This window comes from Lynx canadensis, chromosome A3, assembly GCF_007474595.2.
Source record: "Lynx canadensis isolate LIC74 chromosome A3, mLynCan4.pri.v2, whole genome shotgun sequence".
NCBI lineage: Eukaryota > Metazoa > Chordata > Mammalia > Carnivora > Felidae > Lynx > Lynx canadensis.
This window is the reverse complement of record NC_044305.1, coordinates 31,552,082-31,696,260: the sequence shown is the minus strand read 5'-3', so window position 1 is coordinate 31,696,260 and position 144,179 is coordinate 31,552,082. Positions and strand designations below refer to the sequence as shown.

Below are 144,179 nucleotides of genomic sequence, written 5' to 3'. Positions count from 1 at the left end.
CTCTTTTGGTCAATTGCCAATACTTGTTTTTACCATTTTATGTATGAGGGCTCGTGTGCAGCAATAGCAAGAGTATTCTCCTGCAACAAGAGATTTTGGAGGTGACAAGAAAAAAAAAATAGATCACCATTCCCAGCCTCACTAAAAATTGAAAAGCAGAGAAGGTGTTGAAGAGAACAGTGGTTTTTGGATTTGTTTGCATCAGTTTGACTTCATGTATAAAAGAAGCAGCATAAGGGCGCCTGGGTGGCTCAGTTGGTTAAGCATCCAACTTCAGCTCAGGTCATGATCTCTCAGTTCATGAGTTCAAGCTCCACATCAGATTCTGTGTTGAGAGCTCAGAGCCTGGAGTCTGCTTCAGATTCTGTGTCTCCCTCTCTCTCTCTCTGCCCTCCCTACTCATTCTCTCTCTCTCTCTCTCTCAAAAATAAATAAATGTTAAAAAAATTTTAAAAGAGACAGCATAGTTTTGAGAAATTGATCTTTTAATGTCAATGCCCAATGGATACTGCTTGCATTACTGTTCAGATTTTGTCTTCGACAGAAGTTGATTTGTATAGAGAATACATCCCACTCTAGATTCAGAAGGTCATTGCTCTGACTCACTGAATGCTCTGCTTTTACCCTCCCCTTTTCAGTTCTCAGGCCTAACCTCTACCATTTGGTAGTACCTCCCATTCTAATCAGCTGTAAATGAAAATGGCTTAAACAATCTGTCGTGTAAAGAGGGCAGAAGTTTCCAAGTCGCCCTTCAAGCTTGTAACTTCTCACTGTCAGAAGAGCAGAAGGCAGGGAGAAGAATAATTAAGATCTACTTCTATCTTTTTGTCTTCCAACACTCCCAGAACACTTAACCCCTACTACCTAATAACAAAAAAGCACTCCCCACACCTCCCTCCACCCAAGTAAAAGCCTGTTCTAAAAATCCAAACTCTGGAACCAAGGAATTTAAGAACTGATAGACATCTCAAAGACTATCATTGAGTTCAACTCCCTTATTTTACTTTGAGAAAATAAGCCCAGAAAGGCAAGAGGTCTTTCCCCATGGTCACACAGCTATTAAGTGGCAGATTGGGACTAGAAGCCATATCTTCTGTCTCCTCAGATACTAGTCTAGTCTGTACTCTTTCCATTGCATTACCCACTCCCCTGATTCTCCCCTCATTTGGAGGTAAAGTGGAAGCTGAAGTGGAGCAAGCAGGAGGAAGGATCACCTGAGGGACAAAGATCTCCTGCAGTGTAGGACACTTACTCTTTTTCAGGACTTGGCGACACTCAGGGGTGATGGGTGGAGCATTGGACTTTGACAGGGCATTTGAGAGGACCTCGATGATGCAGCGAGTCACCTGGGGGGAAACCAAAAGCAGGTTGGCAAAAGCTGGTGTCACTGGGATGATGGCCTAACCAAAACCAGAGCTGCTGTAGAGAGAGGGTCGGCTCTGTGGCCTATACTGGTGTGGGATCCTTGGGGCAGAAATGTAGATTTACAGGACCATCATGAAACATCCCAGGCTTTTCCACAGAACACTGCACAATGGCACTGGGTCAAGATTACACAAGAGAAGAGAACTACCTTACCCCCCCCCCCATTTCTTGCAGATCCAAAGGAAAATAGTGATGACAGCTATCCTCAGGAGCACTAAAGACACTGGGAAGGAAGTGAGATCCCAAGGCAGGAGGGACATCCTTTGCCCCCATTCCCCATGAAAACCTGGCTTTGTAACACTATTTTGTAGGTTTTTTTATTCTTGTTGTTTCTTTTGTTTGTTTGTTTGTTTGTTTGGTATGATAAGGAGTGGGAGAATCTAGAGTCTAGATGAAGGTATTCATTCTAGACTTCCATTTCAACTTACCATTTCTTCATTGTGGTTCCTGTTATCCACTGGCACAGAACTGACTGCTTTGAAGGAGAAAAAGAAAAGGGAAATGACTTGAGCTGATTTTTGGAAGCTGTGTGACCCCAAACTCACAAAATCACTCCCACTCCTTGCACATTACTTGGAAAGAGTGGCAGAGTCACAGCTGAGCAGAGTGGAGATAGCTGGGTAAGATTGGTCCAGGAGTCATAATTGCCCCAGTTGCTCATGTACACACACACACACACACACACACACACACCTGTTTTCCCTAGCAATGTCTTAAACATGATTTAGAAATGAATACTATCTTATATGCAGTATAAATCAAATCCAGACGACAGACAAAGAGAGCTTCTGAAATACTGGCAATGTTCTGTTTCTTGATTGCGGTACTGATTATGCAGATGTGCTCAATGAGAGAAAAATTCATTAATCCATATACTTATGATCTGTGCAGTTTTCTAATTGGACATTATACTTCAATAAAAGATTGAAAACCTACTTTAAATGAAACCAGGGTACCCTCCTCAACCCTTATGCCTACCCAAAATGGGTAAAGATTTGTGATTCCCTCTACCTATTGCTGTCCCCACCAAAATATCCTCCCCACAACTCATTTCATTTTTGAAGTCATGGTTGTGATTATTTTACATAACTAATTACCTTGTTTTTACCCCCAGTCCTTTTTCTGAACAAGCTTGCTTACGCATGTGTATCAGTGTTGTGTTTCCCTTTCCCCATGTTGGCTGTAAACAGCAGGGGAGGGATCTGATTCTAGTTAATAATATCATATATGAAATAGGTGTTTAACAACTGGATTATCAGAATATTTTTAAACAGTAAATCTTAATTTATTTAAATTAAATTTCATAAGATTTTGCTTGTTTTGAACCAGCGATTAAAGTGTCTTTGTCGGGGCGCCTGGGTGGCGCAGTCGGTTAAGCGTCCGACTTCAGCCAGGTCACGATCTCGCGGTCCGTGAGTTCGAGCCCCGCGTCAGGCTCTGGGCTGATGGCTCAGAGCCTGGAGCCTGTTTCCGATTCTGTGTCTCCCTCTCTCTCTGCCCCTCCCCCGTTCATGCTCTGTCTCTCTCTGTCCCAAAAATAAATAAACGTTGAAAAAAAAATTTAAAAAAATAAAGTGTCTTTGTCTTCTTAGGAAATGCTTCAAGTGCTTTTAATTTTCCAATGCCATTTTTTTTCTTTCAAAGCTTCTTTGATTCTTTTATCTTTCGCTTTGACTCTGTTCTGTCTAAGCCCTTTCCATTGGAGAAGCTCAAAGCATTTACGTGTAGGTCCATCTCCACAGTTCTCCTGACACTCCCTGGAGTGGACAGCTGCCATTATGGCTGAAGAAGCTCAGTGCACAAAATTCTTCTAGGTCCCTGAGACAAGAAAAGAGCTAGCTGAAGGAAGAGCAAAACTCAGACATCAGAGATGAAAGCTACTCAAATGCAATTTATTTTTAACCAGCAATCTGACCTCTCCTCCCCAAATGTTTACTCTCCAAGTCTCTTTAACTGCCTGTCTCTAATCAGTTACACATCATCCCAGGCTCAACCTAGGAATAAAACCTATTTCATGTACTTACCTAACTTAATTTTCCTTTTTTAAAGCATGACTTGGGATATACTTCAATTGTTTCAAGAAGTCCAAAGCTATCCAGCATATTAAAACCATTTGTAAAATGTTTGAGAAGTGCCTAACAAAGTAAAAAGACCCCACTATCTTTCTAAAACATAGTTCAGACAAGATCCAGATGTCCTACCTTTGGCACCCAGGGCCAAATATACTGGCTAGATCATTATTTTATCCCCCAAATGGTTGTTATTGGGAAACATTTTCACTTTGGCATTTATTCTTTGCACCCGAATCTGTAAAATTCTCTAGAAAGAAATGACTGAGAGAATTACTCCTCTAATAAACTAGAAGATGCCTCTTTAAACTTTAGCATTACTAAACCTTCTTTGGTAATGTAGTTTCTTGCTAATAACTTTTCTTTTTTTCTCCATATATGTAAAATAGGTGCTTTTATTAACTACTGGCATTGCCAAAGTATTAGCAGTTATCATATTTGGGAGGAGATAAATATTTTTCTTTTATCACTCTAAACAATTTTTGGTATATGTGCTGCTGAAGCGAGCACTCACTCTAAACAATTTATAGCTCATGTTTGTTATTGCAAACAGTCCTATTTCTCTGATTGAGGCTCTTCAGATTTATTTTTGATGGAAAGGAACTAAGGTCTCCTTATAAAAGTGCATTACGCACCTTGATGAGACACCTAAGTTCCACTGTATTTTTTCCAATGGAATCTGTAACAGCAAAGTGATAGTTAAAGACACATTGATTCCCCTAAAGCAGTTTAACTTATTTTTGTATAAAGATTCAAGAGGCACCAAAGAAAACCCAATAATTATGATAAAGGTGAAGTAATCAGATGATAGAAAATCTTCAAATAATATTGTATGATATACCCGAGAATAACTTGAAACGTATGATATTTCATAAGACTATCAAACTAAGGTTTGATTCCACAATAAAAATACAGCTAAAATTTTTAAAAGTTAAGCAACTTCATCTGAATGAAGAAACCATTTTACCCAGTATAATATAGATATCATGTAGTAACTTCACTTATATTAATTTTTAGAGTGCACATGTAGCTACTATGGAAAGGTATGGATCTCCCTTCAGAAGCTCTTAAGGGGAGGAAATGAACCAAATGGTTTCCTGAGGTTTTCTTCATCCCTGTGATTTTGCTAAATAACAAACTTTGCTTGAAAGCTACCATGTTTCATTTCCAGGCATTTGTGGATGGCAGGAATGGGCACAGGGGTTTCTTTCTAGGGTAATGAAAAACTTCTGACATTTGATAGTGATTACACAATGTCGGAATATACTCAATTCTGCCCTTTAAAAATATGGGTTTTATGGCATGTGAATTATAGCTCAATAATTTTTTTAAAGAATGTGATGTCTCCATTTTAGCTGATATTAAAATATGAACCCATCTTAAAATATTCTCTTGCATAGGAGAGCTCTAAGTGTTTTACCACTATAATAAAATAAATCTCTGTTTTGTTGTCTCTAGCACAATGTATATAGCATAGCAATAGCATTTTAAGCAATTTGTTTCTGAAAATATTTAAATTAAGAACATTTATAGGTAATGTATAAGAGTGACAAGAATGTTAGAAAATTTGAAATGCTTGTAGCTTGCAGTAAAATAAATTACCACTGGCTTTCATTTTATGTCTTTACATTTGGTATCCAACAATTGCTGTCAATGAAAGCTTTATATTCATAGATGGCAATACTTCAATTCCAGGTAGGAGTCTCAATCTCAGATAAAGAACAATATCCTATGGGGTCATTAAAATAGCCACAGAAAACCTCCAGTTTAATATGATGGTTCATATTTACCTCCCAATGGTCTCAATACTCATAGAAATTTTACTTCAATACACATGAACACACACACACACACACACACACACACACACCACACATTTTTTCCAATCTCCAGAGATCATTTCTTCAAGATTCAAAGTAGTTTGAAAGATTAATCCTGCAGTCTTCCACACATAAAGAGACACTGTCAGATATCTACTACTTTAAGTTTCATCCTCCCAAATTGACTAAAATGATTTTTTTAACTTCTCCAAGGATATTTTGTGGTTATTTTATACTTGTTATTTTCCTGCAGTACAAAAGACAAAATATCTACTGCACTTTCCATTCATAACTTAAAAATGGATTAATTTGGGTATGAAATTACCTCTTCCCAGAAATGGAACTATAAAATAAAAAAAAAATACATTAAGTTTGTACATGACATATACATGAACACACACATATAGATGAACATGTTAATTAAAAGATATAAGAATACATACAAGACTTACTTTCATCTCATCATGTTTAAATAATAATAATAAAGGAAATTACACAGGTGCCAACTAATAGATAATACATGGACTCCTGTGTCTCTGTAGTCCTCTGGCTTTAAAAAAACAAAGAAATACTCCATTCCAGTTACATATTAAGGCTTTAACAGCGTCTAGACAGGTAGAGAGAGAGTGACATTTTAGGAGGTAGCACAAAATTTGGGGTTTCCGCGGAGACACTGCACGTTTTCTTTCTATCTACAGGAAAACTCAGATATGAAAAGACTGAGACTCTTCTGGTTGGGCTAAGAAGACCTCTGGCTTTTTCCAAGTCAGGCGATGAAGCGGGGAGTTGAAGGAAAATACCCAGCCAAGAGAAGAAATTAAGAATGTCAACCAAGATGGAAAAACCTTCCACTCAACCAACCCTTCCTCTCCCCCAGTGTCTACAAGCCAAGACTCCCGGAGCGCCCTGGAGGACCAAGGCTAGCTCTGTCCGCGGTGCTGAACAGCCCGCCGAGCCCACTCACCGGCCACCACTGCCGCTGCCAGGAGGCCCAGCAACACGGCCGGCTGCATGGCCCCGCTCTCCCGAATCTGCGCGGAGAAGAGGATGGCGACTGGACCGGTGAGTGGGATGCAGGCGGAAGGCGAGATAAAGATGCTCCGGGAAAGCAGCTGTGCGTCCTGGTCCCCGCGGTGTGGCGCGGTTGGCGCAGGCCCCGCTCTTTTAATGGGCAAGCCAGGGCCGCAGGGCCGGGAGGGGCGGGAATTCAGGAGGCTGCGCCCCCTCCGCTCAGCGCTGACGTCAGGAGGCGGCCCCGGGGGCCCGCGGCGCAAGTGGGAGGAAATCTACGCCAGTCCAGTCTCCCGGGTGCTCGAGGTCTGGAGCGGGTGTGGGAGTGAGGCGGACGTCGGAATGAAAGTTTGAGGGGAGGCAGTGCAAATCTGACGCGAGGGGAGAGGCAGAGGTCCCGCATAGATTGCCCCAGCTTGTTCCTCATCTCGCTCCACGCCACCTTCAATGAGGCTGTGTATCGTGTGCAGTTTTGTTGAGAGTGTATCTAGGACTAAGTCTGGTTTGTGTCGCCACTACCCAGCGAAGTATCAATAAAACTCCTGCTAACTAGAGAGTACTAAACGGTGGGGGGGCATGGAAGGAGCAATGATGGCTTTAAAAATAAAAGGTGCAGAGGGAGAATATGGAACCTGCCGTTCTTTAAAAATTTTAGTCTTAAATCTATCTACCAATTTTTCTATCTATCCGTATCTATCTACCTTTCTGCCTACCTACCTATGTACTATTTGTGATTATCTCTCTCTCTGAACACATAACATACACACACAGTGAAAAAAATTTTAAGTCACATGGCACAAAAGAGTTTACTAGAAACATCTCCCTTCTACTTCTATTTCCCCACATTCCTAATTAACCCCCTGCAGAGTCTACTCTACCTAACCACTTTCTGTTGTTTAGGCTTAATTTATTTTGGAGCATATATAGCTACATCTTCTTTCAGATGGCGGCACTGTATTACATTGACTGTATTAACTGGAGTTTATTTAACCAGTTCCCTTTCTGATGGGCATTCATGTAGGTTATTACCCTTTGGCCTTTAATTACTTCTTTACAACAGAGCCCTAGTGTCAGGGGCAGGTCATGTAATAACCTGCTTGTAGAATCTAGTACATCTCATAAGCACTGTTCATCCTCTCTGGCTTTAAAATTTAAATAAGAAGGCATTCTGTTTTCTGTGAGAGGAAGGTGAAAACATCTTCCAGGATATTTTTAATGTGACTTCTCTCAATCTAATGAGGAATCAGGAAAAAGAAGCAGGCATATGGGCACCAAAGAGAAACAGCTCAGAATCTTCTCTGATAACACAGGCTTTGAGGAATAGAGTGAACCATCATGTGGAGTCTTTTTTAGAGAAGGCAGATGTCTGCATGTACAACTAAAAGGAAGTTTCAGTGTCTTTTTCCTGAAAATCAATGAGGCTCAAATTCTTTATGCATGCACTACATCTTCCTGAAAAGGCTGGGAATGATTTCCCCAGGACCATGGCTGCAGGATATTTAAGAGAATAGTCTTAAAAAGGATATTAGTGGAGCAGTTGGTAAAATTTGAATAAGATCTGTAGATTACATGATAAATATTGTATCATTACAATACAATACAGTGTTAATTTCCTGATCTTGAGAATTGTTCTTGTGATTATGTAAGAGAATGTCTTTGTTTTTAGGAAAGGCATGTTGAAGTAGCTAGAGATAAAAGGGTGTCATATATACAACTTACCCCCAAATGTTTTAGAAAAATATAGAGTTAGAGAAAGGAAAAGAAAGAAAGAATACTAAGGCAAGCAGGGCAACATTTGGGAAATTGGGGTGAAAGGTATATGGGAATTTTTAATACTATTTTTGCATTTTTCTGAAATCTGATATTATTTTCAAACAAACAGAAAAGAATATTCTTGGCACAAAAGAGTCTTATAAAACCTCTGTAAAGAAGTGGGTACAGAAAAAGAAGGTGTTGAGTAAAGGCCTTTCTTTGAGTGCTGATCTGGGGGAAATTCTTCTACTATTATTGAAATTATATAAGGGTTCCAACTGCTGTTTAAAATGCACTGATTGCCAATAGTACTTAAACATTGCCACCTTCCAGGAGCATCTACATTCCAGTATTTCATCAATTTCCCTTTTATCTTGCTTTCTCATAAAGTACAGGGTTAAAAATATTAATGTCATCTTGTGGCTTCTCAGACAGGGCTTGGGCTGAGCTTATTACTCATCAAGAAAAGTCTTTTCATTATTGTGAATTGGCCCACAGCCAGTTCCTATATTCAGACTTACCTTTCTTTGTTCTCATTATTTGACAAACTTTTTATTATTTTGCCTTTCACATTTAGATCTCGATGTACTAAGAAAAAAAAACCATTTGGCAGGAGCGTTTCTAAGGAATTCTTTCAAAGCAGGATGACAGAGGAAAAAATATTTTCCTTAGGAACCAGGGCTTACAATAAACATGGAATGAGATAGGGGTACAGTCACACTTTTTACCGCTTTGCCACTTAATTGTTCTGAGAATTTTTTTACTGACCATCCTTACCCACCTGCTGTTTAGTGTCACTGAACACACACACACACACACACACACACACACACACACACACAACAACAACAACCCTAGAGTTCATCATCTCATTGGTCTATTTGTTTATGCTTGGAGAAGTATCACACTTTCTCTATCACCACAGCTTTTTAAGAAGTCTTGATATCTGGTGGAAAAGGTCTTCCCACCCTGTTTTTCTTCAGGAGAGTATCTGTTATTCTTGGCCTTCTGCATTTTCATATAAATTTTAGAATCAGTTTTCTGTCAACTGCATGAGAAAAATCTGTTAGGATTTTGATAGGAATTGCATCAAATCTATGGATCAATTTGGGAGCAGCTGACATCTTTACCATATTGGGCAGACTTAGCTTTTTGATTACTGATAATGTTCTGGATATAATCTTATCTCAAGTAGTGTAAATACTATTACCACAGGAAAAGAAAAGAACCCATGGGGAAGAGCATTTCTCAGGAATGCTCTCGAAGAAAAATAAGGGGGAAATATATATCTTTTAGGAACCAGTGTCTAGAATAAACCATGGTTTTATACATGGCTTCTGAAATAGGTTATCCATCAGGGTCCAGCCAGTAAAAAGAAATGACTGGAAGGAATTTATTTTGTTTATTTTTTTAGAGAAAGAGAGAGAGAGAAAGAGAGAATATGTGCACAGGGTGGGCAGGGGAGGGAGGAAGAGAGAGAGAAAGAGAGAGTATCTTAAGCAGGCTCCATGCCCAATGTGGAACCCACGTGGGGCTCAATCTCACTACCCTGAGATTATGACCTAAGCGGAAATCAAGAGCCAGATACTTAACCAACTGAGCCACCCAGGTACCCCTAGAAGGAATTTAATAAAGGAAATAATACACAGGAATTAAAAAAGCTGAAATAGCAAATAGGGAAAGAAGAGGAAACCCAAAGATTGGTAAATACAGGCAGCTGCTACACCCCTCGGGAATGGAAGGATAAAAAAGAATGTGTCCACATTGGAGCCCAGAAACATGAATCACTTGGTAAGAATGGAAAGTTCTACAGGCTAGGAAGGCAGAATTTGAGCCATGGAGGAAGGGTTGTCTGGTAAGAACTAGACCCACGGAAGAGAAGCAGCCTCTGCTACCCATGCATCCCCCTCTTCCAGTGGAGAGAAAGGGGGAGAACTATTTTGGCTTCTCTTTTCTTTAAGTGTATATGCCTCTTAGTGGCTGAACATACCTGGGTATGACTGACAGGGAAGCCTGAGCAACATAATTTTCAAGGAACAGTCCCTCTAGTGATACAGAACAGAGCATGGAATCAGAAAGCAGACAGACAAATGAATGGCATATAGGTCAAAACCACCTAGCAGTACAGTCACTGAATTTATGTTTTCCCTCAAAACTCATCAATTAATTTCATTTGTGCATATATATATGCTTACTACATGTCAAGCCCTGTGGTACATGCATATTAGTTTGGCTATAACAAATTATGTGGTCAATCCCAACATTAATGGCAAAAGGAGATATATTCCATCCACTCTAGCAGAGTTCACCAGGCAGTCAGGGAGAAAAGGTGGGAGAGGTGTAGGGTAGACTCCAGGACTGCGGAGGAGGGTGAGAGAGCATGACATGCCAGGAAAATGGCACTACCATGGAGACTGCTACCTTGCAAATGTACATCTCTAGAATTCTGAGATTTCCCCCAGACTCCCAGATCCCTCTGAGGTATGTGTTCCACACAGGCTCTGAGAGTTTCCTGGTGGGACTCAGCTTTAGTTACCCACAGCGGAAACTTTCTTGATAGCAAGCTCTTTACAGCTCTCTTTCCTTCCCTGTTTTGCTTCTTGTCACTGTTTCCTGGAATTATCTCCAAAATAAATTATTTCCAGTCATATTTTTGTTTCAGGGTCAACTTTTGGAGGAAATTGAATGACGACCCATATATTCACAAACCCATTGCAGGCTGTTTAATAGAATTTTTCTTAGTATGTCCAACTTTTGGTTAAAGCCTCAGAGTGAGGGAACATGGATTTTAAGTGCTCCCATGATCCAAAGAGAAGAGTCAGGCACCTCACTATGAGATTCACTAACACAGGCACAGTGAAGTGGCACAGTGACTGTCACAACCTCTGTGTGAGGGAGAACTAGAAATGCAAGAGGGACTGGTTGGAGAAGGAATCTATTTGCAACGGAGCCTTGTACTGTGTTATGATGGTTCTTCCTACCTTAGCCAGGTGAAAGGCCCCTAGAGAATAGTTCACAAAAAATGGGGCTGTCTGAAGGAAGAGAGATGGCATCTCATTTCCTGGCTGGATGCTTACTGAGCTGCAGCTATAATGCTACTAGAGGAGAGTGGGAAGGGACCATAGGGCAATTTTAAATGAGAGTTCAAGAGTTAAGTGAAGATGGAGGCAGTGGGAGGTCAGCTGGAGCAGCTTGCCGTGGCAGGACGGGGAGGACAGTGGTTGGAGCATCTGCATATCTAGAGCTCTTCCCTGGCAAGTGGACTGCATGCACCCGAAAAGGCCCCTGCTTGCTGGAGCAAGGGAACTCCAGGGATGTACTGATTATGGTAGCTGAGAGGTGTTGTAAAAGGCCAGACAGGGAGCATCACCTCTGTCAGGAATTGGTGGAGTGAGGAGGTTGCCATGAGGACTCCAAAGAATTGATAAAGGTCTCTAATGAAAGGGCAAGGCAGCATCTGGACATCCTCTGGGGAACTACAGAGGACACTGGCAACCTCTGATCCCTTCTTGGACTTCTTTAATCTTCCACCCTGTTCCAAACCAGAAGGAGCTAGGTGGAGGGGGTGGAGGGTGGGGTGGTTATGATAGGAAAGAAAGAAACCAGGAGAACAAAAGAATGAGCCCATCCTTTCCTTCTTTTCCATGATTGGTTCTGAGTCAGGCAGCAGCTGGGCGCTGAAGGAGCTTTGAAGTGGGTGAAAAATAGAAGTCTGTACTGTTGTAATGGTCCAGAGTTAATGAAAAGCTGTCGTTCCTGCCTAAAATATTGTTCAAGGACCAGGAAAGGAGATTTGACAGAACATGCTTGAAGGCAGTTGTGAAAGAAGATTGAAGCTGTTTCCTGAGTGTACCTTCCAAGTTCAGCAAGTGCAATATAAGATTGAAAAATGCTTCCACATTGTTTACATATATGAGTGCTGCAGTATAAGAGGGAATGCTCCTGCTGGACCAGAAATCATGAGGAATCCCCAAAAGATGAAAGCAGATGGGTTCAGAGTGAAGGAGAAAATTCACATCCCCTAAAATAGAACTAATGCAAAAGATCAGAGTTGCTTTGAGGTTCCTCCAAGCCTAGAAGCAGGAGGGAATCTGTGAGTAACTGTTGAGGGGTATGAACGGAGTACCTGGTGGAAGCACATAGGTGGTGTGACCCTCCCGTCCTCCGGCACTTGTGCCAAGCAGTGGGTAGCAGAGATTTCAGGACCTGCCTCCTGTTCTGTTGGGTTCTTCCCACTCTTAGTAGCAACTTCTCTCCACCTTGATGCCTCGATGCCCACAGTCTCTTTGTCCTCTTCCCATCAGAAAGTCTTCTGTCTGTGGCACTCTTCATAGGCATTTTTGAAATTTGTTCTCAAAAATATGTATTTCGGTTTCTGGAATTTCCAGCACCAGGCCAGAAATGGTGGTCATAACCTTGAAGTCATACCACCCTCAGGCCAGCGTGGCTGTTACTGGACCAGTCCTTTGCAGGGTGTTTTAAGGTCTTACTCTTGTGCTGTCTGCTGCATTCCCCTGGCCCTTCTCTCTGCACTCATCCTCAGGAATCATGAAATGTAGGTTGGTTCTGCCTCTGTGATTCTGAAAAATCTGGCAGACTTAATAAGCCTTCTTTGCACTGGGAGGAGTCATTCTTCTGCTGATGCTGAATTTTTAATTATTTATGGTGAAATTAGAGCACATCAACTCCCAGGCAGGTCTCTTCTCTACAAAAATGTATTCTGTGGATGTAAACTCTGGGAAAACTCCATGTAGGCTAATTTCGGTTTAACACCTATGAATATTTTATTTCCCAATAATTCATAATGGTCCTCCAGGAGCCATTACTATTAAGTTCATATATATAGTCCCAAACCTCCCAAGATGTAATTGTCCATATTTTTGTTCTGGGTAACAAAGATATATGTGTGTGTGTGTATATATATATATATATATATATATATATATATATATATATATATATGGTGGGTCACTTCTCATAGGTTTTATTAAAGGATTGCTCTTCACCTCTTTTTCACTCTCCCCTAGCTGCCTTTTCTTTCTTTTGTACTCAGTCGTAAGGCAGAGAAAAGAGCACCAAATAGTGATGATGATGATGATGATGATGATGATAATAATAATACCATATAAACATGGTACTACCTGGAACTATAAATTACCAATGGATGAGCCACTCTCAACTCAAATCTTTTTGTTTTTCAGAAGGCATATTATCCTATCAGGTATGAAAATAAGCATTGGAACATTTACGGGATTTGGTCTTTTCCCCCTAGAAGTATAGTGAAGCAGACTTTATAGCTAATTTAGGAAAAGAGAAAGAACTTTTGCTGGAATATGACCTGAGGGACAGAGTAGTACCCTAAGTCCTGCACACTAAAGCAGAAGCCTCAGTTCATTGGACCTGCATCTCCTGGAACATGGGCCAGTTCTTGGCCTGGAGATGGAAGAGGAAGTAAAAGGGCATCCAAAAGACCTCACTGAATCTATAGCCTAAGAAAATGTTGGAGAAAGGTCAGAGCAGCACAGGAGTTGCCTCAGGGGAGATGGTTTAGTCACTGAAAAGTGAACCTGAATCCTTCAACTCATGAATTCACCCAAGGACTTCATGAAATGGATAGACAACGTACTTCAAAATCTAGAGCAATGGTTTGTTTGCATAATAATTCATTGTCTTATTATAATACTCTGGACACTGTTTTGACAGTGGGGATGTGGAGGGAGAAAAAACCCAGGAAGAATATATAAGAGGCAGAGTATCATATGCACAAGTTCCTACCTCTGCTCTAGGTAAACCCACATGGTGGCATTCTTGGATACTGCTACTTCCTCATTTGGGGGAAAAGGGCACATTGGAGGTAACTCAAGCCTCAGAGCAGGCATCAAAATGCCAAGTCAGTCAATGGCCCCCAGTCCTCTCCTTTCCATACCCCTTTTCCATTTCTCCTTGTCCCTCCAGATTAAAGAGAAAAAACAAAAGAACTTTGGGTGGCAAGGGGGAACTGATTCAGGCACCATGTTCTGTCTTCTTGTCATTCTGCTCTAGAGTAAGTAAGCATTCACATGGCTCAGCTTCCATCTTTTGTCTGTCTTTCCAGTACATGATTAACATCCCACCATACCAGATTTAAAATTGAAGAGGTAATTTGTACAAAATATTCTATTACAAAGTGCTAATGAATGCTGGGAGACTCCAAACCAGTATTACCCCTGGGGACATTTCAGAACAATTCGCCCTCGGGCGCCTGGGTGGCTCAGTTGGTTAAGCATCCAATCCTTGATCTTAGCTCAGGTCTTGATTTCAGGGTCATGAGTTCAGACCTTGTGTGGGGCTCTGTGCTGAGCATGAAGCCTACTTAAAAAAAGAAAGAAAAGAAAAGAAAAGAAAAGAAAAGAAAAGAAAAGAAAAGAAAAGAAAAGAAAAGAAAAGAACAACTCATCCCTGAAGACATCCAAGAGGAGGAAATCTGAGTGGAATTTCACCGCAGTGCAGAGGTTCCCCAGAAACCCACTTCAGTTAAGAACCTTCTTGGGATCCCTCAGCTCATACATTACCTGTGAATCAAGGCCCACTCAGTGGACCAACTCTGCTCTTACTGACCATAAAAAAAAATAGCTCCCATGATAACATTCTTGGGATCAGGGGCTGCTGCTGAAGTGAACATTTATGTGAACACTGGTGGTTTGGAAGACTTTCCAGAACTCCTGGAAGGAGGGTGCAAGTCTTTTTTTTTTTTTAATCTCAGACCTTGACAGCATCTGGCCCAACCTTAGTGGGGTAAGGAGGTGTTGATCTTGAAGTGTCTTTTGACTGCCTGTTGCTCTCAGTCTACAAGTAACACGCTTTACCCTGTGCTCAACCTTGAGCATAGCTAACACACTTTACCCTGTGCCTATGGGCTCAACGTTGCCTGAGTCTTTGGACCTCCCTTTGCCCCTATTAAGAGAGAAGCACAGAGTTCAGCATCAGGCCACATTTCTTGTTGGTCGAGCCCAATCTGGAGTCTGACTTCTTGTGACTGGTCTTGTTTCTGATTCATCTCTGACCTTACTGAGCCACCTCTACTATAACCCAAGATTATCTAATGTATAAGAGTTTGGGACCTCATCCCAGTAAAGGATGTCTCTATACTTGCAGGTACTCAGCCACAAGCCTGAACATTACCCTTAACTCCTCTTTTCTCTTACATCCAACAGCTGATCTTTTGGAAAATCCTGAAGACTCAGACTTTAAAATATGTCCAGAATCTAACTGCTGATTTCCAACTCTAACTCCTACCACCACTGCTGCAAATCACCATCTTCTCTCAGCTAGATAAATGAATGGTCTCCTCACTGGTCTCCCTGCTTCTCCCCTGTCTCAATAGTCCATTCTCCATACTGCAGCCAGACAGTGAGACTAAAATGTCTATTCAGGTCATGTCGTATCTCTGTTCAAAATGCCCCAAGGTCTCTCATCTCACGCACAAAGCCAGAATCTTACACTGGCCACCAGCCTTTTGTGATTTGGCTCCCTTTACGTCTCTCACTTCTCCTGCCATGCACCCCCATGCACTCTGCTCCAGCCATGCTAGTTTCTGTGCTGTTCTTAAAACATGCCAAGCATCCTTCTTCCTCAGGTCCTTTGCGTTTACTGTGTTCACATGGCAAGGGCTTGGCCTGTTTCCTTTTATACTCTATTCCTGGTACCCAGAATAATACCTGCATATAGTGGCTGTTCAGTGCATATTGTTGAATGAATGAATGAATGATGCATAACCAGATATGGAACCATTGCTAGGGAGGACATTCAACCAACAGGAGAGTAGGTGGTCTGCTTTGGGGGACACTAAAATGACATTGTTTAGTTCTGGGAAGGATACACTCAGTGCCTGCTGTGAGCATAGCACTGAGAAAGACGAAACAAGATAGGCCCTGACCCTTTCCCTCAATTTGACCATTGAGCAACTGCTGAGTCTAACATTGTGTGAGTTGCTGGGACTCACGGACAGTTAGGACAAACCATAACTTCCCCCAATGAGCCTATCAGGAGGTTTGTCCTAACTCAGGAGTTCAGAGGTGCAAATAAATAACTATAATACAGGGTTCTGAGTGCTTCCTTAGAGGAAATATAAAGTAGGGCCAATAAAGAATTCCAACAATTGGCAGGGGGGCCCCCAGGCTTCCACTGGAGCTGATTTTAAGCTGGCTTTTAAGTAAACATATGCCAGAGAAGCTTATTATTTCATAGGATGATGAATAACTTTAAAGACAAAACAGCAGTTACAAGGCACTGTGCCACTCATGCTGGAGCTAGCTTGTTCGGTTCATGAGAGGTGATTGTTAAATTTTCAGGAATTTCAAGAGAGTTGGCTGATATTACATTGGCAGCTTGAACTCAGCCATGGTGGGCATATTACAGCACAGAAACCATATGTATATATGATTTCTATATATATCTGGTCTCTCTCTCCCTCTATATATCAGATCTTCCCTTCCCCAAGAGAGGTGGTTGCTAAACACCCAGGAACATACCAGCAGGCACAGAGCAGACATGATCCTAGGTTTCATATGATGGGATGGCCATAGCAGCTGTCACAGTCAAGGACTGTGGTGATGGTAAATGAGCTAGGCCTTCACAGAGGATGAGATTTGGATGTGCCAAAGTGAATGTACTGGGTGAAATAATGTCCCCCCCCCATTCATTTCCACATGGAACCTCAGAATTTAACTTTATTTTGGAAATAGGGTGTTTGCAGATGTAGTTAGTTCAGTTACAGTGAGGTCATACTGAATTCAGGTGTGCCTGAAATCCAGTGACTGGTTTCTTTACAAGAGATAGGAGAGGGAGATTTGGGTATGGAGAGAAAAGACCTGGGAAGAAGGCATGTGAGGAGAGACACAGAAGTGGTGCAGATACAACTTAAGGAGTGCCAAAGATTGCTGTAAACCACTGGGAAGTAGGAAGAGGCAAGGAAAGAGTCTTCCCTACAGGATTCAGAGGGAGCATGGCCCTACTGACACCTTGATTTTGGACTCCTAGTTCCAGGACTGTGAGACAATAAATGCCTGTTGTCTTAAGCCACTAAGGTTATGGTAATCTGTTACCATATCAGGAACTAGGTTACCATATTGGGAAACTAATACAGAACTACATGAGCAAAGAGAATGAGGTGGGATGTGCACGAGATAGCTGAAGGAGAGGAAAAGTAAGAACTGTTGTCATTCATTTATTGAGGGCTTTATATGCTTCCTCCATTCCTACGGTCAGCATCATTTCTGTTAATCCTTAAAATAATCCTATGAGGTAGGGTTCATTATCCTCATTTTGAAGATAAGAACATCAAAATTCAGAGAAGTCAAGTTATTGCACAAGAGTACACAGCAATTAATAACAGAACTTAGACTTAAAAAGCAAGCTTGTCTGGGGCACCTGGGTGGTTCAGCCAGTTAAGCAACCAACTCTTGATTTCAGCTCAGGTCATGATCTCACAGTTGTGATATGGAGCCCCGTGTTGGGCTCTGTGTTCGGCATGGAGCCTGCTTAAGATTCTCTCTTTCTCCTTCTCTCTCTGCCCCTCTCACCCTCTCATGCTTGCTCTCTCTCTCAAAAACAAAACAAAACAAAACAAACCCCAAAAAACAAGCTTGTCGAGCTTTTAATGCTCACCTTCATGTTCTCTCCCAAGTGGGCAAGAACCATCTCAACAATCATAAATGATGGAGACAGGGATAAGATATTAAAATCCTCATTATCTACATCAAGGAAGCAGGGCAAGGAGATTTTAGGATCCAAGTAGAGTTCAACACCTTTTGCACTGCAAAAAGTATTGATCTGGTAGAAAGACCCAGATGTCATTTTTAAAATGGAATTTTAAATACAGACATGCTAAGAAAAATGCTATAAGAGAACTGAGACCCTTTATGTGGAAGGAAACCACCATCACAGTCAGAAGAGATCCAAGTAGCTGACATTTACATTGGTTAGAATCTTTTCTCCCCCCAAATCGTGCCTTTTATCTGGCATCATGGTTTGAACTTAAAGAAATAAAGATCTAGCTACTAGAAAAACAGTCAATAGTCACATAACATTCTACACATTTGTACACTTTAGACAAGCTTTGGTTTAAAAATAAAAATAAATCCAGGGGTACCTGGGTGGCTCAGTCAGTTAAGTGTCAGACTCTTGGTTTTGGCTCAGGTCATGATTTCACAGTTTGTGGGTTTGAGCCCTATGTCAGGCTCTGTGCTGACAGCACAGAGACTGCTTGGGATTCTCTCTCTCCCTCTCTTTCTGCCCTTCCCCCACTCTCTCTCTCTCTCTCAAAAATAAATAAATGAACTTAAAAAAAATAATTCCACCAGCGTTTTAAGGGAAGATCACATTGAATAATTGCAGTTATATTACCAATGAGTCCCCCTCCCCCCACCTCAAGTAGATTCATGTAAAAATGTTTCTAGGTTATATAATACTAGGATTGTGTTTGAACTTGTATATTGATAAAGATAGTCAACCAGTTATCTAATAAAAGGGAACTTACTAACATAAGTGCAATAGTTGAATGGTGGAGAATATAATGGGTTCTATACATTGCCTTGTTTACAAAAACACAGCCTTCATATGAGATATAATATTCTCATATGATTGTTCAATTTATTAAAAGTCTAAGATTAAAAATGTCATTTTGCCTACTTGGTTTTTGAAAATTATTATTGCTTCTAAATTGTGGTTGGTTAGGATCTTTTATTGATTTATATTTAATGTTTATTTATTTATTTTGAGAGAGAGAGAGAGAGTTTGCAAGTTGGGAGAGGGGCACCTGGGTGGCTGGGTTAAGCATAAGACTCTTGATTTCACCTCAGGTCATGATCTCACAGTTGTGAGATTGAGAACCACATCAGGCACTGTGCTGACAGCACAGAGCTTGCTTGATTAGGATCTTTTAATCTGTGACTTTAATTGTTGAGAGCTGAAGTCAGCCTAGCAACTGGAATTGATTTCCGTTAGGTCCGTACTTAGTAAAAGGCTATGCCTGTATTTCACTGACTCTGCATTCTAGCCTTTGGGAAAATACTGTCCTCAGTCTTTTGAGGTGTGACTGCGAATGCAGGGGGCACCTACCCCAGGAACACTAGGCCCCACTGAAGCATTCAGTGCAGAGATCCCAAACTGGCAGAGCCTGGGCCTCAGTGGATGGCTTGACTTATACCAGTTGGTTGTTTTAAATATTTGAATTTGAATACTTTTATTTTCATTATTTTTTTAATGTTTATTTATTTTTGAGAGGGAGAGAGACAGAATGAGAGTGGGGGGAAGGGCAGGAAGAAAGGGAGACAGAATCCAAAGCAGGCTCCAGGCTCTGAGCTGGCAGCACAGAGCCTGATGCGGGGCTCTAACTCGCAAACCGTGAGATCATGACCTGAGCCAAAGTCAGACGCTTAACCACTTACCTGACTGAGCCACCCAGGCTTCCCTGAATTCGAATACTTTTAATTGAGGCTTGCACTCTCCTGTTTGGCCACTCCCAGTCTCCACCACTTCTGGTTTAATTCTTAGCCCAGTTCCCACAGTTTGTCACCTTTGTGTCCCTTGGAAGCATTTGCTTCTGTGATCCTTGGAAAGAATGCCTTGTACTATTTGTCCCACACTTGCAGAAAGTTTTCCATTCTCTTGATTGCGCTTCTAACCCGCATGGGAGATATATTAGTTCTTCACATCCCAGGATGAAATCGTTCAATCAGATTGCTTCCCTCCCGAAGCCTAACACCAACCCAGAGAGAATTGAAGTTTTGCTGGTGGGGAGTGTGTATCTTTGAAGCTTAAATGATATAGGAGAAAGGGCAGGTTTAGTGGGATCGGGTAGAAAGGGGCTTTGGGCAGTCAGAGGGTACAAGAGGTAGTACCCACTGAGGAGCTGCTAAGTAATGTTTCCATGAGGGAATTCCTTCCCAGCGTTTCTTAGACAATTTATATACTTTCCAAATAGAAATTGGGAAAACAGGAGAAGGTATTACAATTCTCCTGTATGAATTAAAGCTTAACAATGAGCAGAGAGATATGACTGGTCTAAAGGGATCCACTGAAAGACCAGGAGCCACCAGAGCCCAGGAGTTGAAGGTTAATGTAAACATTTTTGGAGAATGTCACAGAGAAGTCACAGTTTGATGGGTCTGCCTGTGTGTAGCTGTTACTGTATTATAAGTGTGTGTTCCTGGTCCTATCTGCTAACTGAGAGACACTCTTGCAAACAAAATAAATATCAATACCTTATACTTATTATGGTATACTTTATGCAGATCCTAAGAAATAACAACTTTTGAAAGCAAAGTAAGCCCATAAATTAGTGATTTTGAATTGTGATTTTTGGGTGATGATGTCTATATTGCTGGATTACATTCAAATGTTAGATTATTTAAGAACTACTCAATTATGTTCACTGGCATTTTATAATGTTTGGATATTTGCTATGGGCTACAATTTTTTTTTACATATATAAGCTGTGTATTTCTCATTTATTAAAAATATTTTAATAAATAGGAGTACCTGGCTGGCTAAGTCAGTAGAGCATGTGACTCTTGACCGTGGGGTCATGAGATCAAACCCCACGTTGGGCATAGAGTTTACTTTAATATATATATATATATATATATATATATATATATATATACACATATATATATATGTATATATATATTTTTTTAATAAATCCATAATAATGAGTAAGGAATTTTGGATTTTTTACTTCCAAGTCCCCAAGATTCATGTGTTTTTGAGAATTTAGAAACACTACAATGTTGAGGATTTTAAACGGTGGAGAGAGTCTGTTTTGAAATTCTGCCCAGGGCCAATCTTACTCCCGGAGGAAACATAATGGTGTCCAAGAGGTAGAGGTTTGCAGGGAAGCAAAGTTATTTGGTAAATGTCACAGGCTACAGAAGCCACAGGGATTTGCTGTTGTTTGTCTTATCCCCCATGTTCTCAATTTCACCTAGAAACATCATTTCACTTTTGTCTTGGCTGACAAGTCCACTTATATGCCTAAGGAGGCTTAAATGAATGTGGCAACCTGAGGTGCAGTTTGGTAGTTTGGTCCAGAATCCGAGGTCTTTTAACTATTTAGCTGTAGGTAAAGCACTCAACCACATAGCATCAGCCGTTTCCCTTGTCCCAACTGCTTGTTTTCCGGCCAAGATCAGTTCAGGTTGAACCAGATGTGATCAAACCATGTCAAGTTATCAGCACTGATTGCTCTTTTGAGAAGAAGTTATTCTGTATCACCCTGTTATAGACAATGGTGTCTGTACCAGATGAACCTCTGATTCTGGAGACTGGCAAGCAAAGAGAGGGCATGGATGAAATTCATCAGGCACAAGCTTAACTTCTCATTTCAGTCCAACTCAAAATGGAAGCCTCTTTGACTTCTACTAGCAGAAATCAAAGTTGTCCTTTGAAGCCAGGACAAAGCCAGTAAAGAGCTCATGCCTCTTATACTTTAAGGAGTGTGATCAGTAATGGTCAACCTCTGTTCCACTCACATTTTTGTATGTGGCCAGAGGAGGGGAGAATTAAAATTCTCATTCTGATGTAACGAATAAGCTCTGAGCTGCTAGTTAGATATACAGGTAGGTGTAGAAGTAAAAGATGTACGTCACATAGATGTAGATGTTGTATATGTTCAAGTAGGTGATGTTGATGTAGATATTGCAGATGCTGTGATGTGATGTAGCTGTCAGTGACACAGATGTAAATGCAGATGTAACTGATGTCAATATAAATATAGATGTACATAGAGTAGATGTCAATATAGATGTAGATGTGATTGGCATAGCTGTAAACATGGATGTAGTTGATGTGGATAATGTGGATTAGGGTTTCTCAACCTCAGCACTATTGTCATTTGGGGCTGAATAATTCTTTATTTTCAGGGACTGTCTTGTGCCTCATAGGATGATTAGCAGCATCTCTGGCCTCTACTCACTAGATTCCAGGGGCACACCTTTCCCGCCCAGAGTTGTGACAATCAAAAATGTTTCTGGATGTTGCCAAATGTCCCCTGGGTACAAAGCGGCTCTGGTTGAGAACCACCAATTTAGACAACGTAGATGTAAATCGAGGTAGACATTGATGTGGATGTGAGCATAGATGTAGATGATGTAGACGATGAACAAGAAAGTGTAGCTGTAGGTAATATAGACACAAACATAGATGTTGGTAAAGAATATGTAAATACAGACAGAGGAGATGATGTAAGAGGAGATATAAGTGCTATTGGTCTAAACATAGGTGTGGATGACATATTTGATATAGCTAATGTTGATGGTCTAAATGTAAATTTTATGATCTGGGCAGAAAAATGCTGGTGTTGATGATGCAGATGACGTAGATTAGGTATAATGAAGAGTTTAGGTATATGAGATACATATCTAGATAGATCAATATAAAAAGAATGTTCCCAACATGAATTTAAAATTTTGAAGATGGAAACCAATTTGTCAATAAACTTCATATAAAAAAAAAAAAAAAAAAAAAAAAAAAAAAAAAAGAAAAAAAAAAAATAAATAAAATTTTGAAGATGGGAATCATATCTATATATTCATATCTCCCAGAGTAATTTGGAGGTACTCATTAACGATCTGTTGATTGTTTCATTAGTTCTAACCCTTAGGAGCCAATGAAGTTATCTCTTATATTCCAGTATATTTTCAATTGTGAAAACAGATTGTCTTCAGGAAAGTTTGTGGTTATTTAAATCTCCAAGTTATAAATAAAAGTACGTGGGTAGACACTTAAATACTCAAAACATATCCTGCATATATTTTCCTAACATTTTGTTTTGAAAAAAAAAGACTTGATAAAAATTTACAAATAAGACCTTTATACCCACTGCTTAGACTTTACCATTAACATTTACTATACCATTAACATTTACTTTACTATACATATAACATTTACCATACATTTGCTCTACTATGTCTTGTGTCTTGTGTCTGTCCATCTATCCATCCATCATTCCATCTTATTTGTTGATGCATTTCAAAGCAAATCCTACATGTTTTTCACTGATTCTCTAGAAGACTAAATTTCCCCCAAATACCACTTTTGACTTCCTATAATTATATAGTGTCATCTAGCCTAGGATGCTCATAGGTCACTGGGATGTTTTGCAGAATATCTCTTTGTAGGATTTAGGAGATCATCATGACATTTGTTAAAAACTTGAAGCAAAAGTTCAAACAAAGATAAGCCCAGAGTTTATTAAGGAGAGACATTGAGAACAGGCAGGCTGTGGCATTTCTCCCACTTTTCTTTCAAGAGAGTTTTCAGACCACACAGAAGCAGCATCCTGTCAGGAATGGTTTAAGTGTGATGTTGCCTGAAGGCAGAGAAACTGCCTCGTGATCTTTTAAGGTCCTTTCGATAGAGCCAGCTGATTCTGACATCTCTCATTCTCTACTAAAGACTGATACTCAGATTGAAAAAGGAAAAAAAATGATGAAAACCAGAAAGCCGTTACTTCAAGATATAGGTAGCTTCATTAGTACAAGATCACATGACAAGCCTCAGATGGTCTTACAACTCAACTCATTCAGTAAACCACAGTAGGATGTTCATACACCAGACAACAAGTGAGTAAATGTTTCTGCTTTCCTGATGTCTTTGCCTTTCTCACAGACATTTCCAAGTTGCCAGCTCACAGCTGGCTGAACCACAGTTGAAGCAAGTGCTATTCATAGTCCTGAGGAACCTGACCTCTTTCCCTAGAAACGAGCAACATATATTCTTTAGAATCACAGTTTTTTTTTTAATTTTTTAAAAAAATGTTTTTATTTATTTTTGAAGGAGAGAGAGACCGAGCGTGAGCAGGGAGAAGCAGAGAGAGAGGGAGACACAGAATTTGAAGCAGGCTCCAGGCTCTGAGCTGTCAGCACAGAGCCCGATGCGGGACTCAAACTCACAAACTGTGAGATCATGACCTGAGCCGAAGTCGGACGCTTAGCCGACTGAGCCACCCAGGCGCCCCTAGAATCACAGTTCTTTATACACCCCAAACTCATTATGTTTAGCAAATTGTAAATCTCTCCAAAACATCAAAGCTGACGAGAACCTACATAAAGTACATTGGCTGTGGACTGCCGTGATTCCAAGTATCCAAGAAGATGTTCACTGAATGGAAGGGTCAGTCTGTGAAGTTTGTTCAGTGGTTGCAGGACCATGGTCAGTGTGAGCTGCTAACATGTTACCAGGCAGGGTTAAAGAGGACTAGATGCAGAATGACCCTGTGACATGTGTGGAGAGCTACCAAATAGCAAATGGTGAAATAAGTAATCTGTACCAATTAGAAATTTGGTTTGGGGTGGCAGAGGAAGTGCATCCCCTGTTTGATTCTGGGGGAGTTTACTTTGGGCTTTGAATGGGTGGGGAACAGAAAGTTTGCCCACAAGTCTGGAGGATGAGAGAACACAGAGTAGCAGATGCTGTAGATGCCCTGGCCCTATCTCTTTGGGCTTTGACATTGCATGTATACCAGCCTGACTTCCAATGGCCAGCATCTGCCCTCTTTACCAGAGGGCTCTGTTAGGTGGCCAGGGTCTTCTCTGCCCATACACACAGCAGGCCAGACATGCTGGAGATTTAATGCCTTCCTGGTTGCTGCCTTTTACCAAAGACTGATGGGAACTGGTGCTTACAGACCCCCACACTCTCTCTCTCTTCTGGTGCAGGATAACTGAGGCTTGCATTCTGCCCTGGCCCCCTGAGTTCTGCGGTAGGATTGAGTTCCAGTTGTGCACAGTAGCAACTTGCTTGATAATGTACCACCTATTGGCTTGCTTTTCTCCCATCTCAGTTCCCCACTCCCCCACTCAAATAAACTACTTGCACTTGAATTTGTGCCCCAGAATCTGTTTCTGAGGGGATCTAAAACTAAGCCACATAGGCAGTGGACAAATGCTCTGAAGGTCCCTCTGGCTCATTATTTTCCATCTTGTAATCCGTCAAGGCAATCAGAAAGCAGAGAAGATAGGGCCTGCCAAACACTCTTACCTCAGCCCAGAAAACTCAAGGGCATCTTTTCCTAGTAACAAAGAAATCCTGTGCCTTTGGGAACAGCTGTCACAGTGTCAGCTCTGGCTTCATATTACTTAACCACACACCACTGCTTCCCATTATGGAATTTGAAAGCTGTTAGAAATACTGAGGGAACAGAGGCAGAATCCTGGCTGTTGCCTGAACAAATCTCCTATGTCCCAGTTCATCTTTGCCCCAGTCTGATACATAGCAGCATGGGATAATTTCAAGTGCAAGTCCAGTCACTAATGGAACTCGGAGAAGTTTTAATGCCCCTAGAAGCCACTGTGATTACATTGAGCATCTGAGTGAAAGTTGAGTGGACAGATTGGTCTTTGGCTTCCCCCCCACCCCCCGCCCCGGAGATTAGGCCAAGGGACAATCACTGAAACACCAAGGCACAGAAGAACTGTTAACCTACCTCTTCAGTGAGGCTAAAGCCTTTACAAACTCGGTGCTTAGAAAAGTGCTGTTTCTCTGACAATGTAATCCATTTTGGAGGGTAGGAAATCTCTCCATATTTTGTTGAAATAAAATAACTACTGTTGTCTATGTCTATATACTAACAGAAGTCCACATGGGGAGATGGGTGGGCTATTTGCTGTTTTCAAGGAATGCTTAGCATCCTAATTCCTTTCCTCTATGATGTGGCAAATGGTGAGAAGCAGGATTCACCCCCTACTATACAAGGGAGCCACACCTGATGGCCCTTTCCCTGATCCCTGACTGCTAGAGGACAGTCACATGATCCAGCCTCAGCAAATCAGATGTTCCGACCCAGGGCTTAATTTAGACTCGGGCACAGTGCAGAATTTAGTGCAGCAGTGGCACCTAGGCTCCTGGCCACAGCTGCAGTCGTGTCCAACAGCCAGAGTGGCAGCGGGGCCAGACTTAGGAACATTCCATCCAGTCTGTCCCTGAAGTATGACCTCAGCTGTGTTCCTGCTGCCCATCCTCCCTCAGATGCTGCCCATTTTCAAAACCTGATTATCCAGACTTCTGGTCAATTCTGTTTGCCACCCATTAGCCAACCTTCTACTAAAGGCAGCTAGAGTCCACTTTTGTTGTGTGCAATCCAGAACTCTGACTGCACAGAAAGTGATATCTCCTAGTATACAGAGTCACCCCTGGAGGTCAGAGACCTGGGCTCTTGTCCAGGGGGCATTTAGATATCTAGACAAAGCGGTCTTTATCTCCCTCCCTGCAAAGGGCTTGACTACATGATTGCTGAGTTTCCTTTGCTGTTCAAAGTCTATGATTTTTTTTTAATTTTTTTAATGTTTATTTTTGAGAGAGAAAGACAGAGTGTGAGCAGGGGAGGGGCACAGAGAGAGGGAGACAGAATCTGTAGTGGGCTTCAGGCTCTGAGCTGTCAGCACAGAGCCTGACGTGGGGCTCAAACTCATAACTGTGAGATCATGACCCAAGCCAGTCAGACTGAGTCAACTGACTGAGCCACCCAGGCACCCCTCAAAGTCTATGATTCTAAGTGAAGTGTTGACCAGCAAAGAACCAAAGCTACTTGAGTTTCTGCATCCTTAGCGATAGGGAAAGTGTGTCTGGAAAAAGATGTCACTCTGAAACCCACAGATAGATCTGGTCCAAATCAAATAATCAAAGAGTATCTCAAGCCACTATCCTGTATGCACAGGTCCCCAGAGAGGTGAATATATCTGGTAAACACTGCTTTGGGCATGTCAAGGCAAAGAAAATCCATGGTTCACTTAACACTGTTCACAAGCATCTCCCACTGGGGACAAAGAAAATCAGAGGGAAGACAGAGTGATTGACACTTTTGTGTATGCAGTAATCTAAATAATTTTGTAGCCATGAAAACAAGTCTGGGGCGTGGGAAAGGTGGTCATAACAATCCATAGCATAGATTATGGATTTTTAGGGGGAGAGTAGAGTTCATTTGTTTTGAAGCCCTTTCACACTATAACAAATGCAGGAAAAAAACCATTTGAAACATTACGGGTCAGGAAAACTTTTGCATTTAATGATAAACCAATTTATTTGGATGGTAGTTCCAAATAGTTTTTATGAGAGAGGGAGGCTGGTGTAGATTGAAAGAGGTTTAAGAGATACAAATGCGGGGTGCCTGGGTGGCTCAGTTGGTTAAGCGTCTGATTCTTGATTTCAGCTCATGATTTCATGATTCGTGGGATCCTTTTTCTCTCCCTCTCTCTCTGCCCCTCCCCCCTTCTCAAAAGGAATAAACTTTAAAAAATTAAATTATAAAAAAAGATACAAATGCAATCGTAGATCCTTGTTTTAACCCAGATTCAAATGCTGTAAGAAGGCATTTTTGAGAAAGTTGGGAAACATTGAACATGGACTGAATATTAATGGTCATGTGATGCTTTGTTTTGTTTTGTTGAGTCCTTATCCATTAGTGACAGATGTTCAATTCACAGGTGAAATAAAAGAATGCCCTGGATTTGCTTTAAAATACTGTAGCGTAGGGGCACCTGGGTGGTTCAGTCAGTTGCATGGCTGATTCTTGATTTCGGCTTAGGTCATGGTCTCCGGGTCATAGGATGGAGCTGTGCATTGAGCTGAGCATGGAGACTGCTTGGGATTCTTTCTCTCTTTCCCTCTGCCCCTCTCCCCCACTTGCGCACACACTCTCTCTCCTTAAAATAAAAATTAAAAGCAAAAACACTCTAGTGTAGTACTACTCAAGTTGTGGTCTGTGGATCAATGCCAGTTTGCAAATTGTATGCTATTGGTCCGTGATAAGTGCAGACATTGACACTATGTATTTAGAAACTGTTACGATGCTTTGTGTTGTCATAGCCATCCAAGCAGTGATTAGTGTCTCATTGGCCTGGGAAGAGCCCAGTCTGGGTATTGTTGAACTTGCATGGTGAGCTGCGTGTGCATGAGCACAAGCTGTGTGCTTGAGTGGTCCATGAGAGACTGGAAATTAAGCAAAAAGTCCTTCGCCATTGATAGCTTCTGCAATGCTTTAGCACACACACAAAAAGCAGGTGGAGGAGAGTGATGAAAAACAATGGCAGAAAGCTAATGGCTGTTGAAGTTAGGTGATGGGCACATAGCACAATTCTCTCTACTTTTGTGAAAGTTTGAAAATCTATATCATTTGGTTTAATAAAAAGTTTTTAAAAATCTAGCCAAGGGAGATATTTTAAATATGTACATTTTCAATACATCTCATATGCTTATATCTAAGCGTATATAGTACCTATACAATATGTATGTGTTTCAAATAAAATAATACGGAAATGACCCACAGAATACATAGTCTGCATAGGGATTATATGTAATGATTCAGGTCAAACTTTATTTTACAGAAGAAGTCGTGGGTAAACAAACAAAGCAATTTGCTAGATCATGAGCTTGGTGAGCTTTTATTATATAATAAATTCTGATTATATAATAAACTCCTTGAAGCCAAGGTTCCTGTGAGATACCACTCTGTGTCTCCACAGGATTCAACACAGGGTAAATGTTGAGTAAATGGTGCTTAATAAATACTGGCTGATAGGCTAAACTCAGGAAATAAATTGCTATGAAAAACAGTTTAACTCTCCATGCAGTCATGCCATACAGCTCAATCAATTTGAAAATCAGTTTCCCGAATCCACCCTTGTGGAGATTTGTCACAGAATGTTTGAGCCTGAGAGGGACTTGGAGCTTTGCTAATGTCCTCATTTTGCAGATGGAAATGAGGCCTGGAGGAGTTCGAACTCCTGGAGGAGTTTCTTGTTAATGACAGCATTGTTGCCTCTGATGCCTACAACTGGACTCTCTCTCCAGCCATGATGTTTCCCAAAAGGGATAAAGCCACCTCCTATTCCCTGTCCTTTATTCCTGGTTTAAGATTATATGGTTTCAGTTGCAGGAAAGGGAAAGAGTTGTCAAGCTGGCTCTACCAGGAGGCTGAACAGAAGAGGAGACTACAGAACAAGCTCATTTCATAATCAGTATTTACCCAGGACTGGTCTGTGTCTAGTCTGGCTAAGAGAAGCTCCCTGACCTTTAGGAACTTCCCATCTCTTTTGGGAAAGAAGATGTATATATGTTAATAGCTACAGGGAGGTCCTACTGTGTAAGATTAAAGTATAAATGAGTGGTTGGGTAGAGCCGTCAGGGCTAGAGAAGGGATGGGATGTTCTGGAGGCCATGGATCTTGGGTATAAGGTCTGAGGGCTGAGAAAAGGGCAGAACACCTAGGTTAGAATAGTATGGACCTGGTTTGTGCTTCACCCTGCTGGTATTAAGGGCCTTGGGAAGTTTCTGTGGGAGGTGGGATGGGATCCAGTGTTGACTAGATTTAGGAAGACCAATATGGTAGCAACAGTGTGGGGAACGGCTGGAAGCAGGAACTTTAAGGAGGTCCTTAAGGAGATGAAAGCTTGGAGCAGGCGATGGCAGTGAGAAGAGAAAGAAGAGGCAAATGTAGGAATTTCAATTTTTAAGCAACCCCTCACCCCCAAAAAACCAACGCTACCTGCTGGGTGCTATTCTAAATACCATAACAAATCTGAATTCATGTGAGTATCCTGAATTAGACATGATTGTTATTTCTGTTTTACAGATGAGGAAACTGAGGCACAGTTAGGTCAAGTAACATGCCCAAGGACACATGCTAATAAATGGTAGAAGCAAGATTCATATCCAGGCAGGGAAGCTCCCAGGTCTCAGTTCTTAATAACCACTGTGTGCTATAGTGGAATGTTTAGAAGTAAAAGTCATGATGAATCCAAAGTTTTTCAAGCCTGAATGACTTAGCAAATGTTAATGCCATTGATGAATTACATGCATCAAATAGGAGTATTATTAGCCTGTGGGAAAGAAGATACCTTTGGTTTTTTTATACATTTTGTTTAAGGTGACAAGGATGCATCTGAGTAGAATGTTCCATGGTAAATTACAACAGGACAAGCTTGGGAGTTTTTTTTTTCTTTCAGCCCTTGAAAATGTTGTACCATTTCCTTCTGTCCTCCATGATTTCAGATGCGAAATCTGTTCTTATTTGAATTGGTGTTTGCCTATAATTAAGGCATGCATCATTTCTCTCTGATTGCTCTTAAGATTTTTTTTGTTAGTTTCCAGAAGTTTAATTATGCTGTTTTGATGAGCATTTCTTTAGATTTATCTTAGTTCAAGTTCACATAGCCCTTGAATCTGTAGTTTTCATCTTTTGCCAAATGGAAGTTTTCAGCCATTATTTCTTTGAATATTTGTTTAGCCCCACAATCTTGCTCATCTCCTTCTGGGATTCTGATGATAGCCATGTCGGTATCTTTTATTACTGTTTCACAGATTCCTTGTCTTCCCCCAGTCTCTTTCCTCTATGTTTGTCAGATTGAGTACATTTGATTGATCTGGTCTCAGTTCAGTGATCCCATCTTTTGTTATCTCCACTCTACCACTGAACCCATCCAGTGAGGGTTTTTTGTTTGTTTTTTTGTGGTTGTGCTTTCAGTTCTGTAATTTCCACCTGGTTCTTTTTTATAACTTCTATTTCTTTGATGAGGTTTTATAGTTTTTCATATGGTTCAAGGGATTTCATAATTATTGGTTGAAACCATTTAAAAATGCTTTAAAGTCTCAACCAGATAGGGTTCCCTGGGTGGCTCAGTCAGCTAAGTGTCTGACTTCAGCCCAGGCCATGATCTTGCAGTCTGTGGGTTCCAGGCCTGTGTAGGGATCTGTGCTGACAGCTCAGAGCCTGGAGCCTGCTTCAGATTCTATATCTCCCTCTCTCTCTACCCCTCCCCAGCTCATGCTCTGTCTCTCAAAAAAAAAAAAAAAAAAGTGAAAAAAATAAAATAAAATCTCTGCCAGATAGTTTCAACATCTGATTCACCTCACTGTTGGTGTCAGTTGACTATCTTGTCTCACTCGTATTGTGATTTTCCTGGTTCTTGGTAAGACAAGTGATTTTTTACTGTGTTCCGAACTTTTGCATATTACGTTAGGAGACCCTTAATCTTTCTTTTTTTTTTTTTTTTTAATTTTAGTGTTTATTTATTTTTGAAGGAGAGAGGGACAGAGGTGAGTGGGTGAGGGGCAGAGAGAGAGGGGGACACAGAATCCAAAGCAGACTCCAGGGTCTGCGCTGTCAGCACAGAGCCCAATGCAGGGTTTGAACTCACAAGCCATGAGGTTATGAAGTTGAGCTGAAGTTGGACACTTAACTGACCGAGCCATCCAGGCATCCTAGGAGACTCTTAATCTTATATAAATCTTCTATTTTAGTAGGCAGCCACCCTGTTTTTGTTTTTAAGGTTTACTTTTGTAGTCTATAGTTTCAATGACAACTTTCTGAGCCCTTGCAATGCTGTTCTGGTCTACTATGTTCTGTCTTTGTTTAAGCTCCCACCAGATCCCTGCATGTGATGCCTACATGGGTATCCTTGGGCAGATGTAGGGGGTGCCCTAAGTCACCCCCTAAGTCTGTCATTGCATGGAGGAGACACTGGGCCTGAAGCCACTACTAGTGCAGCTGCATGTATCTATATCATTCATTTTTTATTCTAGAATTTTATGATTTTTATCTTTTTACCTTGAAAAAATTTGGGGGGGACACCTGGGTGGTTCAGTCAGTGAAGTGTCCAACGTCAGCTCAGGTCATGATCTCGTGGCTTGCAAATTTGAGCCCCGAGTCAGGCTCTGTGATGGCAGCTCAGCACAGTGAGATTCTGTGTCTCGCTCTCTGTCTCTCTCTCTCTCTGCCCCTCCCCAGCTCACACCCTCTCTCCCTCTCTCTCAGGGGCAGAGAAAGAGAGAGAGAGAGAGAGAGAGAGAGAATCCAAAGCAGGCTCCACACTGCCAGAGTAGAGCCCCATACAGGGCTCAAACCCATGAATCGTGCAATCATGACCTGAGCTAAAATCAAGAGTTGGAAGCTTAACCAACTGAGCCACTCAGGTGCCCCTTACTTTAAAATTTTAATCCACCTAAAATTCATTTGGATATCAAGAATGAGGCGAAGAATTTAGCCTTTTTTTTTACTCTCCTCCCCCAGTTGGGGAGCCAATTATTCTAAAACCATTTGCTAAGGGGCACCTGGGTGGCTCAGTCAGTTTAGCATCCAACTTCAGCTCAGGTCATGATCTCGCGGCTCATGAGTTCAAGCCCTGCATCGGCTCCCCACTGACAGTGCAGAGCCTGCTTGGGCTTCTCTCTCAGCCTCTCCCCGACTTGCATGCTCTCTTTCTCAAAATAATAAATAAATAAACTAAAAAAAAAAAAAAATTAAAACCATTTGCTAAAAACTCCACCTTCCCTTGCAAATTTGAAATGTTACCTTCATTAAATACTCCATTTACATGTACATTTAGGTCTATGGGCTGAACGCTTTTTCTTTGATTTGTCTACTTTGGTTTTGTTGCTGCTTTAGTTACTGTAAAAACGTCTCCATATTTGACAAGGCTAGTCCCTTCTCTTTAATTTGCTGGCTATTCACATCTGTTTGCTTTTTAAAAGGGTTTGCAACACAGCTGCAGGGTAAAGACAGGCAAAGGATAGGGCACCTGGGTGGCTCAGTTGGTTAAGCAACCAGCTCTTGATTTTTATTAAGGTCATGATCTCACTGTTCATGGGATCAAGCCCCGAGTTGGGCTCTGCGCTGTGTGAGGAGCCTGCTTGGGATTCTCTTTGGGCCCCTTCCCTGCTCATTCTCGCTCACTCAATAAATAAACATTAAAAAAAAAAACAAAACTTAAAAACTAAATAGAGGCAAAGGAAGATGTGGGTTGACCTGATGGAAGCTTCCTGCAGTATTCCCAGAGAGAGACGGGGGATACAGAAGGTAGAATAGATTCGCTGTCCCCTTATATCCCAAATTTCAGTCATTTCCTGGTATACCACCTTTATAATTTTTGACATATCTGTATATTGTCGACAGCATTAACTTTTTCACTAATTCGCTTTAAAATTTTAAATATATTAGGCTTGTCCTACATGCTGTCTGTAAAAGCACAGATTCAACGCGGTAGTTATATATTTTTCTAACACATTAAACAAAATAGATAACCATGAAGATAAACATTGTTCGTCCATGTGGCATCTACAGTTATTTTGTATACTACCAGCAGCTCTGGAAACGAGTAGTTTGAGCAAACCATCCCCATCTGTTCTCCAGATGAAAATTCTCTCTCAGCAAGGAGCCACCTGGGCTGGCTGGTGATCTCCATATTGTCTTGTGCTAATTGCTGGTAATAAGATCTACGGCACGTGTTCTCACGTAGGTCACGTAAAGAAATGACTAGTGAAGTAACAGTCATACACATGCAAGACACTGGCAGCAGGTTCTCTTCTTTGGAGTTCTAATGTTCCTGCGAGCAAATCCTCCCTCGCAGAGACCTCTGAAAAGGGCCACAGATGATATCATAGGCCAGTGAGAATGTTCACGGGATGATAAGACGGTGAAGTGATCAGGAGGGCAGAGACAGACAATAATGCCAAAGGCCAGAGCCTTAACACCCTTATCTCTTAGTCTTTATTAAAGGTAAACAGGGATAAATGGAAAATGCCATCCCAACGTTGTGAAGATCAAATTAGAGAGAGAGACTGCAGGGAATCAAATATCTTGTACTGACCTGTCACAAGCACTTACTCAGATACAAGCAAACACACACCACACTCTTTTCTTCCTCTTTTTTTTTTTTTTTTTTTCCTTCACCCTAAGGTGATTCTGGCTTCCAGGTTTCTAAATGCTCTGGTTTCAGGATCTACCTCTTTTTACTGAGCACCCTCAGCACTGATAATAATAAAGGTTACAAAATTACCAATACTAAAATCTCGGTGCCAAACAGAAGCGGCTGCTTCCGGCATGGAGATTGGAATAGCTTCCATCTTCTGTGTTATAAAAACAGTATAAAATAATCCAGTTTCCTTCTGTCGGTGGCCATGGAAACTAATCTCCAATATTCCTTTCAGTGAATGAATTCTGAAATCTACAGCATTCTTCAGCTGCGTCTATTAATTTGCTCCACCTTAAAAAACAATAAAACTACAGACCTTAAAATTCAACCTGCACATTTTCAATTGTAAGGCCCACTGGTTTACGAGTAATTTGGGGGTGTTGCATAGGAGAAGCTCCTGGGGAGAGACTCACATGATTGCTTGTCAGAGGAAAACGCGGAGTCTTGTTTCCTTCAGTATCTCTCAGAGACCTCCCCATTTCCTAGTTCCTATCATTTAGGTCTCTTCCAAGGGGCTTCTGCACTGCAGTGTGAAACACTGTTTCTTACCTCTGCTCTTCCCGTCACTGGAAGCCTTGGTATGTAACCCCTGACCTTTCAAGCAAAATCCCCACTCTTGCTCGGAGAGTCCCCAAGAGACCTGCCTGAGAGGGCTCACTCACTCTTCATGCGCGCCTCGAGGCCGATCCGTTTGCAAACTCCGCTTTCTGGCAAGCTTATGGAGCCTTAGGCCAATGAAATTTCACCTCGAGTTTCTCAAAATCTAACTGCACTGTGTTGCCAGCCTCATCTTGTTGTTCCCCCAAACAAACGATAGCCCTCTTTCTGCCAACGTAATTTATTTGAAGGGCTGTCGAGGCAGGGATTAGCACGAGGCCTCCAGTTACAGCTTCCAAGAGCTCGGTGCCAGGTGACATCATTCTACCCCCCGAGTCTCAAAGGGGGGTTTCAGGACACGGCCGTGGAGCAGGGCCTCTGCCGGCGCAAGGCAGCGCCGGCTATTTAAAGCCACTCCCTGGCGGAGCAAGGACGGGACAGGGGTGAGGGGCCAACTGTTCAGAGGGTGACAGAGGGTACAGGCAGAAAGCAAAAATGACAGGGAGGAGTCCACTTGGGCAAAGGATTCCTTACTCTCTTCCACCACAAACTGCCAAGGCCGCATCCCGTCAGCCTCGCGGCGCGTCCTTCGGTAGGTGGCGCACATTTGTTTTCTTCACACCTTCCACACTGGCAATCTGGTGGAGACCGAGAGCCCCGCCCCCCCTTCTTTGAATTTGCAAATCTTAGCTCTTATTTTAGATGATCCAAATGTTCCTTCCACACCCTGTTAGAATGACAAAACAGGGAATTCTGGCTTTGGAGAGGCAAGGGTATGAGGAAGATGTGATGCACTTTTGGGAACCGTATTTAAATCTTTATGTTATTTTGGGAAATACATGCGCAGTCACATGGTCTCAGTTCTACAACTTGGTATAATTCTTATACTTGCTTTGGCGCAGAGCTTTAAATCCTTTAAAAAACTCATGTAACAAAGAAAGCCTGTTCCCTTAGGTTGGGTTCTCCCAGAAGTAGACTCTGAGTCAAGGATCCAGGTACAAGAGATATATTAAGGAAAGGCCCCTGGGAGACACCAGTAGATGAATGGGAGGACAGGGAACCGGCAGGTGCTGAGCGAGGGAGTGATTTCGTGTGAAGTCCCAGTCTTGGCCTGATCCAGAGGGGAGCTCTGGAGAGTAATTTATGCCTCAGAGCATGTCCTTCCTTCCTTGGGGCAAGGAAGATGTGCTTCTGGGCTCCACAATCAGTCAGTCACTGGCCTTAAGTCAAAGGGAGTGGTAGGGTGGGGTGGGAGGTGGTGTGGACACAGGGGCCAGACACACAGGGGGCTGGACACACAGAGCCGGCAAGAGGGGCTGGAGGGGAAGTGGGTGTGCACTAACAGCGTTGGCCACCGGACCACCCTCCACACTGCCTGCTCTTACCACCAGGCACTACTTAGAGGTCTTTCATCACATTCTGCTGCAAGAGGAAATGAATGATATCTTTTGAAAGTCCCGGGGTTGGCTTTTCATCATCCAGAGACACACTTCCTTCTCCCGATGGGTAGAAGTGGACATCCCTGGAATGCCTCTGTAAGACCGAGCAGCCATCCCGGTTGAAGATGACCCGGGCCATTTGGAAACTGCGGAGGGCATACTTTCGGCTCTCCTGGCCCTTCAGTTCGTTGATTTTCTGAGACAGGCACTGGCAGACTGCTGCGGAGAGTGCATTTCCAGAGGCCGGCTGTGGACAGCCAAACACTTCATAGAATCTATCCAGGGATTTCCGAAGCCCATCATCCTCTGCCTTGGTCTTCACCTGGCCCTTCACAGAAGGGTCCAGCCAGAAGTTCTCAGAGGTCCAGGAATCATTTTGTTCAGAATTTAGGTTACTGGTATCTGCAAGACAAAACACATTCCAGTACTTGAACACACATTCAAAAAGGCCAGAAGCAGATGATGTCTCTTCAAGTCACCTGCTGCTCCTGGGTGACTGGTACTGGGCAGGACTGGCCGATTTTGGAATTGATCCCCACCATCCTGGGGGTTATGCCACTTGTTTGCTCCAAACAAGAACATCTTATGTGCATGTTTCAGGAGTTTTTATCTATGGTCTTTGTACAGAAGTTCAGGGTAGTTGTGAATTTGGGTAGGGAGAAAACTTGTATCTTTATTTTCACTACCCTCGATCAAAAATTAAGCATTCCCTTCCATAATAAATGTAAGCAACAAACCTACTAGCAGCAGTACGTATGACTTTGTTGCCAATAGCTCACAGCTATTTTCATACCACATTACAGTCTGCAGAAGATGTTTCAAAATATCATTTATGCCATCACTATGCTCTGGACTGAAGTGTGGCCTCCAAAATTCACAGTTGAAGCCCTAGTCCCTAACGTGACTGAATCTGGAGATGGGGCATTTAGGAGGTTACTAAGGTTAAATGAGGTCATAAGGGGTGGGTGCCTAATCTGATAGGAGTAGTGGCCTTATAAAAAGAGGGAGAGATCTCTCTCGCTTTTTCTCTCTCTCTTGTCTGTCCAGGTGCAAGACTGGGGAAAGGCAATGAGAGGACACAATGAGAAGGTGGCCTTCTCTAAGCCAGGAAGCCCTTCCCAGACCTCAACCATGCTGGCACCATGATCTCAGACTTCCAGTCTCTGGAACTCTGAGAAAATAAATTTCTGTTGTTTAGGCCACCCGGTCTATGGTATTTTGTTATGGTGGCCCAAACACTAAGACACAGTTATTGGTCCTGATACTAGAACTTATTATTTAAACATTAATTTAAAAATATTCATTATAATATTGTAAATTTGTTCTTTAACTAACTTAACTACATTTCAATATTTTTCCCTTGATCATCCCATACATTTCAATTTTTTCACTTAAAACATTATTTAAGAAAGGGTGGGAAGGCTTCACCAGATGCCAAAAGGATCCATGGCACAGATACAGACCCCTAATGTAGACAGTGCTGGGCATTTACACAGTTCAGACATTTTCTTTTTCTACTCCTTACAGTAATCCTATGGACTCTTTATCTCTCAATTAAAATCACCACCTTTCTGTTTTTTAAAGGAGTAACAAATAAACTAAGTGATTTAATAATAGACAATAAGAAGCCAGAACTGGAGCCAAATCCTAGTCCTTGATCTAACTTTCTGTACCTCTTTGGGAACCTTAATTCTTTTTTTTTTTTATGTTTATTTATTTTTGAGAGAGAGAGAGAGAGTGTACATGCACATGTGTGCAAGCATGAGCGGGGGAGGAGCAGAGAGAGAGGGAGACAGAGAATCCCAAGCTGACAATGTGTTCTAGAAAAGATTCCCCACAAATAATTTACAGAATTCCTTATACACCAACCAGTTTTAATTTTTAAAATTGTATACATTAAATCAAAATATATTTTCCTTTTTTGCTCTGATATAAGCTTTAATAAATTACTAGCTTTAATTCCACACATACACCCCTCACCCCATTAACTCAACTAGTAGCTATGATAAAAATATTTGCACTCACTAACGATTAAAAAAGTTGTGTGGTGCAGTGGATGGTTATAGAAAAAGAGAAGAGATTTACGGTTTTGACTCCAGTTTTGCTACCAGCTAGACACCATACCACCTTGCTGAGCTTTGGAGTTCTCATCTACAAGAGTTTTAGTAAATGATCTCTCTTCTAGAACTTCTATGGTAAGACAAGGAACAGAGGAGTAGTTAATCCAAAGCACCCAAGAAGGATGTGGACACATGGTGTGAGACACACGCAGCCCACACATGGACGAGCATTCACTGGTCCACCACACAAGTAGCCCAAAAACAAAGCGCTCAGCCACCTTGAAGAATGGCGATTCCAGGCTGATTAAGGACAGTACAAGATGGGCCTGGTGCATCTTACTATCTAGAATGCTCAAATATTGATGGAGGCTTGTCAAGGGGGAGCAGAGGCCAGCTCCAAAGGGATCACCTGGCCACATCTGGAACAACTTAAGCATCAAAATAAATTATGAGAGTACCCGTAACTGATGGTAGCCCATTTATTAAAATAGAGAACCATAAATCCATAAAATAATTGCAAGTTTGCTGAGGAACAGTCTCAGAGCACTTCCCCATAAAATACTTACTAGTTACAAATGGGAAAAAAATAACTTCAGAGTGGAGAATCATGGCACATATCACCTTAATCAAGTGACCTAAGTGAGTATCACCAGTAATGGGACAAATCGAAACCCTGTTGCCACCTGACCAGATGCAGGAGGAAGACCCAATACCACTTCTCTGATAGTCCTGCCGAAGGTGCAGCCCCTGAACCCAATTATGAGGGAGCGACAGATAAAACCAAACGGACAGATGTTCTACAAACTGACTGGCCTGTACTCTTCAGAAGTGCCATGGTCATGAAAACCCAGAAAAGACGGAGCAAAAGATGGTACACTGAAGAGTACCAAAGAGTCATGACAACTAAAAGCAACACATGATTTTCAACTAGATCTTTTTGCTATAAAGAACGTTACTGGGATCGCCTGAGTGGGGCCTGAGGATTAGATGGTAGTAATGTACCCTGTGAACTTCCTCGTTTTGATAGTTTCATTCGGTTATGTAGGAGAATGTCCTTGGTTTTTTTTTGTTTTTTTTGTTTTTTTTTTAATTTTTTTTTCAACGTTTATTTATTTTTGGGACAGAGAGAGACAGAGCATGAACGGGGGAGGGGCAGAGAGAGAGGGAGACACAGAATCGGAAGCAGGCTCCAGGCTCTGAGCCATCAGCCCAGAGCCTGACGCGGGGCTCGAACTCACGGAGCGCGAGATCGTGACCTGGCTGAAGTCGGATGCTTAACCGACTGCGCCACCCAGGCGCCCCGAGAATGTCCTTGTTTATTGGAAAATCAGGGGTGGTGGGCATCGGGCTGGCAACTTACTCTCAAATAATTCCAGAAAATAAAAAATTCTTTGTATTATACTTGCAAATTTTCTATGAGTTTGAGATTCTTTCAAGAAAAATAATTAAATAATTACAGAATTATTTAATTAAGTCATTAAATTCCTCCTCTGGAAGAATAACTGTTAAAATTTCCTTTGGTGGCCTACTTTAATACTAACACAAACAAACAAAAGCCTTAGCCCAGGGCTTGGTGAACAGTACTTGCCTAATAAACGGTACTATTGGAGAGCCAAGGGGAGAAGGGGGTGGGCAAGGGGTCCCACAATGGCTAGATGAGGTGTCCCTTCCCACTTGCTTCCACAAAGATGATCTGGTCCTGGGGAAGTAAGGCAGGAAGACAGGGGCTGAGAAAGGTCAATGGTAAGAGTGAAAGAGAGAGGGAAGCTCCTCAGCAGTAACACTGAAAAGGCTGGAGAGTTCCTGAAACTGCCCACCGAGGTAGCCATTTATACAGAACCCTCCAAGTAGCATAGCATGTACTTATTAAGGAACTGGCCAATAACTTTGATTTGAGCCTAAAGAGCCTAAAAAACTAGTGTGGCTCCTCTGTTTTTCATGTAAATATCAAGCAGATTGCAACTCATCTTAAAGAAACCCTCCTTCCCTTTTCCAGAAAAGCAATGACAACATGGGTTGAGTTATTTACCATATCAGTTCTTTTGAACACTGTCTCCAGCTCATTTCAGTCTTTGATTTCCTTTTAAAATCTGCTTTACCAACAACAACAAAGCCATCTCTCTAATCATGTGGCTGTTGTGGCCTTTCTGATACCTGGGATTTCTTTTCCAGCAAATAGAGCTAATTGCTTTTCTTTTCCTCATGAACCTACATGTGTACAGAATGATGCTCTTTGATAACTCAGTTCCTGCTCAGTGGTGCATCCTCACAGTTAAGTTCAAACTTCAATCTTACATTAATAGTTCAAACTTACATTAAAGTTCAAACTTTAATCTTACATTAATATAGGCCAGACTTGTAAGGCTCTCAACTTGGGATGGTAATATCTACTCTAGGGACAGTCTGGGGATGTTTTTGTGTTAGTGATTGGAAAATGGTTGTACTTAATGAGTGGGATCAAGGATGGAAACATCCTGTAATGCACAGAACAATCCCATACAACAAAGAGTCATCCTCCCCAAAATCACAATTATGCCTCCTATCCCTTGAGAGGAACAGTGGCTCAAAGGATGGATTCTGGAAAGAGTGGGAAGTGAATGGTGAATCCCACTGCATTGTAATATATTGAATTGCGTTGGGCTTCCCAAGGCATCTTTGCTATTGATCCCTGCACAATCAATGCCTTTATTGCTGGCATCCATTTGTACCATGCATTCCTCCCTTCTCAGACCTCGAGATGGCATTTTATTTTTCTCAGCAAGGGCCCCAGTCCCAATCATTTTGGCATTGTCTAAATTGAGTGGAATTTCCCTTTTTGTTCCCTTTTTGTTCCAATTTCTTTAGGAATTGACAAGAAGAAAGGGAGGAAGGTGACACTTGGTATGGCCATACTTTTGCATGCATTTTCAAGGTCACCTATCTACCAGAGCATCCATTTGTTAAATTCTCTTTTGATGAGAGAGAAAACAGATAACATAGCTGTTTAAGATTCTTACAAATCTAAAGCGATTTTTATATGTTTAGGAGTCATAGATGGCAATTCTAGGCAATCAATTTGCATGCGGATTTGAGATGAATGGTTGCATTCTGTGAGATGCCATCAGCTCTTAGAAACCCAGATGTTTAATGGGGGTTTCTTCCAGAGAATCTTCCGTGACTACTTCTGTGGTTGATAAATGCGCAGCAGGATTTTATCTCTGTGAAACATTTAGCTTTCAACTTTAACAAGTTTTTTCCTAAATGGATTTGATATTTTGAATTCTGTCTCCCTCATGCATCAGCCTCAATAGCCGCCCACTCTGCCTTATTTGTTCAGACTCTCTTTTACTAGTGACTACTAATTGGGAGGATCTGTGGTTTCAAGGCTGCACAGAGCCAAAAGAAATGGAAGACTTTATATTAAAAAAAAAAAAGAGAATTATCAGGATTTAAGGAAAGAAGGAACATGTGGCTCATATGGTCTCCTTTCATGTTGCTCAAAGGGAAAGCAGCCCTTTTTCAGGGCAGTGCACAGTCTGCTAAGAGTGGTCCTTCTGCCTTGGTTTGTCTGTTGGAGGTTCCTTGGAGTCTGTGTGGCTCTAAGAAAGTCAGGGGTGTAAGAACAAGGTGAGTGGGGAAGGGGCGTGTCGTGGTCATTAGTGGTCACTGATTAGCACACTTTGGATTCACAGACTCATCTCCTTTATGACGGCAGTAAGACTTCAGAGGCCTCACAGGCTCTCTATGTGGGTGACACTATGATCTATAATATATGAGTGGCTAGTGCCCATGATCTGGAGCCCTGCTCTGCTAGGTTGCATCTCTCTGCCCAGATCTTTCTTTTCCTTCTTACCCTCGTCTGTCCCTATCACTCCTGCCACTCCACTCCATGCCCTGCAGAGATAAAAAGGAGTGGCAGCATCACCGGCTGAACAAGACTAAGTCCTGTTTCCAGCCCCACAAGCTGCATGAAAATCTGACTGGTGCAATACCTCTGCATCATTGCCTTGAGAAGTCTGGCTTCGTTTCTGATCCTTGCAAGCTCCCTCTTCAGAAGTTTTGCACTTGCTGTTCCTCTGTGTGGAACATGCTTTCTCTACACATCTGTATGATTGGTTCCCTCACCTCCTCAGGTTTCTGTTCACATGTTATCTTTTCAGTGAGGGCTTCTGTATCAGTCAGGTTATGCTACATAACAAGCGAGTGCCAAATCTCAGGGGCATAAAAGAACAAAGGATTATTTCTCACTACTTACAGCTCTGTGTCATACAAGCAGGTCTGTATCATCCTTGCCTTTATGCCAGACCCTAGGCCAATGGAGCAGCCACTATCTCAACATTACTTAGTGACTGCGGCAGAGGGAAAAGAGCATGACAGAGCAGGCAGTGATTGGGAGGGCTTTGTCACTTCTGTTCACATATCATTGGCCAATGCTAACTAATTTCAAGAGAATGAGGATGCAAAATTCTCCCGTAGGAGGCAGAGAGTATTGGTGAACAATAATTCAGTCTACCAAACCATCCCTGAGCATACAACTAAAAATTGCATTTCCCTACAAATCAAAACCACAATGAGATACAACCTCACACCTGTCAGAATGGCTAACATGAACAACTCAGGCAAAAACAGATGTTGGAGAGGATGCGGAGAAAGAGGATCTCTTTTGCACTGCTGGTGGGAATGCAAACTGGCGCGGCCACTCTGGAAAACAGTATGGAGGTTCCTTCCTCAAAAAATTAAAAATAGAACTACCCTACGACCCAGCAATTGCACTACTAGGTATCCAAGGGATACAGGTGTGCTGTTTCAAAGGGGCACAAGCACCCCAATGTTTACAGCAGCACTATCAACAATAGCCAAAGTATGGAAAGAGCCCAAATGTCCATTGACGGAAGAATGGATATATATACACAATGGAGTATTACTCAGCAATCAAAAAGAATGAAATCTTGCCATTTGCAACTATGTGGATGGAACTAGAGGGTATTATGCTAAGTGAAATTAGTCAGAGAAAGACAAATATCATATGACTTTACTCATATGAGGAATTTAAGATACAAAACAGATGAACAGAAGGGAAGGGAAGCAAAAATAATATAAAAACAGGGAAGGGGACAAAACATAAAAGACTTAAATTTAGAGAACAAACAGAGGGTTGTGGAGGGGTTGTGGGGGGGAGGATGGGCTAAATGGGTAAGGGGCATTAAGGAATCTACTCCTGAAATCATTGTTGCACTATATGCTAACTAATTTGGATGTAAATTAAAAAGTAAATTATTGATAAAAAAAGAAAAGAAAGAAAATTCTATTTCCCTTACTCCCCTAGGCCCTGGCTGTCCCTGTCTCCCTTATCTGCCTTATATTTCCATATAAACATACTAACATCTAATAACATATGATTTGTTTATTGTCTAGCTTCTGCTTATGGATTTTTGTTTCTCTTGATACCTGTTGTACCCTCAGGGCCTAAAACAGTGCTAGCACATGGTAGATGCATTTAAAATTTTTTGATGTTTTATTTATTTAATGAATTTTCTTTTAAAAATTTTATTTTATTATTATTTTTAAATGTTTATTCATATTTGAGAGATAGAGACAGAGTGCAAGCAGGAGAGGGGCAGAGACAGAAACAGAATCTGAAGCAGGCTCCAGGCTCTGAGCTGTCAGCACAGAGCCCAATGTGAAGCTTGAACCCACAAACCGTGAGATCATGAGCTGAACCGAAGTTGGACACTTAACCAGTAGAGCCATCCAGGTGCCCCTAAAGATTTTATTTTTAAGTAATCTCTACACCCAACATGGGGCTCGAATTCACAACCCCGAGATCAAGAGTCACATGCTGCACTGACCAAACCAGACCAGCACCCCTGATGAGTTTCATTTACAAAGATGTAAATGTGCATGATTACTGGGTGACCAGTACTCACTAGGGTGACTAGGAGGTTTGCCCAGGATGACCCCAGTTTATGCCTGTTGCCCCAACTAATTATTAATAGCACCTTCTTTCACTCTCAAAAGGGCCCTGATCACATAATTCATTACATGTATACGTGTATCATGATACATCACATATAAGTTCCTGTCATACATCCCTATGTCACAGGAGGGCTGAGTTTTGATGCCAGAAATAATCTGGTCTGTGGGTTAATAATAAGATGCCTACACACTTTTGGTTTTCTCCTATTCTTTTTTTTTTTTTTAATTTTATTTATCTATTTTGAGACAGAGAGTGAGTACAAGCAGGAAAGGGGCAGAGAGAGAGGGAGAGACAATCCCAAGCAGGCTCCATGCTGTCAGTGCAGAGCCCAATGTGGGGCTTGATCTCAGGAACCAAGAGATGATGACCTGAGCCAAAATCAAGGGCGGGCTGGTTAACCAACCGGGCCACCCAGGTACCCCCTAAACTTTCTATTCTCCTGTCCTCCGAGACAGTCCTCCTTTCCTTTCCCTCTGCTTCCACAGCAATCATTTTTCACCTACCCCCTGGCTGGGCAAGGACCTTTTGGTTTCGGCCCTGCAAGTAATACGGGCCTCAATTTACTTCATCCCATCAGTAATTCACTTTGATTCCTTTCTCTGGTTTCATCTGGCTTTCCACCACTGTACAGTAACAGCAGCCCTGGATTCTAAGGTACCTTACTCTCTGTCTTATTAATAACATAAAATTAATGACAAAAAAAAAATCAGTAAGCTTACGCCTCCTTTTGCCAGATAGCAGCCTGCCATCTGCGGTTTGTGCATTTTAGAATCTGCAACTGTTCCTTTAAAGGACAAAAACCACAGACTCACAAAGGGGTGTGGGTGGGGTGTGGATATCAAGATATTTAACCCAAATGAACACTTCAAAAGATGGATGATACTGTCAGGTGTTTCCAAAACCTCAGCCTAAGTCTGTACTTGTTTATATCTGAAAGCTAATCCTGATGAATCACCCCGAGAGGAGGTGGCCTATGCTGTCACCCTTCATCCTAATGACGAACAGATGCAATGGGCAAAAGCTAGGGTCCTCTAAAAGGCAACTGCTGAGAAAGAAAATAATGCTGGGGGAAAAAACCCAAAAATTTGTGTGATCGGCGAAAAGCCCTAAAATTAAGTGCTCAGGGCAATGAAGAAGGCTCATCTTTGCTGTCTGATCTGTCAGCTGCCTTACTTTTACCTTGGCATTTTATATTTGTCTTAAGAAATGAAAATGTTCTGGGGCGCCTGGGTGGCGCAGTCGGTTAAGCGTCCGACTTCAGCCAGGTCACGATCTCGCGGTCCGGTGAGTTCGAGCCCCGCGTCGGGCTCTGGGCTGATGGCTCAGAGCCTGGAGCCTGTTTCCGGTTCTGTGTCTCCCTCTCTCTCTGCCCCTCCCCCATTCGTGCTCTGTCTCTCTCTGTCCCAAAAATAAATAAACGTTGAAAAAAAAAATTAAAAAAAAAAAAAAAGAAATGAAAATGTTCTGAAAATTACACAGGAACTGGAATATCCAAATTCACGCCTTTAACATATTGTCATATTTGCTTTAAGTCTCTTTTCTTATTAAAGAAGGAAACATTCTAGGGATGGGGTTTAAGGAGTGCATTTGTGATGAGCACTGGGTGACATAAGGAGTAGCTGAATCACTATATTGCACACCTGAAATGAATATAATACTGTATGTGAACCATACTGGAATTACTTTTTTTAACATAATTTATTGTCAAGTTGGTTTCCATACAATACCCAGTACTCATCCCAAGTGCCCTCCTCAATGCCCATCACCCATTTTCCCCTCTCCCCTACCCCCCATCAACCCTCAGTTTGTTCTCTGTATTTAAGAGTCTCTTATGGTTTGCCTCCCTTCCTCTTTGTAACTTTTCCCCCCCTTCCATTCCCCCATGGTTCTGTTAAGTTTCTCAGGATCCACATATGAGTGAAAACATATGATATCTGTCTTTCTCTGACTGACCTATTTCATTTAGCACAATACCCTCCAGTTCCATCCACGTTGCTGCAAATGGCCAGATTTCATTCTTTCTCATTGCTAAGTAGTATTCCATTGTGTATATAAACCACATCTTCTTATCCATTCATCAGTTGATGGACATTTAGGCTTTTTCCATAACTGGGCTATTGTTGAAAGCACTACTGTAAACATTGGGGTACATGTGCCCCTATGCATCAGCACTCCTGTATCCCGTGGGTAAACTGCTAGCAGTGCTATTGCTGGGTCGTAGGGTAGTTCATTTTTAATTTTTTGAGGAACCTCCACACTGTTCCAGAGCGGCTGCACCAGTTTGCATTCCCACCAACAGTGCAAAAGGGTTCCCGTTTCTCCACATCCTTGCCAGCATCTATAGTCTCCTGACTTGTTCACGCCACTCTGACCGGCATGAGGTGGTATCTCAGTGTGGCTTTGATTGTATTTCCCTGAAGATGAGTGACATTGAGTATCTTTTCATGTGTCTGTTGGCCATCTGGATGTCTTCTTTGAAAAAGTGTCTATTCATGTCTTCTGCCTATTTCTTCACTGGATTGTTTTTCAGATGTGGAGTTTGGTGAGTTCTTTATAGATTGAACCATACTGGAATTAAAATAAAAACAAACAACAAAAAAAGAAGTAAATCTTTTAATTAAAATTGACCATTTCTATATAGAAATTTATTCCTTCAGCCCATGTTTAAAATGTTTTAATAATTTTTTAAAGACTTTATTTTATTTTTTAAAGTGTTTTTTAATGTTTATTTATTTATTTATTTTGAGAGAGAGACAGAAAGCATGCACAGGGGAGGGGCAGAGAGAGAGGAAGAGAGAATCCCAAGCAGGCTCTGCATTATCAGTACAGAGCTTGGCATGGGGCTCCATCCCACAAACTGCGAGATCACGACCTGAGCCAAAATCAAGACTTCGATGCTCAACCGACTGAGCTACCCTGGTGCCCCTTAAGATTTTATTTTTAAGTAATTTCTACACCCAACGTGGGGCTTGAACTCATGACCCCAAGATCAAGAATCGCATGCTCCACCAACTGAGCCAGCCAGGCACCCCTTCTGGCACATTTTTATACCTTATACCAATGTTCCCATAATACATGTGTGAGTATCATCTTAATTTTACTTTCCATATACAAAGTTTTGCATTTTTTCACTTAACTTTGACTTTTTACTTCAGCCATTGTTGATATTATGTATGAATCTGCTTTACAGTATTCTAATATAAGAACATACTGCATTGGGGCATCTGGGTGGCTCAGTGGGTTAAGCATCTGACTCTTGATTTGGGCTCAGGTCATGATCTCTCGGTTTGCGAGATTGAGCCCCACCCTGGGCTCTGCGCTGACAGCACACAGCTTGCTTGGAATTCTCTCTCACTCTCTCTCTGCCCTTCCTCATCTCTGTCTCTCTCAAAATAAATAAATAAACTTAAAAAAAAAAAGAACATACTGCATTATTTTTCGTCTATTGCATTCTCTTGCTGGTAGACATGTAGATTGTGTCTGATTTTTTCCCCATCACAAACAAGGCCTCAGTGAACCCCCAGTGCCTGCCTCCTGGTGTACTTGCAGAGACACTCTCTGGAATTACATCCAATAGCGGAACTGCTTAGTCCAAGGGAACGTGGGTGTTCAATTTCACCAGAACCTGCCAAATCGCTCTCCAACTGGCTGTGGCAATCCCCCCAGCAGTATCTGTTATATTTTCCTGTTTCTCCACAGCCTTGCCAAACTCTGAAACTGTCAGGCATTTTAAATGGTATCTCCTTACTCGGATTCACATTTCCCTTAACACTCAATGTGGCTAAGCTGCTTTTCATACGCTTCATGCCCACTTCTTTACCATTCATATTTATATTCTTTACCATTTTTCTACTGGGCTTTGTCCCTTTTCTATCTTCTATTTTATTTAAAAAAAAATTTTAATGCTTATTTATTTTTAACAGAGAGAAACAGAACACCAGTGGGGGAGAGGCAGAGAGAGAGGGAGACACAGCATCTGAAGCAGGCTCCAGGCTCCGAGCTGTCAGCACAGAGACCAATGTGGGGCTCGAACCCAGGAACCGTGAGATCACGACCTGAGCCAGTCGGACGCTTAACTGACTGAGCCACCCAGGCGCCCCTCTACCTTCTTTTTAATGGCACACAAAATAAATTACAGAGAAAACAATATCTTTGTTTGACTTTTCTCCACTTGATCTCATGACTAGATTATCCCTGAGGCTGGACAAAAGATCTTGAGGTTTGCTTTTGTTTTAATGGCAAATCTCAAGTAAAACAACTTTCACAGTGTCAGTTTATCACTTCCAAAAATAATACTGTGTCTCTACTCCATTTAGTAAAAAAAAAAGTCACGCACCAAGCTGGATCCAGGGGCAGGGAAAACATCTGGCTTCCGGAGTCTCATTTGCCAGGCAAGAAAATTGAGACAAAGACCAAGTTTCCAGAATCACTTCATGAAGGGCCTGGAAAATAGACCACGGAAAAGGCTAATCTGCTTATTAATTTTCTTAATTAAAATGCTCTTCATGTGGCTAACATTTGCCATAATTAGGAACAATGACAGCTTTACATGTTGGCCGTGAGGAGCCAGTCGGGAGTTCGAGGGCCTCCCTAGATGATTCAGGTAATACAAATTTAGGAATCACAGGCCTGGATCTTAAAAATGCTTAACAATTCTCTTCTTTCCTAGAAGATTAAGGCTTAGCCCGAGGCTTGATTTAAAACAGCTTGGTTTTGCATTTTGTTAAGTAATAACCAAATTAAAGGATCAGAACCTGAGCCCCCCTTTACAGTAGAAAAGCCATGGGGAATTATCTGGTTCAGCGGTCTCACTTTGAGGACCACAGTCTGATAGCTAGAACTGGAACAAGAACGGCGATCCCCCGAGCCTATCCAGGTTCTGGGGTACTTCACCACCCAGAACCCCAAGAGGGGACTGAGTGGTGAGGCTGTCAGACAAGGGAACCTGAAAGAGAATCTCCTTCAGGAGCCACTGGGAATTAGGAGCTTCCTGTAACACTTAAAGCAATCATTTAAAAATGTTTTCCCCCCTAAATGTTTTTTTTGAAATCTCATTTTACACGGGATGTTTCTGCAGATTTGTCTCACATCATGGCCTAGATAGTAAGGTACAATCGTGAGCAGAAAAGAAAATCAAACGATTCTGATCTAGGTTGCTATGGTAACATTGCTATTTTGAATACGACTGTTTACTTTGGCAGAGTTAAGTTAAATGTGAGCAGCTAATTAAGATGAGGCTTGAAACTTTAACCCTAACCTTCACTGTAAGAAAAAAAAAAAAAGCACTTTAAAAATGATGCTTGAAGTGTTGCTGGAGACATTTTTAGAAGCGGGATCATCTCCCTTTGCTGTGGAAGCAGCAAACTGATTTTTTTCCTGAAGAAGAATGGGGGCCTACTCACAATCTGTCCAAATCCACAAGTTAGTATTTGCTACTTTGAAGATACAAAGAGGAACAGAATCCTATCAAAACAGAGCCAGTTCCAGTGTTGACATCAGCAGAGTTTCTGAGACTGTGATAGACAAGGAAAGTCTGATGTCTTTCTAAACACAGTAGTATTTTCCTTAAATGCATATTTGTATAAACAGACTTCACATCAAATCAATTTAAGTATATCTATGAAGTAACAGATTGAACTGTAAACAAATACAGCAGAATGTGAATATATAGCTGAGTGCTCTCCCCTTCAAAGTAATCATCCTGGGAGGCCAAGCTCTCATTTTCAAAATGCTGACATCACTGAGAACATGCTGGAGCCTCCTAGGAAGTGTCTCCACTCCCCCTGACAGCTTCTTCTGAATGTCCTCATTGGTGGCAAATCTCCATCCTCAGAGGACAGAATTACCTTTTTGGAAATTGTCAAAAGGCATTAGGAGTAAAATCTGATAAATAATGTAGGTGATCAAGTAGGGGAACATGGAATGGAATAAAAAGCAAAGTTCATCTCCAAAAAGAAATCGCTTGGGGCGCCTGGGTGGCTCAGTCGGTTGGGCATCCAACTTTGGCTCACGTCATAATCTTGGGGTCTGTAAGTTCGAGCCCTGCGTCGTCGGGCTCTGTGCTGACAGCTCGGAGCCTGGAGCCTGCTTTGGATTCTGTGTCTCCCTCTCTCTCTGCCCCTCCCCTGCTCATGCACTGTCTCTGTCTCTCTCTCTCAAAAATAAATAAAATATTTAAAAAATTGTTTTTCTGATGTTTCACACACTGGCTCTGAAAGCAGTTCTTACAAAGGACTCCAAAACCAATTGTGCATAATGGCAGGCAGCATGGTGTTATACACTTTCAAATTTGTTGCTTTAAAGGACATAACTGGTTGCAACAGCCCCTCCTCTGCTGTCCTGCCTGCTGCTCCCTGGAGGTATATTCAATGAATTTCTATCTTTTTTATAAATAAATATATAAGTAAGTAAGTAAGTAAAGGACAGAACTAACGTGAATTTAAGTTCTGGCTTCTGTAAAACAGCTCATAGTCATAGATCAGAAATCTGACTGTTTCTGTCCTGATAGATGAAATGCTTACGAGCATGGGCTGGGTTTGGAAGGCTTGCGTTTGAGTCCCAGCATGGCCACTTACTGGCTGTGTGACCTTGGGCAAGTCACTTAACGTCTCTGAATCATCATGTCCTCATCTGTAAAATGAGGATGATAATGGTCATGCCTTGCAGGACAGTTGTAAGAATTAATGATTTATTAGCATAAATCCTAGCACACGGTTCACACTCAGTAAATAAAAGCTACTTGGTAATTATTATCATAGTAACCAGAGCAGCACCAGCAGCAGTGATGTTACATGTAAATATTTAAGAAATTTGTCATTTAACATCCAAGGTTTTAAGAAGTGAATTATAAATGCTCTTGTATGTCTCCATGCAGTGACAGATACATATCACAAGGAAAGTCCAGATAAACAAGCGTTCATTCCTGACTGGAAGGAACATCACCTTTATCAACAGCCTGTGCCTCATCCTGGTATCAGAGTTGCTGGGATGAATCACAGTAAACAATACCCATCTCACGGTTAGGACTGACTATGGAGAGGTCCCAAGTGCATGCTCTACAAAGCAAATATGATCCCAGTGTAGGTGGAAACAGCAGGTTCCTCAGTGTGGGGGAGTGTCAAACACAGAAGCCCAGACTGGGGGGGGAGGGGCGCCTCCAGCTGTCCCCCGACATGTCTCCCCAAGGGGGACCAGCACCAGGGTGTGGGTGGGATTGTAGTGACTCAACCTCCAGGGGCCTGATGGCAGTGGTGGTTTCATAGTTGATAGAAACTATGAATCAAGTGAAAAGCTTCAGGGAAAAGTTTAGGTTAGTAAATACATTGAAGAAGGAGAAACAGACTGCATCAAAAAAATAAAAAAAAAAAGAGATCGGGAAATTAGGCAGAAAAGATCTAATGTTCACAGAATGACTGCTGGCTGAGTCAGAATTGTAGGGCTAAGTTAAAGTTTAAAAGGCAAGGTAAGACTGGGAAATACACTGAGAACAGTCATAGGAGTTAATCTTTCCCTCTACTCCTGCACTCCCCCATTTACCGTTGAAGTTGAAGAAGGGCAAAGCTTTGAGCCCTCTTTTCTGGAGCAAATAACATCAGAAAACATAGAAAGCTCAGAAACTGGGGAAGCCATAGGGGGCGTCTGTGTGGCTCAGTCAATTAGACTCGGTTTTGGCTCAGGTCATGATCTCACACTTTGGTGAGTTCAAGGCCTGCATCAGGCTCTGAGCACGCTTGGGATTTTCTCTCTCCCTCTCTGCCACTTCCCCACTCGTGCTGTCTCTGTGTCTCTCAAAATAAATAAACTTAAAAAAATTAAAAGAAAAAAGAAAAAAAGAAGAAACTGGGGGAGCCATAAACACTTAAAAACAGCATGATTGGAGTGCCTGGGTGGCTCAGTTGGTTGAGCATTTGACTTCGGCTCAGGTCATGATCTCTTGCTTGTGAGTTCGAGCCCCTCATAGGGCTCTCTGCTGTCAGTGCAGAGCCTGCTTCAGATCTTCGGTCCCCCTCTCTCTCTGCCCCACCCCCGCTGGTTCTCTTTCTGTCCCTCAAAATAATTTAATTTAATTTAAAAAAACCAGCTGTGATACAACCTATGCAGAAAAGGCCTTATAGACAGTAGAGAAGTAAAAGCTGGGGCTGACTGAATGACAAAAATATTAGACATGAGGGGTTTAGGATGTATTTGTGTTGAAAATGTTTCTCGCATGAATTATTAAGAGCTAGTAGTGGAGGCAAATAGGGAATTGAATTTCTAGCTTTACAAGGACATCTCTAGTAGGCCTGCAAAGATAGTTATATATTTTTGACTAAAAAAATGTGGTGGTAACAAGATCCTTCTTGTTACCAAATATCTAAAAATTCTGGGTAAATTTTCTTTTTAATCTTTTAAAATGCATGACTGAGCTGGAATAAAGTACAGGAAATCCTCAGAGACCAAAAGCAAAAGAAATCCTCAGAGACCAAAAGTCAAGATGGGGTGCTTGAAAGGACATCACTGCATAAAGCTGAGAGCCCTGAAGTCACACACTTGGAGAAAAGATGAACTAGGAAAAAAAAAAAAAAAAAAAAGCTCTGCAAAGGGTCCCAATAAGAAACTTGTTTGTCTTGGCTTTGGCCCTGGGTAGAGAAAAGAAAAAAAAACAAAAAAAACAAAAACAAAAAACATCTTTCTGGAGATTTAACTATGAGCCAGACCTCACATGTGTTTGTGGCCTAAATTGAGACTATTTTTGTGGTCTAAAGACCTCCAAGTCAGGAATTTATTTTAGTATATTTCCAGAATAATGTGCCATTATATGTTTAGAAAAGCAGATGAAAATCCTCTCCAGAGGAATGTACCTTCACTCAAATGTCATAAGAAACCCCTCAAATAAAATTCCACTGAATAGGAGCTCACAATAAAAACGGTACTCACAAAATACACACTGAAAACAAGGCACTGGAGCCAGCCTCAGATTGAGACTCACAGAAACTTTGGAGATCAGTTAATGGTCACAGAATATAAAACAAGTACGTTTACTATGTCAAAGAAATAAAATAGGGAGGCCCCTGGGTGGCTCAGTCAGTTGAGCGCCCGACTTTGACTCAGGTCATGATCTCGCGGTTTGTGAGTTCGAGCCCTGTGTCGGGCTCTGTGCTGGCAGCTCAGAGCCTGGAGTCTGCTTCAGATTCTGTGTCTCCGTCTCTCTCTGCCCCTCCCCTGCTCGTGCTCTGCTGTCAATCTCTCTCTCTCTCTCTCTCTGTCAAAAATAAACATTAAAAAAAAAAGAAAATAGGAAATAGAAAGTTTGAGTTAAGAACAAGAGACTACAAAAAAATAAGCAGGTAAATTAGAAAAAGAAACAAAAATAACTTAGAAAACTAGAAAATTATAATAATAGGTATTTATCCCTCTGTAGATGGGTAAAACAGATTAAACACCAGTGGAAAGAGAATTAGAGAATAGAAATCAGATTTGAAGATATTACTCAGAATTTAGCAGAGAGAGACAAAGAATGGAGAAAACAAAACAATTAAGAGATACATAAGTCAAAGTGAAATGGTCCAACATGCACCTAACTCGAATTTCAGAGATAAGAGAGGGAATGGGGGAAAGACAATGCACAATGAGTTAATGGGTGAAGATGTTCTAGAACTGGTGAAAGCATGAATTGTCCAGTTTAGCAATCACAGGGTTTTGCAAGCAGGATAAATAAAAAGAACCTTATTGCTAGGCATGAGATAAAACTGCAGATTATTAAAGGCAAAAACAAAAATTCTAAAATCACCCAGTAAGAAAAGACAGATTACCTATAAATGAATGACAATTAAGTTGATGGTTGATGTCTCGACAGCAGCAATAGAAACAAGAAGGCAGGGGAAGTTCTAACCTAGGGTCACTAAGGAAATGGTGAGGAAATTAAGACATTCTCTTACCTGGCCAGATCAACAGAATAATAAATGTCATAGCCAGACTGCCTTCCTGTCCAAAGTTTATTCTTTTAAGAATGCTCAAAATGGACAATATTCATATCACCTAAGTCAATTTATGGAGATTTTTCCTGAAGGCAGAGAAATGAGCTACATAGAATCTTCATGTTTTCTATTCCTTTGGTGATGGGAGTCTATTTAATTCACCAATAGGGTCCCAGCTATCCTTGAAACAGGGTCCCAATGCTAGACCTTGATCCCAAATCACACATGATCACCTTAAAAGTATAATTCATGTCCACCTTATATTTTGTTTCTGAAAGTTTCATTCTGTAATGAGCCAATTATGCAAAACAATTCAACATCAAAGTTGTTCTAGTTGGTTTTATAAAAAAAAGGCAGATGCTCTCAATGTTTTGCTGATGACATTTTCTCTCTCTGTAATCAACGATTTCCATTTGCTTTTCAAATAATTACTAACTTTATCTTCCTAACTCAGCTCATGCCTGCTGCTCTAGTGGCCTCAGCCTTGCAATTCTAATTATGTAGTCACTGGCTCCAAACACTCTTTTGAAAAAAAAGGAAAATAATTATTTTTACTTTCATGATATTCACTCTCTTGGAAGAGATCACATGAAAGAAGCTGTATAGGTTAGTTTTAAGAAAGCAGTTAAGCTTTCTTTTAGTCAAAAAACTGTGCCAATCACTTATAAGAAGATAAACAGAGTCAGAGGTTTTGAATCACAAAGTTACCACTGATAATATTTACTGCCTTATTGATATTTTGCAATTTTCTCTTATTTAAAGTCCTCAAATTAATTTCATTTCATGTATAAACGAAATAGTTTTCTTCCATAAATCTAGAAAGGACAACAAACTTGTAGAGGACTATGAAAAATAAAAGGGAAAAGTAACCTGATTATACTGATTATTCCAGAGGACTAAATTTTTTTTGACCTCTGAGTGGCAAAATCTCAAAGGCATTTGAAACTTCAGCTTCTAAAAAAAGCTCCCCCAAATCCATACACACAATAAATCTTTCATGAACACTTCTGTTTCTCTGTATCTTGACCTGGGTAGTGGTTAATCGGGTGTATACATATGGAAAAATCCACCAAGCTGTAACACATAAAATTTGTGTACTTTACTTTATGAAAATAGTATCTCAATTAAGAAAGTATCTACACACACACACTCTCCCTGTGTGGCACAGAAATTAAGTTTTTTAAAAAAGATTCTCAGATAGAGCCACCTGGGTGGCTCAGTCGGTTAAGCATCCAACTCTTGATTCCAGCTCAAGTCACGATCTCATGGTTCTTGGTTTCAAGCCCCAAGTTGGGTTCTGTGCTGACAGCACGGAGCCTGCTTGGGATTCGCTCTCCCTCTCTCTCTGCCCCTCCCCACTTCGCATGCTCTTTCTCTTTCAAAAATAAATAAACATTAGGGGCATCTGGGTGGCTCAGTCAGTTAAGTGTCCGACTTCGGCTCAGGTCATGATCTCGCTGTCTGTGGGTTCAAGCCCCGCGCCAGGCTCTGTGCTGACAGTTCAGAGCCTGGAGCCTGCTTCAGATTCTGTGTCTCCCTCTCTCTCTGCCCCTCCCCCACTCACACTCTGTCTCTTGCTCTCAAAAAATAAATTAAAAAAAAAAAAAAAAGATTCCCAGAAGGTTCTAATGTTCAGTTAGGTTGGTAACCACTATCCTAGGGCAGCTGGGCAACTCTTGATTAGAATAGATTTTCAGAAAATATTTGTTTCAATGAATGTATGAATAAATAAATAAATGAATTAATAAATAAATGAATGAATGAATGAATGAATGAACAAACCAACAAGCTAATAAATATCTGGTAATTATGGTTGTAGGTGTACCATTGACTAGGGCCAGAAAAAGTCCTAGGCACGTATAAAAAAGAAAAAGCACGCCAGATGTTCTAAACACTGTAAATGCTTTCTTATTAACTCAACAACTCGATAAGGTAAGTGGACTGTTCTTACTCTTCAGGTGCAGCCGATGTAAATCACTTTGGCTACTTAAGAAGTATACCAGGGGCGCCTGGGTGGCTCAGTTGGTTAAGCGACCGACTTCGGTTTAGGTCATGATCTTGCAGTTTGAGCCCCGTGTCGGGCTCTGTGCTGACAGCTCAGAGCCTGGAGCCTGCTTCGGATTCTGTGTCTCCCCCTCTCTCTACCTCTCCCCTGCTAATGCTGTGTCTCTCTGTCTCTCAATAATAAATAAACATTTTTTAAAAATTAAAAAAAAAAGTATACCGTAGTATATATTGCTGTTGGAAGGGCTGTACAAACGGACTCTAGGCTGAGCTTTTACAAATTACTACTCAAATCAGCCAAAGAGGCTACTGGCTCTATCATTATTTGAAAGCTAAACAATTAGAGAGCTGCTACAGATGCTGCTCCAAGTTAGTTTCTGCTACAACCTGGAAGCTTCCCAATCAGGAAGCCATCACTAAAGTTGCTAGTTCCAGACCATGCTGCCTCTGCCATTATCCACCCCAGCTAAAAATGAATGTCCCATGCCCCATCCCTCTTCCTACATAATCTAGGTCTGAATCCACATGTTTATGGGAATGCATTTGATTAGCAGATGTAACTCACATCCAGAATACTAGCTATAAGAGATTCTGAAAGGGGGAACTTCCATACTCTGTAAGAAGAGGAGGCTGGAATAGGCATTGAGTGAGCTAACTGATACACTCATGAAGAATGACACTGAGGCATGAAGATTAAGAAACTTGGTCAAAGACACAGAGCTAGTAAGGAGCAAGGTCAGGATTCAAACTTAGGAAGTATGGCCCCAAACACTAAGAAGGCACATAAGAGGATAATGATATGGTGCACAGGCAAGCTCATGGCTGTGGGGCCTCCAGTCTCGATGTACAAATTTTCGTGCTTATGTCATAACGAGCAACTTTCAATCGACTGTACTCATTGATCCTGACATCGCCTCTAGAATTTTAGGTCTCACAGTTTCTCATCTTCAAAATTCAAAAATATATTAATTTACTTGACCATTTTATTTTTGGTTTGGGAAGTGTTCTCAAGTGTTGACAAGGCAGGGTTGTCGAAAAGTTTCTATGACCAGATAGTGACCTACGACATCCATACCCAGGCTTCAATAACCGGGCTTCCAGCTGCAGCTCCTCACATTAGTTCCATGGTACAAATTAAAAGAACATCTACAAGTATCCTGAAGTTATTTCAGGACTTTCTAATGGAACATCTTGTTAATTCCACTTTCATCATAAAGTCTAGGAAACTATGTTGATGCAATAGAATGATGGTTATTTAGCCTCTTCTTGGAAAGCTACTACATAGCTTTTATGAAGTGGAAATCTTAAGACTAAAGCTTGTGATGTGTTCTCTGTTATCTGAAACTGTATTTCCACACACGCTTAGTACAGTTTGGCCTCTCAGTCTATCTACCTATTTATCTATCTATCTACCTACCTATCTATCATCTTTCATCTGTCTCTCCATCCATCCATCCCTCCCTCCCCCTACTCACCCGTTGCTCTATGCAAATGACCCAAACAACAGAATAAAAACATTAAACTGTATCCAAAATAAATATATCAATGAATAGAAAGATTGAGAGGAGTGAGAAGGGTCAGTTCCAAATAAGATGGAAATGTTGAAAGCTCCCCACAAAGACAATGTGTCAGCTATTTTTAAATGATTATAATTTTGAACAGAGATCCTTCTAGGAGCAGGGGAAAGAGAAAATGCTTCATTTGACATGACAAGCTATAAATTGCAAATCTGCCAGTTTGGGAAGGGTAAATATTTGCTGAAGATTAAGTGCATGGCAGAGGGATGTCATTAAATCTACAGTAATTAAAAAGTTCAATTTAGTGCCACGTGCATCTACTCCAGTTTTAATGAGCATACAGTCGCAACAACCCCGAGCCATAGTCCAATCTACCTCCATGGTGTAGAAAGAAATGATAAATGTCTTCAGCATGACTTCCAACAAAGTGAGTCTGAGTTAATTACTCTGTGTGCAAGTGAAAATGGACTTGGTTAAACAAATGGGCCTACCAGCCAAGGACATCAGCCACATGCTGGACTAAATTTCATATTAATCAAATACACATCAAACTCTATCAGAGACATGTGCACAGCCAGAGGGCTGCTTGAAGCTTATATTTTAATTCCTAACTAATTTTTGGTTATCAAAGTAATATATGCTCATAGCTTTCAAAAGTCAGATGAGGCTAAAAGTCTTACAATGAACAATAGTGCTCTGTCTCCCCCAGCCTCCTTCCCATTCCTCAGTCTACGTCTCAACTTGCTATTCCCTCTCGTTTTAAAAATTCTGTGTATCTAATTAATATAACAATAATGTAGTTTGTTGGTTTTAGACGTCCTATGTTCATATCCACATTCTATGTTCATATCCTCAGGCCTCAGGTGCACACTCATACACGCACACGTACACAGAGGCTTACCTTCCCCCATTCTCTAAATACAGTTATGTCGATTTTTTATTAAAGCCACAGTCAGTGTTTATGTTATTATAACTATATAAAGTTGATCACTGCTAAATGTAGTAAGAGAATGTTTCCTTTATTGTACAATATTATTGTTTTTGTAGTTAATAGTTATTTCTTTTTTTCTGCATTTGCTTGTTTGGCTTTGTAACCATCTCTAACTCTACCCACACCCTCAAAGAGCCTCTTGGTATCATTTTTCCTGTGTCAAACTGGCAGGACAGCCTCTTGATTCCCCAGCACTCCTGGTCACCTCCCCCTGAGAGCCCTCCACCTTTCTGCTGCCGTTGACTAGGTTGCTCTCCAGGCCTGCTCCCCAGCTATTGGCTTAGGTGTCCCCTCTGTCACTCTCACTCTCCTGAATTACTTGTGTTATTTCCATGATGATTTCCTCTGCCCCATTTTCTGTTTTGTGCATGTGTACATGTGTGGGTGTATGTATTTCTTCTGTTTCATCATTGTCTCTGTTTCTTCCAAGTTCTTCATTTCTTATTAGTCTGAGTCTCTATCTGTTGTGATGGAGGATTCCTGCAAATATCTGGTGATTTTTGGCTATGTGTTCATAATTTAAGTGTGTGGCATGAAAAAACTAATGTCCAGCTTATAGGTTGGTGGGCTTTGTATAGGATGACTGATAATTCATTCAGGTTTTCCAGAGATGGATCCCCTCATCTCCAAACTGGCCAGAACAATGAATGAAGACACTGTTTTGTTTTGTTTTTTAACTTTTTAAAGTTTTATTTATTTTGAGAGTGAGCATGAGCAGGGGAGGGGCACAGAGAAAGGGAGAGAGAGAGAATCCTAAGCAGTCTCTGCACCGTCAGCACAGAGCTTGACGTGGGGCCAAACCCATGAACCATGGGATCATGACCCGAGCCAAAACCAGGAGTTGGACACTCAACCGACTGAGCCACCTGGGCGCTCTGAAGATCCTGTTTTAGACAGGCAGGTCCAGAAAGCCCTCTTGGAAGAGGTGGCATTTAACAAGAGCCATGAATGCAACAAGGAAGGAAGCAATGCCAGTATCTGAGCAGCTAAGTTCCAGACAGAGAAAACAGAAGATCCCTGAGATGGAAACAGGTTTAACAAGGATAAGAACCAACCAGGAAGCCAATGGGGCCGGAGCCCATGAGCAAAGAGGAGACAGAAGGAACCATGTGCATTTATAATGTATGGAAACAATTTTCCACATAGACCTTGTTGGAGACTTTAAAAGCCTAATATTAAAATATTTAGCGATATCTTATAAAAATGAATTTGAATCATTTTTACAGTGTTTGACATCAAACAAAAAAAAATCACTATGACTTGCCCTTTGTGTTTAATCAGGCAGGCTAACGGTTATGTGAAATTATTTATCACTGTTCAACCCTGTGAAGACTGTGGAAAATAAAAAAAAAATCTATACCTCATAAACACGCTAGAGACTCTGAATAAGATAGAAATCTGTGCACACGTCTGAGCTAAATCAAAGGAAGCAGCTCATGTTGTTGAGAGAAATCAAAAGCATAAAAAAAAAAAACCCAAGGAGTTGCCAAGGCAACGAAAAAATCATTCGACAGAAAATACAGTTTCCATCTTAAGCACATTCACACTGAGAAGCCAAGTACCTTCTGGCCCTGCTTTGGGGGTTTTATGTAACCTTTATCCAGTCATTTGTGGAGATGGGGCAAGACTTGAGAAGCCACTGCACTGGGACCTTGGTCAAAGCTGGACAGGCGGGCAACTCGCCAGTAAAAAGCCAGTCAGGAGAGTGATGGTAAACCCAGTGGTTCGCAGACTAAGGCACGAGAACCCTTTTCTTCTCTTGAAATCATTCTGCCACTTTTCCTATATCCTCCAATTTTACAGAGAGCTCCCATTTATGAGCTAGACCCAATGGTTATTGAGAGACTAGAAGGTCACAGAGCTGGCTGGAGGGCTTCCAAATCCTTCTCCCTGAATTTCTGTAATTTCAAAGAGTGACTCAGAGCTGACTTTAAACACCATCTGTGCTCCTCACTGGGCATCCTGCTCAAAGCCTGGCCACTTGCACGCTGCCAAATATGGTCTCAACTCTCCCTTGGCTGGCCTTCTCCTCCTGGAGACTCCACTGCTCCTGGGGGACCCTGTGCCCATGCCCCTCCCCGCTGTTCCCCAGGTGGAGCTGGCTGGGCCTTCCCCCAGGGCCCACAGTGCCCAGGACATGGTATTCGGCATCTCCTTCCTTGCACTACTAAAAGCTTGTGTGTGGCTGTTTTCTTGTCCGATTGTGACTTCCTAGACATGGGGTCCCTGTCCTATCTTTAGTGGGACACGAGGGCTGAGGCAACTGGTTTTAGTGAACCAGAAAAAATGAATTAATATCCTGCTCTAGGTTTTAATGTGGAAGGACGCATTAAATCACCATCAACACAACTAGCATGAAGCATCTGAAAGCTGGTAGGTGGTAGAGGGAGGCAGCGTGTCTGGTCCCAGTTCAGGCCCTTGCTGGTGAGACCACTGACCTCTCCTTTTCCGAATAGTATCTGCAGAACACCACCTGCGTCCTGAGAGATGGCAGCAGGTGTTCATGAAAAGGGGGACTTGGTTTTCAATAAGTTCAAGATGGGAGGGTTAAAAACATTAACCGGATTTATTTTGCCATAGACCTTTGCACAGTGGTACCTCACCCACAGAACTGGAGGAGGATGAAATGAAGCAAAATGGGGAAGCACGACTGAGTGCTTGATAAATGCTAACTGTTGTTTTCATTATTGTTACCCTTCTCATCCATCTATACTCAGTAGATTTTTCTTCATAATGACTACACATTACTTTTAATTTAAAAATGAGAAAGCCAAAAAAAAAAAAAAAAAACCCAAGAAAGCTATTTTACTCAAAGAATTAGTCAAATTAGAACACAACCCAGCTGGATAAGTCTGTAATATATATATATATTTATTTATATTTATATCATGATATATTTCTGTATCATGATAGAAATGATCCCGTTCCCAGTTATTCCTCTGCATAAAAGTTATACACTGTTAATTTCTCTATCAAAATTTTTTTTTTAACTTCAGAAACTCATGTTTGAAGAAAAGGACTCACAGGATAGGAGAACCACTCACCCAGAGGCAGAAAGGCTCCACCATACATACACCTCCCTCCTGGCAGGCAGCTTGGTTCTGGGCCTCCAAGAGAAGGCTCGGACATGGGTGGGAATTGCCCATTTGCTTTCCCAAACGTTGAGCACTGCCTTTCCAATATGAACATAAACATCACGTCTTGAACGTGAACTTGCCCTCAGCAGGTATCTGCATTCCAAGGGTCACCAACTTGAAGGGCATCAAGTATAAACACATGTGAAGTCTTGTCTCCTCAAGGCCAAGGACAGCAGGGGCATCTTATATGAGGATTATAGAGCCACTTCAGGTAACTGAACATAGGCCAAGAGTTAGTCAAGATGGAAACGGTAAAGGTGCAAATCCAAACTATGTCCATTCTCTTCTCTTTTCTATAACTATTCTGGTAACTAGATTTTCTAAAATTATTCTCTCTCTCTGTTTCCTGTCTCTGTCTCTCTGTCACACATACACACTATAGAGCAGGGGACTCCCTTTAGATGGATTCTGATCAGGACAATCATTTATAGCAACACAGTAAAGTACAGGCTTAGATATAATGCAAATGTCACATGGAGTCCAACCAGAGCGGAGCTAAACAAACAAAACAATGTGCCTATTAAGCTGTTTTAAAGGTCAAGAGAAACAGACTGTCAGTATTATGGGGGTGATTTTTCTTCTTACCAATGAATAATCTCATTTAAATGAGTATTATTTAAATACTTCAGGAGTCTAAAGAGAAACTAGGGACAAAGCTTTGAGGAGTCTGGAGGAAAAGCCGGAAGTCAAGAAGGAGAGAAGCACAGGAGTCTATTTTAGGAGAAAAAGCAAGAGTGCAAACACCACATGGCGTGTGTACCCGGGCACATGACAGATGGGGAGCTCCAGGTCATGACAAGGAAGACAGGCGTGTCAGCCACACAGCACTGATGGAGGGAAGGTGATCACCCTCTGGTTCCAGAGACAGAAAGAACAGCTCAGCCCAGGACAAAAGCCCAGAAATGGCTACCTGGAGAGGCAACTCTTTTGTTCAGATTCTCAGGCGGAGAAATAGGATTCATGGGATTTTCAGGGTCTGAAAGATGTTGAAGTCTAAGACATTTAAAAGCTCTCATCCTGCTTCTGGGATGAGATTGAGGACAGTAATATTAGTAAACATAATAGTTCTATCCTGGAAAAAACTCGAAGTTCTTTTCAGAGATTTGGAGTATAATGCATGCACCAGCCAAGCTAATCTAAAAAGCTTAAGCAGGGGATAAGAGAAGCCTGAGTTACATCTTCTGTTATACTATTCTGTAGCAAGGCATGAAAGCCCAGCTCTTAAGCTAAGTCACACTTTCATATATGGAGAGTAAGGAAAACTGAGGCAGTAACACACCTAGTTTCTAACCTACCTGAGTACCCTTTAAAAATGTGAAGCAGTAGAAAAAAAAAAAAAAGAAAAAAGTGGAGCAGTTTCTATCCTGGATTCACTCCCATCCCTCTCCAGAAATGAAAGAAAGCAGCGGGGAGGGGAGGGAGCATGAAAGCAATGGCATTATAGCAAAAGCAAAAGAAAAAACACATCAGAACAGTAAAAGAGTTTTTCTTCGGAGTAGGAAGGATTATGAGTGTTTCTCTTTTACTTCTGTGTGCTTTTTCATAATTTCCAACCATGTAAACAAGAAAATGTTAAAGAGAGAGAAAAAGATATCAAAGGGATTTGAAAAATCAAATTGAGATGATTCAAAGCAACACAATTATTGCCACTTAATCTACCCCCAAAACCAAGAGCACACGGTACACACTGTATGTTAGCCAATTTGACAAAAAATTATATTAAAGAAAAGAAAGCAAATGCTTGCTCTGCCTTAGGCAGAGCCTCTGTTCATCTTCTTGTGTCTTCAAGAGCAATGGTCATTTGTCAGATATTTATCAAAGGTCCACAAATGCCTGACCCCGGATGGAGAAATGAAAGGTGGAGCTGGTGGCCTTGATAAACTCGCAGTCAAGAAAGAATCAAAAGAAACAAAACGCCTAGAGTACTATTAACTTCTAACCCAGTTCCGATGGTGGCTGTGATCAGAGCTTATAAGAGAACAGAGGTCAGAGGTGCCATAAAGATTTCACTGAACTGGAACACCAGAGCTGGCCCCTAAAGGAACTGGGGGGTTTGGATAAGCTCCCATGGTTCTCCGCAAACAAAATCATGGCTAGGTTGAAGTGTCCCATTCATTTGGTTTCATTTGGTAGATAATATGGTTCTGCCTAAAGACAGTGCAGTACAGTACTTGTGTGCCCTTGAACCTTTGTCAGAGTGGCACTGTATACTTGTGCCTTTCTAATGAGTCAGCTTGGAAAATTACAGCAATGTCCAATTTGCAAGTTGATATATTTGTAACTTTTTATTAAATTATAATATCATATAAAAAAGTGCCTAAATAATGGCTCTACTACTTTTCACAAACTGAACAGACCCAGTTTAACCAGCACCCAGATTACGAAACAGAGCAGTGCCAGAAGCCCAGGAGCCCTTCTCGTGTCCCCCTTCCGGCAACTACCCTTCCAACGGTTACTGCCTTTTTGACCTCTAACACCTAGATTGCTTTGTCTGTTTTCTGCTGCAAGCGGATGGAATTATACAGTGGGTACTCTTTGGCATCTGACTTCTTCCACTCAACCCTATATTTTTGTGAGACTCATCTCACTGTTATAAAGGGTAGCAGTTTGTTCATTTTCAACGATGTACGGTGTTCACCACATGAATACATAACCACTTATTTCTCCATTCTACCGATGATGGGCATTTGGGTAGGAACTAATTATGGGTGTTATAACTGGCACCACTATGACTGTTTCAGGGCACATCTTTCCGTGAACATAAGAATGCATTTCTGTTAGGTATGTATCTGGGAGCAGAAATGCTGGAATGCAGGGTATCAATGTTTGGCTTTTGGAGATATTGCAAATAGATATAGTAGCTTATCTGAGTATTAAGGGCCCATCACTGCTTTTGCCTGTTCCTGGCTTTAATTAGGATGTTCTATATCAAGCCTGGTCCAAATCTGACCTTCTGTCATGTAAGATTGAGAGCTCCCAAACCATTTTATTTTCATCACCTTAAAAATATTATCTTCAGGGGTGCTTGGGTGGCTCAGTGGGTTGAGCATCTGACTCTTAATTTCAGCTCAGGTTATGATCTCAAAGGTCATGAAATCAAGCTCTACGCTGTTAGTGCAGAGCCTGCTTGGGATTCTCTCTCCTTTCTCTCTGCCCCTCCCCCTGCTCATGCTCTCTCTCTCTCTCAAAACAAATAAATAAATAAATTTTTAAAAATTATCTTCAAGATATTGCCTATGCTTATTTTTTTCCTAAAGTAAAGGCTGATAACCAGAAGGGTGGAAGAAATTATATTGTAGTTAAAGGCAAATTATATTATGAAGGACAAGCTGTCTAGTAAAACACAACTTAGAACTGCAACTATCTTCAAAATAAATCAATCATTTATATAAACCCAACCACTCACTGGTAAATTAATGAAAAATATAACAGTGTTGAGCTTTTAATTGCTTCTGTCACAAAACCCCCAAACTTAAACGTCCATTATCAGGCAGAAAAGAGGCAACTAGTTTACAACAGAAGCATCAGTAAAACCTGTTACAACATGGCCCCACAGTTAATATTCTCCAAGTTTATGAAGTACATCTGTCCAATTTTTTCAGGTTTTCACTTTAGATAATCCAACTTAGTCCCTCTAAAACTAACCGCTTTTTTTTTAATCAGGATCTTTTTCTAATATCTCCAGTATATAAGCTTTGTAAAGAGTCCTGTTATCTCAAACCTCAAGTTTAATTTCCTCTCCAGAACATTTTTTTTTTCAGAATATTAAACGTCAGAAAAACGGCAGATGAAAAGATTACTGAGCAATGATAGAGCTTAAATAAATTAAGGCTCCCAGGCTGTGTTGCTACTTCCCGTTTCCAAAAAGTAATCTTTTTTGAGGATATTAAACATCATCATTTGTGACCTTTAAAGAGAACTCCCTGAAGTCATTCATTCATAATAAAATCTGGTTAGACTGTCACAATAGTCAATAAGATAAAATGATGCCAATTTTCAATTACAAGACTTGATAATGCCCTATGACACATTTTCAAGACTACTGAATAGGTTTGAAATGGCCCAAATAACAATCAAATATATTTTATTTGGCACCATCAGATTAATAAACTACAAATAAACACAATCAGGGGAGAAATGAGAAATAGGATAATTTCAGAAAAAACAATTCCCCCAAACACATTATATTCCCTATGGAGTTTGAAGGAAAAGGGAATTTGTCCTTGGTACAAGACTGCTCCTGTACAAGTGGAAAGGGTGGCTGCTCTAATGATGAGGGGGGAGGATCATAAAGAAATGATCCCTTCGAGACACAAGAAATGGCTTGAAGGGTATGAAACTAGAATCCCCACTCTGCTGGACTCTTGAAGTTATGACATGTCATGGGTATTTTATGACCAACACATTTATTCATTCAACAAACATTTGTGAAGGATCTAGTGTGCACCATATACTGTTCTAAGGTTTGGAGATGCTGTGAAGAACAACACAGATATGGTCCCTGTCCTCATGGAGCTAAAGATCTAGAAGATCTAGAAGGAATAAATGACTACAAAGATAAATTCTAAACAGTGATGTATAGGGTGCCCCCAAAGAACATGACAGCAACTAAAGCTGGATGCGGGGACAGGGGGTCAGAGAGTGACTTGGTTATTTATGCACAACATATGATACACTTAGCCAGTGTTAAATATGTTGAATCCAGGGGTGACTGGTGGCTCAGTCAGTCAAGCGTCTGACTCTGGATTTTGACTCAGGCCATAATCTCACACTTCCATGGGATTGAGCCCCGTGTCAGTCTCTGCACTGACAGCACAGAGCTGCCCCTCTCCAGCTCGTGGGTGCTCTCCCTCTCTCTCTCTCTCTCTCTCAAAAATAAAGAAATTTAAAAAATTAAAAAAAAATTCTGAATCCATTATTCATAACTAACACCACCTTTAGCCACGTTAAGTGGTATTTATTGCATCTTTCCAACTAGTCGTTTCAATGCAATTGACTTTTTGAGCATTTTTATTTCAACCACTTGGAGGCACCACAAAGGAATGCAGAGAAGAGTATGGCACAGTCTCCTCAAAGAGAGGGTGATCTAGGGGCACCTGGGTGGCTCAGTCGGTTGAGCATCCCACTTCGGCTCAGGGCATGATCTCACAGTCCATGAGTTCGAGCCCCGCATCAGGTTCTGTGCTGACAGCTCAGAGCCTGGAGCCTGCTTCACATTCTGTGTCTCCCCGTCTCTTGGCCCCTCCCCTGCTCATGCTCTGTCTCTCTCTGCCTCTCAATAATAAATAAACATTGAAAAAATCTTTTTTAATAAAAAAAAAAAGAGAGGGTGATCTAGTCTATAGAGGAGGCAGTCCCACAGGTAAGGCTCTAAAGCACATGCAGTGCAGCAGGGATACATGCAGAGCCAGCCTAACAGGCAACCTAACAGGAGGCAGTGAAGACTGCAGAGAGCAAGGGTATCTGGACTGGATACTGTAAGCATGCTGCACTTCTCCAGGCCTAGAAGGAGGGAAGGGCACCCTGTGACAAGTTGAAAAGCGGCACAGAGGTCGGGTGTGTTTGCTGAGCCGCCTGCAGACTGGCCATGTGGCAGGGTTAGAGACCACAGCGGTAGGTACCGGGCAGAGCTCCACGAGGGGCGATGTATGAAGGCCAGACCGCCAGGGGCCATGACTCTAGCTGAGTGGGGGTCGCAGACCAGGGCCTCAGGGCAGTAGGCTGGTATTTTCCCCCACTCCTCTGGTCTAAATCCACTCTCCAGCTGGCTCTGCCCTGCTCTGCCCTGGGAGGTGACTCCACGCACTGCAGGCATGGATGAGTGTCTTTGCTCTCCATCTTGGAGCTGAGAACCAGGGGGTGGCGCTTGGCAGGAGAATCAAGGAGAGAAAAAGGTGAGGTCAGATTCCTTACCTCCCTGCTTGTCTTCCAGGGCGGTTGCCATGGGCTGGCTGCATCCTTCTACCAAGCTCGCTGGCCCCTGCCAGGCAGCCCTCTCCACACAGCTCCTGTGAGCATGCTCTCTCGGGGTTGCCAAGGCCTGGGCACTGTGCTTCCCCTGTGGTCTCCTCATGCATGCTCACACCTTTGCCCGTGCTCTCTCTATTAAGCTTTCCTCAAATTACCTGGTTGGACAGTGTTATCTGTGCCGCCCCTAGGACCTGAACTGAAACGGTCGCGCAGCGAAGATTTCAGGGAGGAGGTGCTGGTGGAAGCAGGAGAGGTAAAGGCAGACAGGGAGTCGCCTGTGGGAGAGATGGGGAAGGGAGTGCGGAAGGTCATGATGATGGGGGAGGTGGCGTGACAGAGTAGTCACAGACTGCAGCACTTATGAGAAACCTACCCCGTGCCAGGTGCCATTCCACAGGCTTTAACATAACTCACTGAACTCTTGAAACTTCTTATGAAGCATCCCCTTGAATGGGTGAGGAAACTGAGGCCCAGAGAGGCCCAGTGAGTTTCTCAAGGTTCCAGCTACTTACGTGGTGGAGCTCAGATTCAAACCCAGGGAGGTCTAGTACCAGAGTCCAGTTCTCAGCCTCTGTGCTAGACTGACCACTCTGGCTGGGGCAAAGAATGGGCCTTCAGAATTTAAGACTTTGCAGAAGGCAAGACACTCGTGATGAAATTCTTGGGACAGACACATGTGTAGATTGCTGAAGTAAAGCTGTTTGAAGAAAATCTTGCTACCCTACACAAACTCTGCCTCAGTGACAATGCAGAATCATGTAAAGGTATCAGAATGGAAGAAATCCTAAAAAAAAAAACAAAAACAAAAAAAAAAACCACCAAAAAACATACCCAAACAAATCACAGTCACTCATGCTATAAAATTATACTTATATTCCTAAGAAACATTATCAAAAAACATATACAAATAGTTACTTCAAGATGGGAAAAGGAGGGCTATGGTTACAGAGGATTGATAAAGCTAAATAATTTTTCCTGTAGGAGCTTTGATAACAGAGTTTAATTACTTTTTGTCGCCATCTGAAAATAATAAATGGCTTGATCACAGACCAACAAAAGAGAACCGTGAACAGCACAGAAACATGACCTGCTGTCAAGTTCACACCCACCGACGATAAAGAAAAGCCCAGGGCTCCCTCCGATGGTGCCTAAATCACAACCCCTAGTGGCCCAGAAAATGCAAACCATGCTTCCCACATGGACAGGTGCATAATAACCAGTTCTTGAGATGAAAGGTTCTGCCACAAGGAAAATATCCATCAGTGATGTTTGTACAAGGTCTCTTGCAGCAGATAAGATCATGAAAAGCACAGTGTTCTGGAAAATGAGGAGCACCAGAGACAGGTGACAACAGCACGTGCCTCCGTCACTGGTTTTAAATGGCACCTCTCCTTCCTAACTGAGGCTGTCTGTCTTCCTTTGGCCAGCCGAGCCAGGCCATCATGTTCCTATGAATATCAAAAATAGCTTCCACAGCAATCACTTTCCTTTCCTTCAGAAGAAAGACAGGAAGGGAAACGCTCCCTGAGTCAGACTCCTATATTTTTCATTTGCACCGTGGGCTGCCAAGCGTGCCAGCCCTGCCGCGGCTGTATTGAGGAATCCGATAACAAGCTCCTAAAACGCCGGCTGGGGGCCTGCAGCCACACGAGGGTGTGCTGCATAACAGCTACAACTGTACTGACCGGCCCCTGCCTTATTCCGTTCTTCCTGAATATCCTCTTGCTGGGTTCCACGCATGGTAGAGACAGGACTACAGAGAACGGTTCATTTCCACAGTTGGTCACTCCACATCCAGGGCTGGTTGCCGTGATTGTGTGGACGCTCAGCTTTTCCATGCAAGAGGGGTGGCCGGCAGATGACGCTTGTTAATCAGTGACGTTCCATCCATTCGTACAACAGGAGCCAAGAAAAGCTGGCGCTATGGCGAGTATTTATCCTTTCATTTGTTTTAAAGGAGTGCACCCTCCTTTTGGGTACAGCAGAAGGAGAGATTTGATGAAGCACTTTGGAAGGGACGTGGCTTAGCTAAATGTGCTGTTAATTTTTGTAAGTTCCCATTTTTCTGATGCCTCAACACCCCCCACAAGCATGCTGTGAGCACCTGCCCAGGCAACCAGGTACACCAGTGTGATAAGGCTGGTCCCTGCTACAGCTCCTCTTCTTGCTCCCCCCTGACTCTGACCAAGTGACACTCAAACACACCAGTAAAATGCCCTCCCACCTTTGCTGGTCGACCCCTCCATGACCACCACAAAGGCACTTGCCCTGGGGTGTGCTCCCCCACGGCCTGGTTGAGTCTTCTGCCTGGCTGCTCCTTCCACGTGGCTCTCCTTCCTCTAGGCCCTGAGAGTACAATAGACCCTTTCATCTCATAGGCCTCTCTGTAATTTCTGTGGCTGTGCTGGAATCATCCTTAAAGACCCCATAAGGGAGAGGAGCCTGGGTGACTCAGCTGAGCATCTGTCTGGCATCTGTCTGACTCTTGATTTTGGCTCAGGTGAGGATTGTAGGGTCATGGGATCGAGCCCCAAGCTAAGCTCGTATTGGGCTGCGTGCTGAGCACAGAGCCTGATTAAGATTCTCTCTCTCTACATCTGCCCCTCTCCCCTGCTCATACGTGCTCTTTCTCTCTCTCTCAAATAATAATAGTAATAATAGTAATAATAAAAAGATCCACAATGGGAAACTTACTCCCCCACTTAGTCCAGTGGTTTTGGAAAGGAAGCTAAGGCCTCTGATGACCGTGAAGATGGAGATATGTATACAGGCCACAGGGATTGATCCACAATTTTTGGTTTGAAAAATGCAATCTGAACATTAGGATTTGGAAAAGGCAATCTAAATTTTAGGATCTTCAAATAAAATTGGAAAGACACAAGCTCCAGTCCACATTGCAGAAAACTGGAGATTTCATCAGAAAATTGTTCCTGCATACTAGATACATTTTTCCCTTAAGGGGCACCTGGGTGGCGCAGTCGGTTAAGCGTCTGACTTCAGCCAGGTCACGATCTCGCGGTCCGTGATTTCGAGCCCCGCGTCGGGCTCTGGGCTGATGGCTCAGAGCCTGGAGCCTGCTTCCGATTCTGTGTCTCCCTCTCTCTCTGCCCCTCCCCTGTTCATGCTCTGTCTCTCTCTGTCCCAAAAATAAATAAACGTTGAAAAAAAAATTGTTTAAAAAAATGCAAACTTCGTGGGGCACCTGGGGGGCTCAGTTGGTTAAGCCTCTGACTCTTGATCTCAGCTCAGGTCTTGATCTCAAGGTCCTGAGTTCAAGCCCTGCGTTGGGCTACTAAAAAAAAAAAAAAAATGCAACCTTTCAACCAGCTGTACTGATATATTAGGTGCAAGTTGTAAAGCAAAATAGCTATGTGTTGTGCTTGGTTAACAAATGTATAATTGTAGCCCTTTCACGTGATCAAATTCAAGCTGTTTATAAAAAACAAAAAATGATAGTGGAGAAAACTGCCTTCCTGATAGAAATATAGAATAGCAAGTTTGATGGATATCACAAATAAAGAATCCAATTCTTTACATGAAAACAAAAAAAGCAGCCTTCATCTGAAGTCAAGATCGGAAGCCAGCCACAGAAAGCACCTTTGCTGGTCTGCTCCGCCCTCCCGCTAGACAAAGAGCAGCCCTGCCCCTGCGGGCTGGGCCTGCGCTATTCTTAGCCGCCGTGTTCTTTACATTCTTCAGTTAAGGTTCCCGTGGAGGAGAGCGTGCATTCACATCCGGCCCCATTGAACTGCAAGTAGTAGCTCTGAAATAGCTCCCTCTTCCCCTTCACATTGCTCTACCTGTTCCCCCACCCCCAATCCTGTGTCCCCTTCTCTGAGCACACAGCTAGGCTGCATTGCAGCCTCCTTCGCTGCCAAGTGTGGCCACATGACTTAAGTTCCTAACAGCAGTGGTGGAGTGGATGTGGGGGCGGGGGTGGGGGGGGTGGGGGGGGTGGGGAGGGAGGTGGTGGTCAGTGGGGAGTGGGGAGGGGAGGCACAAGCCTGGCGGCGGGGGGGGGGGGGTGGAGAGGAATTGGGAAGGAAAGAAGGGAGAGAGTGAGTATGGACAAATTAGACACATCTTTCACAGCCCTTTGCTGGAAAAAGGAACAGAGAAGTGGGGCAGGAGCCCAAGAGCAATATGGGGTCAAGGGAGGACTTCTTTTTTTAAGATGAGGGACATTGCAGCATGTTTTATGTTGCTAAGAATAAGCCAGTCAAGAGGGGAAAATCAATAATGCAGGAGAGAGGAGATAAGTGGAGGTGTGATATACGTGACTGGGAGAGAGGAGATGGGGACAGCATACCTTAGGAGGGACCAGCCTTAAATAGGAGCAGAGACAACGTACCCACTCTAACAGATGGGGGCCTATGGGGACAGGGGCAGGTGTCAGGGCCATGAGAAAGTTCTTTTTCTGTTGCTTGAATTTCCTGGTAAAATAAGCAAGAAGCAAGGTTTGGGGCTCATGGGGTGCTCCTGAGAAAAGGTAGAAACAGGGGCGCCTGGGGGGTTCAGTTGGTCAAGTGTCCAGCTCTTGGTTTTGGCTCAGGTCATGATCTCAAGGTTTGTGGTTCAAGCCTCACATCGGGCTCCATGCCAACAGCACAGAGCCTGCTTGGGATTCTCTCCCTCTCTCTTTCTCTCTCTCTCTGTCTCTCTGCCCCTTCCCATCTGTCTGTCTGTTTGTTTCTCTCTCTCTCAAAATAAATAAAAAACCTCAAAACCAATTAAAAAAAACAAAGAGGTAGAAACAACCCAGTTTCCTCTAGGCCTGGGCAACAAGCAGCCTTGGGCTGGACCAGTGGGGGCACCAAAGCTCACCCTGAGGCCTGCTGAGCCACTTTTTCTTTCCTTCTCTCTTTCTCTCTCTCTTTTTTCAAAAATTATTTATTTACATATTGTCACTGCAGGTCACATTCATGTTGTAAACTGTGACTTAGTTTCAGCAAAACAATATAATGCATAACGTTAAATTAATGCTGTTAATTTACTAGTTTTGTTGTTTACTGTCTTGGCTTTATAGCTGTATAAGCACCATAAGCCTAGGGCATTTTTTGATCTTAAGTGTTCTCAACACACACACACACACACACACGAGTTAACTACTTAAGGTGATGGATGTGTTAATTATTTTGATCTTGGTAATTATTTTACAACAATCATCCTGTTGTACACTTTAGATACATACAATTTTGTCAATTGTTCTTCAGTAAAGCTGTAAAAAAAAAAAAATACTGAGCCCATTTCTAAGGAGAGGAAACAGTTGGGAGATCGCAGCTTAGAAACCAGGAGGGGATAAAAGAAGGCAAATCTCTCCAGAATCAAGACCAGGCAGAGAAAACCCACCAATCTTAACAGTGCTTAAAACACAAAAAATCCTTGATCCAGTCACTCTCAACTTTCCTAGGAAACTCTTCCCACTCCATGAGAAAAATACTAATGTCCTGATAGGAAATATAGGCTGAGAACATTTTAAAAGAATTGATAGGTGAAGAAATGTGAATGGCCAGTACATATGAAAATATTGCATTTCATCCATACAGGCAGAAAATAGAATGTGGATGCCGGGGGCTGGGGAAAGAGGTATGGGGAGTTAGCATCTGATGGGGACAGAGTTTCAGTTTGGGAAGAAAGAAAAGTTCTGGAGATGGATGGTGGTGATGCCTATGCAATACGTAAATGTAGTTTAATGCCACTGGTAAATATGGTGAATTTTATGTAATATGTGTATATTGCCACAGCTTTTAAAATATTACATTTCATTATAAATGATTTGCAAATAAATGCAAATTAAAACAATGAGATGACACTTTGAACCCATAGGGTATTCTCAGTGAGGACACACAGTGGGCATCAATACTGGTGGAATGAGTAAATATTACCAGGATGTGGGGAGATGAGCCCCTTCCCAGCCTGCTGGGTGAAGGATAAGCAGGTGTCATTTTCCCAGAGGGCCAAGGGACTCAAATACCTTAATCCTGTAATTTATCTTCCAGGAGTCTATTCTTAAGAAAGAATCAGCAGGCAGGCTCAGAATCCCCAAGTGCACACCTATCAATCCACTACATGCTGGAAGGCGAGGAGGGCGCCTCCAGTGGACAACTTGGAGGAAGGCCAGCCAGAGCATGAAACCCAAAGGTGCCACATACCCACACTCCACCCAGCTAAAAGAAGGTGGCTCACAAAAAGTGAGTCTCCCAGCAGAAACCTGAAATGATCCTACAGTCAGAAACAGGAGGAGGTGGAAGGAGAAAGGGTGGGGAAAGGGGCTAGGAGGAGGTGACATCTGGCTGGGTGTCATTTAAAGGGATTAGAACAGTTGAGCCCGGTTGCTCCCTAACACATAGCACAAAACTGCCTCTTCTCAGAATTGTCGGCTCTGGTGTGTGTGTGAGCAGGGTGCAACACAAAACACATGGGACATTTATGTTCACAGTGGCACTGTTTGTAAGATGTGCATGTGACATGTGCATGCCCTTCAAAGCAGGCATTCCACTTCTAGGACCCTATTCTACAGAGGGAAAAAGAGGCAGCATGCAAAACCATACAGAGAGTATGATCTTTCTTTGGTTAACAATGAAAAGCTACAAGTAAATCACAAAAATGGGAACAATGATTAATGATTACCTCCAGGTTTTAAACAGGAGACTGTGTTCTCCTCTGCATTGCTTTTTAAAAATATATGAAGGGGCACCTGGGTGGCCCAGTGGGTTAAACGACAGACTCTCGGTTTCGGCTCAGGTCATGATCTCACGGTTCTGTGAGTTTGAGCCCTGCATTGGGCTCTGTACTGATGGTGCAGAGCCTGCTTGGGATTCTCTCTTTCCCTCTCTCTCAAAATAAATAAATAAACTTAAAAAAATAAAAAAACAAAAACATATGAAATATCCAAATGAGCAGGAAACAATCAAAAGCAAATACAGCAAACCAACCAGAGTAAACTAACGTGAAGTTTTAAGACAATATATCATTAGATATATTTGAACACCATCCCAACTTCTTTCCACCCTTTTCCTTCTAGAGTTTCTTCTTCCTAAGCTTTCTTCTTGAAGTTTTTCTGTATTTACAATGAAAACCTATTATCCTCATTACAACCATAACCCTTTGGAAAAAGCATTGAGTGCAAACAGGCAGATAGCTTGCACATTGCTCAGGATGTCCAAAAGGTTCTGGTAATTCCCCCTGACTACTTGTTATTGTAGAAACTGCTATTATCAGGTACCTCCCCTCGCATGCCATAAGACTGGCTCATTTAAGGCTCTGAGTTGAAATAAAAGGCCGTTTGGGAACCAGTAGCTTTCACATTTGAATGCCCAGGTGATTCTTCATTGGAACAATAGCTGGTAAAATGCCAGTTGCAACACGACTTAGCCACGTACTGTACTCATTACCTTTCTTTCTAGTCCTACCACTTTGGTACCGTTACAGAATTTAATACAGAGCAAGCATGTGACTTGCTCAAGACCAGACCTCAGGTCTCCTATGGGGGAGAATAAAGGAAGGGCTCCACGAACAAGATGGTACTGGGTCCCTTTCTTTCCCTTTTGGAAAATGAGCACTGAAAGGAGCATAGACCATGGCCTGGAGAAGGTGTTTCCAGGATGTTGCACTGAAGAAAGGTTCCCTCCTCAGATTTCCTACAACTTAAGCCTGGTCAGTGCCCCCATCAGTGAACAAAACAGATGGGGCTTCTCCTTTGTACTGGATCACTGGTCTTATTCAGGTTGAGATTTATTCACGCAAACTCGAAAGTCTTTTGGTGATCAATTCCTGCCTCTCAGGTGTCAGCTCTTTGGCCCTATAATATGACAAGGAATTGTACAATTGGCTGAGACTTAGGGACATACACACACACACACACAACCCCATGGCTCTGGTTTTTCACTTTTATCTCTCTCAAGAAGATACAACCAACATGATGGACTTTTAAATGGAACTTTGCTGAACCGTGGCACACAGTAGGTGCTCACTGAATATTGGAATTTACTTTCCATCTTAACATAGCCCATGTGGTAGCCAGCCTCCAGATGGCTCCCAAGGATGGCCCTCTCCTGATATGCACACTCTTGTGTAGTCTCCTCCCATGCTGTAGTGGGATTGGTCTGTGTGACCCATAGAATAGGCAGACGTGATGGTCTGTCACTTCTCAGATTAGGTTTTGAAAGGCACTGTGGCTTCTGTTTTGAACCCCTCCCCCTCCAAGTCTCTCTCTCCTCACTCAGGCAGAAGTCAACTGTCATGTCTTGAGGACACAAGCCTGTGTCCCGTGAAGAGGCCCATGTGGGCAGCCAAAAACTCCAGCCAAGAGTCCCATGAGTGAATCTTCTTAGAAGCAGATTCTCTAGCTCTAGTCAAGGCTTCAGCTTGATTGCAACCTCATGAGACCCTGAACCAGAACCCTCCGGCTAAGCCACCCAGACTTCTGCCCCCAGAAGCTATGAGATAATAAATGTTTATTGTTTTAAGCCACTGAGTCGTGGGGTAATTTGTTATTACTCCCGATAGATACCTAAGCTCCCTACCCCTCAATATCCAGCATGTTATAACAGTAACTATAGTTTTAGTAAACTGTATTTTAGAGGTTAAAAAATGTTGGCTACAGATTTTCAATAAATTTTAAAGCCCCTTATTTAATATATTCATAATTAATGGATTTTTCAGTTTTCTCTGTTGATTGAACTCAGATAGTAAAAGAATTTTCAAAGGCCTACAAATTGGTGCCATAACATCCAATACCCAAGCAAATTGTGTATTTCAAAGAAGGATTAGGAAGGTCTTTATTTTATGAGGCTTTAGGGGAGCTGCCTTCCCAGCAAGCTCTCCCTGAGCACCTGCTGAAATCCTCCGTGCAGCTCTCAGACTGCTCCGATCTAGGACAACACAGGGGCTTTTAGGTATGGCCTGGCAGGTTTTGTCATCCCTGGTCTCTTTCTCTAGAACACTGTAAATCAAAGGCTCTGGCTAAAGCTTATACATCAAACATGGAGATGAAAAGAAGACAAGACCAAAAGAGACATAAATAAAACCTTTCCCTGTGAGACAGTATGGCAGCTGGCTAAGCTATCACTGAATGTCAGCCTCAAGTAACATTTTCCCTTCTTTATTTTATGAACTTAGCCTGATCTTTCACAACTATTCTTTTTTAAGCCTACCCATGACAAACAACTCCAAGTTTGCCTAGTAAAAATACCACTGTAGGAGAATGTCTTCTAATGGGAACGTTTCAGAGGCTGATTTCTTGGGTTTTCTATTGCTAGAGGGTAAGTTCCAAGATAGAAGAGACCGTATCTAGCTCACACTTCATTTGCAGGAATTAGCACAGTGCCTGGCACACAGTAGGTGCTCACTGAATATTGGAATTCACTTGCCATCTCTGAAGGCCTATCAATCAATCAAAGGGTATCTGTTGAGTGGCTATGGGTATAGCACAGTGCAAGGAGCTGTAAGGACCACGAACTTAACATAACATATACACACCTGAAGCACTTAAAGAGACGATCAAGTCCTCATTGTGTATCCACTGGAATCTAGTAGTTCTTTACACATAAACACAAAGCTCTGACTTTCTTAACAAGTTACGTGACGTTTTAAATATTCTATGTAGTTCCTGTGGTATCCGAAATCAATCACATTCACTGGGTACTCACTGATGAAAGCAAAGGTGAGTATTTCAGTTAATAAGCCAAGTTTGGGACTGGAAATAATTATACGTATAAGGGTGAGAGTATAGATGGCTTTTTTTTTTCCTTCTAATGTTCTGTATATTCAGTATCTCCTACAATTAACATGTATTAGTTTAAAGTCAGAGGAAAATAAATGTACTCTTAAAGGGGCGGAATGAGGTGGAAGGAGGAAAAACATCAGGCAAATCAACAACGAGTCAGGGAAAGGCAACCTGTGATGAAGAGCACAGGCTCTGGAGTCGGCAGATCTGGGCTCAAGTCTCAGCACTGCTGCAGTCTCAGCTGTGTCTCTGGGCAGAGAGGAGCCTTTCTGAGCCTCAGTTTCCTAATCTGTAAAATAGGCATAATAGTGTCTTCTTTGGGTAGAGCACGAAGATAAATGAGATAATACATTGAAAGCTCTCAGCAAAATGGTAAGGATGGAGCCAACGGTGGCTATTATTTCTATATTGTCATGAGTGACAGTGAGTGATATCTGAGGCAACTCTTGGGGTAACTGTAGAAGCCCCAATTTCTACCCCGATAGACAGCTAAAGAACTTTCCTCTCCCCACGCTTCCACCACTGTCCTGTTTTACCCTTTCTTCTCTTTTCTCCACTGCTTTGGACTCTGCCTGTAACACCCACTGGCATGTGTAGGTCTGCAGGTGGGATCTAGGTTAGTGAGGCAAGGTTAAGTCATGTGATCCAGGATCCTGCCATCCTACCAACTCTGCGTGTGATTTCAAGCCTCTTACGCACTCTTGGCAACTCTGTGTCATCTAACCTATAAAATGGTGACAGGACCCCTGCCTTTACTTACTGTAGAAAAATATTAGAAGGAAAAAAATCCAAGTAAACAGTCTCCAGCAATGATACAGTAACTGGTACCAGACCTGCCCTTCTGCTGTAAAACAACTAGAAAGCTGGACAAAACAACGTTTTTCAGTTATTGAACACAGGGAGTTCAGGAGAGAGAAGGGAAGCAAGTAAAATGTGCCTACGACTGCCCCAACTTTCTGCGTGGAGTCACTTTAGGGACCACAGTGCAAGGAGGGGGAATCCAAGCAGGGCACAGAGATTGGAATTTGAGGTGCCTGAAATTTATGAAGCCAAGTCCTTTAGAGGAGGGAACCGCACAGAGATAAAACTCCAGAAATAAGCATAGAGATTATTCTTTTAAGTCTTTCACTGGACACTAAGCTGTACATTAAAAAAAATTTTTTTTAATGTTTATTTTTGACAGAGAGACAGAGCATGAGTGAGGGAGGGGCAGAGAGAGAGGGAGACACAGAATCCGAAGCAGGCTCCAGGCTCTGAGCTGTCAGCACAGAGCCCGACCCAGGCTCAAACTCACGGACTGTGAGATCATGACCTGAGCCAAAGTCGGACACTTAACCGACTAAGCCACCCAGGTGCCCCTAAGCTGTGCATATTTAGAGCAGAAGTCTATAAAGCCAGGCAAAGCCAGGGCAGTTATGACCTGGCCACCTTTTAGAACTCACACAGGGCTGGGGGACACACATGTTTTGACAGCCAGAGTGGAAAGTCCTTGTTGAACAACTGAGGTATTCAATAAGAGAGCCAGAAAGGGACACACCTTGGTAGGAAGCCAGACTAGCGATACGTAAAGGCTGCCCTAAAATCTCCCTAACAAGCTTACAAACAAGCCTTGAAAGGATCAAGTTTACCAGCAAGTAATCTACCAGTTATGCCATTACTTTTATATAAAAATAAATTCCTGAGTATAGGAAAAAAAGTGGTGCATGGGTCCTATAAAGTGGGATATTACTAAGAAGGGATTTTTCAGTGATTATAGGGAGCTTTATCAAAAGTCCTTTTAGAGCAGGAGTCAGCAAATTTTTTTCCTGTAAAGGGCCAAAAGGCTATGCAAAATCAGCCCTTGGGTCAGATTTGGGTCAGGTCTGGCAACCTCTGCTCTACAGTCTTACTCAGGTGTCCCTGGTCTTTGCACGTCATACTCGACTGAATTAGAATCTGCACTTTAACCAGATCCCTGAGTGACTGATACACACATTACATTTTGAAAAGTGCTGCACTAAAGCAGGGGTTTTTAAAGCTTGGCTGCATATGAGAACCACCTAGGGAGCTTTTAAAAAATTCTGATTTCCCCAGGCTGCCCTCCTTACTTATTAAATCAGAGCTTCTAGAGGTGGGTCCTAGACATCAGTATCATTAAAACTCCCTCCAAGTGACACCAATGTGCAGCTAAGGCTAAGAATCAAGGTTGAAAAGGCTTACTTAGTACAGTCAAACTGTCAAGCTCATCTGCTAGCAGAGAAAGCAGCCTCCCTCTTAGAGACAGATGGATTCCAGAATCACAGAAACTCCCAAGGAGCATGAGTGGTGAAAAAGAACATTAAAGCTAATGCTTTTTTTTTTTTTATATATTTTTTTCTAAAGTTCATTTATTTATTTTGGGGGAGAGAGAGACAGTGAGCAGGGCAGGGGCAGAGAGAGAGAGGGAAAGAGTCACTTAACTGACTGAGCCACCCAGGAGCCCCAGATACTTTTTTTTTTTAATTGAAGTATAGTTGACATACAATGTTACATTAGTTTCAGATGTACAACATAGTGATTCCACAATTCTATACCTTATGCTATGCTCACCACAAGTGTAGCTGTTGTCACCACACAACGTATTAGAGCTAGTTCTGGATGTCTCTTTCCAGTCCTCTCTGGTGGTGAGTGCCACTAAAAAACATAATCTTAGAGGGGGTGCCTGGGCGGCTCAGTCAGTTAAGAGTCTGACTTTGGTTCAGGTCACGGTCTCACAGCTCGTAGGTTTGAGCCCTGCATCAGGCTCTGTGCTGACAGCTCAGAGCCTGGAGCCCGCTTCAGATTCTGTGTCTCCCTGTCCCCTCCCCCACTCACGCTCTAGCTCTCAAAAATAAATAAACATTAAAATTAAAAAAAAAAAAAAGTAATCTTGGAAGTGCAGAACGTATTTAAAAAGATGTTACCAATTTCAGTCTCAAAAGTTAAACATTTAGCTAAAAGTAGACAATTTACTAATCTTTTTGACTTTGGGATTATGTTAAGGAATTAATTCTATAGGGCTGAGTTTAGAGGCATTTTAAATTCAGTAATGTTTAACAGAAAATATACAGATATTCCTAAATAAACCACCAATGAGTGTTCAGTACTTTTCTTCAAGATTCTTGGGTCCCAAACAACAATTTCACAGATGAGACTTACTTTTTCTAGTGTTAATAAATATTTAACACCTTTAAAGATGCTTTCTGGATCAATACTCAGGATGCCACGAAAGAGAGGCAGTAATAGGTGTTTTGAGAAAAGCTGGCTCATTTCTTGGTATAAAGAACAACCACTTGACTCAGTTCTTTTTGTTTGTTTCTCTGCCTTTTCCTCTTCTGAGGAAATAGTGTTGTAAATATATGATTCTCTCTCCAACTGCTCTTTTCCAATATTTGCATTTTCTCCCACCCATAGGAAAGTACAGAAGCTCTTTATCCCATAATTATAAGCTTATAAGCAAGAAAAATGTATTAATTTACTCCATTAATACTAAAATTCTTCTAGACTCTCCTCACAAGTCACCTATCCAAGAGGCCTTTCCTGGCCATGGTGCTTAAATCACACCCCCATCTCTTACATTTCATCCCCTTTCTTCATAGCACCAGCTGATAGATTATTTGTTTTGTTATCTCTCTACCCCTTGTGTACCCCCTCCAAGCATGAGGGCAGTAACTATAGTAAAAGCTCCTTGAAGGCAGGACCTTTATCTGTTTTGTTCACTGTGTATCCCCAGGGTCAAGCAAGGGCTTGGCACATAGTAGGTACTCAAAAATCATTTCTTGAATGAACAAACAACATCCACTGCATTTTTAAAGAGCCTAGTCATCAGGGGTTCAGGTAAACAACCCAATTCAACATGGAGAGAACTGAAAGAACTCAGTATATTGCTGAGGCATAATGCCTGGTGAGAGTGACGCATAGGGCATCGTTGCCTCCCATCGGTGTAATGATTTACTCTGAAAGGCAGAGAAACGGTGTAACTGAGCTTGAAGCTTGGTATAATCTACTAAAAATATGATCCATAAACTCTACAAAAATCTCTCCACCAAAGGAAACTTTTAATACACAGAAAAGAATAGCCTTGCTGTCTTTTTTTTTTTTAATTTTTTTTTTCAACGTTTATTTATTTTTGGGACAGAGAGAGACAGAGCATGAACGGGGGAGGGGCAGAGAGAGAAGGAGACACAGAATCGGAAACAGGCTCCAGGCTCTGAGACATCAGCCCAGAGCCTGACGCGGGGCTCGAACTCACAGACCACGAGATCGTGACCTGGCTGAAGTCGGACGCTTAACCGACTGCGCCACCCAGGCGCCCCGGGAATAGCCTTGCTGTCTTACAAGAGGCCATCCATTCACTTGTTCAATGATACCAGAATTTTCAGAAATGGAAGGAAGGGCTCTTAAATTTCATGCAGCAGCATCTCTAAGCAATAGTTATGATTCATACTACTACCATTTTCCAGTTGCCTGTTAAGCATCAGGGAACTGTAAGCAGTGCTTTCTGCACTATGTATGCCAAGCATCCCAAGCACTGGCCTCTGACTCATGGTAGGCCATGATGAAATTCTCACCAGTCCATGGCCAAGTGAGAAAACTAGCAACCACACGAGGCTGATCTTTATTTGGGGATTAGGTCCTCCTTCTATTTCGGAAATTAAATTAGCTTTTCTTTTATGAAATGAAGGTAGATTTGTGGAATCAGTGGTATGGGCTGCTTTCAACGTGTTTCCTTGGCAAAATAAAAAGTGGGGCCAATCTATGTTGGTCCTCAAAAAAGAAGGAGGGGAGGGAGAAGGAGGAGGAGAAGGGGAACCAAAAATGTATCCAAACATTGCCAAACATCTCTAGGGTGAGGAGGGCAAAATCACCCCTGGTTGAGAAATGTGGTGTAAATACCTGAGTTACCTACACAAATGAGGGAGGATGGATGCAGTTGCTATCAAACACGATAGTGGTAGTTAGAAAACTTGTCCGGGCTGTGGGTGCCGATGGCAAGGGCCAATGGCACTGACTCATACTTGCTGGAAGAATGGCACTACACTCAGGTGTATGCTGAGCTGTGGAACCGGGGACCCACTCACGCAAGGCAAACAGCATTTGCTACATGGATGATGGCAATCAGACACCTGATCACATGCATGTACCTTTAAAGGGAAATAGGGGGCGCCTGGGTGGCTCAGTCGGCTAAGTGTCCAACTTCGGTCTAGGTCATGATCTCACCATTCCTGAATTCGAGCCCCATGCCGGGCTCTGTGCTGACAGCTCAGAGCCTAGAGCCTATTTCAGATTCTGTGTCTTCCTCTCTCTCTCTGCTCCTCCCCAGCTTGCACTCTGTCTCAATCTCTTGCAAATAAATAAACATTAAAAAAAATTTTAAGGGAAATAGGGAGGGGCGCCTGGATGCCTCAGTCAGTTAAGCGTCCAACTCTTGGTTCCAGCTCAGGTCATGATCTCACAGTTTGTGAGTTCAAGCCCCACATTGGGCTCCATGCTGACAGTGCAGAGCCTGCTTGGGATTCTCTCTCTCCCTCGCTCTTTGCCCCTCCTCCACTCTCTCTCTCTGTCTCTCTCAAAATAAATAAACTTAAAAAAAAATTTTAATAAAAAAAAAATAAAGAGGGGCGCCTGGGTGGCTCAGTCGGTTAAGTGTCCGACTTCGGCTCAGGTCATGATCTCGCGGTCCGTGAGTTCGAGCCCCACCATCGGGCTCTGTGCTGACAGCTCAGAGCCTGGAGCCTGTTTCAGATTCTGTGTCTCCCTCTCTCTCTGACCCTCCCCCATTCATGCTATGTCTCTCTCTGTCTCATAAATAAATAAACATTAAAAAAAATTTTTAAATAAAGAGAAATAGGGATTTAACTGTGAATTCAGAGCAAATAAATCTAAGAATCTACTTACAGAGAGCTATATCTGTTAATGCCATCAAGATGGACTCTAACCAGTAAATATTCATTTCATGGAATCAAAATGGATTGCCTATTTTTGTGCAAACATGAACATTCAGATCCTTTCTATTAGGCATACATCTAGTTCTTTGATGACTTTTTAAAAGCTGTCATTTTAATCACTTATGAAAACTGTTTTAGAAAGAAAAATCCACCCCCAAAATTTCTCACCTCCTCTTATGAGAAATTATTCTGTTTTAATTCCACCTATGGAAGCGTATTCTAAGGATGTATGTGCCACAGTGCCGTATCTGCCACTATGGCAACTCGTTAAAAAATGCCACCCCCTTAAATTCCTCATGGCGTATTAATTTGATGTTCTAAAACAAATATCTTACCATGAATTAATTCCTAGTGAATAATAAGATTAACCTAACTAAACTGGCTTCTATAACACTTCCACTATTTGTAAATGTGTTTCTTGTACTTTTTAAAAAATATTTTTTAATGTTTATTTATTTCTGAGAGAGAGAGAGACAGAACGTGAACGCTGGGAGGGGTGGGGGCAGAGAGAGAGGGGGAGACAGAATCCGAAGCAGGCTCCAGGCTCCAAGCGGTCAGCATAGAGCCCAAGGCAGGGCTCGAACCCATGAACCGTGAGATCATGACCTAAGCCAAAATTGGATGCTCAACTGACTGAGCCCCCCAGGCGCCCCTCTTGTACTTTTTTAAGGAGATTTTTTGCTAGGCTTCGTTATAAATATTCTCTGCTGAAATCTACTAAATCACTAATACAGGTATCCCCTACTTTTCCAAAGTTTTTGTCTCACCACTTTGCTTTTACAAAAGACCTTCATTAGTACCTATTTTCACTAACCAAAAGAAATCCAAAGAGGATTTTCACTTTGATCAAAAATGGCAAAATAGCGTTCACTGCTTATATACCGAGGCAGCTGTACCTGAGAAGCCAGAGTGGCCCCACCAAGCTCCTTCCTGGGAACTATACTCATAATCTCTGCGTCGAGCCACCATAACTTTGACCTGTGTCTGTGGACATCTGTACTTCATCTCAATTTATTATGTGCATCTGTTAACAAGGTGTGTCCTAAGGTGTCAGAAATGCCTAAAAGGGGTTATTTTTGGAGTCTGGGAATGCTCAAAAAATTTTCCATATAAATTAATGATAATTGCATCTTCACTTTATGCCATTTTGGCTGATGAAAGCTTTCACAGCAACACTCTACTTATGTATATAGCACAAGAAACCTATACTTAAAATACAGCAATATAGTTCTCAAGATGTGATTCAACTAATGAGAGTATGCATTCACCAAATGCACTGGGTAAGATATCACTGAGAAAACCCACTACAAGATTGTTTGTGAGACTAAAAGAGTAGGAACCACCTCAACATCCATCAATAGACACCACATTAAATAAATTACGGTCCGACCATACAACAGAATACGACGTAGCCACTAAAAATATGAGATCTGCGTGTACTAATATGGCAAGATGCCTTGATATAGCATTAAGTGAAAAGAGTAAGATACAAAATGGTAGGTACAATAAAATTCCATTTGCATTTCTAAAAAACAGATACATGTGCTGTTTTGTGTGTGCAATATATGTGTATATGTACGTATGTGTATGTATAGCTATATCAATATTTAGGCTTATAATTGCATAGAAAATATCTAGGAAGATACACAAAAGTTATTCACAATTACCTCTAGGAAGAAGCACAAGACTTTTACATTTCATTGTGTACCTTCTGTACCATTTATTTTCCTAAACTTTTCTTTTAAAAGGATCACTACTGGGGCGCCTGGGTGGCTCAGTCTGTTGAGTGTCCGACTTCGGCTCAGGTCATGATCTCAGTTTGTAGGTTCGAGCCCCATGTCAGGCTCTGTGCTGACAGCTCAGAGCCTGGAGCCTGCTTCAGATTCTGTGTCTCCCTCTCTCTCTCTGCCCCTCCCATGTAGTGCTCTGTCTCTGTCTCTGTCTCTCTCTCAAAAATAAATAAACATTTAAAACAATTAAAAAAAAAAAAAGGATCACTATTGCCTTCATCACAAGGGGACCTGCCTTCAAAGACAAGCTGCAGTAAGTATTCAACAAAAAGAAAGATATGGTTTGGATTTATTCTCTATAGCTCTTTGCCTGAAATCCCTAATGGCTTCTAGGGAACATGAATCCTGAAGCCTACAAAGAAAGGCTATATCCTCAAAAAGGAAGTCTAAGGGGAGCCTCTTTTCCAGCAATGTTAAAATAATTCTAGGGCATGTGACTTGCCAAAACGGGAACATTCCACAAAAATAGGACTCTAACTTACAAAGCTGCTTTGAATAATGCAGTGTTTTATATATATAGGGATATATCGGGATGGATATTATTTTCGGAAATATTTTCGGAAGTCAAGAGTTTATATTATATTTCTGGATTAAAAAATTTTTTAAACCAATGATATCATCGTGCCAGTTTTGAATCACAGTTCAAGCACAATCAAATGTGGCCAAGAGCTGCCCTCGGCCCAGCAAAGGAGAGGAACAGGAGGCAAAGGCTGACTGAGGAGAGGCACGGCCCCGTGGGGCTCCAGCTGAGAGAGGTGGGCACTGTCCTGGCATGCAGCTGCCAGCCAGTGGATTCCTAAGCCAGTGTGTTCACGAGCAAAATGAGAACTCTGGACAGAAAATCACCGGGAATGGTTACAAGACCACTTACTCTCAGACACTAAAAGCAAGTCTTGTAACAGAAAGATACAATAGGGGCGCCTGGGTGGCTCAGTCAGTTTAACGTCTGACTTCAGCTCAGGTGACGATCTTGTGGTTCATGAGTTCGAGTCCCACATCAGGCTCTGTGCTGACAGCTCAGAGCCTGCAGCCTGCTTCGGACTCTGTTTCTCTCTCTCACAAACACAAAAATAAACATTACCAAAAAAATTAAAAAAAAAAAAAAAAAAAGAAAGAAAGATACATGTGGCAACCATCACAGCCACCACTCTGCACCCTCCCCTGCCCCAAGTTACCTCGTTCACATGTCCTGCACACAGCAAAACACAAGCACGGGCTGTGACAAGGCATGTTGGTATCCGGACTCAGCAGCATGTCACGGGCAGGCCAACTCTCCCATCATTCTGCAGCAACAGGGAGTTGCTGAATCTCCCCGTCCATGGCCAGAAGCAGAGCCCAGTAGTCTCAACCAGTCCCTGGGACAACGCCACCCTTCTCCTAATCTAACTCCTTCAGCACTTGGGAAGTAGTTTACCAAAACTGCCTGCCTGACTGTAAGAGTGGAAATGGACTGGGACACTTATTGCAGAGAATCTGTTTCCTCACAGTAATACAGGAAATGATCACTGCTTCTTAATCATAAGGGATGGGATATAGGAACGGAAGAAGAGGCAAATTTTTTCATTTTCAACGGGGAGGAAGAAGATATAATCCGTAAATGCATACATCATAGACCACCGAGCCTGATGCTTAAAGAGTTTAAAGTGTGGGGTGGGACTGTCATGTGTGACACCTTTGTGTGCCCAACTCCCTTGGGTAGGTATCGTTATCCCCACAAAACAGATTTTAAAACTGAGGCTCAGACAAGTTCTTTAACACACCTAGGGACACCAAGTAAAAAGTCACAAAGCCCTTCAAACCCCAAAGGCTGTACTCTCTCCCCGTTCAACCGAGAAACGGAGGCCACCCAGGCCCAGCCATGAGTCCTACCATGTTAGACCCACCTCTGTCTGATCACAAATTTATCAGAAAGTTCAAGTATTTACATCCCTATTTTGTTGTCTGTCCCAAATAATCTACCTTTTACCCTTTTTTTTTTTTTTTAATGAATTGAACGGATGTTACCTAGACTTCTTACGGTGATCATTTTGCAGTGGATACATATACTGAATCATTATGTTGTACATCTGAAACTACTATAACCTTATATGTCAATCACATCTAAATTTTTAGAAAGGTTTACATAAAGGGGCGCCTGAGTGGCGTTAGGCGTCCAACTCTTGATTTTGGCTCAGGTTATGATCTCGTGCTTCGTGAGATCGAGCCCCACAACGGGCTCTGCACTGACCGCACGGAGCCTGCTGGCTTTTGCTCTCTCTCTGCCCCTCCCCTGCTTGCACTCATTCGTGCTCCCTCTCTCTCTCAAAATAAATAAACTTTTTTTTTTTTTAGATACTACATAAAAAAGAAAGTGACACAATGTACTGCTGTAGAAGGGCCTAACGTCCTAAACAATGCAAAAGGGGGGCTGGGGCACTGGTTGATAAAGAAGAGAATGAAGGGGAAACACCATTACCACCCTGCAGCTTCATGACAATCAGACCCAAAGTTAGGCACTAAGGTACAGCTTTCTGAGCTTGGGACAATACTATGTTCCCGGAGGGAACAAGGGCATTTGGGGTTTGCGTTGTTAGCATTTTGGTTTTTCTCTCCACAGATCACCGGAGCATCGCCTGGGTTCCCACTGCCAGGACTCCACCAAGATCCCCCCGCGGGGCACAGGCTTTAGCTCGCCACCAGCACGCAGCCCTCTCTCCAGCAAACAAACTGCCAAGGAGTCTTTGAGTAAGTGGGAACTCTTGGGTTGTTTGTTGTCATTTGCCCCACGCCTGCAAACACTTCCAGAAGTCAACAGGAAACCTCTTGTGCCAAACTGAACAAAACCCTGCTTCTCGACACAAATTCCTGTTCGATGCACCAGCAGGTGTTTCCATGCCAGTCACAAAGTGTCAAGTGGCACCAGGAGACAGGACTAGGTGACAGGGATGGCTGATGGGCACCTTCATCCTGGGCAACTCCCCCCATGACATTCCTGGGGTACCCCTTATGTCAGGCCGAGACTGACATGTTCTTGTGTAGCCACAGATCAGCTCTAACAAAGCGAAAGGTTACAGACCTGGAGCAAACAAAGCTGGCCTGCAGGAACCGTTGAAGTCACATAAAAAATACAAAGGAGACAGTATAAACTGGTCATTTTTTTTTTCCTGCTCTGTGCTAATGTTTTGCATTAATTTTATCAATCCAGCACGGAGGCCAACAGCGTCCTCTTTTGACTGAGGAGGCAGGAGACAGGCTCCCAACACCCCAACGGCAAGCCCACCACCACCTGCTCTTGGGGTTCTTGTTTTATTCCTTTAAATGTTAAATTTGAGGCCCAGGCTTCTAGGGAGTTTCCGTGAAACCATGCCACATTTGAAGCTCCCTACCTTTTTTTTTTTTCCCCCTGGGGAAAGCTTTTTATTCTTTCTATCAGATTCTCAAAGAGATCTGCAGTTGAACCAAGGTAAAGCAAAAATGCCTTCAAGCTTTCAAGAATGTTGTATTAAAATACAGCCCCTCTTGGGGCCTCTGGGTGGCTCAGTTGGTTAAGTGTCCAACTTTGGCTCAGGTCATGATCTCACGGTTCATGAGTTCGAGCCCCACATTGGGCTCTGTGCTGATAGCTTGGAGCCTGGAGCCTGCTTCAGATTCTGTGTCTCCCTTTCTCTGCCTCTCTCTCTCTCTCTCTCTCAAAAATAAACATTTAAAAAGATTTTTAAAACATTTTTTTTAATAAAATAAAATACAGCCCCTTTTGAGTTGCAAGTGTTATGGGCTTATGGAGTATGTGCTGAGGACCAATAAATCCGCCAAGTGAGAAGGAATGGCCAGGGCTGGTAAACAGGCCAAATGGGAGCTTGAGCAAAATGTAACCCATTTCACGTTGTTTTGGCATGGGCCCTGGCCCTGTAGCATGCTGACAGAGAATTTTAAAGGAATCACCAGGTTAAGCACGGAACAATGTTGCAAGTGGTGATCACTGATCAAGCTCCGGAGAAAGGATGCCTACTCCTACCACAGCCTCAGTTAAATAACCTAACTGGGACTCAGTTTTCTCAACTGTAAAATGGGGCTAAAAATAGTATCCTCCCCCCCCCCCAACCTTTGCTTACTGGGATAAGGCCAAGTAAACAGTAAATGTCAGGGATCATGAATGCTAGTTAGAGGAGAGCTTACACTCCTTTTGTAATCATTTTCATGTGTGACCTTTGCAGTGAACCCTTCCTCAGGGTGAGAGATTTATTGTCATCTCTGTGTTAATTCTTCCCTTTAAGAACGTGTGGTCACATGTTTTAAAGGCATATTCTCAGCTCTGCCGCTTGACTCTTTTCACAACTTCTCTCTTGAAAGGACCAAAGCAAATGTATCTCCTCCACGTTTTCCGTACATTCTATTTTCTGTAAATATCACATGAAGTCTACAATGATTTGAACATTTCTAAGCTCAATAGACAAAATTACAGAGTGGATTTTCCAATCTCTGCCACTTACTGACTAAAAACGTCTTGTGTGTGTGATGCTTTGAACCTCTTCCAGCGCTTTCATAACTACTCTTTATTTTATTTATGTGCTTCTTTATTTATTAATACCTGTACCTCTTCCCATCAAGGACTGAAGGTGGCTTTAAGGACACACAAAAGTTGACAAGTTGGCATAAAATAAAGGCAGAGCCAAGGAAAAAAGAAAACCAAAACCCCTGGGAAAGGGAAAGAAAAAGGCATTATTTCTGTTTCACAGAGAAGGAAACCAGGGCACAGAGCCATGTAATCCTTTTTGAAGCAATGTGGGTTAAAAGCTAGAAATAAGCTGACACGAAGCCAGCCCTACAAATGATATCCTGGGACTGTGAGGCACTGGAAAATTGACTCAAAACAAAACCCACCAAATCAGAAAGACCACCATGCAGCTCAGCGAAAGTGGGCAGAGAGATGGGGACCCCTCCCGGGAGAAGCCCTGGGAGCTGGATGGGAACAGAGCTTGGAGGAAACGTGGCACTGACAGCAACGATGATGACCCATAGCATGGGTCAGGTATTACTAAGGGCCAGGCACCATTCAAGAACTGTCACAATGTCACCTCATTCACGACTCACCACAGGGTCTTACGACGTAGGCTAGTATTACTCAAGTTTTGCAAAGGAGACCCAGAAAGCTTAAGTAGGTAACTTGCTCAAAGTCATAGAATGGGTGGAGGATTTGGACCCAGGCGGTCTGACTCCAGAATGCACGTCTAACCTCTGTCCCCGGAGACCTGATGCAGGCAGAGGCCATCAAAGGAAAGTTGGGTGACCAGCTGAGAGAGTGGGAGAGTGAGGAAAGCAGTCATGGTGGGTGGGTCAAGGAGGCTGCAAGGAAAAACGAGGACTCGGCTAGGAAACCAAGGAAGCCAGGATCTAAATCCCCGTGGTGGACATGCCTTTTATTTTGATGCTGGCAGCTTGATGGAGGTATTCCTGAGTGACCTCATGAGGAGCCAGGACACTGCCTTACTTCCAAAACCAACCTGATCTATGAGACAGGATAACAGGGTGCTGTTGTTGTTGATGTGGATGCTGCTAAGGATATATGATTATTTAGGAATCCTTTCGTCAACAACAATAGCGTCTGCTTTAGTGTTGCCATTCAATTCAGCTAGTATTCGCTGAGCACATACCGTGTACCAGGCACTGTAGTAGGCATAGTGATTTTGAACACAGGACTTTATGTAATTTCCATAGCACATCACGTATTTTTAAGCATTAAAAAATTTCTAAATTTTAAAATAGAGCCCTCCTGATTTCTCTGTTTCTAGGATATGAGTGGCTGCCAGCCTCCCAGGCTATTCCTATCACAGCTCTAGTTAATTACTTGCTTTACTGTACAGGGTCCCCTCCCCCTCCCTATACCTTCAGGAGCCACTACTTCCTCCGGTTTCCCTTGGTGCACACTTTGAGCTGTAGCTTCTTCCCTCTGTCAGATCCCTTCCTTCCATGTTGGCCTTTGAGGGGGGTCAGTAAACCTATATGCCAAATATTTTTAATTTTCCTGCTCCAGGCACTTCCAGGATTGCTCTTCCTGGTTCCTTTGTGGAAATGGGGCCATGTCAATAGTTCTGGCAATGAGTTGTGAGCAGAAGGGGTTCTTGGGGCTTGTCCCTTTAAACTGCCAGGGCGACGCCCTCCAGAGTTCTCTTTCTTCCTCCACATGACCAGGGCAACTTTTGAGAAAGGGTGCCAACCATCCTGACCGCCCGAATAAACATGCAGCATCAATGAGAAATCAACTGTGCACTCTCCAATCACTTAGATTGGGGGCTCTGTTACCACAGCATAACCTCACCTCTTCTGGCTGATACAGCCTTTCAAAAAGGCTCAGTATTTCTGGCCCATAGTGACCACCCCTACTTTGCCAGAAGATAGAGAGAGATAGAGCGATAAAGACAGAGATAGTGATGGAGATGGAAATAGAGATAGAGACATAGACACAGACGGATATAGACACAGATGTAATTTTTTCTTGTCAGTTCTTGAAAGTTTGAGGGGAAAGGTAGGATGTGTGGACTACCAGCCACTTTGTTCCAGTCTCTGTATATAAATTATTTACATACAAAAGTAAACAGAAGTTGCAGCGGGGCACCTGGCTGGCTCAGAGGAGCATGCGATCTTGGCATCTTGAGTCTGAACCCCGCGTTGGGTGTAGAGATTACTAAAAAAATAACTAAATGAACTTAAAAATAAAAATAAGTTGCAGCTTTTGAGAGCCTTTAGAGAAATCTCACAATTTTAATCTGGAAATATATAGATACGAAATTTCTTCACAAGATGAAAGGCACAAATGATGCCTTGGAGTATAAAAAGCAGTGCACTCTGTATGAACTTACAAGGCAGTCTAGGAAGAACCTTTGCTCCAGCTCAGGGTTTCTCAGCCTCAGGACTATTGACATTTGGGGCCAGAAAATTCTTTGTTGTGAAAGATGGCTGTCCTATACGTTGTAGGATGTTTACTGTCGTCTGGTTTCTACTCACCAGATGGCAGTAGCACTGCCTCACATCCCAGTTGCGAAAACCAAAAATGCCTCTAGGCATTGCCACACATCCCCTGGGGACAGGTCACCTTCAGTTGAGAATTACTGAGCTAGCTATAATCACAAATGGACTTAAACTTTCTCCCACAGAACTGGATATCAATTTTCCTTCCTTGAAGATTATTGTCATGTTTATATACTGACACAAGTGTTGTCCCAGTGCCACAGAACTGGATCCAAGACAAATCGGTCTGGGTTCCAAAGGTTAGGCCACCTTTTCCAGAATTACTTCCAGGGCATGAACCTTGAGCCTGTGAGTGTCCTTTTAAGAGACTTAGACTCGGGGCATCTGGGTGGCTCAGTCTGTTAAACATCTGACTCTTGATCTCAGCTTAGGTCATGATCTCACAGTCGTGGGATCAAGCCCAGTGTTGGGGCTCTGCACTGTCAGCTTGGGATTCTCTCTCTCCCTCTCTCTCTGCCCTCCCCCTGCCCTGTCTCTCTCTCTCTCTCTCTCAAAATAAACATTAAAAAAAAATTCTCTCTCCCTCTGCCCTTCCCCCACTCACTCTCATTCTCTCTCTCTAAAATAAAAATAAATAAATGATCTAAGTCTTTTAGTTAATAATGAAATAACTAAATAACTGAAGACTTAGTTAAGTCTTTTAGTTAATTATTTTATTTATTACTTAACTTTAGTTAAGACAAATTTAAAGGAATGTGGTATTTACTCTATAGTAAGGTGGCCACGCATTAACCCCGTCCTCTCCTTGTGTGCATGTACCATTCTTGCATTAAGGGTGGAATTGATTCCTTCACCCCTTGAATCTGAGCTGGTCTGTGACTGCTTTGACCTACAGAATAAACCAGAAGTGAGGCAAGCCTTTAAAAGACTAACAGTTTCTGCTTTTCTTCTTTTGGAAGGCTCCCTCTTGGGATCTTCCCTTTAGGAACTCAGCCACCATGCTGTGAGAAGCCTGGGTCATGAAGAGGCCACGTGGAGGTGTTCCAGTAGACAGCCCAGCTGAGCTTCTGGCTGATGGCTAGCATCTACTGTCAGCGATGTGAATAAGATCTTGAACATTTCAGACAACTCCAGCTCCCATGTGATTGCAACCCCAGCCAACATCACACTGGGCTTAAGAACTACCCAGCGGAATCAAGTCAACCCACACAACTGTGAGAGTTAATAAAATGGTTGTTGTTTCAAGTCACTATGTTTTGGAGGAGTTAGGCTGCAACAGATAACCCAAACACAATCTCAGAGAGAACCACCGTTGGTGACAGCGGCCAGAAGGGGCAAATGTTGGGGCGCCTGGCTGGCTCAGTCAGAAGAACGTGCAACTCTTGATCTCAGGGTAGTGAGTTCGAGCCCCACATGGGGTATAGAGATAAATAAAAAACTTAAATAAATAAAAAAACGTAACAACAATAACAGAAGAAGGGTCCAACGTACATGTGTGACATGCCAGGAGTCCAAGCAGTAGCCCAGGAAACAGGGAGCAGAGAGGTCTCTTAACAACGGCAGAGTCTTGTCACATGGCCAGGGGTGTATAATTCCAAAGAGGTCAGTGATATCAAGTCATTGTAAGTTCATGAGTAACAAAGTCATCATAACGTGACTTCTTAAACAAATGTAGACGTGCCTTCAGTCAAATACTATTTCCTGGAACATGCAATTTTACATGATCATCATGGCAGATACTATTAATAGTGTGTTTAGTGTGCGTGAACATGGTGCTCGGTACTTTCCATGCATTGTCCTTATTCCTCAAAACAGTCTTGAAAAATAAGAATATTTATCTCTCCCTCTCTCCCCCCAACTCTCTTTCCTTCCCTCTCTTCTTTCCTGCTTCCTTCTTTCATCAGAAAAGGTAGATTAAATTTTTTCTAAATCACATCATACATTGTTAGATGTAAGAAAGCTTCCTGTTAAACTTTGAGCAAAAAATAGAATCCAGAGCTGTTTTTTTTTTCCTTCCCAGTTCTTTCTTTTTTAAATTCCAACATAATTAACATACAGTATTGGACTAGTTTCAGGTGTACAATGTAGTGATTCAGCAATTCTATACATTACTCAGTGCTCATCATGATACACATACTCTTAATCCCCTTCACCTATTTCACCCCTCCCCCCCCCTCTCTGGTAACCATCAGTTTGTTCTCTATAGTTAAGGGTCTGTTCATTTCTCTCTTTTTTTATTTTGCTCATTTGTTTTGTTTCTTAAATTCCACGTATGAGTGAAATCATGTGGTGTCTTCCTCTGACTTACTTATTTCGCTTAATATACTCTAATAATATACTCTAATACTAGTATATTATGCTAATATTATATTATAGTATATTATACTATAGTATATTATACTATATAATATACTACCATAATATACTAGTATATTATACTAATAGTATATTATATAATTATAGTATAATAATATACTATAATATACTCTAATAATATACTCTAATACTCTAAGCATAATATACTCTAGCTCCATCCATTTTGTTGCAAATGGCAAGATTTCATTCTTTTTTATGGCTGTTTCTTCCCAGTTCTTAATATGCTGAAACGAATTCAATATCCTTCCTACTTCCTGGCTAGTTGCAAACAACTTCAACTTCTCACGCCTGTTGAAGGTTGAGTTAATATTTGAAAAGTGATATGTAGGTTTACAGCCTACTACCGGCAGAGACCAGTTACCTTTCAGTTCACCTCCCATGTTCTAACACCCTGGAAATGTTTATGGAGTGTCCACCGCATGGGTAAATGCCATGTTACCTCCTCGGTAGATGAAATCAGAAACAGATTACAAGTAGGAAGATTCTACCTGGATGGACATACAGGCAGTAGGAAACTCATTTCCTTTTCACCATTCTGTAAGGCACCTGGATAGCCAACAGCAGGCACAGTATTCAAAACAGAGCATGCACTTACTCAACGCTTACTGGATGAATAAAAAGCATTAAATAGAGAGTAATATGAATGTCTGAAAATAATGTTAAACAGTCTTCACTGTGTAAAATAAGTAAAGTAGGATTATCTGATATTATTGGTTCACACTGAGCCCGCAAAATACATTAAATGCGTTCGAATGCATTAAAAAATTCTCATTTACAGCCTTATGCAGATAATTCCAAATTTGTTTTTCCCAATTTCGAAATCTTGCCATTTCATACTTTTGCTCAGGCTGCTATTGCCTTGGACCTGTAGGAAGTTACCACATAATCTATGTTCATGAAGTCCAGATTTGAAAGACAACATATTTCAATCAACTCATTCTTTGAAGAAAGAAGGCACAGACTTGGTCACAAAGACCAATGATCTTCTCATCTTCACAAAGTAGCTCAAATTCAAATTTAGGCAATTAGCTGAGAATTTATAGCCAGAGATAAAGCAGTGGGAAACTGTAGGGTACTTCTCAGATGCATCATGAAAGGAAAAATTCCACAGACACCAGCTGAAATCACAAATGAGCAACTCCCTGTTTCTTATTATGACTATTTCTCTATATTTCATTAATGATATATTGATAATGTTATTAATAACTATGGCTGACAGAGCAACTTTAAAGCATAATTTAAAACTCTACAGGTTTAAAAGTGCTGACAATAAATAAGGAAACTCTGAGGTCTAGTAATAAATGGTTATAAAAAATGTTTCCTCCAAGATCTGATTAAATTTTGTATTATTGTTCTTCTCCGGGGAACTGTAAATGTAAAATAACCTGTTAATTTCTATTCATTAAGTAATATTTCTCTAGCATCCTCAGAATGTAATAGTTTCAACAGCTACTCTTTTCATAGAGAATTCTGACATGGGAAATAAGATACCTGCTCTTTCCTGAAGAGATGTTATTTTCTTAAATGAATTTGTTCATTCTATTTATTTGTTCTGTGAAGCTATGATACCTACCCTGCCTGATTTTGTTCCTCTTATTTTAAGTTTGCATATTTTATTTTCCCAACTAGCCTCAACTCCCTGCATACAGAAATCATGTGTTCCCACACGATTTCATGTTTTATGTCACCCTCAACCTAGAGCATGGTGATAGATGCAAAGAGGACAATAAACAAATGTTTCATTGACTATTGACTGGTTAGATAGACCTCTAACAAACATGCCATAAAGGCGCCTGGCTGGCTCAGTCGGTAGAGCATGCAACTCTTGATCTCAGGGTTGTGAGTTTGAGCCCCACGTTGGGTGTAGAGATTACTTAAAAATAAAACCTTTACAAAAAAAAAAAAAAAGCATGCCATAAAACACATTCTCACAGACGTGGCGCTGCTTAAAGCCACCTGAAATTAATGGGGATCCTTCACCATAAGATGATTTGTGGAAACTGCACGGAAGCCTCTTCAAATACAAATCAAAGCACTTTGAGGGGCGCCTGGGTGGCGCAGTCGGTTAAGCGTCCGACTTCAGCCAGGTCACGATCTCGCGGTCCGTGAGTTCGAGCCCCGCGTCGGGCTCTGGGCTGATGGCTCAGAGCCTGGAGCCTGTTTCCGATTCTGTGTCTCCCTCTCTCTCTGCCCCTCCCCCGTTCATGCTCTGTCTCTCTCTGTCCCAAAAATAAATAAACGTTGAAAAAAAAAATTTAAAAAAAAGCACTTTGCAAATGAGAAGGCATCTGTTGACATCTACATTTGCAATGAAGAGATTATATGAGAACAGGGTTAGATAATTTGCCTACAACTATACGCTGAGTTAGCAGAAAACATCTATCCTAACAGCAAATTCTAGGAAGTAATTCTGTGGATACTTTGGGTCAGTATGAATCAGAATAACTTCCCTGTAAAGGCTCTGTGCCAGTACAAATCATTTTTTTTTTTTTTTTTTTTTTTTTTTTTTTTTGCCCAGTACTGAGCACCATAAAGGGTAAGGCTTATAGTTGCTTGTTGAAAGGAGTTCAACAAAGAAGTAGAAGTCTAGAAACACCCACAGGGGCACTACTAGCTATAACAGCAGCAACAGTAATGACCGCTAGCCTTTACTAAATGTTCTAAGCTCTGTTGCCTCATTCAGTTGTCATGACAACCTAAGAAGCAGGCAATATTATAATTTTCATTCTACAGATGAAGAAATTGAACAACGCAAAGTGTAGCAACTTGCCCCAGGTCAGAATCAAGGTCAAACCCAAACCAGTCTAGCTCCAAAACCAAAAATAAGAATGCAGAATATGATCTTTTTAAGTGAAAATGATACAATTAAATAAGTAGCTTTAAGACAACTGGCTCCCATTGAGAAAATAATAAAGCTATCACCCTGCCTCACATTCTACACCAAGAAACACATTTCAAAATTAAAAAAAAAAAATTTAAACTGTAAAATTACCAGGAGATACCCAATTTATATAATCTTGGGAGAGAATGATTTTCTAAATATTATACCAAAGCAGAAGCATTGATGGATAAAATTAACTATGTAAGAAGTTAAAATCTGTACAACAACAACAACAACGAAACAACACATTTACTTGTAGTAGCCAAAACTGGGACACAAACTAATGGCCATTAACAGGGGGACAGTGAAAAAGATTATAGTGTATTTGTACTCCAGAATACTACACAGACCTTTGGTTGAGCTATTAACATCTAAAGATGATTGTGATAGAACATGGAATTTTAAAAGGTGAGTTGGAGGGGTGCCTGGGTGGCTCAGTTGATTAAGTGTCTGACTTCAGCTCAGGTCAATATCTCACGGTTCGTGAGTTCGAGCCCTGTGTGGGGCTCTGTGCTGACAGCTCAGAGCCTGGAGCCTGCTTCGGATTCTGTCTCCCTCTTTCTCTCTGCCCTGCCCCGCTCATTCTCTCTCTCAAACATAAACATTTAAAAACAATAAAAAATAAATAAATTTTTAAGAAGGCAAGTTGGAAAACAGTATGTTTTTGTTAGAGATTTCTGGTTTGCTAAAATCAAACACAAACAGAGACCAGACTTGAAAATTCCCTGAATGGACACAACCAGTTAGTCATACATGTAAAGCTTAATTTAGTTTACTTTGCAAGACAAGAGAGGCTAACTTGACCTGGGACACTTCTTGGTTATGTGTCTGAAAATCATAAGCAAAACTTAAATTGTTCCCCAAAACTAATAGGAGGTAACCACTAACCAAACCCTTACATTTAAGAAAATTCTAATATTGTAACCAATTACTGCAAAAGCCAGTCACTGCCTCCACACTACATAAGCTGCTTTATAACAATATACCTCTGAGCTTCATTCTGTGTTTTGGTTTGAGCACTCCCAATTTGCAAAGTGTCTTTTTAGTGTATGCACAATAAACTAATTACTACTTCAGTGATTCATTGGTTTTACTTCTGTTTTCTTTTTTTTTTTTTTCCTGAACTTTGACAGGTTAAAAGCTATGCATAATCAACCGTACTAAAATACACACATTTACATGCACAGTTTACCAACACTGAGATATATACATTTACAGTACACTTCCCTAAAAATATACACAACACTACTGGTTACCACCAGGAAGTAGAAAGGGAGGGGAAGAATAGAGAATGTTCTTTTTGCTTCCTTTTCATCTGTGGTATTTTACTTTTTTTTTTTAATGTCTATTTATTTTTGAGAAAGAGAGAGAGCACAAGTGGAGGAGGGATGTAGAGACAGAGAGGCAGACACAGAATCTGAAGCAGGCTCCAGGGTCTGAGCTGTCAGCACAGAGCCCAATGCGGGGCTTGAACTCATGAATGATGAGATCACAACCTGAGCTGAAGTTGGAGGCTTAACCAACTGAGCCACCCAGGCGCCCCTATTTTACCTTTTTTAAAGTACCCATTACTTTGGTCATTTTAGAGAAAACAAATTTCAGTCAGAGAGTGTATAAAAATTAAAAAGCAAAACTGGGATGAATTATTGCAAAAAATGCTAAAGAGTTAGTATTCTTGATGTATAAAGTACTCTTACGAATTAGTAAGAAAAGATGACAATTTTAATAGAAAACAGGCAATTCATAAAAAAGAAAATGTCCAAGAAAACACAGTATTTCTTTACACTATAATCAGAGAAATGCATATTAAAACAAAAGTCTTTTCACCCCCCATAATTAGCAAAGTTTCAAAAAATTATAATATTAGTGTTGAGAAGAGCCTTGGAAAAAATGGTTTTCTTCCCTTTTCTGGAAGGAGAAACTAGTAACACGTGTCAAAAAAAAGTTTTAATGTGATAGAGCAATTTTTCTTATAGGAATTTAGCTTGAAGAATAATTTAAGATAAATACATGGGCTTAACCAGAGCAATTCTTCTTATAGGAATTTAGCTTGAAGAATAATTTAAGATAAATACAAGGGCTTAACCAGAAGGATGTTGAACACAGCCCTTTATAACAACAACACATTAGAAACAATGAAAATGATCAAAGCTAGGGAATTGTTTATTTGTATAGCAATTTTTACAGTTGTTTCAGAGAAAAATGCAACTATTTCAGAGAAACACAAGAAAACAAAAGAAAACAAAGAAAAGGTGAGCTTACAAGCATTTAAAGAAAAAGGGCCAGGATTTTTATGATGCCCGACAGATTTTTTGGTTGAAAATTTTCTTGAGATATTTAAGACTCCCATGCAGTGCTAGAGATCAATGCAGACAAATCCTGTGAACATTTCCCTACTTTCCCTCAATGTACTTCCAACTACAGAATACTGGCATTAATAAATCCAACAATCTTATTCCGATTTCTCCAGTTTACTTGTATGCATTTATGTATGTCTCTACAATTTTATCACGCATCTGGGTTCACCCATCCATGACCACAGTCAAGATACAGAATATTTTCATCATAAGGATCCCACGCATTGCCCTTTTAGAACCACAGCCACCTCCCTTCTGCCCACCCCAACTCCAAACCCTGACATCTACTAGTCTGTTCTCCAATTTCTAAAAATGTTTGCACTTCAAAAATATTGTGTAACGGACGACAGTACGTCAAGTTTTGGAATTCACTTTTTTCCCCGTGAGCTGAATTCCCTGGGAATCTACTGCTGAGCGGTGTTCACTGGCCATACCAGTGATGCACCACAATCTACTTAACGATCTCCTGATGAAGGATATCTGGGACATTCGAGTTTTCGGGTGTGAAGACGAGACCTGCTACGAACATTCATGTATAGGCTTTTGCACGAATGTGACTCTTCATCTGCCAGATAAATGTCCAAGAGTATAAATGCCAGGTGCTCATATGGTAATTCCGTGTTTAGTTTTACAAGAAACCACTAAACCGTTTCCCAGAGTAGCTGTGCCATTTTACACTCGCAACAGCAATGCGTGAGTGGTCCGGCTTCTCTACCTCTTTACCGGCATTTGGTGGTGTTATCCTAGCCATTTCTGTAGGTATCGTTATTGTTTTAATTTGTACTTTCCTGATGGCTCCTGATGTTGGACATACTTTCACATGCTTATCTGCCATCTGGATACCCTCTTCAAAGAAATGTCTCTTCATGTCTTTTGCCCACTTTCTATTTGAAGTGTTTACTTTTCTGCAGCTGAATTTTGACAGTTCTTTTATACTCAAAATACTAGTCCTCTGTCAGACAACAGACTTGCAAGTATTTTCTCCTGGTGTGTACCTTATCTTTTCATCCTTTTTATGTGGGCTTTCAGAGAGCAAATTTAAAAAAAATTTTTTTTTAATGTTTATTTTTTTTTTTTTTTAATTTTTTTTTTCAACGTTTATTTATTTTTGGGACAGAGAGAGACAGAGCATGAACGGGGGAGGGGCAGAGAGAGAGGGAGACACAGAATCGGAAACAGGCTCCAGGCTCTGAGCCATCAGCCCAGAGCCCGACGCGGGGCTCGAACTCCCGGACCGCGAGATCGTGACCTGGCTGAAGTCGGACGCTCAACCGACTGCGCCACCCAGGCGCCCCTATGTTTATTTATTTTTGAGAGAGAGAGAGAGAGACAGAGACAGAGCGTGAGCAGGGGAGGGGCATAGAATCTGAAGCAGGCTCCAGGCTCTGTCAGCACAGAGCCTGATGTGGGGCTCGAACCCACGAGTGGTGAGATCATGACCTGACCCAAAGTCGGAAGCTTAACCAACTGAACCACCCAGGCGCCCCACAAATTTAATAAATTTTGATGAGGTCCAATTTATCAATTTTTTGGCTATGGTCTATTTCATTTCCATCATTTCCATTTAGGTATTTTTATAACTTGTATTTCTTCACTGAGTTTTCTATTTTTTCATTTGTTTCAACAGAATTTATAACTGATTGCTGAAGTGCTTTTATGGTGATTCCTTTAAAATCCTTAGCAAATTCCAGTGTCTGATTCATCTCAGGATTGGTGTCTGTGACTCTTTTCATTCACGTTGTGATTTTTGGTTCTTGGTATGACGAGTGACCTTGGCGCTATTTAAGTCCTGTACTTGAGCACACATCCATCCTGTTCAGGTTTAGCACGCAGGTTGTGGCCTACTTTTCCATGGTTCCAATGACAGTTTAATTTTCAGAGCCTCTGCTGCTTATCTTGGTCTTCTTGGTTTATGAGGTACTGTTGAGGCTCCCATAGCACCCTGCTGGAACTGCCTGCAGGACTGACCCAGCCCGTGGGTGTCTCTTGGTAGGGGGTTGATCTCAGGCCCCCTGGGAAGAGGAGGTTTTCCAGATGGGCTGCTTGTTGTTGTGGGATTTCCCTTTTCCAGTGCCTCCAGCTGCCCCAGTGAATGTAAAAAGGTAGGGAGCAAGGGGAATCTCAGGCCCACAAAGACAAAGGGGATTCTCGGCCCAGGTCACTACTTGAGTTGGCAGAATCCCTTCACTTGTGCTTGTGGGCCACCTGGGTCTGGTTTAGCAGAGGAGTGAAGTCTCTGGCCCAATGTAGGAGAGTGCTTCCTCTCGCCACTTACTATGATGGGTTTTGCTATAGATGCCCCCTTGCTGGGTGCTGGGCTCTCCTGGTGATGTGGGATGACCCACTGCTCAGTACTGTGGAGAAATGAGCCTACCCAGGCCCCTTCTTGCTGCTAGGTTGCAGGCTGAAATGCACCAAGTTCTGGTCACCTTCTTCTGGTGGGTGGGAGAACAGAAGACACTTTGCCTCTGTGTTGTTCCTTCAGTCCTGGGGCCTGAAACCAATTCCTCTTCTTACCACTGCCCACTATTCCTTGATCACCTCTCGTGTTTCCATGGTTTATAGTTGTACTTAGCAGGGAGTCATGGGTATGCCATCTTATCAGATCAGAAATCCCGAAAGATTTTAAAAATCTCATTACCCTTTAATGCTACTATAATTTCATCAAATAAAGCAAATTTAAATCCTTTGGTCTTATCTTTGCAGAAGAACGCAACTTTTTCTTGGCAAATGCACACAAAAAAATCAGATATTATTTTTATGTTTACATTTTCACCTGCAATCAATCAAGCAAGATGAATGAAAAGGTGTCCTCAAATTATATAATGCACTTGCAGTAACTAGACTTAACGCTGGTGGCCTTAAGACAAGTTAGCGTCTCAGATTTCGAGTAAAAAAATCTCTAATAACTTGAAGTTTTATTTCTAGTAGGCACAAAAGCTCTGCAAAGGATGAATTATAAAGGCTTAACACATCTGGTACACTGAAATTCTTGTTCTCAGTAACGCTCAGGAATATGTAAAAAATAGTCACTAGAGGGCAGTAGACTCGAACACTGCCCCATGGCAAGCAATTGCCAAGCACCATCTCCAGGATCTAGACCCGGAGCAGCTGTTTGGGTTTTGCTGGCTGAAAACACAGAATATTATTTTAACCCATTCTCCCTCAAACTCATGTTCTAAAATGGCATTGGCCCACGGGTAGCTTCCTCATGTTTTCACTTGCACTGCGCTTAACATTCCCTAATGTTTTCGAAGAGTTCTTTACAGAAGAAAATTCTGGATATAACGACTGAATATATTGTGAAGAAACAGGGTTAAATCTCTTGGCTTGTTTGTCGGTTTTTAGAATTTATTTAAAATTTCCACACAATTTCATTATTTTGCGAGCAGGAAAATTCAGAATGCTATAAAATGTGATAAGAGTATAGTTTTCCTGGGGCACCTGGCTGGCTCAGTCAGAAGACCATGTGGCTCTCGATTTGGGCTCAGGTCATGACCTCACGGTTGTGAGATCAAGCCCCGCATTGGGCTCCGCACTGAGCATGAAGCCTGCTTGGGATTCTCTCTCTCTGCCCCTCCCCTCCCCTCTCAAAATAAATACATGAACATTAAAATTTAAAAAACCCTGTGACTATAGGCAAAGTACACAGAAGTAAACAAGTCTCTTCTCCCATAGCAGGTGTCCTTGAAACTCAAAAGTGAGGAGCAATGAGAGATGTCAAAGATGGCAAATAGCATTCTTGAGCCTTTGAAAAGAACTCTCCTCTTAAACTACTATCTTTAACGACTATTTAAGGTTATCTACAATTTGGCAGTCTAAACTAGAGAAGAATATTCTTCTATTTTCAGAAAAGGGATAGAAAAGTCACAGTTAGAAGTAGTCTGTAGAGAGGGCCACCTAAAAATAGAAGTGACCAGGTTGCTATGTGACCTTGGGTGATTTTCTTCATTATCCTGGGTTTCGACACTCTCTTGCAGAAAATGACACATCTGGGTGAGCTTGGCAATTTTCAAACTGTTTGACCCTGACATCCTTTCTTCCAATGACTGCTCATCTAGAAGCCTATGATGCAAATAAGTTGATATGGAGAGCAAGAGTGGAGAGTCCAGGGCCCCCATAAGTTCAGTCCTGACCTTATAGCTCCTAAAGGGATGCTTAGAACACAGTTTGAAAACCACCGGCCCAGGGGCTGTAACATTCTGTAATTCTGTGGGCCTTAGTCATATACACGGATAGTTTATCCTTCACTGCTTGGGCCACACAATTAGGACACACTGCTTCCTTCCAATAGTAGCAAGCAAAGAATTCAACATCCTGTTTTGGACCTGAAAATGAAGCCTACAGTGGCTGAATCTCTAGAACTCACCCCAATGAGTGGTAACAAATCAGAAATGCACTGGCATGCAGGACACTCAAACTTTCCAAATAAAACCCATCAACTGGACATGGGATAGTAAGCACCAGATTTTGTTCTCTGATTTCTCAGAGAATTAGTTCCTCAATCTCCTTCTTTCCCTTCCTCCCTATATTTCAGGTCTGGTTTAAAGGGTGCTGGGTCATTAGCTGCTAGGTTGGATGTCACTTCTAGGTTGGATTGTCACCTCTAAGGAAAATGTCTTTACCATTATTTACATGTGTAGAATACATCCTGACTCCTATTTAAGATGACAACACCACATTCAGAATTCTATAGTTATTATATACAAATTCTATTTTGAAATTTTAGATTTAAGAGCTTAAAGTTTCTTTTTCATAATTTTTTTTTATTAACGTTTATTTATTTTTGAGACAGAGAGAGACAGAGCATGAACGGGGGAGGGGCAGAGAGAGAGGGAGACACAGAATCGGAAGCAGGCTCCAGGCTCTGAGCCATCAGCCCAGAGCCCGACGCGGGGCTCGAACTCACGGACCGCGAGATCGTGACCTGAGCTGAAGTCGGACGCTTAACCAACTGAGCCACCCAGGCGCCCAAAGAGCTTAAAGTTTCTTATGGAAATAAAATTTTCCAGAATTACAAATAGATACCATAGGAATCATAGAAAGGAAAAAGGACACATTTATCTATTCTTAAATCGCAAATTCCTTGGATGAAATGCCTATATATTTATATAGGTTACAAAATGGTCTTTGAAGATTGGGATTTTGGCAGATTCCAGAAGAAAAAAAAGGAGACATTAAATCACTGTTTACTTTAGACATACAACTAGGGCTACCAGCTAGGGCTTTTAATCATCAAGACTTAATCATCAAACATTCAGTTTGTTGTTCACATGCAACCGGTTTTCTCAACAAATGCTCTTAGAAGTCAAAGTTTGAGGAAAGGGCTCAAAAATAAACATTTACCAACTCCATATTGCAACGTCTAAGCCAAACAACTCCAGAGCAACTCTTTGTCCTATATTAGAAGGCATCTAATAGAATGCATCTCCAGAACAGAGGCTGCAGAGGGCCCTGATGAGATCAGCCACCGATCTCAGACTTTTCTCAACCTATAGCAGTACACACAGAACTTCACTCCAGGAAACCCTGGTGACCTTGTTTTTGAGGGGTTTATCCGAGACCACTGACCATCTCACTTGGCACTTGCATTCTGTTTACTCTATGCTTTTCTCCAGCCCAGTAACAAAAGAGAAAGGAAACAAGTATCTAAGAGGCAGGGAATCCAAGCCCATCGCTAAGTGTGTATGGGGGACTAATTGACGGACTCAGCTCAACAGTTTCTGGAGTGGCCTGGAGCTGACCAGGAAGGAAGGAGCACATTTCAAGGACAGGAACAACGCAGCTGAGGCATTAAGGCCTGACTCAGCATAAAAACAAGCCTGACAGGAGTAGCAGGCCTGTGTTAATGAGTAGTTAGACACCAGCAGGGGCCTGCATTAGGCTGGCATGCACCTGTATGTTACCTGGTGCCTTGCCAGTTACTAAAATATTGCAATACTGCTGAACTGGCTGTTAAATATCTTGAACAGGGGTGCCTGGGCGGCTCAGTCAGTTAAGCGTCCGACTTTGGCTCAGATCATGATCTCGCAGTTCATGGGTTCAAGCCCCGCATCAGGCTCTGTGTTGACAGCTCAGAGCCTGGAGCCTGCTTCAGATACTATGTCTCCCTCTCTCTCTCTCTCTGCCCTTCCCCCGCTCACACTCTGTCTCTCTCTCTTTGTCTCAAAAGCAAATGAACATTAAAATAATTTTTTTTTTAATCTTGAACAAATGCTTTGGACATGAGATTATGCAGAGCCTTGACAAGGAGGCACAGGAGGCTTGTTTGGAGTTGGAAGGAAAGTGGGGGTGTACAATGATATCTCAAAGGGATTTAAATAGAGGAACGTGATGGAAATGCTGTTTCAAGAAGACCTCTTTGGCAGTGTGGCTCTTCTGTCAGATCTCACCAGGAAGAGAAGGGAGGGAGTTCTGTACTCCTATGCCTGGTTGGACATAGTGACAAGTTGTTGTTTGTTTTACTACTACTTCATAAGAAGTAGCTAGACAATGCTTGCTCAAGACACCAGTTCAAGACAGAGGAGCGGTGTTTATCTAGAGAGACACAGCCCAGACTCACCCGCTTTTGGGTACCCAGACTGAAATGACCAAGGCTTTGAGGTTTTCCTGACTAATACTCTCCGATTCTTATCAACTCATTTCCTAGAAAGTGCTCTGAACTCTCATGTCCCTTGCTGCTAATATCCTCCTCCAGGGCATGAACAGTGATATGGCAGTTGGGCATACAAGATTAGGGCAGAGAAGTGTCCATTAGGTTTAGCTCCCGGGCAAAATCACCAGCATCTGAGCAAGGGCGGGCTTAGTCTAGTGGGTAGTGGGGGTGAAGGACATGTGCCCAGAATTGAAGAACAATCATAAGAGGAAGTAGAATGGAATATGGGCAACCCCTTCAAAAAGCCTGGCTGGGAAGAACAGGTCAGTGATGGGCAAAGCCAGAGGCAGCTACATGGTGAAATGGGGGATCCTTTATAAAAGTTAGGCTTCAGCCCAGGTCCCTGTCCTTAAAACCTGGTTTTTCCAGTGGTCCCTGCCATCTCCTAAAATTGAGGCCACTCGTCCCTTGCCTGCTATTCTTCCAGATGTTACAACTGTGATGCTGACTCCGACCTTGAAGTTGGGACCTTCCCACTCACTGATAAGCCACCTGCACACTGCCTGCCACTTGCTGGGATTTCTGGGTACTCTCGTTGCATTACCTGTTGCAGGGCTGTGCTCTGCTACCAGTAGGCTATTCTATACCATCACCGTGGACCCCATCTCCTTACTAACTGTGCGTCTGAATTTTAACCATAGGTTTTGACAACTGGGCTAATTTGACTGAATCTTAAGGGTCAGCTCCTGGCTCCTATTTCACCCAGTAGCTAGAGAAGCCAGGTCCTGGGTTCACCCTCAGACCTCTGTAAGCAACCTGCCATACTCCATCAGTTCTTGAGGTAGTCAACCATACTCTGAGGTAAGCACAGGCTATCTAAGTGCAACCAACATTAAGGGAGTACTAGGGCTGGGTGCAGCCCAATGCTGAGATACCTTGGGTGACTATCAGCTGGAAAACTTTGGCTGTGTTCACCAATCTCTAGAAGATCAACTTCCTTACAAAACACAACAGCAAACAAGCAAGCCAAGAATGCAAGTTGGCTTGGGAGCTGGATATGTTAAAAAGCAGAGCTAGAACAGTAGCCATCAGAACACCAACAGAGACCAATGTAAAGGTAGGCCGTGTCTCTGAGCAAACAACAGATCCAGAGTTATCAGAACTAGATTAAAATGTGGGCAAAATCTGCTGAAGGGCTGTGGGGGAGAATCTGTAATTACAACTACCTATGAGCATGCAGTGAAGGGAAGGAAAGTGGATCTTACTTATATATACTTCTTTAAATTTTAGTTTTTAAATGTTTATTTATTTTTGAGAGGGAGAGAGAGGGAGAGCCAGGCAGAGGCAGAGAGAGAGGGAGAGAAAATCCCAAGCAGGCTCCATGCTGACAGTGCAGAGCCCAACACGGGGCTCTAGCCCACGACGAACCATGAGATCATGACCTGAGCCAAAATCAAGGGTCGGCCCCGTAACTGAGTGAGTCACCCAGGTGCCCCGGATCCTATTTATTTATTTATTTATTTACTTAAGATTTTATGTATTTTTTTTAATGTTTATTTATTTTTGAGAGCGAGAGAGACAGAGCATGAGCGGGAGAGGGGCAGAGAGAGGGAGACACAGAATCCGAAGCAGGTTCCAGGCTCTGAGCTGTCAGCACAGAGCCCGATGCAGGGCTCGAACCCACAGACCGTGAGATCATGACCTGAGCCAAAATCGCGGCTCAACTGACCGAGCCACCCAGGCACCCCCCACCCCAGGTCCTCCTTATAAATAGAAAATCAAAACTCAAGACCATAGACAGTTTTGAGAAACTGGAGGTGCAAGATGGTCAGCCAAGAGCAAATCAGGCTGGGTGGTTAGGGCAGTGATTTCCCCCACAGTGTAGGACCGTCCACCTCAGCCATTTCACTGGCTGGTAATGGTTGGATTACCAGTGACAATCTTTCCTAAATTTACTTAGTAAAAATCTCTTTCTCACAAAAGGCAACTCTGAAATGTTTACAACAAAATAAATAGCTTCCCATGCTGTGTAAATTTCACTTAGTGAGATCAGAATTAAGTTCCTTTTGTGGTGGATACACCTAAGTGCATTTACTCCTGCCTACCATAAGCTATCCGCTACAAAGCTACTAAATATAAAGGTGGCTGCCTTCCATTGGATACTAGCGTAATCCCTGCTCCCGTCATGATATCTTTCGGATATCATTTCCACTCAGTTCTTGGGAAGCTCTAGGTGATCTGGTCCAATTTTACTTTATTTTATTTTATTTTTTAATTTTTTTTGAATATTTATTTTTACTTTCGAGAGAGAGAAAAAAAGAGTGCAAGCGGGGGAGGGGGAGAGAGAGAAAGAGAGAGAGAGAGAGGCACAGAATCCAAAGCAGGCTCTAGACTCTGAGCTGTCAGCACAGAGTCTGACGCAGGGCCAGACTCACAAACTGCAAGATCATGACCTGAGCCGAAGTCAGACACATAACCGACTGAGCCACCCAGATGCCCCGATCTGGTCCAATTTTAAGCAACCATAACAAGTATCGTGAATAATAAATGGTATAGCATACAAAAGTACTGCAGAATGGTGGACTGCACCACAATATTAAGATTGCTTTTAAATATGTAAGTCAATAAAATAGTATCAAAAACTTAATATTCCTCCCTAAAACTGTCCCCCCTCCAAAAATGAGTTGTTTGCTGTATCAAGCAAACAAACTTGCCTAGATTCATTTCTGGGCAATTCCTTATCTCAGTGATATCATCTACTTGGTTGTTTTCCAGGTTATAAAAAGCAACTTTTTTCCAATAAAAATGTGATTTAAAACAGTGCCTTTGGGCTCAGCCCAGCTCCGCCATTTATTAAGTAACACTGGGCAGGCTTCCTAATGTCTCCACATCTACATTTCCTTATTTATAAAATAGGGTTGCTTTCTGCTTCTCAGGTTTGTGGTAAGAATTAAAAGTAGCAATCTTTGTGAACCACTTAGCATGGAGCCCAACAACAAAAAACCTGACAGGCAGCCAGGCTGCCATAAATGGGAGTGATCATTATTCCTGTATTCTAAGACATTCCGATGTCTAGCTCTGCAGAGAAAAGTAACCACAGAACCTTCATTGGGGTAGTATGTGCAAACCAACATGAGTGTTTTAAACACATGCTGCAGATCAGGAGGCATGGCCACAGGGAAGAAGGAGGAGATAAGACTCTCGGATGCTAGGAATGGCTCCATTTAGAAAGGTCAAATTGGGGGGTAGGGTGCAGAGGGGGGGTGTGAGAATGTGTAAGGGTGGAAAACATAAATTGGATGCATTTTAGGAACATCAGACAGACAGAGTTCCCCAATCTCTCTTCTACCTATCCTCGATTCCTGAAATTAAACCATTCTTTAAGGTTAAGGCTAGGTATTCTTAAATGAAGACCATCCTGGAAAAGCTGACACTTGAAGCTATTTGTCTCTGAGTTCAAGTTTCAAATCGTCTTTTGGGGAGGCTCTGAAGGGTGACATATGAAGGCCCAGGGCACGTAGGAATGGGGTGGAGGCCCAAGCAAGGAGAAGACAAAGTGAGAACTGGGCCTCCAGTTGGACTGGACCCACTTGGGTTTGGGGTGCATGTGTTCTATCCTAGCAGAAGTGGCTCAGGATTTATATCACTGCACAATAGTTGATAACGCACTTTGCACACGTTAATGGCTGACAGTTGGGCCATGTCTCCATCAATTACACATTTTGACTTTTCTTCTGGGAGGCAGATGCAATCTGACAATCTCCTCCAACACTGATTGTGCTATGGGGCTAAATTCAAGGCTTCACCTGATTCAGTGCTACCTATGACTCCCACTCCTTATACATGGAACTTTCCAAAGTTACTCCTAACCAGCCTTAAGCTACATGTGTGGGCAGTGGAGAGGGGACCAGAGATGTTTTTACGTTGGGATCAGCTTCAGCCCTACATCCATACAAGCATATCTCTTAATGAAATACCAATAGCAGTTAACATTCACCCATTCATTCCTCATACAAGTATTTATGGAGTACCTGCTATCCTGGAATTTATATTCCAGGAGATGAATCAATTAAAGTCAAATCTAGGGTGCCCAGTGGCATTCCTGCCGAGGCAAAGAATAAAGCCAGGGAAGGGTACAACAAAGAACGTCAGCAGGGAGGAGGGTGGCTGGCTCTTAGAGGTGGGAGGCAGAGGCCCCGCCCAGTGAGGATAAGAACAGTAGGAGGTCAGGGCAGAGACGTGGCAGACCCAGGGCCCAGAGGGCATGGGTGCCATAGGACTTTGGCTTTTGCTCTGAGACAGATGAGAAGCCATGGGAGTTTTGCACCAAGGGCTCACATGATCTGATTTGCATTTTTTTTTTTCAACGTTTATTTATTTTTTTGGGACAGAGAGAGACAGAGCATGAATGGGGGAGGGGCAGAGAGAGAGGGAGACACAGAATCGGAAACAGGCTCCAGGCTCTGAGCCATCAGCCCAGAGCCCGACGCGGGGCTCGAACTCGCGGACCGCGAGATCGTGACCTGGCTGAAGTCGGACGCTTAACCGACTGCGCCACCCAGGCGCCCCCTGATTTGCATTTTTAAAAGGATCCTCTGGTGGATGTGTTGAGAAGAGAGTGTAGGAGGTCAAGGGCAGGTATGGAAAGAGCTGGTTAGGAGTTTGTAACAATAATCCAGAAGACAGGCAATAGTGGCAGCAGAGGGGGTGGCAAAACGGTTTAGATTCTAGATCTTACTCTGGCAGTAAAGCTGACAGTGATAGACTGGATGTGAGAGAGGTTGAGGATGACTCCAAAGTTTGGGCCTAAGTGAATGGATGGGTAAAAATGCTTTTTAGAGATGAGAAAGGGTCAACGAACAGGTGTGTACATACAAGGGGAAATGGACTGGGGAGGGGGTGGAGGAATTAGCAATTTGCTTTAGGATATATCAAATTCCAGAAGTCTAACAGAAATCTAAGTGATGATGTCAAGTACACAGAGCTCAGAGACATTAAGAAACATGCCCCAAGTCCCAGAGCCAGTAAGTGGGAGAGCTTTGGGCCCAGGTCTGTGGACCTCCAGGTCTGGACTGGGCAAAGAATGGGAAAGACAAGGGCTTTACAACCAGAGATGGTCAGTAACTACGTCAACAATCATCATTAAGCTTAAATAATAAACTTTTTGGCAATTCAGTCAGGGAAACTTGTGGAAAAGTTGTTCCCCAAATGCAGAGTATACTCTATACGAGGAATACTGAGTGCCCTACTACTGTCACCTGTAACATTTAACAGGCCCACATTGCTGCATTCTGAAGTTTTAGTTTTTATTTTATTTTTTAATTTACTTATTTATTCTAGAGAGAGAGTGTGTGCACGTGCTCATGCGAGTGTATGCAGGGGAGGGTCAGAGAGAGAGGGAGAGAGAAAATCCCAAGCAGGCTCCATGCTGTCAGCACAGAGCCCAACGTGGGGCTCAAACTCACAAACCATGAGATCATGACCTGAGCTGTAATCAAGAGTCAGATGCTTAATCCACTGAGCCACCCAGGCACCCCAACTTTCTGAAGTTTTAAAAGAACAAAACAAAATTCAATTCCACCCTCTCCCTGTTGAACCTCTGAATGCAGTTGGATGGAGATTAGAAAGGTCCTCAGACAAAAAGGCCTCCAGGAAATAGCTCCTTGTGGTTTCACCAGGGAGCTTGTCCTTTGAAGTCTCTCCCCACAGTTGTGCTTAGATAAGATGTTTTTCTACCCGAGACAATGAATCATTCCTCAGAGAGGTGCTATTGGAAAAGAGAGAAACAAACAACCACATACCTGTATGTATGGGGGGGGGGGGGGGGGTGTGTGTCAGTGTTAGCTTGTTTTAAACCCTGTTTCTTACCTGGATCTGCATCAGAAGAGCAAGGACTAGAAAGGGCTTCTACAGAACTAAAAGCCTCACTGTCGGCCTCTTGGTGGGGTCTCTGCAGCACATAATCTCTCATGTCATAAACTGTTGGCAAATCCAAGGCACTGCTCTCCTCGGATTGGCTGCCTGGAGTGGCTTCCTGGGTCGCCATAGTCCTGCTGTGGAAAAAATAATTCAATACAAGAGGCATTGCCTAAGAGGAGGCCCCCATTTCAGTCACAGCTTGAAGGACTAAAGTCCCAGAGCCTTAAAGGCCAAACAATACTTTGGCCAAAATACTTTCCCATTAGTAACAGTCTTCCTTGTGCTTACTTTAGACCCAGTATTTGTTTACCATGTTTCTTCATCATGAGAAACAAATACTCTCGACACAGAAAGATTAACAATTTCAGCTGGAGAATAAACTGCATGTCTGATAAGGATGAAGCACTGTGCAACACGATAATCCAAGGACTACAAGAATATGTAATGAGAAGAGAGACTGTCTATGATACATTATGTGGAAAAAAGATTTTTAAACAATAGGTAGGGTTTGATCCAGACTTTATAAAATGCAGAATCATGTGTGGGGTGTGTGTGTGTGTGTGTGTGTGTGTGTGTGTGTGTGTATGTTTGTGTAAGTGAGAAATACACATATCTATAGCTAGAAAAAAAGCATCTTGAAGGATAAATCCCAAATAAACTTCAATGGTAATTAATTCAGTGGTTTAATTGCTGACTAGTGAGATTATGGGTGACTTGTATTTTTATCTGTGGCCTAGTCAAACATGCATTTAGCCAATGATTTAACACGCCAGGCCCTGGGTATACAAAGGTGAATGTAATAGACCCTTCCTTCAAGTTGCTCACAGTCTGGGATGATGCAAACGCACCAACATACCATGTAAACACAACGACAAGACAGAGAAGAACCCAGAAAGCAACAGTAAGTTTTCTGGAGAAGGTCATCTCCAAGCATGGGACAGGCCAGGCCAATGCCTGGGGGACAGCGCAAATGCAAGTAGAACCAGCTTGGGCAACCACAAGTGCCATGGGGTGCTGGGAGTTTAAAGTGAGAGTCAAAGAACAATCGCACATGGGTAACTGGGGAGAGACAAACCTTGTGGTTTCAGCTGGATGGCCGTGGGGCTCTTCTGTTCCCAGCTCTGGAAAGGACAGCGAGGCTTGGCTGTTGATAGCCACTTGGATGCACAAATGCTCTGGCTGAGCTTTCGAGACCACAAAGGTGCTTTATTGGGTTCATCACTTGGACATTTCTTGTTACATTGGTGTTCCTAAAATAAAATAAAATAAAATAAAATTAGGTGTTCCTCATCCTCCCTCCCCAGGTAGACCCCGATCTACTTGTGGGTACTGGATTCTCTGTTGGAAGGTTCTTTACAGTGCATTCAGCTCTGCCCACCTCTCTATAAAATAACTACAGGCCTGGGGAGAGCCTAAACCCTCTGCAACTCTCTGCCTCATAAATTTCTGTCATCAATAAATCATATTGTAGCCAACACCACGCGTCATGACTGCCGTGGGTCGCCACGTGCCATGCAGAGGAGTTTACACGGTCAGATCTGTAGATTTGGCAGCTGGATGGGAGATGGCTTTATAGGGCTTCAGCCCAGTGGCCAGCAATCTTAGAAGCAACAGGAATTCATTCAGCTGCCATGGTCCTGGTGAGAGACAAGGAGCATGTGAACTAGGGTAGGGTAATCAAGAGCAGGGGGCAGATTAAGAACATATGTAGGAACTAAAATGAGAGTAGAACTTCATCACTGAACAGGCAAAGGGGCTAAAGAGAAAGAGAGTCAATGAGGAATGGCAGCTTTAATGACTGGGTTGCTTTATCTAACTGTGTTAGAGAAGGAATAGTTTTCGGAGGGGGTGGTATTCCAAATTATGGAATACTGTACAGCTGTTAAGATGACAGTTGGAACCTGAAAGATCTCAAAGACATATGTTTGAATGAAACAAGCAATTTCAGAATAACAGGAACAGTATAATAATAAGGGTAGATAACATTTATCCAGTGCTTGCTGGGTGCCAAGCACTGTGTGAAGAGCTTCATCTGCAATAGCCCCATGAAGCAGGCAATCCTACCACGACCCTCATTTACAATCAGACAGTCAGACACAGAGAGAAGTCGAGTAACTTGCCCAAAAAAACTTCATCTAGAAAATGCCAATCTGGAATGAACCCACCTCCCAGACCTCCCAGCCTCCTGTGTCTGCACAGCCCAAAGGACCACCCTATCAGGCAAAGATAGGGTGTGTATAAAAACAAATCAACAGAGAGGCCTGGCAAGATTCCTCTTGTTTGAGGACAACGGTCGCATGCTGTTGTGGACATTCGCCCATGCAGAGAGTGAGCCAAGAGAGCAAGCAGCTGATTGCTTCTGAAAGAAGCAGAGGGATCAAGGTTCCCAAAGAAGCAAGAACATCCTGTCTCTTCACACATATTACATTAGCCAACCAAGCCTGAAGTTTCATCAAACACCTCCGCCACAGGCATCTGTGTCTCTTCCTTCTCCCCTCGTGTTAACAAACACTGCTCTGGAGGCTTCTGGAAGGGAAAAAATAGTTCCGTGAAGGACAGCAGTACATCCTGCCTGCCTGAAAAGAAGCCTTGACATTGACCATCAAGCAAGAGTGTCATTAGTGATGCAAGCAGCAGATGGATGTGATATCTGTCTTTTCTTTTAGAAATCACTGCTATTAAATGTCAAATATATTCCAAACTGGGCATTTGAACAAAAAAAAAAGGAAGAAAGGAAGGAAAGAAGGAAAGAAGGAAGGAAGAAAGAAAAAAGAAAGTCTACTGAAAGACAGAACCTGGTTTATTGCAAAGTAAGAAACTGTGCATGCAAAACATTCTTTGGAATTCTGAAGTTGCCCAGGAGAAAGCAAGTAATAGGTACAGATGAGACCCTTCCTATGGCCTGTAACCACCTAAGCTGACAAGTACGATGCAATGATTATCTCTGCCCTAAAACTTTTAACACGGGGTTCCACTTCCTTCTCCAGAAGAGCTTATTTTCCTCTCTTAAAAGTACTTGGGGTACCTGGCTGGCTCAGTCAAGAGAGCATGCGGCTCTCGATCTCACGGTTGTGAGTTTGAGCCCCACATTGTGTGTAGAGATTGCTTAAAAGGATCTTTCAAAAAAAAAAAAAAAAGTGCCGAGGCACCTGGGTGGCTCTGTCTGTTAAGGCTTCCAACTCTTGGTTTCAGCTCAGGTCACGATCTCATGGTTTCATGGGTTCAAGCCCCCATCGGGCTCTGCGCTGGCAGTGTGGAGCCTGCTTTGGATTCTCGCTCTCCTTTTCTCTCTGCCCTTTCCCTACTTGCCCTGTCTCTGTCTCTCTCAAAATAAATTAATAAAACTTAAAAAAATAAAAAAGGCTTTAATTATACAATCTAAGTGTTCTTTTCCAATACCATAGGGGCACAGGCACAAGATGTCTCTCGGTACATCAAAACCTGCGTACCGAGAGAAGACAGCCATTCTCCCATGACTACAGATTCTTACCAACCTATAAATCCAAGTCAGTCAGGGTCCTCAGATAAAAAGCTGTTTAGCTTCATCTCTTTTTTCAGCCAAAGGTCTTCCCTCCCTTCATGTTTTTACAGTGAAAAGTTTCAAACATAAAGAAAACTGGAAACAATTATCTGATGAACATTCCTATAGCTACCGTCTAGATTTCACAATTAACATCATACTATGATTTTCTTTATCATAAAACTATCCACCTGTCCAAGTCTTTATTCATCTGTTAATTCTTCTTTTTTTACATATTTCCAGTGACCTGTAATGAAAGGTTCTGAGTTAGTGCCCGGTACAATCAATTTGCATTTCCAAATGCTCACACTGTTAGCTAAGTGAAGCGTGAGTCAGAGGAGGGTCAAAGTGGAGCAAGGAGCACAGCTGGGAAGCTCTGCAGAGCAGTCCAGAGATACGCAGGGTCTCTGAAGTTAGAGACTCACTTTTTAGCTGTGTCACCTTAGGCAAGTCACTAACGTCTGTTTCCTCTATCGATAAAAATGGCTTGATGCCTGTGCTTACCTCATAGGGTTGTCATAGGAATTATATGAAATTAATGGATGGAAAATACTCAGTAGAGAATGCATGCTCAATAATATCTAGATCCAATAAGTCAAGTAGTAATAATTAGAAAACAATTTACAGGCTTCCATCTTCCCAGTCTACCTCCTATCCATTTGCCCTTCTATTTCCCATTCAGTAGCCATCTTACTTCTTTCATTCTTATCCAGTGAATTTTATAGTCCATTATCTTGTCAGTACCCTAAACTTCCCTTCCCGAACCATTGTGTTCTTTTATCACACCCGTTTGGCAAAACCCTCGCCTAGATGAACTCAGTTTATCTCCCCCCTCTGCAGGGCTAGACATGAGTCACTGAATAGAGCAAGCTGGCTCACTCTAACTGAATAAACATCAACTAGAAATGGCCTGTTTGGCCACATGAATCTTGAGATGTTTATCTCATTACTTCCTCTTCCCCTCTCCTTGACTCTTGTGCTTTCTCCTGTCTTCTTTAACTCAGACGCTTCCCATCTGCCACACGCCTTCCTGCTCTTTTCAGTAGATCTGCTCACTTCCTAACTGACAAAGGAAACAGAATCCAGCAGAGAGGAACTTCCTCCACCACCCGTCAAGCAGAACAAAGTCTCTGACGTCTGCACACTGCTTCACTCCTCTTCACAACAAAGAGCTGTCCCTCCTGTGGCAAAGTCCAACCCCTCCACCTGCACCTTAAATCCTGCTCTCTAGACCCTTCAACAAGCCCTCAGTGACAACAACCCCTTCTCTCACTTCTCTCCCACTGGATCTTCACTTAGATTTTTCAATATGCCCAAATTGCTCCCATTTTCAACAAAACCTAGCATGTAACAGAATGTCCTTGTTCTTTGGAAATGCCACTCAAACATTAATTGGTAGGGGGAAAGGTGTGCACAACACACTCTCAAATAGCGCTGTGTGTGTGTGTGTGTGTGTGTGTGTGTGTGTGTGTGTGTGTATGAGAGAGAATGGTACAGTAAATTGATGGGGCAAGTATAGAAAGCTGGTGAATCTGGAAAATGCTATTTGGGAGTTCCTTGTACAAGTCTTGCAATTTTTTGAAGGTATAAAATCATATCAACATTAAAAGTTGTCAAGAAGTGGTGCCTGGGTGGTTCAGTCGGTTATAGCGTCTGTCCAACTTACAGCTCAGATCACGATCTCATGGTTTGTGAGTTCGAGCCCTGCATGGAGTTCTCTGCTGTCAGCACAGAACCTTCTTTGGATCCTCTGTCCCCCCCTCTCTCTCTTTCTCTGCCCCTCCCCCACTCCTTCTCTCTCCCCCCCCCCTTTCAAAATTAAATAAACTTTTTTTTAAAGTTGTCAAGAAAGTGGGGTGCCTGGGTGGCTCAGCTGGTCAAGCAACAGACTCTTGATTTCAGCTCTGGTCATGATCTCATGGTTCATGAGTTGAGACCCACATTGGGCTCCACGTTGCTTGCTTGGGATTCTTTCTCTCCCTCTCTCTCTGCCCCTCCCTGGCTCCCGTGTGCAAGCACACGCTCTCTCTCTCTCTCTCTCAAACAAAGGTTGTCAAGAAAGAAAGAAAAGTGAAACGGAAATCTTTGACACCTGCACTCCCCACAGCCAGTCTCCTCTCCTATCCACAAAATTCTCAAAAGTCTTATACGACTTCTGGAAACTCCTTCTTCTGCCATCCTTTGTTTGCTTTCCAGGGAACCACTCTCCTGTCTTCCCATCTCTTTGCCTTTGTTCCTTCCATCCTGCTCTGTGGCTCATCCTCCATCCGCAACTGGACTTTCTCCATGTTTAGCCCAAGGCTCTCTCCACTTCTTTCCTCCTCTGAGACATTAATCACCATCCAGAAATTTCTCTCTAGCCCAGATCCTCCAACGCCAGGCCCCACTGCTTTCCAGGCTTCAAGCATAATGGCTTTTCTTCAGGTTCTCCAATAAGCCCCACTTCCTCCCACTACACTTGTCATTCCCTTCCCTAAATAACTCTTCTAAAAAATGGAAGAGGAGCAAACACTTCCCAATTTAGTCTAAGCTCAGCATCAGCCTGATACTAAATCAAGACAAAGACACCACAAAAAACTACAGACCAATACTATGAATACAGACACAAAAATCCTTGATAGAGGGGCGCCTGGGTGGCGCAGTCGGTTAAGCGTCCGACTTCAGCCAGGTCACGATCTCGCGGTCCGTGAGTTCGAGCCCCGCGTCAGGCTCTGGGCTGATGGCTCGGAGCCTGGAGCCTGTTTCCGATTCTGTGTCTCCTTCTCTCTCTGCCCCTCCCCCGTTCATGCTCTGTCTCTCTCTGTCCCAAAAATAAATAAACGTTGAAAAAAAAAAAAATTTAAAAAAAAAAAAAATCCTTGATAGAATACTAACAAACCAAACCCAGCAAAATACAAAAAGGATTAGACTCCATGGCCAAGTGGAACTTAACCTTAGGAATTCAAAGTTGTTCTAACATCTCAAGATGAATCAATGTAATATACTATATTAGAATAATGGACAAAAAGAATAAGGGACAAAAACCACAACACACACACACACACACACACACACACACACACACACACACAGCATTTGATAAAGTCAAACACTCTTTCATGATCAAACCACTCAACAACTAGAAATAGAAAGGAACTTCCTCAGTCTGATAAAGGGTATTTTTTGAAAAAAAAATGCATAGCTAGCAGCATATTTTGTGGTAAAATGTTTTCCCCCTAAGATCAGGAACAAGACAACGATGTCTTCTCTGATCACTTCTATTCAACATTATACTGGAGGTTTTAGCTAGCACAATGAGGCAAGAAAATGAAATAAAAGTCTTCTATATTAGAGAGAAGTAAAACTATTTCTATTAGCAGAAGGTGTGATTTTGTGGATAGAAATCTCAAGGAGGGGCGCCTGGGTGGCTCAGTCGGTTAAGCGTCCAACTTCAGCTCAGGTCATGATCTCACAGTCCATGAGTTCGAGCCCCGCGTTGGGCTCTGTGCTGACAGCTCAGAGCCTGGAGCCTGTTTCGGATTCTGTGTCTCCCTCTCTCTCTGACCCTCCCCCGTTCATGCTCTATCTCTCTCTGTCTCAAAAATAAATAAATGTTAAAAAAAAAAATTAAAAAAAGAAAAAAAATCTCAAGGAATCCACTTAAAAAACTGGTAGAACCATGAAACAAGTTAAATTTTTTTTTTCAACGTTTATTTATTTTTGGGACAGAGAGAGACAGAGCATGAACGGGGGAGGGGCAGAGAGAGAAGGAGACACAGAATCGGAAACAGGCTCCAGGCTCCGAGCCATCAGCCCAGAGCCTGACGCGGGGCTCGAACTCACGGACCGCGAGATCGTGACCTGGCTGAAGTCGGACGCTTAACCGACTGCGCCACCCAGGCGCCCCTAGAACCATGAAACAAGTTAAACAAGATTACTGGATACAAGATCAATATAGTAAAATTGTATGCAAATGATTTTAAACTGCCAATAAAAAATATGTAAAAATACTGTGTAAATATTTACATACACTAGCAATAAATAATCCTAAAATTAAATTAAGAACATAACTCCATTTACAATAGCATCAAAAAAGATTAAGGGGCGCCTGTGTAGCTCAGTTGGTTGAGTGTCCAACTCTTCATTTCGACTCTGTCATGATCTCACAGTTTGTGGGACTGAGGGCCTCACGGGGCTCTGTGCTGACAGTGCGGAGCTTGCTTGGGATTCTTTCTCTCCCTCTCTCTCTGCCCCTCCCATTCTCACACTCTCCCCACAAAATAATACACTTAAGAAAAAAAACAGCATCAAAAAAGAATAAAATACTTAGGAATATAGTTAATAAAAATATGTGAGACAGGCACAATGAAAACTGAAAAAAAAATTTTTGAAAGTGGGGCTCCTGGATGGTTCAGTCAGTAGAGCATATGACTCATGATCTCGGGGTTATAAGTTTGAGTTCCACGTTGGATGTAGAGATTACTTAAAAATAAAATCTTTTTAAAAAGAGTTGAAAGAAATTAAAAATCTAAATGAATGGAAACACATCTAATATTTTAATATTTTAAGATGGCAATATGGCTTGAATTGATCTATAGATCAATGTAATTCTTAGTTGCATCTCAGTTGTGTGTGTGTTTTTTTCTATTTGCAGACATTGACAAAAATACTTAAAAAATTCATACAGAAATTCAAGGGACCCACAATAGCTAAAACAATCCTGAAAAAGAACAAAGTTGGAGGACTCATGTTGGTTTTTTTTTTTAATTTCAAAACTTAGTAAAAAGCCACACTAATCAAGACTGTGAGTACTGGCATAAGGATGGACATATAGATCAGTGGAATAGAACTGAGAGTCCAGAAGTAACATGTACAGTTATGGTCAATTGATTTTCCACAGGGTGCCAAGACATAGGAAAAGAAAAGGGCAGTCTTTTCACTGAGACAAGTGGATATCCACATACAAAGTTGCCAGCACTTTGGAAAATAGTTTGGTAGTTCTTCAAAAGGTTAAACGAGGTTACACTTGGACCTGGGAAGTCCACTGCTAGGCATATGCTCAAGAGACATAAAAACATATATCCAGGGGCGCCTGGGTGGCTCAGTTGGTTAAGCATCCAACTTTGGCTCAGGTCATGATCTCATGGTACATGAGTTCAAGCGCTGCATCGGGCTCTGTGCTGACAGCTCAGAGCCTGGAGCCTGCTTCAGATTCTGTGTGTCTCTCTCTCTCTGCTCCTCCCCTGCTTGCACTCTGTCTCTCTTTCTCAAAAATAAATAAACATTAAAAAAATTTTTTTAAAAAACATACATCCACACAAACATTACACAAATGTTCACAGCAGCCTTTTTTTTTTAATTTTTTTTTTTAATATTTGTTTATTTTTGAGAGAGAGACAGTGTGAGCAGGGGAGGGGCAGAGAGAGAGGGAGACACAGAATCGGAAGCAGGCTCCAGGCTACGAGCTGTCAGCACAGAGCCCAAGGCAGGGCTCGAACCCATGAACCATGAGATCATTGAACTGAGCCAAAGTTGGACGCTTAACCAACTGAGCCACTCAGGCACCCCTCAGCAGCTTTATCCACAATAGACAATAAGTGGAAACAATCCAAATGTCCATCAATTGATAAATGGTTGAATAAAATGTAGTATATGCACACATGGAATATTTTTCAGCTTTATAAAAGAATTAAGTTCGAATACATGCCACATGTACACTTAGTGATAAAAACCTAGTGTTAAAAAACAAGACAACAGATCCAAAATGGTTTTGCTTGTGCTAAACCCCACAACCAATCAGGAATCGCCTCATCAGCACTAGTTGGGTAATCTGCCAGATAGAACCTTGCCATCCCCTAAAGAGGAGTAACCATGCAATAACCAACCTGCTTTTTTGGCCTAGTATCACTTTTTTGTTCCTGCTCCCTTCTGCCTATAAGTCTCTCATTTTGTTCAACTCCTCAGAGCTCCTTTCTATCTGCTAGACTGGATCCTGCCCAATTCAAATTGCTTTTTGACTCAAATTAACTTAGAATTTTAAATATGCCTCAGTTTATCTTTTAACACTAGTAAAGAAAGACCACATGTTGTATGATTTTATTTGTATCAAATGTCCAAATTGACAAATCTATAGAAAGTAGACTAGTAACTGCCTAGAACTGGAAGGTCAAAGTGAATGGAGACTGCTAAGGGGCACAGGGCATTTCTTTGGGGTGATGGAAATGTTCTAAAATTAGATTGGGGGGGGGGGTGTGCCTGGGTGGCTAAGTCAGTTAAGCATCCCGCTCTTGATTCTGGTTCAGGACTCAGGTCATATACAGGTCATAATCTCATGGTTCATGGGCTGGAACCCCTGATGGGCTTTGCAATGACAGTACAGAGCCTGCTTGGGATTCTCTCTCTCTGCTCCTGCCCTCCTTGACCGTGCACTCTCTCTCTCTCTCTCTCTCTCTCTCTCTCTCTCGCTCTCTCTCTTTCTCATTCTCTCTAAATAAATAAACTTTAAAAAATAAAGATAAAAATAGATTGTAGGGATGGCTGCACAATTCTGGGAATATATGAAAAGCCACTGAATTTTACATCTTAAACAGGCGAATTTTATGATATGTATTTATTGCTTTAAAAAGCTGCTTTTCAAAAAGGAGAAGAACCCAAGGGCATCCGGTCACACTGCCTGCAAATTTACGGGGTTTCCCCAAAGAGGTGTCTGCAGAGGCCATGTGTTGTTGGGGTGGAGGAGGGGTGGTACAGGAAATTGGAAGTGTGCCAGGGGAAGCCGCCATAACTTCCCAACTATGAGACTGATCTGATAACATTGCCTAGATTCCCTGCCGATTCCCAATCCCAGGGCACTCCTTGTTCCACGAAGACAACTGATAGAGAAAAATTGCAAAGTCCCGTTTACACTCACCGACCGGCAACAGCAGCACATCCAAATCCGGAAGCGGAGGCGCCATATTTGTTATGGGAAAAGAGGGTTTGAAAGGAAGTCACTGGAGCCACCTTTGCTGAGGGCAAGTAAGGGCAATAGAATGTAGCTACCGCCATCTTGACTGAGGGCATTGGCCAAGCCAGTGAAATTTTGTGCCCTTGACTAAACATTACCAAAGGCTTATTGGTAAATGCTCTTGGTGGACGTTGAAGAAAACAGGAAACATTTTTAATTTTAAAAATTTAAATGCCTAGGTTTTAAAAAACATAAAGAGTAGAGAGAAATTAACAAAGAGAATGAAAATATTTTAGTATGCTGCATGCGACTTAGCCATACACCAGTGCCAGAATTGCAGGATCACAGAAAGGAGACTGAAGGTCATTGTCCCATTTCACCATCTTCTTGAAAGAGTCCTGTACACTCACATCCTCCTACAGATTCCTATCTTAGAATAGAATCCCATAATTTAGGGAGTCCTTCACTTGAGAAGAATTTTTTAAATAATGCTAGCTGAGGTTTGGCCAACCACATGCTGAATTTGAAGGCAAATAAAAATAGAAGCAGAGGTAAAAACATATTCAGACAAACCTAACACAGCAACTGTAAATTTCATTTTTTCTTCCAGCATTGGTAGTCAAAGTGTATAGATTCAATTTTCACCCTTTTTCATGTAATATATCTTATAAAATATTATTATTATTATTATTATTATTATTATTATTATTTGAGAGAGAGAGAATGTGTGTGAGCTGGGAAGTGGGAGAGGGAAAGGGAGAAAATCTTGAGCAGGCTCCATGCTAAGTGTGGAGGTTGTGGGGAGAACTCCATCCCAGGACCCTGGGATCTGACCTGAGCTGAAATCAAGAGTCGTCGCTCAACCAATTGAGCCACCCAGGTGCCCTAAAAACATTCTTCTAAAGTAACACAAATTGTGATTAGAGAAAGCCTGGAATAATACTAAGTTACTTTCCTGTTTGTTTCATAAAATGACAAACTCAAATATAATTAAATGAAATTATCTGAATTATTATGCAACCATTAAAGATGATAGAAAATACAGCAAAAAAAAAAAAAAATCTGAGATCATGCATTGCATTCTCAGTTTCCATGTTTCATTGGTCTCCTTGAATCTCCATTCCTCATTTTTTTTTGTATTTCTTGGTGTTGATGTTTTTTAAGATTCCAGGTCACTTATTTTGTGGAATGTCCCTCAACTGGAGTTTGTCTGATGCTTCAGCCTGGTTTCCAATGGCATTGAGCACTGTTGATCACGCCTTCCCTCTGGAAAATGTTTTTTCCTGGGTTTCCCTGATACCACTTTCCTATTTTTCTTTTTCCTCTTTTAAAAATTCATTTAAATCTCCTTTATAAGCTCTTCTCTGTCTTCGTTGTGGGCCTTTCTCAGGATTCTGTCTTGAATCTTCTCCTTCCCATCTATGCTCATGATTCCCAAACCTCTAAGCCTCCTGAGAGGCTCCTCCTGAGATTCAAATCAACATATCCTTCAGTCACCTTTATTTCAAACTTCTCCCACCTCTCAGTCAACCTGCTCCTACCCCAGTGTCTCCTGTCTCAGTGAGTTGGACCATTTGGTTGCCAAAGCCAGAACGTTTTTTTTCCTCCTTTGTCAGCATGTCCTGTATACAACCATAACCCTGCTGATTCTTTTTCTTGGAGATCTACTGACTATTTCTTAATTCTCTCCATCCACACAGCAACTTTCTGAGTACAGCTCACCATTATCTGCCACCTGGATGACAACAGCTTTCCACCTCTCTTGCAGCCAGTTGTTTCTTTTGTTTTGTTTTGTTTTAATGAAGTTTAAGCACACCACTCCCTTACGCTGGGGCTAAAGCTCAAACTTCTTTACTAGATTTAGAGGACCCTTATCCCTTATCTCCCACCACTATCCCCCAACCCTCCACCTGTACACTCTTTTCTTTTCCTTAAATACTCTGTGCTTGCCTGCTTTCGCCCCTGAGCTTTTTACGTAGATAGTTTGCTTCCTTAGGGACACTCTTCTTTGGTCTTTCTCATCTTTCAGATCTCAGCTTTAGGGAATTCTTCCAGGAAACCTTCTCTGACTTTTCAAATGAAAGTTAGTTATCCCTCCTAAGAAGCCCTGCATTCCTCCATTTACCATGATTAAATTCCTTTGCCCTTTCTGTTTCTCCCACTAACTGTAACTGCCTTGAAGGCAAAGACTGTGTCTATTTCATATTTGTAGTCCAGATCCCAGCCCAGTGACTCAAAAGCATTTTTATATGCATGAATTAATAAGTCTCTTCCCAGGTGTCCGGCATTCCCCACTGCCATCTGACTCAACCCTTATACTCTCCAAGAAGTCTCAAAAACATACCTTCTTCCTGACCTGTTATCAGTGAAACAAACCTTGGAATATTTTGCCATTGTCACCCTTTCCTTGAAAAACACACTTGTTAGGGCGCCTGGGTGGCTCAGTCCGTTAAACGTCCGACTTCAGCTCAGGTCATGATCCCACGGCTCATGGGTTCCAGCCCCGTGTTGGGCTGTGCTGACAGCTTGGAGCCTGAAACCTGCTTTGGATTATGTGTCTTCCTCTCTCTCTCTGCCCCTCCGCTGCTTATGCTCTCTCCCTCTCTCAAAAATAAATAAACAAAAAAATAATAATAAAAGAAAAAACATACTTGTTTGCTTATAAACTAATTCTTCTTTATTCTCCTGTGGCCTTTTCATAATAAGTTTTATCTTTCTGATGGGCTTCCTGGAGCAAATTTCTGAATTCTGAAATGACTTGTCTTTGCCATATAGCATGCCTCTGACCATCCTTTCTTACCACTTTCAATTGGTTAGTGCATAAGAAATGAAAACTAATTGAAGTCATCATCAAAACAAAATAGGGACTTTAAATCTGTGGAGACAGCAAAATAGAGATTTTATTGCATTCCAAAAGTAAGGTATAAGTTATTTCGGTCCCCCTGCTGTTTTGCCATTGATTATATAATGGCTGTAAAAAACTGGGTTATGTCACAATCTTATGAAACCTTTATATTTCATGGTTGATTTTTCTGCCATCAGCTAAGCTAGCTGCTGCCAAATCTCTTTCAGCAGAAAGAAGTCACGTTAGGTGAAAGACCAGAATAGCTCTTTCAACGTGGGATGATGTTGTTTGCAGTTATCTTATCTGTCTTTGTTATTCTGAACCTTGATCTAATTACTCACCCATCTGGGGAATTTAGCTTTAAGAAGAAAGAAAGAAAACCTTACAAAAGTTCAAAGGTTAAATAATTGATGAGTCTCAAGGCATCCTATTGCTTTTCATTCATGCAATATTATAAAGCCTTAATTAAGCAATAAATAGATGTCCAAGGAAAAAAAATACGTATCAGATAGACTGTAAGCTCCTAGACTGGACCGGAAGATCCATGAAAGTGAAGATGTGGGTTTTATTTGCCAATAGATACCCAGCACTTGGACCGTGTATATTTATCATGAACATAAGCTTGGACCTTAATTTCTAGAGTCAGTACTAGCACAATGGTAAAGACTGTCTGACCTATAACCCAAAGCCACTCTGGACTATCTATACTCAGAGGTGAAGAAACAAGATCTCTTAGTGTAGAGTCAGGAGGCTGAGCTTCAGTCCTAGCTCTCAATAACCAATTATGTGGCTGTAGCCCTTTAATCTCTGTGAGCCTCAACTTCCTTGCCTGTGAAAAGGGAACAATAAATGCCTTCCAGGACTACTTAGAAAAAAAACCAAAATTGCTTGATGGCGTCATTGACAGACTGATGGCTAGCAATTCTAAATTCACTTTCCTTGCAAACGAGTGATTTGAAGAATACCAGGTATAACGAAAGTATGATGTCAGCAGGGAACAAAGGCAGTTTGTAGAGGCTGTAGATGAAAACATTGATGATATTTATAAATACTAAAGAAATAATTTGATTCCTATACCTTTATTGGAATGTGATGTCTGAGGTCTTAGTAGTTATTGCAAAGCTTTGAAATCATCAGATATAATAGGGTGATGAAGATTTTTATGTGTTTATATTCTTCCTACCTCCAAGAACTTTTAAAGGAAGTGAATGAGCATTTTACCTGGGGACAATACATAATGTATTCTATTTACTATGGCTGCCTGATAAATTACCCCAAAACTTTGAGGCTTAAAATAACACTTGATCTTTTATTATCTCTTATGGTTTCTGTGCTTCAGTTATTTGGCAGTGGTTTGACTAGATGGTTCTGGCTCGGTGTGTCTCATGAGGATACGGGCTGATAGCAGGTAAGGCTGAAACCTTTTGAAGGCTGAACTGGAGTTGAAGACTCCACTTCCCTGCTGATTCACTCATGACGAGGAAGTTTGTGTTGGCTCTGGATGGGAGGCCTCAGTTCCTCTCCATATTGGCCTTTTCATAGGACTGCCTGAGGCCCAGGGCACTCCAGATAAGTGTGTTCACAGCAAGCTGCCTGCATTCCTCAGATCTGGGGTGGCAAACTTTTTCTGTAAAGGACCAGACAGCAAATATTTTAAGCCCTGTGGGCCACCTCCAGTCTGCCACATATTCTCCCCTTTTTAATAAACTCTATTTTAGGAGTACCTGGGTGGCTCAGTTCATTGAGTGTCCAACTCTTGATTTCGGCTCAGGTCATGATCCCAGGGTCATGGGATCAAGCCCCACGTTGGGCTCTGTGCTGAGCCTGGAGCCTGCTTAAGATTTCCTCTCCCCCTGCCCCTCTACCCAGTGCACGTGCTCAATCTCTCTAAAAAAAAAATAATAATAATAAAATTTAAAAAACTATATTTGATTTTTTGTTTTTAAGTTTATTTATTTATTTTGAAAGACAGAGAGAGAGAGCATGAGCCAGAGAAGGGGAAGTGAGAGTGGGAGAGAGAGAATCCCAAGCAGGCTTTGTGCTGTCAGTGCAGAACCTGATGTGGGGCTCTGACTCATGAACCGTGAGACTAAAGACCTGAGCTGAAGCCAGGAGTCAGATGCTCAACCAACTGAGCCACCCAGGTGCCCCTAGAAAACTATTTTAAAAATAGGAGGGGAGCCTGGGTGGCTCAGTCAGTTAAGCGTCTGACTTCAGCCGAGGTCATGAGTTTGAGCCCCACCTCCGGCTCTGTGCTGACAGCTCAGAGCCTGGAGCCTGCTTCACATTCTGTGTCTCCCTCTCTCTCTCTGCCCTTCCCCTGCTCACGATCTCTCTCTCTGTCTCTCAAAAATGAATAAATGTCAAAAAAGAAAAATTTTTTTTTAAAATAAGAAAGCCAATCTTTGCTCACAGGCATGCAAAAACAATTTGCAGGCTGGGTTTTGCCCATTAGCCCTAATTCCAGTCCTTGTCCTAGAGTAAGCAATCCAAGAGACCAAGATGGAGGCTGCCATATCTTCAAAAACTTAGACTGCCAAGTCACACACTATCCCCTCCCATCTGTTCTATTAGTCATTCAGGGCTTGATTCATTGTGGGAGAGGAGTACATAAAGGCATGGATCATCGGAGGACACTGCTACACCGTGCCTTTAAAAATAATATGTCTGAGCAGCACACCAAATGATTAGCATGATAGAGCACACAGAGAATTGTCCTTATCTCAAAATATAAGATATTCTACTCCTAATTGCTTGGTATTTTTCTAAATTATTCCCTAAAAAGTCTAGAAAATAAAAAGAATATAAATAACTAGATTATGGGTGGAGACTATCTTTTTATCTTCAAAAATCTCACACAACTCCTAACAAAATTATTTTGAAATAGTGGGCCTCATATTTTTCAGCCAGTTGTGCTGACTTTACATAGACACAGTATGTGTTTACTAAGAAAAAAAGAAAAATGTAGGAAAAACATGAGTAGTGAAATATTTATGGAAATACCTCACTGTCAAAGATACAGTAATCACTCAAAAATTTTTTTCTTTTTAAATATCCACTTGTCTTTTTGGAAAATACCTTTGAGTCATGTTCTCAAAGATAGTGTCTCAATGCCTGGATGTGAGCAAGAATGTGGAGAACTTGACAGAACTTGTCAAGAGCTGCTGGCTTCAGCTGGCTTTGTTGGTAATTTTTGAGTCTCCAAATGATTTTGCTGTTATGATCTTTGACAACAACCTTCTGAAATGAAATAAGGTAAAGCCACCTTCTTACACTCCATGCTGGTTAAATCACAGGTTGAACTACATCGAGCACCAAATTACTGACTTCTCCCCCCCATTCTTTCCACACCATGACCTCTAAAAAGCCTGCAGGTGCCACGAAGAGGCTGTGCAGATTGGAAGATGTCTTCATTCCTGTATTTCTCATCTTTAACTGAAGGTAGCATTGTCCATGACACCTAAAAGCAGTTCAGTCTTTGAACTTCTCCAGTAAAAAGCAAAATACACTCACACTAATGTGTAATGTATCTTCCAAAATTTCTCTTGAATTGTGCAAGTCTTTATTTTCCAGTTCTGGGAAGTGTATTTCTAAATGCTGGTCCCTGAGAAGGTCTTCCTATGCATTCTACATACCCCAGAAGGTGTAAGGAAAGAGCAAGGATTTGACTGCACAGAAATGTGCAAAGCTGACCTAAACACATATCAGAGCCACAGACAGATCGGGTGAGGAGCTAATACCCATCTTATGTAAAGAGGGGGCTCTAGGGAACCTGCTCTGGAAGGATGTCCATGGCCAGTTGCTAGACGGCAAGCAAAGTTCTAAGCGCAGAGAAAAACTGCAGTCGATATACAGTGGCTATCTCTAGAAAGTAGGACCGGGTAGGGCTGGTGAAGAGTGGACACGATTACTCTTTAGTTTATAAACCTCCAAATTCTTTGGATTTTTTTTTTTACAACAACACACATTACTTCTGTAATTCAAAATAATTATAATATGCTAACAATAGCTAAGTTTGGTAGAGCACTCTAGACGGTGCTAAGGGCATTAATGACATGAATTTCTTCATGTAATTTTAGTAATAATGCTGTGGCTAAGGTACTATTATGTCTGTTTCACAGATGAGGAAACCGAGACACAGAGACAAAGCTCATAAATGGCTAAGAGGATTTTAAAATATATAAACTGTAAAGAATACAATTATCCTAAAAAGAATCAGTGGTACTATTCCTAGCTTTAGAAAATAAGTCAAAAATAATTTATAATTTAGGGAATGATTTAAGTTTTCATTTAAATTAATGAACCGGAGCACATTGAACTCATAAAATATTTTTAAAGAGCATTATTAAAATAGAGCAGACACAGCCTTATACTGGATATCTGTGACCTAAATCCTTTGTGTGTTTTAGAAATACCCTTTGTGTGTGCTATAAAAACCCCATGTCAGAATACATGGTTGCTAAACTGGCTTGTTTAAAGGCCAAGAGAGGGCAAATCACTAGCGAAAGCATAAACGAGGAGAAATGTGTAATTACAAAGCTCAAATGCTCCAAACCCATTGATGTAGAAAATAAAAATGTGAAGACAGCCCCTTCGTTGGGTTTATTATCTTAAATTGGCTGCCTCCTTTGTTGTGGATAGCCAGACAGGCTCATGAGAGAGGCAGAGTGCTCACTTCATGTCTGTGGTGACACTCTGAGAGTTCGCAGCCTCAGCTCCTGGGGTTCCTAATATTCCTGTTCTATAAAAGAAGGTAGTAAAATCCACCTCCCCACCATACCTGAAGACAGCATGTAAACGTACTCTCCCTTTGCTATCAAAGTGACGAGAAAAGCACTTACCTACTGTCCACTGATAATATCAAGTTATAAATACCCATTATCAGTAAGTCCTTGGAGTGAACTGAAATCCACTAACCTTTGAGAAAGACAATGAGCCAGATGTTTCTGAAGTTCCAAAGGGCAGAGCCAACCTCTCAAGAGGGTAAAGTAGGAGGCTACCTAGTCGATCATTTGAACAGCACAAGGTAGAACATCCTGGCCCAAAACATCTTTGGACACTTTATGTACCTGAAGTTCCACCATTATATATTCATTCCTTTGTATTGTTAGAGTCTTCCTTCAGAATGAAAGTATCTTCACATCACCTTGCCACATGGGCAGTTAGTTCAAAGTTGGGTCATTGGGAGTAACACCTAGAAGGTCAATCAGTCCTCAAGTTAGGAGGTTAGGAGGGGCCTGCCCAGAAGAGAGACACAAAAAGATGTTAATATAAACAAACTGCAAAGAATGTGATTATTCTAAAAGGAATCAGAGTTACTATTCCCAGCTTTGGACCACCCCTAGGACTAAAGGAGCTCTAGTCCTTCCCAGGTCAGTATGTCCCACATAAACAGGGCCAGGCTGGTAATCTAGTTTCCAACTGCACAAATGCCTCCAGCTTTGGCTGGGTTCCCTCTGAAGTCACCTTCCCAGCAAATAGCTAGACTTGGTGACTCACTGGCGTTATTTCTTTCTTGTGCTTTGAGACTCTGTAGACACACAGAGCTGGGCTATGGGCAGTGCCTAGATGCAGACATGATCTTTCCAAGATGGACTCCTGACCCCCAGAAAACTGGCTTTTTTGTTTTTGTTTTTAAATTATATTATCATCATGGATTTTGTAATCCTTTCCATGGAGAATGAGTCTGTATTCTGCTCTGATTAAGGATCTCAAGGTCCTAGACAGGAATGCCTCCCCCCCCCCCCCCCCCCCCGCAAAAGGAACTCACTACACTCACATTCTTTCTCTTAACATATAACCTACCATCCCCTGAGTGCCAGCAACACTAAACTAAGGGCCATTCTCACCAGCCCCGGCTGTGAAGAGGTTGTCATAACAGAAAACTCTTAATGTCTATTTAATCTGCAGACAGCATGGAACTGGGGGGAGAGGAGTGGCAAGCAAGGAGGAAGGAGCTAGCAAATCACAGAGACAGACACACCCTATGTACCATCCCCTTCAGAAAACCATCTCAGAGATTAACTCGAGGAAGTGTTAGGACTTTGAGCTCTGAGCAAGGGATTCCTCACTCAACCACAAAACAAAATGCAGTGAGAGCAAGCTCTGAATTAAGGTGATAAGATAAACTTACCACTAGCCTTCTTCTAACAGTTGTCCTTAACATTTCTCTCAGAATCTTCTGAATTTCTCTGCCTCTCTCCAGGTCTCACATTGCTCACTGTTTTACTTGACAAACTCAATGAGTTAGTCAAAATATTTTTCATATAAGTTAAACTGCTTCTTTCTGAGCCTCCCTTCATTTCCTCCCTCTTCCTGGATCTGTAGGAAAAAAATTCCCAGGATGATAGAGTGGAATCAGGAGGAAGTCCTTGCCCCAAGAAGACAATAAAAAGTCAAATAACTCCGCTCTCAAGGACTGCCGGGGAAAAGCCACTCATGGGGCACAATGGCTCCTTTGTAAGTTCACCTTCGCCAAGTGCACTCATTCAACAGGCTTTGGTCTTTCTGGGCATTTCTCTGGTCAGTGCAGGCTCCTGCCCTCCACCATGATTATTTTAAATTTCTCTCCTCTCCCTCTCAGCTGCTAACTGGCTTCCTAATGTTATTAAACATCTAGCCACATCCAGATTATCTTCCTGTCGATTTAACACAGAAGTTGCTGGCAGTCCCTTTTTGTCTTTCTATGCCCTATCCTCTGTCCTGGACTGTTCACAGGACACTCACACTATTGATCTTCTCTTCCTCTTCCCTTCCCTTCCCTTCCCTTCCCTTCCCTTCTCTTTGCTTCCCCTTTCTTCTCTGGCCAATTATTCCCTCTCCACTGGTTCTTTATATCTATATCTATATATCTATTCCTTTACTGGTAATATGCATAATATATATAATGTATGAGGCAAATATTTACCCCAAGAAGACAAAAGTTTGTCATTTGCCTTTTAACTTTGTTTATTTTTTTTTTAATTTGTTTGCCTCCTTACTGTGTTTTGTGTTGTTCTTTTTTTTGGCATGCAAAGGTTTCTTTCTAAATAATAACATTTATCAAACACTTCTTTCATTGTATCTGGATTTTGAGTTAAAAATACCTTTCCCTTACTAAATACATACATACATACATACATATATACATATATACATACATAAAAGGGGTGCCTAGCTGGCTCAGTCAGAAGAGCATGTGACTCTTGATCTCAGGGTTTTGAGTTTGAGCCCCACATTGGGTATAGAGATTACTAAAAACAAACAAACAAACAAACAAACAAACAAAAGCCTTACCCCACCCTCAAGATATCAAGGAATTCACACGTTTTCTTCTAGAATTGTATGGTTTCATTTTTACATTTACAGATCCAATTCATTTGGAATTTACTCATATATGATATGAGGTATAGATCCAATTTTAGAATGTCCAAATGGCTATTCAGGCATCCCAACAAAAGTCTTAGCCCCAGAGATTTGAGATGCCACTTTCATTATGTTCTAAATTTCTGTGTGTATTTGAATCAATTTATGGATTTTCTATTTATGAATCTACCATAAAGAGAAACAAAAAAGCCCTCAAGCCCACATCCTTCTCTCTAGCTTTTGCCCTAGTTCTCTCTTCCACTTTGCAGTCAAACTTTTCAAAATAATTATCTATACTCTGCCTCCATTTCCGTACCTCCATTTACTCCTCAATTCCCTCCAGATTGGCTTTCACCCTTGTCATTCCATCAAAACATTTTGAACTTGAATCGTCACCATGACACTGGATTCCCCAGGCAGATTTTGGACCACATCTTATGCATCCTCCCAGTAGCTTTTGACATTGTTGAATGCTCCTTGAAATGTTTTCTTTGAGGCACTTGGGTGGCTCAGTCAGTTAAGCATCTGACTCTTGATTTTGGTTCAGGTCATGATCTCACAGTTTGTGAGTTTGAGCCCCACATTGGGCTCCACTCCCAATCACAAAGCCTACTTGTGATTCTCTCTCTCTCTCTCTCTCTCTCTCTCTGTCTGTCTCTCTCTCAAAATAAATAAATAAACTTAAATAAAATGAAAACAATGCTCTCCTGACTGGCCTACAAGTCTCTACCATCTCCGGCTTTTCCTCCTTTTCCTTAGCCAATTCCTACCTGGGCTCCTGCTGCCCTACCTGGCCACCCAGCCCTGGTGTTTCTCCACTCACTCCCCACCCCCTGCCCCCTTAATGCCCACACACTGCCTGGGTTGTCTCATCCCTGCCTGTAGCTTCAGTTTGAACCCACCCACAGGTAACTCATCATCCCTCTCTCCCACCCAGGTCCCACTCCTAAGTGAATCTAGACCCATTTTTTGACCCCCTTCATGACATTTTCACTTGAGTATTTCAAGGGCATCTTAAAGTCAGCATGTCCAAACCTGGACCCAAGAAAGACCTGTTTCATTTTGCCCTTATCCCCAAATCTGGTTCGTGTTCTTCCCTGAATAATACCATCATCCATCAGGTGAAGAAACCCAAACGCCCAAGTGTCCTCCTTGACTTCTCTTTCCTCACATCCCAGCTCCAAACTATTGCTAAGTCCTCCTGAAGACTTCTCCTATCAGTCTCTCTCCCCCCACAGCACACCCTTGTCCAGGCTATTCTCACCTCACAGATGCATTCCCGCCATGGCCACCAAACTGGTCTCCCTGCTTCCTACTCTTTCCTCATCCCCGTATTTCTCTCTTCACTTGGCAGCCCGAGGGATCTGTTTGAAAGCAAACCACTTCACTTGCCTCCTGTTGCTCTTAAAATAAGCCAAAGTTGTAATGTGGTCTACAGGAGCCTCTGCAGTCTGGCGCCTACTTACCTCTCCCATCTCCTCTTACACCACGTTCGCTTCCCCTTGCTCTCTGAGCTCCAGGGAGTGAGCCAACTCTCAGTGTCTTTGTTATTCTCTCCTGCTAATGGACCTTTCCTCATGCCTTTGCTAGGCTACCTCCCCTCCCCAGACCAGTCCCTGCCATGCTTTTCCTGTCTAGGACCAATGCTCCATCATATCCTCTCTGGACCTCCCTTTGGAAATGTTTTCATCATAGTTAGCACTTGATGTTTACATGGGAGATTTATTTTTAATATCTGTGAGGACAAGACCACATCAGTCATTTGTTTCAATTTTATTTCAACATCTACCTTCGGGCCCTGACACTGGGAAACAAATGAGTAAACTTAAATCAACTCCTACTTCTTTCACAGCCCTTGTTTTCTTTTTTTAAACTTTTAAACAAATTAAAAAAAATTCTTTTAAGATGGTTTTATGAAACTTGGAATCATGGCTTAGGGTGGAGTCTGATACAATGACCAGAATATTGGGAATCAGGAAATTTTAGTTCTAAATCCAGTCTTATAAACCACAATGGGAAATTTAGGAAAATATTTCAAATATTGCCTACTTCTCCAAAACATGCAAAATATGGCTGTGTCACTTCTAATTTCATTATTTTAGTTACTTTCATATTCTTCTCTTGTGCTGGGTGGTCAAGTTCTTGATGGGATACCACACTGATTTCTGTGTCTCTGTGAAGTCCATCACTTCAAAGTACATAGAAAGTGTTCAAATCAATGTTGAATAAATGAGTTAATAAATGTGTAACACAGGATGGCATGATTTTTTTTGTAGCACGGTGAAAATAATGCAATACTAAAAATATCTGAGTAAGAATTGAGAGTATTTCCCCTTAGGTTTAATCAGAAGTAAAATATAAACAGAAGTGCCCAAATGTGGTAAGTCTTTGGTCAGAGATTTGAATAAGCAGAGCTGATGCCAGGTCACAGCATGTAGTAGGTGTTCAAAAAAGACCTTAGAAGAAACTTAAATAGGGAGTTGAGAAATATATAGGCATCTGGAGTTGACAGAATATCAGCGTAGGTGAGGCTCTTCAAGAGAGCAGTGAGTATGGAAATTTAGAATTAGTTTCATTTATATAAAACAGAAAATGTACTTAAATGTGATAGAATATTTTTCTTCATGTAAATGACTTTTGGCTAGTAGCTAGTCCAGTGCTGATACATTGGCTCCGTGATCATTTGGGACCAAGATCCCTTCTATCTTGTTGCTTTGTCATTTAAATGTGTAGCTTCTCCCTCATAACCAAAAATAGTTGCTTGGGTTCAAGCCATTGTATCTGCATTCCAACCAGAGAGAAACAGGAAGAGAGAAAGACGGCCATGCCTAGTCCTTTAGGGACACTTACTGGCACTCATATCCCATTGGTCAGTATTTAGTCAAGTGGCCACAACTAGCTGCAAGAGAAGCTTGTGAATGCAGTCTTTGATCGCGAAAGCCACATGCCCAGTAAAACTTAATAATCAGAAAAATTAAAAGAAGAGTTTGTGTTGCAGGAAATGAAGTTAGGAGGAAATCCATGGAGTAAGCCAGTATTCACATTGCTAGTTCGTACACATAGACTGCCAAGTGCTACACAGCTGGCACAGGTAGTGGCCAGATGAGTGATCATCAAACCTCAGATGGATCTCAGCATCCCAGTGAATCCCACACTGGTGCCCGGTCAGTTCCCTCCTTCACGCCCATAGAGCCTGTTCCAAAGCTTTGCTACTCTTTTAAAGCCTGTCTTCTGCCTCTTGGATCTCTGACAACCCAGAGGAAATGGATGCTGTCAAGCCTGGGTACCTCAGTTTCCCACTCCCATATCTATAACCTTGTCTCTCTCATTCACCCCCACAATGCCTACCCTCTAGTTTTGTGTTTGTTTTCTTTCATTCTGTGTGTTATGGCGTCCTTTCCCCTGATTAAAAGAAACCCTGCCTCTCAAGAAACAAGTCCCAGTGGATATTATGGCTTTTCTTAATATCCTCCCTATCCCAACACTTTCTAAACATTTTCAAGCCTCCCCTATCTTGAAAGACAAAAAGAAGGTTCAGGCCTCCCTTGACTGTGTGGTTTCATCAAGCTACCACCCCGCCCCCTCTCCCTCTATTTGCTTACACAGCCCAGACTCCTAGGAAAAACAGTCTACTTCCCACCTGCTGCTTACTCTTCAACCCATTGTAATCCTATTGCAACCTGACCTCTGGGCCCTCCTGTCTCCCGAAACTACTCCGGTCAAGATCTCTGATGACCAATCATTAATTGCCAAACCCAACATTCTCTTTTCAGATTTCATCTTTCCTAATATTTCCTTGGCACATGGCACTGTTGATACTTTTCTTCCGGAAATTGCTCTTATGAGCTCTATGCCCGTTTCTTTTCCACCTCTCACTGGTGCTTCTGAGATGCCCCAAGGCCATCTCATCCCTTTTCACAACTTCAAATATGTACTCCCTCTACGCTGATAACTCCTGCATCCCGATCTGCAGCTTCAGATCAAAAAGTTCAGGTACAGGGCACCTGAGCGGCTCAATTGGTAGAAGTGTCTGACTCTTGATTTCGGCTCAGGTCATGATCCCAGAGTTGTGGGGTTGAGCCCCAAGTCCTGCTCCATACTGACAGTGCAGAGACTGCATAGGATTCTGTCTCTCTCTTTCTCTCTCCCTCTGCCCCTTTCCACTGCTTGCTCTCTCTCTCTAAAATAAAAATTAAAAAAATTAAAATTAATTTTTTTTTAAGTTCAGGTAGTTCCTGGGATGTTTTCACCAGGATATTAATTTGCTCATATTTCTTTGAATAGCATTTTGGGCTGGATTCAACTGGGCAATTCTGCTGATCTCACCGGAGTTCACTCATGCAGCTATAGTCTCTGGTGGTTCATCTTGGCCTAAAAGGGCCTCATGTATCTGGTGGTTGATACTAGCTCCTGGCTGGGGCACTTCAGTTCTCCTCTAGAGAGCTTATCAGGCTTATGCACATCATGGTCTCAGTGTTCCTCCTCTGGCTGAAAGAGAGCAGGCCTCCATGTATAAGTGCTTTTCAGAGCCCTGCTTGTGTTACCCTTGCTAATGTCCCATGCACCAAAGCAAGTTCCACAGCCAAACCCCAACTCAAAGGGTGGAGAAGTAAATTCTACTTCTTGATGGTAGAAATAGCAGTCTCGGGATGCCTGGGTGGCTCAGTCAGTTAAGCGTCTGACTTGCTCAGGTCATGATCACACAGGTCTGTGAATTCGAGCCTCATGTCAGGCTCTGTGCTGACAGTGCAGAGCCTGAAGCCTGCTTCTGATTCCGTGTCTCCCTCTCTCTCTGCCCCTCCTCGCTGTCTCTCTCTCTAAAATAAATAAAAACATTTTAAAAAGTAGCAGTCTCATAGCAAAGAGCTATATATACAACAGTGGATAGAATTATTGCAGTAGGCAATCGACCATAATGTCCTTCCCATTCCAAACTTGTTTCTTCTCACCATGTTCCTATCCTACAGAATAGTGCCAGACTCCCCATATTAGCTGAAGCCAGAGTCAGTCTAGTTTACTCCTTCCTCCCTTACAGATGCTGTAGATTGGAGGACTTAATACCAACTTCCAAACCTCTTTCTCTGCCATGGAGATGCCAATGATAAATGCTTTTTCACACTACTTTGTAGCTATAGGTGGTCATGGGGTGCCAATAACTAGAAGTCTCTGAATGATTTTACAAACGCTTTTGCTCCGGGCCCTGAGCGGTCAGCACAGAGCCCAACGCGGGGCTCAAACTCAAGAACCAGGAGATCATGACCTGAGCTGAAGCCAGACACTTAACCGACTGAGCCACCCAGGCGCCCCACTTTTGCTTTTTTATCGAAAGGAACAGACCCTGTCTTTCTTATTCTCCTTCCATCCCTGAATGCAAGCAAGACATCTGGAACTGCAGCAGCTATCTTGTGACCATGAGGTGACAACGATTAAGAAAAGACCAAGAGAAGTAGAGAGACAGCAGCCTTGATATTGTTGAATCATGAAACAAAGGCAGCATTTGCCTCGGTCTAGACTTCTTGCTATGGGGAAAAATTAACTCCTCTGTTTAAACCACTCTAAATTGGGAATTTTTTTGCTACTTCCAGTCAAAAGAATTCCTGGCACACCTTCATCCCTAATCCAATCAGTCATCACATCCTATACACTCTTCCTCCTGTGGTTTTCCCACTGGTACTTCCCTCATTTCATCTCTGCGACCTCTGCCTTTGTTCACACTCCCATGGAGCTACCTCAACAACCTTCCATCTGGTTTCCTTCTAATCTTTTCTCCAACCTAATCCTGCTTATTGCCAGAACTTGATCCACCCAGAGTCGAAAAATTTCCGATTTCCCATCATCTAAGTTCTTAGTTACTTAGAATGGCCCACAATGGCTTTCTCAATCTAACCCCTACACATCTCTCCATGATTCAGCAGGTCTAGGGTGGGACCCAGGAATTTGTACTCCTAACAACCTCTCTGATGGTGATGCTACCAATAGTGGGTAAACCACTTTTTGAGTAGCATTGGTACAGAGTTCTTTTCCTTCAGAGCATTTGCCTTCACTTGTAACGATAGGTTCCTTCATTCCTTAATTTAGTGGTTCTCAAACATGAGCCTGCATCAGAGTCCCCTGGGGGGGCTTGTTAAAACACAGAACGCTGGCTTCTACCCCCCAGAATTTCTGATTCAGCAGGTTTAGGGTAGGGCCTAAGAACTTGCATCTCTAACGAGTTCCCAGATGATGTTGATGCTGCCTGTCAGGAACCATACTTTGAGAATCACTGTCTTACTACAGGGTTTATCAACCAGGGCACTATTGACATCTTGGGCCAGATAATTCTTTACTGTGGAGGAGTTGCTCTGCGCGTCACAGCACATTTAGCAGCATCCCTGGCGTCTACTCAATAGATGCCAGGAACAACTCCTCCAGTAGTGACAAAAACATCTCCAGGAGTTCTCAGATGGCCCCTAGTTGAGAACCACCATCTTGGACTGACTCTTTGATCTCTAACCATCTTTTTCTTTTTTTTTTTTCTTTTTTTTTAAATTTTTTTTTAATTTTGTTTTTTAATTTTTATTTATTTTTGAGATAGAGAAAGAGCATGAACGGGGGAGGGTCAGAGAGAGGGAGACACAGAATCTTAAACAGGCTCCAGGCTCTGAGCTGTCAGCACAGAGCCCAACGCGGGGCTCGAACTCATGGACTGTGAGATCATGACCTGAGCCGAAGTCGGATGCTTAACCGACTGAGCCACCCAGGCGCCCCAACCATCTTTTTCTTTAATCTCTATGTTTCATAAACGCAAGAGGCTGGTTTTTTTTGTATTCCCGATGCCTGTTACAGCCACTCAACAGATGTTTGTTCCACAAATGAATCTAATTCCAAACGGATTTAAGGTCCTTTAATGCTTCCTTCTCCAATCCCTTTCTGGTATCTCCCTCTGATCACCAAAAAGCATTAAGAAAAAAAAAAAATCTTTCTGCTGCCACCCTACCCTGAACAGCAAGGTAACGAAGACATTTCCAGTCTTTTTTCTGTATTTTATAGGACATCTGTGCCTTAGTGATATTCTGGAAATAATAGCTTAACCAGAAGAACAACCTGATAATGAGAATTTATGAATTGTGGCACACTGGCAGATAGGGGATACTTTTGCTCCCTCAATAGCAGTATCATATGGGAGCAGCCTATGACACCCACACACTAGGTGGCCCAGGAAGTAAAGACAAGAAAGCTGAGGACTCAGAACCCTGGCAGGCAGTAAGTAGGGACCGGGGAGTTTGCAGAACTGGTGTCACAGTGTGTTCCTGTTCAAGCGTATTTGGCTTTCTCCGACTTCCTCCTCCTACCACCAATCTCTAGATCGGGGCTCCCTGGTGAGCTTGCGCTGCTCCAGGAGAGTAATTAGGGAATAAATTGTTCCTTTCTGGGTTGTCTTGGACCACAAACACCTCGCTGTATGTGCCAAGCAGGTCTTTAGGCCAGATTTTGTAAATGCCCGAGGGTGGTTGAAGCTTTGTTCATTCACCTGTGGGGGATTAACAATCATTGTGCTTTCAAGCCTTCAAGAAGGAAATTCTCACAGGGAGTGTAGTGGAGCAGAGCTTTCTGGTTCGCTGAGAGTGTGAGTGTAATTTTACGATGATTTGCTGGGTTAATTGATTCTTTGATGGTATGTTATAGAAGTTACTTGAGCTACCATGAGAGACAATGGAGAATTTATACCTATATTGTACCCATATCGGCATAATTCACAGAGCAGGAGCCAGGTGTAGGAGGGTTTTAGGAAGGATCTGGATCAAGAAGCCACATCTCTTCTCTGATTCTCTGGGCCATTCTCTCTCTCTCTCTCTCTCTCTCTCTCTTCCCTGCCTCCTTGTACCACCCCTCTGCCCTGTCCTGCAGACTGGCATTCTCTGCTTCCCTTACCTGTTGGTACACTTACAAAGCTCCTGAGTTCACATGTGAGAGCCCTAGCCTCCTGCAGACACTGACCTATATCCTCTCTGTTCCAATACAAGATTCCAGGGAAGGAGAAGCTGACGGGTGTAGCTTGGGTCCAGCTAGCTATGGGAAGTACAAGCAAGCTTGCAGGGGTCCACCCTGAAGATGGGGGTAGTTCCCAGATATCATGCTCTCTTAGATCGGATCCCCTGAAGCAGACTCCGAATCAAGGATTTGAGTACTAGTTTATTTAGGAGGATATTAGAAGAACATATACTCTCACCTCACCCTTCTTAACTCCCTTTGGTCACCCGCTGGAGACCTCTGCCAAAGTCTCAAGCCAGAAGGCAAGGAAGCCAGGGAGCCTATTAAATTGGCCCATGTTGGCCCAGCCTTCCAGGGCACAGAGCAGGGTGAAGAAGGGTATCAAGTAAATCTGAAGGGGCAAATGAAGACATGATTCAGACAATTCTTAAGAGAATCATGTTATTTAGTGGGTGGCTCGGTTGGTTAAACGTCTGACTTCAGCTCAGGTCATGACCTCGAGGTTTGTGAGTTCGAGCCCCGTGTCAGACTCTGTGCTGACAACTCAGAGCCTGAAACCTGCTTCAGATTCTGTGTCTCCCTCTCCCTCTCTGCCCCTCCCCCACTCATACTCTATCTCTCTCTCAAAAATAAACATTAAATTTTTTTAAAAAAAACACAGGGGGTGCCCGGGTGGCTCAGTCAGTTAAGCGTCCAACTTTGGCTCAGGTCATGATCACACAGGTCTGTGAGTTTCAACCCCATGTGGGCTCTGTGCTGACAGCTCAGAGCCTAGAGCCTGCTTCGGATTCTATGCCTCCCTCTCTACCTCTCTCCTGCTCACGCTCTGTCCCTCTCTCTCTCAAAAATAAACATTAAAAAAATTTTAAAAGAGAGAATCGTGTTATTTATGTACCCTAACAAAGATATGAAAAACTAAACTATTCCATTCTTTAATCAGGTAATTGTAGCAGTTAGCCATGTCTAATTTTATAGCATTACTCATGAGACTTGAATAGTCTATTGATACTTGGCATTTATCACTGTTTCATACAACCTGGGATCAGAAGTATCAATAATTTTCTAGACAAATTTTAAGCACATTTACATTTACATAAATATGATCCTGGATTGTCATAACAAACTTAATCAGTTGAATACAGTATGTTTGAAGATAATATGTTAAATACATATTTCAAATACGTTTATGTTATACTCCATATAAATAGTTGTGTCCTAAGCAAGAGGAAAGTTGTTTTTAGAACAGTGATATCAGGGACGCCTGGGTGGCTCAGTCATTTAAGCATCTGACTCTTGCTATTGGCTCAGGTCACTATGGGCTCAGGTCGTGATCTTGAGGTTTGTGAGATCAAGCCCCGTGTCAGGCTCCATGCTGAGTGCGGAGCCTGTTTAGGATTCTCTCTCTCCCACTCTCTGCCCCTCCCCCGCTCATGCTCATTCTCAAAATAAATAAATAAACATTACAAAAAGAGAACCGTGATATCAAATTTTGTTCTTCTCTGTATCTTCCTGTGTAGCTTCTGGAAGCTACTGTTCAAGGCTTCATTCAAACTCTTTCCATATTGATTCAAACTCAGTCCATGCAGATTTGTAGAAACATTTCTTCCCCAAGCAGCTTTCACCAAAAGCCTCCTGTCGTTTCTGAAACAAATGACAACAAGAAAAATAAGTTGTCTGTCTGTATTAGTTACCTACTGCTGCTATAACAAATTATCCCAAATTAGTGGTTTAAAACAAAACACGTTTATTATTTTATAGCTTTGGATATCAGAAGTCCAAAATGGGTCTCAGGATTGGATTTATTCTGGAGGCTCTCGGGAAGAATCTGTTTTCTTGCCTTTTTTAGTTTCAAGAGACTACCTGCATTCCTTGGTTTGTGGCCCCTCTGACATCTTCCAGCAGCTTAGCATCTTCAGCTTTCTCTCTCTATCTCTTCTTCTCTCTCTTTCTCTCTCTCTGGCCTCTTCATCCATCATCATATCTCCTTCTTGGATTCTGACCCTCCTGTCTCACTCTTATAAGGACACTTGTGATTACATTCGTCCCAACCAGATAATCCAGGATAATCTCTCCATCTCTAGATCTTTCACTTAATCACCCCTGCAAAGTCCCTTTTGCCATGTAAGGTAACATACTCAGAAGTCTCAGGGATAAGGACATAGATATCTTTGAGGGGCCATAATTCTGCCTACCACATTGCTATTAGGGCCATTCCCTTCATACTGCAATTTATAAATGTCCCAAACTAATTAAGAAGGAGGACTTCTATCACTCTACACATTTTCAGGTGATGGTAGAAATATCTTAGTGTTTAAGGGAGAATCTCAAGTCTACCAGCAGAAACTTGAAAAAAATTTTTAAGTTTATTTATTTTGAGAAAGAGAGAGGGGAAGGGAGGGACAGAGAGAGGAAGAGTCCCAAGCATGCTCTGCACTGCCTGCATAGAGCTGATGCGGGCTTGATCTCAGGAGAACCGGGAGATGATGACCTGAGCTGAAATCAAGGGTCCCTTAACCGACTGAGCTTGTAGGCACCCCCAGCAGAAATTTATAATACAGAAATGCAGTGGAGCGAAAAAGTGCTCTCTCCCAGCAATTCACCAGAAGTACGTGCATTTTTGGAGTTGAGATTGAACTTGGGATAATGTTGGATGCCAGAGAAAGCAGGAGAAGAAAAAGATGAAGGAGAAATAGGGGCAGAGAAACCTCTTTGGGTTAGCTGCAAAGAGCGGTTGCATTGAGCCTTCTAAACACCAAATTTGGTTCTGGGAGGGATGAAAGGATGTTAGATGTAACCACCACATTAAACTCAAGGATTCATTTGCTAGTTTGGTGTTGATTCTCCAGAGAGACTCCTTGCTTCACTGATAGTTGGCTTTACCAAGTTGGGTTTTTTTTCCCCCAGCTTCTCTCCAAGGCTTCTGTTGATCCTGATCAACAATCTTCTCCCACTCACCCTAACGCTCTTGGCCTAGTTTTAGTATATTCTTGGGTTTCAAGGAGAACTCATGATTATCAATTAATCCCACTTTCTCTATCTGGTTTGTGTTATTTTCCCTCCTCACCAGCCTACAGAGAAAAGGACATGATTAATTTTGTTCAAACTAGATTCAAGGGCCATAGAGAACTTTATTCTCCACACTACCATATGAGAAAAATTAAAATATACTTTATGCCCAGTGTGGCACCTTGTATTCTGCAAAGATGGCCACAATATCTCCCTTCTCTCTCTTCTTAACTGGCACTCAGTTTAACTGACATGGGAAGATGTAGCCTATATTCTCTCCCTTTTAATCTGGGTGAGTTTGAGACTATGGTGGAATTGACACTATGTGTGACTTCCAAGTCTTGATCATAAAAGACAGCACAGCTTCACCCACGTCATCGTGGGATGCTCACTCTTAGAACCCAGCCACTTTGCGGTGAGGGAGCTCAAGCAGTGACATGGACAGGCCATATGCTGGTGCTCCAGCCAACAGCTCAGCTGAGTTCCCAGCCAACAGCCAGGAAGGACCTCCAGACTTATAAGTGAACAGACCTTCAGATGACGTCAGCCTCAAACTCTCAAGTCACTCCCTGCTGTTTGAGTTTTCCCAAATGAAGCCCCAGATG

At 42.2% G+C, this 144,179-nt stretch overlaps 2 protein-coding genes across 9 annotated transcripts in view; both read right to left on the bottom strand.

Annotated features, from left to right (window-relative positions):
* CHGB (chromogranin B) overlaps positions 1-6,410 on the bottom strand; it is a 13,086-nt gene extending 6,676 nt beyond the window's left edge. Inside the window, exons 1-3 of one of the 2 annotated variants that reach the window (XM_030310057.1) lie at positions 6,279-6,410; positions 1,854-1,900; positions 1,253-1,346 (exon numbers count right to left, since the gene is read on the bottom strand). In XM_030310057.1, the coding sequence (XP_030165917.1) occupies positions 1,253-1,346; positions 1,854-1,900; positions 6,279-6,327 (190 nt within the window). In that variant the 5' untranslated portion in view covers positions 6,328-6,410. The remainder of the gene's footprint in view (positions 1-1,252; positions 1,347-1,853; positions 1,901-6,278) is intronic. The other variant, XM_030310058.1, reaches the window with a different exon arrangement.
* Positions 6,411-33,582: 27,172 nt separating this feature from the next.
* On the bottom strand, positions 33,583-130,327 carry SHLD1 (shieldin complex subunit 1). Of its 7 annotated transcripts, XR_003967675.1 has the most exons (5): positions 122,373-122,434; positions 113,039-113,213; positions 111,913-112,097; positions 48,190-48,295; positions 46,386-46,421 (listed from the first exon to the last, which is right to left on the bottom strand). XR_003967675.1 is itself a non-coding variant. In XM_030310049.1 (4 exons), exons 3-4 carry the CDS (start codon positions 112,088-112,090, stop codon positions 35,797-35,799), a joined length of 621 nt encoding a protein of 206 aa, XP_030165909.1. In that variant the 5' UTR covers positions 112,091-112,097; positions 113,039-113,213; positions 130,171-130,327; the 3' UTR covers positions 33,583-35,796. The 7 variants fall into 7 exon arrangements, 6 of the variants coding, with proteins under 6 accessions (XP_030165909.1, XP_030165907.1, XP_030165914.1 ...); XM_030310049.1 differs by lacking the exons at positions 46,386-46,421; positions 48,190-48,295; positions 122,373-122,434 and adding exons at positions 33,583-36,239; positions 130,171-130,327; XM_030310047.1 differs by lacking the exons at positions 46,386-46,421; positions 48,190-48,295 and adding an exon at positions 33,583-36,239.
* Positions 130,328-144,179: the final 13,852 nt, after the last annotated feature.

Coding starts and splice junctions, on each gene's coding strand:
- SHLD1 (XM_030310049.1), bottom strand. CDS start 112,090: ATGGCGACCCAGGAAGCCACTCCAGGCAGCCAATCCGAGGAGAGCAGT. Junction 36,240..111,912: donor CTCTTCTGATGCAGATCCAG/GTAAGAAACAGG, acceptor TTTGTCTTGCAG/ATACCAGTAACCTAAATTCT.